Here is a 144,179-nt window from a genome sequence, read left to right as displayed (position 1 = left end):
TTACCTCTAAAGTCAGTAGGAGGGGACTAAAATTCTGAGGGAATTGATGGTGTCCAGTTTCTTTTCCTGCCTGGGTTTCCAGAGTTCAGTGCTGTTTATTATTCTGCCTCTGTTCAAGAAGAGCTACTTCTTTTCCATATTTACAGCTCAGTAAAAGTAAGCGCTTCAAGACAGAAGCTGTTTTTCCTTTCCCTAACTTAGTCCCTTGAATTTAGTAGGCAGCAAAAGTCTACTAAGGTACCAAACAGTAGATGGTATTGGGCTAGCTCCAGGGTTTTTTCCCTTCATTCCTATTAAGCACAAAATATTTTTCAACTATGCATTTAAAGTTGTGTCATTGGCATCTCTCGACTAAGAACTCAGTGAATTCTGCTATTTAAGCAGCAGCAACACTATCCACTCTAATGCTTGAACTGACAAAGAATGATTTCCTCACAGGGCTACTCCAGGCAACATTGATCTCCCTGATTCTGACATCTTATAGCACTCATTGTCTGGATTGTTCATTTGGCACTTACTCAAATGCTGCCTTGCAGTATTTGATAACTATTTCATGTAAGCTGTTTTCCCAGTGAAATTGAAAGTTCTTTGATGGTATGTCTTAAAAGAAAAATATCTCCACCCGACTAGCTATGTATAGCATAATGCTAGGCACATAATCATTGCACAATAAATATTTATTAAGGATGGCACATAGAATTTTTTCAGCCTAATGTTTTTTTTTTTTTTTTTCAAAATTGATGGAAATGAAGTTTTTGTGTTTGTTTGTTTGCTTCTTGTTGTTGTTTTAGTGGCATTAATCCAGGAAAACTGTTAATAATGAGACCTAAGTCTTTATATATTCTCATGGAAATCTTTTCCAAGTGACCTGTGAGTTACAGGACTCCCAAACAAGCACAGGTAAAGGAGGTATTAGGGTACTTTCTACAACAAAGATAAACTCCTCACAGTTTCTATTCCAATCTTTAGATCTTGACAATGAAAAGCCTCTGAAGGACTAGTCTAGAACAAAGCAACAACTAAAGAGTTGTTCAGAACTAAACATGACTCAGTTCAGTTCTCTGATAGTTTAGATCAATATTGAAATGAAAATAGCTACTCACAGGCCATTCAGCAGTTAACAACAAGATACTTACTTAACCAAAACAGGAAAAGGATATTCAATAAGAAAATGCATGAAGGATACCACAAGTGATCCATCTTAGAAAAACTCACCAATCTCTGAGTTGCTCATGGTGGTCTGTCAGCCAGAGCCAGGTTAATCATGGCTAGTTTTACTGAAATCATGCAAAAAAAAAAAAAAAAAAAAAAAAAAACTATGTCAACTGCACAATTGTTTGGTCTCCTGTGCCAATCTAATTAAAAATATGAGTCCCTAAAATTCTACATAGTAGGCCTTAAAGTAAATTCAATAGTGGATTACATTTTCATCTATACTAAGTAAAAGTACTAATATTTCTTCTATACCTGGCTTGAAAAAACTTAAATAACAAGAAGCCATATTTCCATTTGCTAGAATGAATGCTGCTCTTCTTGGTAATACCTATACTCCTTTTCTAAATTATTCTCTTTCTCCTTTCCTCATATACATGTCACCTTCCTCTTCTTGTTTATTCACTGAATCCTCAGACCAACCACTCCATCAGCTAGTTCTAAACAATCACCTCTGAGGACCCTTCTTCTGGGAACTACTTTCCCCCACTACCACACTCTCTCTTGGCTAAGTGCTATCATCATCTGCATTTCACAGATAAGGGAACAGAAGCAGACAAAAGCTAAGAGATTTGCCTGGAGTCACACAGCTGGCAATTAAGACAGAATTTGAATTCAGGTTTTCTGTACTTCACTGCTCTATTTATTTTACCACCTCGCTTTCAGGAAGAGCAGAAGTCAAGTTCCAAAGGAAAGGGGTTATGTTCCTCTATTTTTTAACGAGTGTCCAATGGTGAGTGAGTTGTTAATAGTTCTTGGGAAGGGAAAAATTTTGTATTTACTTTCAAGATGTTGTTGTAGCATCTGTTGCTCTGGCATTTGAGGCCCCCAAAAAAGTTTCTCCTGATTTAGGATATCTGAAGCATCCACTCATATCTGTATCCACTCAAAATCGTAACCAGAGTTATACAGCTAAGAAGTGTCTGAGACCCTATTTAAACTCAGGTCTTGATGACTACAGGCCCAGTAATCTATCCATTTGCAGATGTCCCCAGATTTTTGAAGGAGGAGAGAGAGATGATTCAAACCAGTGGGGAAAAAGATAATCTGATCCCTTTATACAGCAGGCATTTATCAGAACACAGAGGTTATGGAGTTATAATGCAAGATTTCAACAAAAGACCAAATGCTGTCAAGGTTGATTTTAAGTCCTATTTCTCATGACTGAAGAGTATCAAAGGACAACTTAGTTACTATTTCCTCTCTCCTATCTCTATCTACATATATTGTTTTGTTCATGACCAATTATTTGTGATCCCATTTGGGTTTTGTTTTGTTTTTTGGACAGAGTGATTTTCCATTTCCTTATCCATCTCATTTTACAACTGAGGCAAAGAGGGGTCAATGACTTGTCTATAATCACACAGCTATTAAAAGTGTCTGAGGCCATATTGAACTCAGGTCTTCCTGACTCTAGGCCTGGTGTTCTATCCACTGCACCACTTAGTTTCCCATTCTGTATGTTTCCTTTAGATCATTTCTAAAAACTTTCAAAAGTGATGTCTCCTTAGATAGAGAACACTAATTTATCTATCTCTGTGGGAGGAGAAGACAAATACATAGATCCAGGGATATCCTAGGGTCAAATTTTCAGAAGAAGCCTTTAAACCTCAGAAATCAACAAATACAACCAATCAAAGCTTGATTTATTCTTGTCTATGTGCAAGAAAGTTGTGAAGAAAACGTTAATAATGAAGAATAACCTTAAAAATGTGTCCTACCTATACTTTTATTTTTTTAAGAGCCAGTTTTTAAACATTTGCCAGCCAATGGTCATAGAACTGACCATTGCAAGCATTTCTAGACATTTGCCGATCCATTTTCCCTGGCAGTCTGAGCCTACTATTTTTTGTTTTTAATAGTGTCTAATGTTCCACAGATCAACTCATGACTCACTTTGATTCCTGAGATACTTTGATTCACTTTTTTAGGCCCTACCATTTCTGACCCATTCTCCCCTCTTCTTATAATATCTCTATTTCTGGTTCATTTTCTAGAGCCACTTTTTCTAAAGTAACCCTTTTACCTGTGTGTTATAACCTCTACAATAGTAAAATCAATAAGAATATTTTTCTTTCTAGACAGGCTTTATTCCAGCTGCAGGGAGGGAAGCACAAGATCATCTTTCAATGTGGATTTTTTTTTTTTTTAAGAAAAAGAGGTCTAGGGAGAGACCTATTTGCTGAAAGATGTCACCTTTGACAAAGGCTTAAATAAAATAGTAAGTTTTGATAAATCTGTATCCAGTTCAAACACTTTTTCTTCCCAATCAAATGTCTATGAGTCTTTTCAGGAACAAAACCTTCTCCACAAGGACTATGAAGGATTCAGACAGAATCTCCTATAAAAGACCTACCTAAGGGATTTCTTTTTACCTTTAGTTAGTCCATTAGCCAGCTTGCCAAATTCTCTGGCATAACAAAATTATAGATAGGTTTTCTCTTGGGTGAGATGAAATGGTGAAAATTGCCCAGAGAAAATTGAAACCCTGATAATTGATTTTCTTGCTGTTAAAATTTCAAAAGATCTGAGTCTTTCTGAGATTAAATTGAAACAGCTTGGGACAAATGCTACCAGAACCATGGGGAATACCTCTAAATTCTTAGAACAGTTTGCCAGCTAAATCTATGTGTGACACTTCTTCAGAAATAGATGGAGAATTAAATTATTTTCCTAAAATAGATAGTTCTATTCCCCTTGGGCTTGTGCAGAATCAGCTAATTTGGTTGTGTTATTAACTTTGTCATTGGTATCTGGAGTTGAAGAATTAAGGAGGAGGAAAATGGGGGAGTCTTGACTGTGAGAAAAAAATGCTTCAGGTCATGAGATGTTATTGGAAGACAAATCAAAATCTCTTTAGCCCTTTGAAGAAGTGCTTGTGCATAAATTCTATTGATATAATGGTTGAAATGTGGAGCAGTGAGTTGACATCTGAAAATCACGCCAAATGGCTATACTATTAAAATGGATCATAGGATAATAGAGTTATCCTATTGAAGACTGGTAAGGTTATCTAAAAGTCATCTAGTTCAAGCTTCCTCATTTATAATATGATTTGTGTTACCTAATGTAACTTCAAAATGACATATATAAATATGAAATTAAAAAATACCTTTTTTGACAATGTAAGTTTACTTTGCAAATTTAGTAGCATTTTAAAGAAAATTAGGCCCCCTCCAAACATATCTTAAATGTGAAGTGAGATTTTACATCTTTACAGGTGAGGAAACTTAGGTCCAGAATGGTTGCAAGGTCACATAGCTGCTAAATGGTAGAGTTGGGATTCAAACCTAGATGCTTTATTCTTACTTCCTTTTCTTATGGCTATCCATAAGATATTATAGCATTCCTCTAAGGCATTTCCCAAATTAGTACTTATAGCTGTGGAAGTTAGGTCTCCTTAACAATCAATCACACAACTTTGTTCAGTCATTTTTTTTTCAGTCATGTTTGACTCTTCATGACCTCATTTGGAGTTTTTTTGGCAAAGATACTGGAGTGATTTGCCATTTCCTTCTCCAGTTCATTTTACCAATAAGGAAACTAAAGCAAACAGATTTGCCCAGAGTTACACAGATAGTAAGGATCTGAGTCCAGATCTGAACTCAAGAAGAAGAGTTTTTCTGACTGCAGGCCCAGCATTCTATGTCTTGCACCACCTAATTGCCTGAATCAACCAGTAGACATGATTAACTCCCTGTCCTCTACTTACTATGGTTTCTGCTCCTCTGCTATTTACCTCCTTTAGGGCATCCCCTTCTTCCAATCCTGGACACTCTTCACCTGAATCCCCAACTCTTAATAGATGAGCTTTTGTTTCACAATTGGTCAAAGGCAAAAAAAAAAAAAAAAAAAAGGAAAGCAAAACAACACTTTGAAAAGTAGAATTAATCATATGGAAAAAGAGATACAAAAGTTAACTGAAGAAAATCATACATTAAAAACTAGAACTGAGCAAATGAAAGCTAATGACCCAATGAGACATCAGGAACAAGTCAAACAAACTAAAGAGAATGAAAAAATAGAAGAAAATGTAAAATATGTCATTGGAAAAACAGCTGACCTGGAAAATAGATCCAGAAGAGACAATTTAAAATTTATTGATCTACCTTAAGGCCATGACCCAAAAAAGAGCTTGGATAATATTCTTTAAGAGATCATCAAGGAAAACTGCCCTGAAATACTAGAACCAGAGGGCAAAATAGTTATTGAAAGAATCCATCAATCACTTCCAGAAAGAAATCCTACAAGGAAAACCCCAAGAAATATTGTCGCAAAATTCCAGCAAGCTGCCAAGAAAAAAATAATTCAAGTACTGTGGAGCCACAGTCAGGGTTTGGCAGCTTCTACAATAAAATATCAAAGGACTTGGAATATCATATTCCAGAAGGCAAATGACCTGGGATTATAATCAAGAAGGAAAGGGGGAAAAAAATTTATCAGCATAAAAAAAAAAAAAAAAAAAAAAAAGGGTGAATGTACTACCAATGAAGAAGAAATTAAAGCAATAATTAGGAACTATTTTTGCCCAAATGTATGCCAACAAATATGACAACCTAATTAAAATGAATGAATAATTTACAAAGATACAAATTGTTTAAATTAACAGAAGGGAAAATAAATAATTTAAATAACCCAATTTTAGAAAAAGAAATTGAACAAGATTATAAAAAAAAATTTCCAGAGCCAGAAGGATTTACAAGTGAATTTTACTAAATATTTAAAGGACAATTAATTCCAATACTATGTAAACTATTTGGGAAAACAGGCAAAGGAGTCCAACAAATTCCTTCTATGACACAAATATGGTGCTGATACCTAAACCAAGAAGAGCCAAAACAGAACAATCTCCTTCATCTGCATCTAATATTGGTGCAAAATTTTTATTTATTTACTTATTTCTGTTTGACTGCTTATTCTTTTTTTAAAATTATTTTTAACTTAAAAAAATTTAATAAAAGCTTTTTATTTTCACAATACATGCAAAGAGAGTTTTCAACTTTCAAAAATCTTGTATTCCAAATTTTTCTTCCTCCTTTAATTTGCACCCTTTCCTCCCTTAGACAACAAGTAATCCAATATAGGTTTAACATGTGCAATTCTACTCAACATCTTTCCGCATTTTTCATGGTGCAAAATTTTTAAATATAATATTAACAAAAAGTTATAACAACTTATCAACAAGTTAATGTACTACAACTAAGTGGGGTTTGTACCAAGGATAATATAAGGAAAATTATTGGCATAATTTGCCATATCAGTAACAAACTTAACAGAAACCATATGATAATCTTAATAGATGCAGAAAAACTTTTTGACAAAAAACAGCACCCATCCCTATTAAAAATCCTCTAGAGCACTGGAATAGAGTGGAATAGAGCTTATCTTTAAAATGATAAGCATTATCTATCTAAAACCACCAGCAAGCATTATTTGTGATGGGAAGAAGCTAGACACATTTCCAATAAGATCAAAGATGGAAAAAGGATACCCATTATCACTACTATTGTTCAATCTTGAACTAAAAATGTTGACTTTAGCAATAAGAAAAGAAAAAGAAATTAAAGAAATTACAAGAGGCAATGTGGAGACAAAACTATCAATCTTTTCAGATGACATGATGATATACTTAGAGAATCTTAGGGAATCATCTAAAAATCTACTTGAAACAATTAACAGCTTTAGCAAAGTTGCAGGATATAAAATAAATCCACACAAAGAAATTCCATTTAAAATAACTGTAGACAAAATAAAATATATAAGACAAATCCAGAAATTATGATTATAAGACACTTTTCACACAAAGTCAAATCTAAACAATTGGATAAGTATCAATTGCAAATGGGTTGGTTGAATTAATTATGACAATTCTATCTAAATTAGTCTACTTATTAAATGCCAAACCAATTAAACTACCAAAAAGTTACTTTATAGAGCTAGGGAAAAAAAAAACAACAAAATTCATTTGGAAGAAAAAAGATCAAGAATATCAAGGGAATTAATGGAAAAAATGCAAAATATGGTAATCTAGTGGTACCATACCTAAAGTTCAATTATAAAGCAGCTATTATCAAAACCATATGGTACTGGCTAAAAAACAAGAGTGGTGGATCCATGGAATAAGTTAGATACACATGATATAATAATCAATGACTATAGTAATCTAGTGTTTGATAAACCCCAAAACTTCAGCTACTGGAATAAGAACTCATTATTTCAAAAACTTGCTGAAAGAACTGGAAAATAATATGTCAGAAACTCAGCATAGAGCTACATTTCACATCTCAAAACAAAATAAGATCACAATTGGTACATGATTTAGGTGTAAAGGGTGATAATATAAGCAGAGTGGGAGAGCAAGGGATAATCCACCTTTCAGATCTTTGGAGAAGGGAGGAATTTAGTCCAAATAACTAGAGAACATTATGAAATGCAAAATGGACAATTTTGATTACATTAAGTTAAAAAGATTTTGCACAAACAAAGCCAAAGTAGCAAAGATTAGAAAGGAAGCAGAAAACTGGGGGGGGGGGGGGGGGAATTTACATCCAGTCTTTCTGATAAAAGTCTCATTTCTAAAACATATAAAGAGCTGAGGCAAATTTGGTAAAATTAAAAGTCATTTCCCAATGATAAATGGTCAAAAGGAATGAACAGATGATTTTCAGGTGAAGAAATTAAAGCCATCTATAATTATATTAAAAAGTTCTAAATCACTATTGATTAGAGAAATGCAAATTAAAACAACTTGGAGGTATCACCTTAAACCTTTCAGATTGGCTAAAATGACAGGAAAAGATAATAATAAATGTTGGAGGGGATATAGGAAAACTGGGACACTAATGTATTATTAGTGGAATTGTGAAATGATCCAACTGTTCTAGAGAGCAAATTGGAACTATGCCCAAAGAGCTATAAAACTGTGCATACCCTCTAATTAACCAGTGCCTCTACTGAGTCTGTATCCCAAAGAAATAATAAAAGAAGGGGAAAATGTGCAAAAATTTTTGTAGCAATTATTTTTGTGGTAGCAAAGAATTGGAAAATGAGTAGATTCCTATCCATGGGGAAATGGATGAATAAGTTATGGTATATGAAAGTAATGGAATATTATTGTTCTATAAAAAATGATAAACAGATTCATTTTAGAAAGGCCTGGAAAGATTTACATCAACCAATGCTGAGTGAAACAAACAGAAACAGGAAAACATTGTACATAGCAACATCAGAAGTATGCAAAGATCAACCATGACAAACTTTGTTCTTCTCAGAAGTTCAATGAACCAAGACAATTCCAATAAACTTTGGATAGAAAATGCCATACACATTCAGAAAGAAGTATGGAGACTGAATATAAATCAACACATTTTATATTCATTTTTTTCTTCTGTTTTTTTTTTCCTCTCATGTTTTTTCCCTTTTATTCTGATTTTTCTCTCCCTACACGATTTAGAAGTAAATATTTTTTTTTTAAAAAAAGAATGTTCATATATAACCAAAAAATGATATTTTTACATATAATGGAAAAATATTTTTTTTCTTTTTTTATTATAACTTTTTATTGACAGTACATATGCATGGGTAATTTTTCACAACATAATCCCTTGCATTCACTTCTGTTCTGATTTTTCCCTTTCCTCCCTCCAACCCCTCCCCTAGATGGCAGGCAGTTTTATACATGTTAAATAAGTTATAGTATATCCTAGATACAATATATGTGCGTAGAACCAACAAGAAGAATTGGATTCAGAAGGTAAAAATAACCTGGGAAGAAAAACAAAAATGCAAACAGTTTACACTCATTTCCCATTGTTCCTTCTCTGGGTGTAGCTGGGTATAGCTCTGTCTATTGTTGATCAATTGGAACTGAGTTAGATCTTCTCTTTGCTGAAGATATCCACTTCCATCAGAATACATCCTCATACAGTATTGTTGTTGAAGTATAAAATGATCTCCTGGTTCTGCATTTCACTCAGCATCAGCTCATGTAAGTTTTTCCAAGCTTCTCTGTATTCATTCTGCTGGTCATTTCTTACAGAACAATAATATTCCATAACATTCATCTACCACAATTTACCCAACCATTCTCCAGTTGATGGGCATCTATTCATTTTCCAGTTTCTAGCCACTACAAAAAGGGCTGTCACAAACATTCTTGCACATACAGGTCCCTTTCCCTTCTTTAGTATCTCTTTGGGATATAAGCCCAGTAGTGACACTGCTGGATCAAAGGTATGCACAGCTTGATAACTTTGGGGGCATAATTCCAGATTGCTCTCCAGAATGGTTGGATTCATTCACAACTCCACCAACAATGCATCAATGTCTCAATTTTCCCGCATCCCCTCCAACATTCATCATTATTTTTTCCTGTCATCTTAGCCAATCTGACAGGTGCATAGTGGTGTCTCAGAGTTGTCTTAATTTTCATTTCTCTGATCAATCAAAGGGTGATTTGGAACACCCTTTCATATGAGTAGAAATAGTTTCAATTTCATCATCTGAAAATTTTCTGTTCATATCCTTTGACCATTTATCAATTGGAGAATGGCTTGATTTCTTATAAAGTCAATTATAGAGTCAATTCTCTATATATTTTGGAAATGAGGCTTTTATCAGAATTTTTAACTGTAAACCCCTTCTAATCTTGTTTGCATTATTTTTGTTTATACAAAGGCTTTTTAATTTGATGTAATCAAATTTTTTATTTTGTGATCAATAATGATCTCTAGTTCTTCTTTGGTCACAAATTCTTTCCTCCTCCACAAGTCTGAGAGGTAAACCTATACTATGTTCCTCTAATTTATTTATGATCTCGTTCTTTATGCCTAAATCATGAACCCATTTTGATCTTATCTTGGTATATGGTGTTAAGTATGGGTCCATGCCTAATTTCTGCCATACTAATTTCCAGTTTTCCCAGCTGTTTTTGTCAAATAATGAATTCTTATCCCAAAAGTTGGGATCTTTGGGTTTGTCAAACACTAGATTGCTATATTGACTATTTTGTCCTGTGAACCTAACCTATTCCACTCATCAACTAATCTATTGCTTAGCCAATACCAAATGGTTTTGGTGACCACTGTTTTATAATATAGTTTTAGATCAGATATAGCTAGGCCACCTTCATTTGATTTTTTTTATTAATTCCCTTGAAATCCTTGACCTTTTGTTCTTTCATATGAATTTTGTTATTTTTTTCTTGGTCATTAAAATAGTTTCTTGGGAGTTTGATTGGTATAGCATTAAATAAATAGGTTAGTTTAGGGAGTACTGTCATCTTTATTATATTTGCTCGGCCTATCCAAGAGCACTTAATATTTTTCCAATTTTAAATCTGACTTTATTTATGTGGAAAGTGTTTTGTAATTTTGCTCATATAATTCTTGACTTTCCTTTGGTAGATAGATTCCCAAATATTTTATGCTATCGACAGTTATTTTGAACAAATAAAAATATTTTTTAAGTCAATAAGGCTATTTCTACCCTTTGGCAAAACCTAAATTTTCACTCTGATACTCTGTTAGTAATTGAGCTTAGTCTCATTAGGTCATATGACTTTAGGATGGTATGTGCTGTCTTTTTTTTTTAATTCTTAATTATTATTGGTATCTTTGCTTTTATGTACCTTTCACTTCATCTATAAATTTACAGGATTAAACCGGATGACCTCTAAGTTTTCTTTCAACTCTACATCTATTAATATATTCATTCAACCACTATCCAATGAAATATTCTTTATAACAAGAGTGTCGTTATAAGGAATATACAGTGAAGTGAAGAGAAGAAAAGAAGTATGTATTCTCACCTCTTCTCTGGGATCAAGACTGGTCATTTTAATTACATAGTATTCAGTTTTGTTTTCTTTCCATTTCCATTTTTATATATAGTAAATGTAGGATATATGTATACATGTACATACACATATATACACATGTGATTGTGTGTGTAAATTTTCTGGTTATGTTCAGTTCATCCTGCATCACTTCACATAAGTCTCCCTATGTTTCTCTGAAAATTTCTTATCCATTGTTTCTTATGGTATATTACTATTCCATTATATTCAGGTACATGTCATTTCTTTATTAGCTGCCACCAAATAGTTCAAAACAGTCTTGTTCCATTTCAAAATTTATGCCTCTTTTAAAGTCATCCATTAAGCTTCTGTTTTCTGTGTGAGCAGATTCCCAATTCTCAACTCATCTACAAAGCAGAGATCACAGTTATATCCTGAATCTAATGAATTAGCTCCTTCTAAGATCAGATTTTTAGCTTTCTCCTCCTTATCAGATTCTCTGATCACTCATTTCTCATTTCCCTGCCCTCCTACCTGAGTACTGATCTACCAGAATCTTATTTTATTTTGGCTACTACATCCTACAAATGGAACAATCATCTCTCTAGTAGAAGATGGGAAGGGGAAATGAAAAGGAAATATTAGATCACAGATTTAGGGTGAGAAAGAATATCAAAGAACATCTAGTCCAATCCTGTAGTTTTGCAAAGAAGGAAACCGATGCCCAGTGTCATTAAATAAAAACTTCCCTGAGATCACACAGATACTGAGTAGTATTTTCAGAATTTAAACCCACATCCTTGTCCAAATTTAGTGCTCTTTCCTTTAAATGGCCCTAGTTCCTTAGCAATCTCTTTCTGGAGCATAAAAAGCAAGGTTCAAGTTGGGGAGTTAATAAATAAAAATGGATAAGCCAAATGGGTTATTACCAGGGTGTCTGAAGAGCACTGAGATTTAAGAAGTTCAAATGAGCATGAAAATTGAAAATTGTCAAAACATAAATTCAGGGTCAGAAGAATTATACTGGTATTTTTTGTCTAAACCTGTGATTTCATTAGTATAATGAACTCTTAGTAAGTAGATTCCTTCTGCTGAAAGAGATTGGCAACTGTTCTGTGATTTATGGCCTTATTAAGTTGACTTCAACATTGACAGATTAAGTACCTTGTTGATGGTCCTACAACCAGGACTTTCTAATTCTGAGACCAACTCTCCACTACGGTACTGTATCTCTTTGTACTAAATTAGGAAAGTAAAAATACAGTGTAGTAAGAGTGGAAAGCTCCCCTTTGTCTGATAATTCAGTTCTGATACAGCCATTCCTGAGTCATCAGTTCTTCCTCCTCTACAATCAAACAGAAGACCTTTTATCATAACAGTACTCAGTCCTGAGCTATTTGCAGCACACAGTTATGGCTAGAAACAGACTCCTCAATGTCTCTATATTATTGGATTGGAAACAAGCAGAATGTACAAGCACATATTCTAAGGACAAAAACTAATCAGGAAATATCTGTAAATACTTCAAAGATAACTCTCCTACAATTGTCCTGGTTTCCCCACCAATGCCACATCAATTTCTTACAACCAAAAAGTACAAGGAAGTGGTTTTTCTGGCTCAATCTGTTCCTCTAAAGCTTTTGTATTTCACTGAGTTTTCTGCTTTTTTCTGCCCAGTATAGTGATGCCAATAAGATCACAAGTGAAATCCAATAAGCCTTCTCTTGACTTAGCCACTTCCAATGAGTCATTTCTCCCAGAAATTCCCTGAACTTCCAGATTATGACTAAATAGAATGGCATAGTTGAAAGATATCTACAGATTCTACAGGGTACACATAAGATTTTAGCCTCTCCGTTCTGTCTTCTAGCAGTAGACAGGCCTATTACCATTAAGGTACCTTGAACAATGTATTCTACCTTTCTATTCATAACTTGCAATGTTAGTCAAAGAGCTGAATACTACAAGTATCCAAATTTAGATTTTTATTATTTTCCCCTGTCTACAGATGACAATGTCCATAAACCTAGGGAAAAAATGACTACCAGATCTGGCATTCGGGCCACTTAGAACTTCTAGATGGTCTAAAAGTTTTTTGGATTATTACAGCTAATGCAAACAGTAATGAGGTACCCCCTCAAAGATGATACTTCCTTCTATCAAATGAAGCTTTACCTTGGAGCAGGTTTTCCTTCCAGAATGTTTAATTCTTATCAGCAATTAGCAGTTTGCAAAGTAATTAGGGGCCAGGGCTTAACGTTGTCTAGAATGATCTATAACAGGGCAAATCTCACAATAATATTGACTGTATGAGTACTGCCAAAAAAAAAAAAACTGTTTTTATAAATCTAAATTATAAAAAGAGAGGCTGAATTCCAATAGACTTGTGATAGAGAGAGAGCATCTGCATCCAGAAAAAGAAATGTCAAGACTGAATGTGGATCACAACATAGTATTTTCACCTTTGGACGCAAAGTTTTGCAAGGTGAATGTTGAAAACTATCTTTGCATATATTTTGAAAATAAAAGGCCATTATTTTAAGAAAGAAGGGCTTCAGAAGCCCATAATCACTAAAAATGCTTCCCCTTAACCTCTGGTCTCCAATGGAAAGTCTTGGGGTGTTTCCACAAATCATGGATGCTGACATGTTGGAGGGCTTGAAATAAAACAGCCTCAATCTCCTGTCAAACTGGGTAACTACACTGCTGATTGTGAAGGACTTTAAAATACCAGCTTGAAGAAATTGTATCTTATTTTAAAGGGGAGAGGAATCCACTGAAGATTTTTGAGAAGAAAAGTAAAGGGGAGACATATGCTTTAGGAATATCATTTTAGAAGCTGCCTGACTTGGAGAAAGGATACCAATTATGGAACAGGAAGCAGAGATAGCAATTATGTAGTTAAACAACAGTCTAGGGGGAAAGTAATGAGGGTCCAGAAAAGGGTCATGATTAACAAGAGACATTGTTTCCACTAAAGGAAGCAGTTCTGTTGCATCCTGTTAAATTGGCACATTATGAATCACCATCCTAACACTGTGGTTATTACTATCAAACACTTTCAGTAGGCTTCAACTTTTGCAGGAAGGTAGGAAGTCAAATTTGGCCATGTTATTTATGGAGCAATCCCTTAGCAATGTGGAATCCAACAGTGATTGATCCTGTCATCTCTCCTTCCATTCTCCCAACTGCTTATCTTCTCAGTGTTCCTAAATCACTCTGTAATGGTTTTTATCCTATCACCTACCTTACAATCCACTTATACACAGACTGAAAAACCAGAAAGAAAGAACCAAATAATCATTTTCCATTAAAAGAAAAACATTCACTTCTTCCTCCTCCTAAATTCAGATAAAATGTTTTATTTTATGTTCATCTACTTCAATATTGCCTTTTTAAAATAAAACAAGTGCCTTGAGAATGGGTGATAATATCTTTCTGAATTTCATATTATTCCCAGTTATTTATTATAGCCACCAAGAGAAGTGCTATGATTTTGATGATGACTAGAATAAAGAAGGAAAGCAGATCTAAATGTTTTTTTGGCATTGATAGTAATTGGACCCTTCCCTCAATAGGTGGTTGATTTTTTCCAATTCTTTCTCCTTTGTAATATACTGACTTTTTAAAAATATCTATAACACTTTTGCATCAGGAAAATTATTAATGGAGCAAAGGAGAGAAGTTAAAGCTCAGATTTAAAGACCACAGCTACAGAATGCAAAACACCCAGAGATATAAAGGATTACCAAGTTCCCTTCACAAAAAGGAGAAAATTGTGGCAGTAAGAAGAATATACAGGAAGAACCAGACAGAGGCAGTGAGAGTGCTAGAGACATATAGTAACATTTTTATTACCCAAAGCAGTAGTTTGCTAGTAACTCTCTACTGGAAATTTTCTGAAAAGAACACTGATCTCTTAGTTGAAGGATCTGAATTTGAGTCCACATTCTGTCATGTTACCCAACATCTCTGCACCTCATTTTCCTTACCTACAAAAGGGAAATAATATTATTTACACAACTTAGCTCAAAATTATTATGAGTTTCAAATACTTAAACATGCATAAAGAGGATTATGACACAGTTAAAGGCTCTATCACTCCACCTTTCTGGCAATGCAGACCTTGATTTTATCTAAGTTCTTGAGTACCCAAGGACAAGTGATTTAGGGTGTCTCAAAACAAAAGTACTACCGTCGAGGTGGGAAAAGATAAATTGGAATTTAGAGTTGTTTCTTTTCCAAAACAAATTTCTCTTTTATGCCCACAATGTAAAATAGTTGACAATTAAGTGCCCAATTATTTTCCTCTATGGGTCTTTCAATGGAGTATAAACATGGCCACAATGATGCCTTAAAGTTAACACCCCATTACAAATGAGTAAGTAGCCATGCCATTTAGTATATTGAAGCAGTAATACTAGTCGTAGAACCAATAAAATTGAAGTGCATTTGATTAGTAAACTAAATGCCTTTCCTGCAGTTTTGTTAGGACTTTTTTTTTAAGAGATCACATTTGAGTTCATACTTTACAGAAGACAAATTAACATTTCTGAGATTATGAAAAATCAAATGGAATCTTAAAAATTTAAGGAGAAAAACAACTAATTTCATCTTCCACAATTAGTGGTATTAATTCATATAAAAACAAATCCTTGAAAACTACATATTAACCTACTTAATTCACTTAATATTATCTATTTTTATTTATTTTCTTGAATATTTCTCAATTATATTTTAATTTTGGTTTGGACTACATTCAGGAGTTGGCTGTTAGTTTGACATTTCTGTCCTACATGATGCCTGGCATATTTCGGTACCTAATATGTACCAGACACTATGTTAGCTATTAGGTGTGCAAAATGAGCAGCAAAAAGAAATTAAAAGAGAAAAGAAAGAAAACAAAAGATAGGAAAAAGAAAAGAAAGAAGGAAAAAGGAGAAAGGAAGGGAAGAAAGAAGGAAGGGAGGAAGGAAAGAAGAAAGGGAGGGAGAGAGGGAAGAAGGAAGGGAAGGAAGGGAGGAAAGAAGAAAGGAAAGGAAGAGAAAGGGAGGGAGGAGGGTAGCAAAGAGGAGAGACGAAGGAGGGAAAGAGAAAAAGAAAGAGAAAGAAAAAGAAAGGAAGAGCTTATATTTTATAGAAGGATACAACATGCATATGATAATAATAATAATATCTAGTATTTATATGGCACCTACTAGGCACAGCTCTAAGCACTATACAATTATCTCATTTAATTCTAATAACAACCCTAGGAAGTATTATTTTATATTTTACAATTGAAGAAACCAAGGCAAACAAAAGTTAGATGATTTGCCCAAGGTCACAGAGTACATGTTTGAGGCTAAATGTGAACTCAGGTTTTCTGACTTCAGATCCAGTGCTCTAATCACTGCATCACCTAGGCATGGGCATGGGTGTGGGTGTATGTATGTGTGTACAGTTGGGATATATATATATATATATATATACACACACACACACACATATATATTTGGAAGAATAAGGAAAAACTTTCTGTAAAAGATAACGATTGAGTTTAATCCTGATGAAAGAGAACAATTATATAATAGGGAACTGAAGAAGACATGCATTCCAGAGAGGAGGAAAGAGGAAACAAGATGGAATATCACATGTGAGGAACAGAGTAGACTAGTTTGTGTAGACTACAGGAAAGGAAATAATGTGTAATAAGATTGGAAAGAAAAGAAACTCAATGAATCATTAAAAACAAACAGAAGAGAGTCGGAGAAAGCTAAGAAGAAGAAACTGACAAACGAAGCAGTGATGAAATTATGATATTAGATTTTAATTGTGTACAAAATTCAAGCTGTATCTAACAGGGAAAAAATTTAATTGTATAAAAATTCAAGCTATATCTAACAGGGAAATATATAGTTTCATTCAGAGCCCCTCTTTTTATGTTTTTCTTTATATATTGACATTTTGCTTAAGTTCACAATAAAAAAAGATAATTTAAAACAACAAAAATAAATTATTTAATTTGGTAATTGAGAGATCATTGGTAACTTTGGAAAGAGTTGAGTGATGAGGTCAGAAGCCCAATTGTAAAGGACTGAAAGACAGCAAAGTAGAGCAAAATATTAGAAATAGTTTTGTTTTTGTTTTTCCCTTAGGAGTTGGTTGAAAAAAAAGAAGAAATATTTAGGATGACAACTTGAGAGAATGATATGATCTAGTGAAAGTATTTTGTTTTGTTTTTTAAAGGATGAAGACACAGGCACATTTGAAGGCAATAAGGAAGAACATAGTAGAGAGGAAAAGATTGGAAATTGAAGGAAGAAGCGATGATAGATGGAACAATTTTTTGAAAAAGGGAAGGGATCAAGATCATATGTATCCTCAGGGGTTGTCCTTGACAAGAAAAAGAGCTTCAACCTATGTTATACTATGCAGAAGATTATATATAAGAATATATATAGATAGATAGATAGGTAGATATAGATATAGATATATACACACACATATATTTGCATATGTATGTAAAGACAAATATATGGTATCCCCCAAAATCTTGTGGGTTAAAGTTATTAAAGATTAATAATTAACTAATTAACATAAAGCTTTCTTAGCTTAAAACTACAGTTTGGAGACACCTTGTATATGAAATGATAGAGTAGCAAAAGAAGCAAGATAGCTGGATAATGAAAGAGGGGTTACATCTTTTCTGTTTGCCTCCATACAGCTGAATTAGAGTCAAACAATGGAAGATTCAAAGAGGCAGATTTAGGATTAATATAACTAGAGCTGTTCAATAGTAGTGTGATCATCTTTGAAAATTAAGGAAATCCAACTGCCATTAGTGGTGGTGCACAGGAGCAACAAATGGGAGCAGTGCTCAGGGAGCAGCAAGGGCTGGGGAAAGGGAAAGATGAGGAAACTGAGGTCCAGAAAGGCAAAGTCACTGCCAAAGTCCCACAGCAATTCAGGAGCTGAGCTGGGACTGGAATCAGAGTTTCCTGATTCCTGTTGAGGGCCTTCAACAAAGTGGAAAAAAGGAAAACCACTTCAGATGGAAACACTGTTAGCACAAAAAAAAAAAAAAAAAAAAAGAGGAGGTTTGTTATTAGGGAAAAAAATTGATTGAACAGTATGACTCAATCATAGCATAGTTTAACTTAGAAGATGTTGGAGTGCCTTGATTTATGGTATAAAATATTACAAAACACGTAGAAGAAACAAAATAAAAAGGCAAAATTTCATCAACTTGTATTGGTTTGCAAATAGCAACAAGAAAGTGAAGTAGATCATCATAGTCCAAACTGGAAAGAAATTGAGAAGGAACCAGTTTGTTGATGGAAGCATGTAAAATCTGAATACATGACATTGTGGCAGTTGAACAGGTTCACACCAGTTAATGAAGTAAAGAGTATGCTTAATTCTAATTGGCAGAAGATTCTAGAAAGGACAGAACTATTTTTTAAAAGCTTTTTATTTTCAAAATATATGAATAGTTTTCAACATTTACCCTTGCAAAATCTTATGTTCTAAATTATTTTCTCTCTCCCTTTCCTCCACTCTCTTCCCCAGACAGCAAGTAATCCTAAATATATTATACATGTATAATTCTTCTATACATATTTCCATAATTATCATACTGCACAAAAAATATTTGATCAAAAAGGAAAAAAATGAGAAAGAAAAAAGCAAGCAAACAACAATAAATAAGTGAAAATACTATGTTGTGATTCACACTTAATCCCCACAATCCTCTCTCTGAGAAGAGATGGCTCTCTCCATCATAAGACCATTGGAATTGGCCTGAATCACCTCATTGTTCAAAAGAGTCATGTTCATCAGAATTCATCATCATGTAATCATTTTGTTGCTGTATACAATATTCTCTTGGTTCTATTCACTTCATTTTGCATCAGTTCATATAAGTCTCTCCAGGCCTTTCTGAAATCATCTTGTTGATGATTTCTTATAGAACAATAAGATTGCATAACATTCATATATCATAATTTCCGATTCCTTGCCACTACAAAAAGGGCTGCTACAAACATTTTTGCACATGTGAGTCCTTTTTCCTCTTTTAAATAATTTCTTTGGGATACAAGCCCAGTAGAGATACTACTGAATCAAAGGATATGCACAATTTGATAGCCCTTTGGGCATAGTTTCATATTGCTCTCCAGAATGGTTGGATTAGTTCACAACTCCACCAACTGAACCAAAACATGTTTTCCCACATCCCCTCCAACATTCATAATTATCTTTAAGGACAGAAATCTTAAACCAAGAATGAAAATAGCAAAGGATATAGTCTGTATACATCATGTCTTCTTGTTTTGTGATTAGTGATTTGGATTTTCCACAGTAAAACTTAAAGATTCTGAATACTGTTTCTTCAGTACTTATAATGAATTTTTGGTCTCCTCTACAGCAGAATTTTATAGTGGAAGATAAGACAGTTTTACATAACATTTCTCATATGGGGGATAAAGTTCTTAATCAGGATGGAACTTCCATTGAAGAATTAATTTAAAAAAGTATGATGGAAAAGATAGAGATAGAAATACAAGTTTATAAATGAGGAAATATTTGTGGAGTTGATGAATGCTCTTGTTCAGTACAATGATGATAAAGATGATGATGATAAGGATTATTTTGGTAAGAGAGATGAAAAACAAAAACATTTAGAGGATAACAGAGATGATAAAGCCACCCACCTCATAAATTTCCTTCTGACAAGATTTTTGAAGTCATTTCCTCAATGTTTCCTGATAAGGGAAGAGCAGAAGAATTAAAGGAAAAGTATAAAGAACATAGAAGGAACTTCCTGGAGCCCTTCCTCCTGAATATACACCCAACATAGATGAATCAAATGCTAAGTCTTTTCTGAGGGAGCAATTTTGCACTCATTTCATATTCTCTTCTGCAGGCGCTGCTTTAAATATGACTATTTCTCACATCCATTCCATGCAATATCTAATGCTTATAAGTGGAAGAACACAAAAACAACATTAGGTAACAAACCTTGTGGACCACACTGTTATTAGCATTTGGAAGGGGCAAAAGGAGTTTGCAGCTGCTCTTACTGCTGAATGGATCAAGGCACCTTCAAAGCACCCAGGAGGTCACTGAAGGTGAAGACTTCCCAATAATAGCAGTAGATCAAAAAGCACACCAACCATTAATGTGCTGGAATCAAAGAATACAGACAATGATAGGGAAATTGGACCTGAAACAGAATAATGATAAAGGGAAAGAAGAATAGAAAGATGAAACTTCCAGCTCTTTTGAGACAAACTCCTGGTGTCAAACACCAATAAAAATGAAGCCAAATATTGAACCTCCTGAGAACATGGAATGGAGTGGTGCTGAAGCCTCAGTGTTCGGAGTTCTTATTGACACTTATTGTGATAATTTTGTGCCATTGCTATGATTGGAACCAAAACATGTAAACAGATCTATGAGTTTGGAGTTAAGGAATCTTTACTTTTTGTGGCCTACATATTGCAGAAAGATACAACTGAAAAAGGATGGCTCCTCTAACTACATTTACAACTATCAATCCTGTGATCATCCATATCAACCTTGTGACAGTTCTTGCCCATGCGGGATTGTTCAAATCTTTTGTGAAAAGTTTGTCAGTGTATCTCAGAATGCCAAAAACAATTCCCCGGGGGCTGTTATAAAGCACAATGCAACACTAAACAATGACCTTGCTATTTGGTTGTCCACAAATGTGATGTAGTCCTCTGGCTGACTTGTGGAGCTACTGATCACTGGGATAATAAAAATGTGTCTTGCAAGAACTGCAGCATTCAAAGAGGATCCAAAAAGCATTTACTGATGGTACCATGTGATGTGGCAGGTTGGGGAATTTTCATCAAAAATTCTGTGCAAAAGAATAAATTCATCTCTGAATACTGTGGTGAGATTATTTCTCAGGATCAGGAAGACAGAAGACCAAAGGTTTATGATAAGTACATGTGCAGCTTTCTCTTCAACTTGAATAATGATTTTTGGTGGATGCAGCCTGCAAGGATAACAAAATTCATTTTACAAAATCATTCAGTAAATCCCAGCTGCTATGCAAAAGTTATGATGGTTAACAGTGATCCTAGGATAGGTATTTTTGCTAAGAGAACTATCCAGACTGATGAAGAACCATTTTTGGACTACAGATATAACCAGGCTGATGTCTCTGAAATATGCAGGCATTGAATGAGAAAGAGAAATCCCTTGATAGCATCCACTCTCTCCTCTTTAAAACAGATGCCTTATTTTCAGGAATTTCTAGTACTATGGGCGATTTTAGAAAAATAAAATGCAACTTGAAGTTCTGAAAAAAAAATTAATGAAATCCCCAAATTTGAAGATCTTCAAGAAGGGACCAGTCAACCACTTAAGGAGTGGAGAACTGATCTTAGCCAAGTATAAATTGGAGTAAATGAAGTCTGAAATCCTTCTGTGTTATATACTTGTTATATTATATATGTGTTATATACATGTATTTGTCATATTCATATTATATATCATGTTATATTCAATTAGGTATAAGGACTTTTTCCCCATTAATGAAATGATAATAATAACTACTGTTAGTATTCTTACTGTTTTCTTGTATTCATCTTTTTTTTTATGGGGTTTAGATGAAAGCAATCTAAAAACAAATTACTATACTGGGTATGTATTTTTTAAATTTAATGCTCTGCAGACTATTGTGCAGAGAAATAAATTGATTTTTTTTTTCCAATTGAAGAAGTATATTGAAATGTAAACACAACTTCTGTGGACTCACTGAAAATGTCTTCAGAACAATTCCCATAGCAAGCAGTGGGATGATATCTATCTTAATCCTGTTCCCACATTATTTTAATATCTCCTTGTTTCTACATTTTGAAAAGCTTTTCATTCTATGCAGTTTGGAGATTAGGAGTACCTGGTATTATAACATATAGCATAAACATTCTGAAATTTTTATGGATCAGTATTATATACTGGTTGTTCTTTCTGAAGTGATGTTTTGGGTTTAAATACATCCTTCAAAGATATAGTTTGCTGGATTTTTCTAGGATATTTCAGGGCTTATATTTTTAGGAAGAGGAATTGTCATCAGTTGTTAGTTTATAAAGGATAATAAACTTCTAGTGTATAACTATAGTCATCTGATCTTGTCTCTCTAGGTATCTAGTAGATGCTAAATTTGTGTAACATGACTTAATATGTTATATTATTTCTACCACTTCATTGACCAATTGGGGTAGATCATTAAGCACAGACTACTACTCAGAGATAAGCTTTTTGTAATTTCTAATGGGAACAGATTGATCTTGAAGGATTATAATTACTATCTTGTTCTCATCTTTTATCTTTATTGTCATCATTACCATTATCTTGTTTTCCTCTTTCTCCTTTCCATCCTTTTCCTTCTCAATGGCTCTATCAGTCAGTAATGTAGTTACTGCTGCAAGTCAAAAATCCATTCATGGCTTCTCTTCCCTTGTGACTCTCATTCAAGTCCTTCCATAAATTCTTCTTATATGACTCACCCAATGTTAGATGGTAGTCTTCTGGGTTTCTAACATTTCATCAGTGCAAAACATCAGTGCAAAACACTGGTAGGAAGTCTAGTCCTCTAAAGTCACTACGGAGCACTGACCAGTTGAATTTGACAGGTAACAAGGTAACTTTACTATTCTTTGACTGTTGCTAATTATTGCAGAAGCCATCACCAATGTTAACAAAAGTGAAATTAAGTAAGACCAAGATGCATGTACAAAAGGCAGAGGACCAACTGATAGACTTTGTAATAACCCAGCTGAAGATGAGAGGGCCAACATTTTCCTAGCACCACAAGGAGATCTGATCATGACCCTAACCTAATATTGTTGTTTCAGGATATTTGTATTATTAGAGATGAAATTTGGGGAAAGGGTAAGGGTTGGTCCCCCTTGTTTCCAGCCCTGGTCTTTCCTCATAGGCAAAAAGCTGAATAGAATACTCAGTCACCATCTTAAGGCAGTGTTCTCTTAGGGGATGGTGAATTGGAAGAAATTAAGGGATATTCAGGGTAGAAAATAAGGTGCTTACTGCCTAAATATTACTGGAAGGAAATGGAAGCTTTAAGGGATTGGCTAGTGCATTTGTGGGAAAAAGAAACCAGCACTGATTTATATTCTGATGATAGATTTCATAACTTTAGAGAAGTAAATGAAATCCTAGTTGCAAGGTCATTCTGATACCCTGTACAGTGGGGACAGGGATATATATCTCTTTCTTTGGGCTCAGGTGGGAATCAGGCAGGTTTAGCTCTTAAGAATGAATTTCCTTCCTGATCTGTTCAAAAACTCTGGAATAATTACTCATTATCTAAAAGATCTGGGAGTTCTTGATTGGCCATATGATGTGGAATAGTTGACACTAAAGAAACTCCATTCCCCTTATGAACACCCTGTTTCAAAGGTCATTCAAGCTAAAAAGTTCCTAGAAGGTGCTCCTCCTATCTGGAAGCAATTGCTTACTATGGGACTTCCTCTGTTTGTTACAATTCAGGATATGCTTTTGAAGTTTGAATAAATTGGATCTCCTTGATTTTAAGTAGACACCAGTAGTGCTGCCCTCTCTGATGAGCCATTTTAAAAGCATGGGAATCTAAGAAGCTTTATCTGGAAGGAGACCAGGAGTCAAGCTATTAAAAACATGGGATTGATGAGAAAGATTGGTAACCATTTTTTTTTTTAGCATTACTGATTGGATTAGGGTTAAGATTAATAATAATGGAAGAACATCTAGATAAGGGCCTGATGAATTCTGAAAGTAGACTGAAATATACTTATTTCACTTTACCTGAGTTTTTGTTTGTTTGCTTGTTTTTCCTTTTGGTCTATTTCTCCTTTCACAACTATAATTAATATGGAAATATGTTTACATATTTGTACATATAATTTATATCAAATTGTTTACCATTTTAGAGAAAAGGGGAGGATGGAAGGGAGAAAAATTTGAAGCTCAAAATCTTGTAAAAATGAATGATAAAAATTGTATTTACAGATAATTGGGGAAGTACCATTAAAAAGTTTTTTGAAATAATAAAAGAGGAAGGAATAGGTAGGGTCTTACTAGTTTCCACTGATTCCTTTGTACCATAAGCTTACGTGTAATTTAAGGATCTCCAGGAATGGAGCCAAGCCCTTCAAAGTTGTTCAATATTTGTATAAGAATAAAAGTGCTTCAGAAATACTGGGCCAGAGTAACCCCTTATTAGATGGATGGTAAGGTTCAGATCTTTAGGGATCTTCTGGATGCCAGAAATCAAGTGACCATAACCTGGAGAGTTCTCATTTGAATTAAATATGGAATACATCTAGAGGTAGGAGATTTAGGAGAAATCACTATGGAAACAAAAACCACTAATTCACTAAAGGTAGGGCAATATAATAATGGTATTATATATAAAAGACAGCCTGGCACAGTAGCTAGGTCACTGGAATTGGAGACATTAAATATATGATCATGAACAAATCATTAATCTTCATTGTGTGTCAGATTCTCCATCTGTGACACAATGGCATTTAAGATTTCTTTCTTCTTAGAAGCCTATGATTCTATTACAGTTACAAATCAGCCTGAGTATATAGTGGGGATAGATGTCTTGGTTTTGTGAGACTTGCTTCTAGTTCAAGTTATTCTTTCCATTAATAAACACAAATTTTAATATAATGAATAGGACCAGAAATATGTTAAGCCTGGGTCCACTTATGCCAGCAGTCATAAAACTGAAAACAATTTCCTTAAAGGTGTTTTTCCCAAAGAGTTCCTTTCTCTAACACTATAATGCTTAATTTGCAAACAACTCAATCCATTATTGGTATGGTATTCATTGCTGCTCCATCTCTAATAAGAACCCAAATGATCAAAGACCTAGACAGTACTCATAGGTTTCTCTTGCTAAGAGTAGTAAGGAGTAGTAAATAGTAGTAAGGAATCTAAAGGCTCAACATTTGAATCATTAAGGGGGATAAGCTGTGGAGGAAGGACCAAAGAACCATATTAGCACTCCAATGTATATTAGGGTAGACCATATCAACACAACTAACAAAAAGATATTATCTCAGCTAGAAAAAATAATACTGTGGATTGATTCTTTCCTTTTGACCATCCACATATTATTTTCTTGTCTTAAGGGACTCCTCCCATACAATAAAGAATGTTACTCTCATCTCATGCTAATCTAATTGTTACAATTGTTTGAGCAAAATAATTTCCCTTAAAGCCAAGGAGGGTTAGGCAGAGGAGGGAGAGATGGTGGGCCCATCATAAGGAAACAATATAAAGGGTGGTAAGAACACATGGGGAAAGTACTTCAACCAAAAATTTTTTTGCCAAATCCATGTATTAAAAAATCAGATAGACAATAAGACTCTTAAGAAATCTGGAAATTGCTGCTGTGGATCAGAGAGTATGGTTTCACTCACTTTCTATGAGAAAAAGGTGATAGATAAGGTTTTAGGGCATATAGGATGGGTTGCTGAACAGTAGAGGAGAGACGTCATCTCAAGCCAAAAGACACATTGAAAGCAAAGATTATAAACCCTCCGCTTCTTATCCCAGTTATGTTTCTTTGTAGATATTCTGTAACAAAATGTCTTCTGATCCGGCTAGACAATAAACAATAGAACTTTAGAGGTCCAGCAAATTTCCTCTGGGTCCTTATTACAAAGGGCACCTGAAGTTTCCCCAATGGATTCCTGCCACAGCAAAGGTAATCCAAGTGGAACTGCAAACTCACTTGACATGACAGGTAAACTGTTAGAAAAATAGCAAAGAAAGTCAAATACTTGAGCATTGTCAAATATTTGGGTAAGCAAAACTTACACTATGAAGTCTCAGGGCATAAAGGAAAAAAATGAATACAAGCTGTTTTTAATACCTCATTTTCTTTAATAGCATTTTTTCTTCTTCATACAGCATTTTAAGGACTGAAATGTCAGAGTCCAAATGTAGGCATTAAACTGCCATTGATGAAGAAAATAATTTGCTACAGAAATTTTGGGAAAGCTTTCCCATTTTACTTACTTGTCCTTCTTTCTGTTGTTATGGTACATCTTCAGATGATCTGACTTAGGTTTCATGCCTTAAATTTTGTAATTTTTTTTTCTTTCCTTCCTCTGCTTCTCACTTTAAAAAAAATGAAGCATCACTCTTCATAATCTTCCATCATTCTTATCTGTAAAGTCTTGACAATGAATCTATATTCTAAACGAATGTTGCACTTGGAAACCATGTCTATCTGCTTGAGAGATAAAAGTGTTTGATGTCTGAGGGAGCTCCTAGCTTTTCTGGGCTCCTTTTTTGTGATGATTGCTTTACATCTTCCTTGTTGATATTTGCTCCTCCTATATATGTCATATACTACAGCAATACCTTATTTAAACAGATCAGATTATAGTTGTTCTAATTGCATGTTGTATTTTATGTTTATGACTTTTAATATGATATTGACTTTAATATTTTCTTTAATAAGGAACTGATCTGACTGAACTTCTTCAGTGATGACTCCCACACTGATAATACAATTAAATTAAAGTCCCTTTAAATTTCAAAATATGTCTTACAATCAAGCTGTACTATTTGACATAGGGACATCCCAATGAAGAAATTTTTATTACTGATGTATATTAGCAGAGAGAATTCCTGCAATTCTTTGCAAGTTCCTATTACTATTGAAATACATTTGTGTGGGTCTATGCATGTAGAGTATGTGTGTTGCCGATGTGGTTTATGCATATATGCACATTGCTGTCATTTTTTAGTCATATCCAACTTTTCATGACTCCCTTTTGGGGTTTCTTGGCAGAGATAGTCCAGCTCATTTTACAAATGAGAAAACTGGAGCAAACTATGACTTCCTCAGGGTCATACAGCTAGTAAGTGTCTGAAATGATTGGATTTGAACTTAGGAAGAGAAGTCTTTCTGAATCCAAGTCTGGAACATTATTCACTGCTCCACCAATTTATATGCATATAGATGTGTTTAAATACAATTCAAAGGGAGTGTGTCACTGGAATCTTAGTCACCAGTCATCAAGAAAGACTTTGATTATTAGCTGGAGAGGAGTACAAGATTGATGTTATAAGGCTGTCTCACTTTGCTCTCTTCAAATAAGGTATAAGAGACTAAAATTATATATGTCTGTCCCCTAAATATTACTAGTCTAAGGAAAATTGTTTTAGATTCAAGCCACTTTCCTGATTGATATCCCTTACTGGAAAGGAGTAACCAAAGTTATATCCAAAGAATCGATTCCCTTTCTACTATACCATTTAGACAAAGGCGATCACAGTGGTAAATAGAGAATAAACTTATTGATCCAAGCTGATAGCAAATAGAAATTAGATAAATTATAGAGATTGGTCAATACAAAGTGAGTTTTACCACTGGGAGTAAGATAGTTTAGACTAACCAAGAGGAAATCACCCAAGAGGAAGTTCCTTGAAGTCTCTAGTGAGTAAGCTGGAAAACATAGGCACAGAATATACATATATAAAACATATACAAAGGATATGTTCAAGATATCAGCTTCTCTTTCTTCTCAAAATTCTTTTCTTCCTATAGGACCTCTGAGTGGCCTGGGACCACAAGTATCCTCTCTAGAAAAGAGTAAGACAGAGAAGAAAAAAAAAAATCTCTCTCTTTCCATAGTCTGACATCAACTCTAACCCAATGTCAAGTAAGCCTTCTTTCAATCATTCAGAAAACATGCTAGGTCTGAATTCTAGAGTTGTTTTCTCTATATATAGATATATAGTCACACTCACATATATATTAACTATAATATATATATATATATATATACACACATGCATATGTAAATATGTGTATAGAGCTATGATTTCACAGTTACAGAAACTCTCAATAACAAAATCTATTGTTAATATGCACTGGTACCTATGTACCAACCTACTTTATACATGCATGTACAAATATGAATATATATACATATATGCATTATGTATATGTGTATAGATGTTGTTCAGTCATTTTATCCACGTCTGACTCTTCATATGGTTTTCTTGGTAAAGATACTGAAGCAGTTTGTCATTTCTTTCTCTAGGTCATTTTACAACTGAGGTAAATGGGATTCAATGATTTGCCCAGAATTACACAGCTAGTAAATATCTGAGGCTGTATTTGAAGTCAGGTTTTCCTGATTCCTGTGCTCTATCTACTGTGCCACCTAACTATTGTGTATATTTGGATAGACAAAATATAGAATACACACAGATATATACAACATATATATATATATATATATATATATATACTGTTTATATTTCTGTATATATGTATGCATATCCATATATGTATAGACATTTATCCATCTGAAGTATGTGATTCCATTGTAGAAAGACCTTTTGATAGGTACTAAATTAATATTTATTAAATAACAATGTATGATTAACTTACAACAAGGCATCTAGTTGCCACTGAGACATTAATAGAACCAAATTATATATTCTTTATAGTAATTTAATGCCAGTTTAATGAGATTTGACTGTAATTCTAGTAAACATTTAATTTGAGGATTTTTTCCCCTCTGAACATAATACATGTGCCATTCATTATTTCCAGTCATTTCCTATGATCCATTTATTTATTAAAATCTAATTTCTTGTGGCCCGAACTCTCTTAATAAATTTTCTCTTTTTACAGTTTTTCCCCTGTTTCTGGTCTCCTGATATAGTGGCTTGCCTTCAGTGCTACCAGGAGTTATGTGGAATAGAAAGAAAGTCTATATAAATTTTATTCATCTCAATACAAATTCTTTTTCCTCTCTCAGTTATTTTGTTCTCTTGCAGAGTCTCAAATTCCCTCGTCTGGAATATCCATCTTTTGCCCTTCACATTTTTAGTAACACAAGCTATTTAAACAGAATCTCAAGCTCTCACTTTTCTCTGGGGATGTGACAAATATTCTGTTTGTATGAGCTTTGTATCCAAATATTCACTTCACCATTATTTCATTCATTTGAATCTTGCTCTGTGGGAAAAAAAAGATGAATAACAAATAATTATACACAATGCAGGCCTCATCCTGAGAATGCAAAGATAGTGAATTTTATGAGGTAATTTACTCTCTTCTAGCATTCACAGATATAGAGAACAATAACATTTTCTTCAGAAAAACAAATTTGCAATCCCCCAAAAGAAAAACCATGTGTTATTCCAAGTATAAGTTAACCTCCAATTTGGGATCTCATTTTATGAAAAGAACTTAGGAATTTATTCCAAACCAAGCATTCAGTTTAAGTGACAAGCTTGCTATTCTGGTAGTTGAAAAAAATCTGCATTCTTGCCTTCACTCTGTAATTAACTGGTTTGATGTCAGACAAGTGACTTAAAATCATTTTTAATTCAACTCTCCAATCTGAAAGGCAGTCAGACTTTCTCATAGGAATCTTATAGAAATGAAAACATATAAAAGATACTTTGAAATATTTGGGGAAATGGGAATTAAATAAACTAGCATTTTTATTGTTGAATAGAACTTCAATACTTCAATATGGGGACCGTAAATTCTCAGAATGATAGAATTTAGAGTATGAACAGACTTCAAAAAACATCTAATCAAATACCCATTTTATAGAGGAACAAACTGAGGTCCAGAAAGATGAAATGACCTGCTCAAGGTACAAAGATAGTGAGTGGCACATCTGAAATTCGCATCTGTATTCTCAGTATTTATACTGTAGGACATTAATGAAAGCAATTTTGTAGTATTTCAAAATATTGCATCAATGTTTATTAGGGATATTGGTCTACATTATTTTTTTCTGCTTTGTCTCTCTCTAGTTTAGGTATCAAATGCATATTTGTATTATAGAGAGAAGTTGGAAGGATCCCAGTAAATCTTAGTTCTCTGAATGACAGAATTTACTTGTTCTAGAGTTTTACTGCAAGATTTCATTTATAGCTTATTCAATTTCTTTTCCTGATAATGAGTTATTTTTTCTTTTTAGTTATTCTAGCTACTTCTTCCTTTTTTAAGTATTCATTCATTCCCCCAAGGTTATTTTTGTTAGCATATTTTTTCATATGTATATAACTGGACAAAATTGTTTGATAACTTCCTTTTCAGTTATTGTGAATTATTCATTTTCTTATTTGATGTAAAAAAATTTGGTTTTATTCTCTTTTTAAAATCAAATTAGCTCTCTGTTTATGTTTTGTTGTTGTTGTTGTTTTTAATTACAATATCAACTAATATGCCAGGATTGTCTGTTTTTTAAAGGATGAGTTTTCATCACTCATTGTCTTTGTACCCTTCTCCCATAGTATCCTCTCATTATCATGTAGTGAAAGTGGAAGAAGCTAAACTTCAAGCAATAAAGAAGATTCAGTGAGAAAAGAGCAATAAATTGGAGGAAAAAACAAGACTTCAAGAGAAGCAAAGGAAAGAAGCATTTAATTTTCAAATTAATATTCAATACTTCTCTCATTCTTGGCTTCTAGACTGTGCACATCAATGTTTTTAACTTGCATCCCAGGCTGTGCAGATGATTCAACTATCCAAGCAAGTTCCACTAATATACCAGGTGACATTTTCAGCACCTCTTCTGGAGTAGCTTTCAGTACAACAGTGCTGAATGTTCTTTGCTCTTCAGGTTGATGAATATTTCTTTAGGTCACCACTTTTTTTTTTTTTTTTTTGCTACAGTTCATTGATCTTTTCTGCAGTTGTATGAAAGGAAAGATTTCCAACATGCAAGTTATAACATTTCTTAAGCAGTTAGTTTCTTTTGGATCATTGTTTTCATCTAGGAAGCATGGATCACAGTGCTGGCTTAGTTCCACCAAGACTTCTAAGCAGTCACTCAGTATTTGGGGGACAGTTGAGGCTCGTGTAGTCAGTGAGCATGAGTAGAACCAGGTATATTTCTGGACTGTTTTTCTAAATCAAGTCAAATAAAATATATTGAGCAAGAGATGGTCCTTTATAACCTGGGAAATGTAGAAGGAAGATAGCAAATGATATAAAAATCTAACCTAATAGGTCAAGAGTTGAAGCCCACTAGGACCTGCTCTAAAATCCAATGTAAAATTTTCAGTATGAGCATTTATACATTAGAAATCAGCAATTTTTACAAAGCAGGGCTTGATTTATTGTTTTGTTGATTGTCTAGACTTAAGAAAGTGCTAATAATGCAGATTAAATTTAAAAGTATTCATGCATACTTCCCCACACACACCCCAGTTGTTAAACATTTACTGGCACACCCACTTATTGCTCAATAAACACTGCTGGAGCTCAGTTGGCACACAGTAGAAGGCTGGGAGAATGATGTCATCATTGGAATGAAGGCCTGGTTACTGAAGGCTAATAATAATAATAACCAGAATTTATATACTGCTTTAAGTTCTGCAAAGTGCTTTACATTTCTGAGACTCATAAAGTCCCTGTAATAATTCTCTCTCTTTTTCTGTCTCTGTCTCTCTGTCTCTCTCTCTGTCTGTGTCTCTCTCTCTTTCTCTCTCTCTGTCTCTCTCTCTCTCTCTCTCTGTTTCTCTCTGTGTGTCTCTCTCTCTGTGTCTCTGTCTCTGTCTCTCTGTGTGTCTGTGTGTCTGTCCCCTTGTCTCTCGGTCTCTCTGTCTCTCTGCCTCTGTCTCTTTCTCTGTCTCTCTGTGTGTGTTTATGTGTCTGTGTGTCTGTGTGTCTGTCTCTGTCTCTGTGTGTCTGTCTCTCCGTCTCTCTCTCTCTCTCTCTCTCTCTCTCTCTCTCTCTCTCTCTCTTTCTCTCTCTCTCTCTCTCTCTTTCTCTCTCTTTTTCTCTCTGTATTTCTCTCTCTGTGTGTCTCTCTCTCCCTTTCCCTCCCTCCTTCCCCCTCTCTCTTTCACCCTTCTTTCCCTGTGTGTGTGTGCGCGCTCACACACACACACACACACACATACACACAGAGTTTGGAATCAAAAAAGAGTGAATTTGGTAAATGAATAAGAGTTAGAAATTAATATATGGATTTGGGATTCCTGGACCCCAGCTTGAAATTTAGGAATGGCTTTTGACCAAGAGTAGAATACACATAATGAGACATAGTAAAATATATTAGCTGTATTATAGACTTGCAAATATTATCCAGAGGGCTTTAAATTTGAAAATGAAGAGAGAAGTTATAATAGTTCATTTGGAGGTGCCAGAGAGAGCAGCACAGTTCATACTTTGGGAATTTTCCTAACTAAAAATGTATTTATATCACAACAAAGCATTCAGGAAGGACATTCCCACCTTTGCAACAATGCCAGATACCATCCTAGAACGCTTGGTTTCTGGCAGCCATAATCCTGCGTCCCCTGATACTTATAAATCTCTAGGGTAAGGGAATGGCTCACAGGGAGTATTTTAAGAAATACTCTGATCTCAACAATTCTAATCATCACAGCCTTTGCCTAGGAATAAATATCCTAATTTCCAGGCAGCAAGTAGCATTCAAAGCTATAATCAGCATGATTCAATTCAAATCAATAAGCACTAAAGCATTCCCTGGCAAAGACACTCTTTCCACTGGATATGGGAAGACAAAAATGGAACAATTTTTGCCCTCAAGATGCTTATATTCTACATTCCTTTATGTTTCACTGACCAAGTACCTTCATCCCTATAGGGAAGACAGATTGGGGTATAGTTAAATGCTGCCTATAAAGGCCACACATCTAGTGTGGTTTCTGACTTAAGCTGGATTTTCCTTCACACTCTCCTCATCTTCAAACTTACTGGCACATATGGACAACATAGTTAGTCTCTTTAAAATACCCCAGCTACTTTACTTTATTTAATTCAAATTAAATGCTTAAATACTTGACCTAAGTACAATACTATTTAGAAATATTTATGTGGTCATTCTATACTTTATCTTAATTGTAATGGGAAGCTCCAGCATGGGAAGCTCCAGCATGGGAAGTACCATGGTGGAGCCATTACAGGAGATTGCACAGAGATGACAAACCTCCACTGGTCATTGGGCAATAGATACTAATGTGTGGATATGCACTCAAAACTTTTTGAGCTTGCTAGGATATGGCAGAATCTGCATTTCAATGGCATGGCCTTAGAGAATCCAGAAAACTATGTTACAGCTGTAGAGATAGAAGTTAGGAGATGCTATCTATACAGCAATAGTCAATCTAAAATTCTCTTGGACAAGTAGCTAATAACTGAAGCTTTCAGACTAGAAATATCTTTATACTTTAGCCATGGGAAATTCAAATAAATATAAAAATAGTTGTTAGCTTCCATACCTCTATATGATGAATTTTCCCAACATGGGTTGTCACCTGCCTCAGTCCTAGGTAGCCAAGGACAGAGGTAGATGGAAATAATCATTTTCCATCTATAGGCCAGCTGGAGTTAAAAAACAAAACAAAACAAAACCCCACCAACACATCACAATGTCTCAGATACTGTCATAGTTATTCAAAGAAGACCTTTCATAATAATTGGAAAATCAATTGCACCCTCATCAAAACAGATTTTATCCTTGGAGTTTTTCTCACTGCTAAAATGAACTGTCAGGAATTCATGATTAAAAAAAAACTCTGATCAATTCAGACTCCATTAATTTGGAATTTGCAATCTTTAAGAGGGGCAAAAGTTTATCTCAGTAAAAAACAAAGTACTTTCAAAGACTTGCAAAGAATCATATAACTAAAATTCATTATTCATTCTTACATTAATGATAAGGCAAGTACACAAAGAATTTTTACCAGATAACCTAATATGTTTCTGTAATTTTTATCCTTTTTTGAATATTCAAAAATTCACATTATAATTCAAGGAAAAGATTTCATTTATCATTATATCTCACTTGTGCATATAGTAGGTATTAAAATATGTTTTTGTTGAATTAAATGTGGAATAACTTTCACTAATCCAGATTGACTATCCCCAAGCTTAAATTAATTAGATTTTGCCATATTTTTCCAGATATCTAGATTAATAAAAAATAAAGTCAACTTGATTACAACCCCTATCCTATCTATAGGAATAAAATGAAGCTACAATCCTTGCTGAATATGAAGACAAGGTTGACTCAAGTTTATCCTGTTCTAATCATGCCCCTCCTCTTCCCTCTACTCTGGAGTATTCCAATAAATTTGTAATAGTACAAAAACTTGGCTTTGATTCTAGAAATCACATTCCAAGACAACACAGTTTCAAAAATCTGTTTACTATAAATCCCATTCATTCCCCTATTCTGTCTAGTTTTTCATACTTAACACCATTAACTGTTTGGTGTTAATTAAGGTAAGCTATAAATCCTTTACTTAAATTTAACCATAGAATCCTAAAGTTGGAGAAACCTCACAGGTCAAGTCCAATATTCCTTTCAAAATAAATAGAAAACATTTTCTATGTATATCTAACATAAAATCATCCAAATTCTGCTTTAAAAAATTTCGATGATGGGGATTTAAAATACTTTGTGAAAAGTTTTCTTTTATCTGTAGAATTCTTGCCATATGGTATGTCTATGCTTATTTGCAGCTGTCTCATCTGACCCACCTCTATCAAACAGACATACTGAAAGTATCCCAAGTTATGGAGCTACAATTAAAACAACTCTGCTATTGTTCCTAATAAGGATATTTCAATTTATCCTCCTATAATATAATGGTCCTATAAACCATTTTCATAACAACCCTGACCAAAGTTTCCTTCCTGAGCCCTAAATGTTTTGTGTTGACTCCTATTAAAATATAAGTCCCTTGAAGTCAGGCATTGTCTTATATTTGTATCTTTAGAGCTAGTTATAAAGTGAGCACTTAATAAATATTCTCATTTTTCTATTATTATCTTGTTCCATCATTGGATTATTCCAATTGTTAGACAGTCCTTTGAAATATTATCTCAAAGACTTATGTAGCCCTAAACTCTGGAAGTCCTTACTTAAACTCCCATTTTTACTGATGAATCAGGTCTCTAGAACAAACCACATTTCTATATTTCCTTCTCTGGGTTTCAGAGATATTTTTGAGGGATTAGGAAATTTCATCTCTAACACTATCAGCTTGAGATCCCACTTTGATGTATGCTGCCAGTATCAATCACCATTGAATAGGACCTTATAGTCATTTAGTCAACTAATATGAATTAGTTTTTTCAAAGAGATATTTGCTAAGAAAAAATATGAACAGAGATATAAAGCATTTCCCCCAGGGCCATGAACTGCTAGGGCATATTAACTGTGACCCAGTGGGAAAATAAAGGTCTTTGACTTCTCTATCTCCGATGATGACTTTGAATTGTTCTTCACTCTTTACTGGTTCACATCAAGGCAAGGAGGATGAAACCTCACTGTGGTCATCCAAAAGGACCTGTTGAATATATACCATTTCCAATTCAGCTAATCAAAATGACTCCTCTTCATCACAGGGAAAACAGACCAGAACAGTTACCAAATGTCTGGGCAAGCTCTAAATCATCTAACCAGACCCTTCCATTACAAATTATCATACCTTTCTTATAAGCAGACTTGCAGCCTCTTCCAAGAAAGGATCATATCAGCTGAATATACTGTACCCTCTCACAAGTCACTCTTTTCACTCAGAAAATTAGCTTCCCAAGCTTATCTCAGAAGGAAACCTGGTCCTTACAGAGCTTCTCAGATTATCCTAAAGGGATTGAGGTCAATTGATAGTTACCCCCCTCAGCTTCAGGTGAGAAACCAAAGTGATTTGCTTTGTTATCTGCAAACTATGTAGAGGAGGGTTTGTAATATTTTGTTCTTTCCATATTAAACTAAGCTCCCCCCTCCTCTGTAGGTCTACAATCATAGAGTGTATTTAACACCTTCAATTTCTTCTGGGACCCTGCAACATCATAAGGCATTCAAAATTTTCTCCAGGGATCCCTGAAGAATATTCATCTGAAAGTCCAGAAAAAGAGAGTCCCCAGGTGCTCCTTCCCACATAGAGCACAGCAAGATCTTTTGAATTATATTACTCACTAAGATAAGTTAACTTCAAAAGAAAACAAACTCAGAAAAGCCTTCCAAGAAGTGTGGGCCTTTCCCCTCCAAAAATGGTTAAATATTTAGGATTGATTACTAAGAGTTTCTAGGCCATGGAACAAATTAAATTTTTTTCCCCTCAATTGTATTTTATTTTCCCAAATACATGTAGAGACAGTTTTCAACATTCATTTCTGTAAGATTTTGTGTTCCATTTTTTTTCTTCCTCTCTGCCCCCACTGCCCTCTCCAACACAGTAAGCAATCCTATTTAGGCTAAACATGTATAATCCTTTCAGATATATTTCCAAATTTTTCATGTCACATAAGAAAAATCAGACTAAAAGGGAACAAAAAATCCACAAGAAAGAAAAACCTAACAAACAACTGTAACAAAAAGGTAAAAATAATATGCTTGGATCTACATTCAGTCTCCATAGTTTTCTCTTGGGATGTGGATGGCAGTCTCCATCCCAAATCTCTTGGAATTGTCCTGGATCACTACATTGCTGAGATCTAAGTCTATCCTAGTAAGCAAACTTTATTTTGAAGTAAACCTTATCTGTTTAAAAGCATTAGAAAAACAAAAATATTTATCTGGGGGGGTTGATACACTTGCAAGATTATGGCATCATAAAGGTGATCATATTTTAGCAATTCCCTAACCTGATGTGGACTGCTGACTCATTTAACAACAGCAATAACAATAACAAAGATTAGAAAAATAATTTCAGACTTTCAAAAACATTGTCTACAGAAATGCATGAATTGCATTTTTATGAGTACAATTCCACTTCTCCTTAAGCTCACTAAAGATATCCAGTTGTTACTAAAAGAGAAAACAGAGAAATGCTAAGAAAGAATAGTCAGTGTGAAATAGCAGAAAGATGACCGAATTTGGAGTCAGAGTATACGAGCTCAAATTCCCTTTCTTATTTACTATCTGTGTGAGTTTGAGCTACCTCCCATCATCTGGAAAGTAGTAGATTGGACAAGATTTTATCAAAAGTCATTTTTTTTTTTTTTACCTCTTAAATCCTACGACACTACTTTAGAATCTTTCCACAATAAAAGTGTATCCACATAGTTGCCATAGGAGACTTTTATGTATGATAGCCAATGTTAAATGTGATGAAAACTAAGGCAAAGTATCCATTCATTCAGCAATCATTTATTAAGCACCCTCTATGTGCTAAATACCATAGGTGCTAGGGATAAACAGACAAAAAAAATTAGTCTCCTTAAAGAGCCTCATTCTATTAGGAGAAAGTGATATGAAAGCAAGTAAGTATATACAAAAGATATTCGAATTAAATACAAAGTAATGTTGAGGAGAGAACACTGGGGAGAAAAGGAAAAGCCCTTCTGTAGTAGATAGCACTTGAGTTCTGTTTTGAAGAAAGCTAGGAATTCAGGAAGGAATTAATTAGGTGCCAGATTTGTGATAGTAGAGCTCTTTTCTCATAACAAACCCAGTTAGGTTTAAGCATTGTTGACTTCACTTTATACTGGAGAAAACGGAGACTCCTAGAAGTTGTCTAAAATCAGAACTAGTTATAGATTAGAGCTGGAGCCCAAATCCAGATCTTCCAAATCCAAAAAAGAACAGCACTTCCCTCCATATGCTGCTCCTGTCCACATGCTACAATGACTAATTGTTAATTATGTAAGCAATCCCTAAAAGTCTCACAATAGAAAGACTATTCCAAATCTAATAAAAATGTTTCCATGCTTAGAACACCACAGTATTTCCTATGTCATTCAGCACAGTGTTGCAACAAGGATCCACTAGAAATTGGCATCCTTTTATTTGCTATTGCAGAATCATGAAGGAAAGTTGTAAAATTGGAACTCAGTGACACCTTACCTTACTGTCAAAATATTAGCAATATCTTCAATTACTACCACTACAGATATTTTCTCTGAGGGCATGTTAAAATACCAATAATAAGAGAAAGAGTTTAGCCCATCTTGGAGAAAATAAAAAATAGATAAAATTATGCATCAGGACAAGAAACTTTGCTGCTTCATTTTGTTTGTTTCAAGGCTCAGTAAATATCAATTACATCACAAAGTTTTTCAGTTATTACAGTTTTCAAGCTAATAGCTCTCTTTCTCCCATCCCTGCCCATTTTATCATTAAGCAACTTGATACCACATACCCAAGAACAAAATAAAACTAATTAATTAAACTAGCATAGGAAGGAAAAGGAAGAAAAATCATAAATCATAGCAGAAATATATCAAGAACTGAGAAACCCTGAACACCTACAAGAAAAGCCTTCTAGGTTGAAAATATTAACTGACCCCAAACAGCCATCAATATTTCTAGCCTTCACTGCAGTGATTGTCTTCAATTTTCTTAGGAAAAAAATCTAGAGTGGAAGAAACTGTTAAACCCCAGAAGCTGCCAATTATCTCTGAGCCACCACCCCCTCCCCTTCCAGGGGGCATCACGCTTAAATTTTGCATAGGTCTTATCCCTTGTTATTTTTGTCATCCAGGCTTCAGTCCCTTGGTTTGCCCCACCCTCATCTCTCATTGCCTGTACGTGTGTGTATGTGTGTATGTGTGTGTGTGTGTGTGTGTGTGTGTGTGTGTGTGTGTCTTGTGTGTGTGTTTCCATGTGTCTCTCTCTTTCCCTCTTTCTCTCCAACAGGAACAGGGGTGAGTGTCCTGCTTTGATTCCTGCTCTGATCTGTTGATGGTACTTTGGGGGTTTTGTTTTGTTTTTTAACCACCTTCTTCCTCTGGTCCTCTCTTCCTCTCTTTGCTTTGTTCCTCGCCTACTGGTAAGTTCAACAAACACTTTTTCAGGCAACTTGAAAAGATGTGAGGTTGGGGTTGGGGGAGGTGTTCGTCGCCCAAACAGTTCAACTTGGAGATTGACTGTGAACTACTGAAGCCCTTTCCATTGTTTTTTATTTATATTTAATAATAAGTGCCTCACTGAGGGATAGGGGGTCCTATAATCTTCTGCCAAAAGTGGCAGTAAATAGTTTTTAGTTAGAAGAAAGAAAAAAAAGTCAAAATAATAGAGTTTATACAAAAGAAAGTTTTGTAATACTTTTTTTTTGCCACCAGTAATTAATTAGAAGATCAATATTTGCTAAGAAAGGGACAATAAAAAAAGGAACACAGAAATTTTCCTAAATTAGGCTTCTTCCTGCCATTGCCAAACTACTTTAGGAAATGGGGGTTCCTGGGTGTTCAGTGTCTCATTATTCCTATTTAAAAGCAACAATAATGTGAAAATCCAAAGGGCTTATAATAGATTTACTATATGGAATTAGAGCAATTTAACACCTGAAAAGTACAGGGCAAATTCATATACAATTTCATTGGCTCAAACCCAGGCAATTATTTATAATTATTATTTGTATAATCTGAGTAAATTTGAATCTGATTTCAACCAAAGAGGACCTTTTTAAAGTGCACAGATATTTACAGGAATGTGTTATCTAACCATTTTAATGTACATATTTTAACTCATTAATTCTTCCCATCTTGAATTTAATTTTTAAAAATAATGTTCTCCTTCCAAGGTTTTGAAGGATGAAGTGTTAACTAAATACCAAACCTCCTTTTAGAAGAGCTTAAAATAACTTCTGGCTGGACAAAGGGTGCCATGTGTCTTTCTGCTTGGTGGTGTGAGGAGAGGCAAAAGCTATATATAGATGGACATGTGTACCCTATGGAGGTCAAATTTAAAATGCCTCTCATTAAGAAGGTAAAGAGGTGCTTTATAAAACTGATTGAGAAAAGATTGGCTAGACAGAAACAGTATAAAGATTGGAGAATTTACTTTTTGTCAGTATTTAGCTGATGCTGTCAGGTTGCAGTGTTAAATTCTTTGACTTAAAGCAGGGAGGAGAGAAGGATCTGTCTATACTGAAGAATATTTTCTGTTTCTTAAGATCCTGGCATTAAATACACTGATGAGAGGAAGGGTAACAGATCCTGCATCTATCTCATATAGTATCTAAACTTATATTATTCTACTCCATATAGCAAAACACTAGGAGCCCAAAATGGGGCCTCTTTTGTAAGAGTAAACAACTTTATTGTTAAATATTCAACTGATAAATGAATCACTCAGTATTAACAGAACTGAGGTCAACAGGGGCCTAAATGCTAGATTAGGTTAAAGTTACTACAATTTAACAAAGTGTGTATAATAGGTGCCAGCATTATTTATTCTGTGGCATTTGATAGAACACAAGCTGAGAAAATCATATATTCCAAGGCTTACTAGAACTGAGCTTTGCCCAATAATTCAAATAATTTCAGCCAATATTTAGTTTTCAATTTCAGCCTATATAAAGTTTTATGAGTTATAAATTTATTTTATATCATTTGAACCTTATAAGATCAATACTTACTATTATTATTCATAATTATTATAAATTATTAATTTCTTTTTTTGCAGGTTCAAAAACTGAAATTCAGAGAAGTTAACTGTCTTTACCATAGTCACACATTAAGTAAATATCAGAGGCAGAAAGGCAGGATTTGGATCTTCTGTCAGGAATCCTACTTGAGTCACTTGACTACAAATACAGAATTTTTCACCTTTAAATCACAGTGGTCTCAGGTTTCCAGTTGTTGGATAGAATGTAAAACAACAATATCTTTGTTTCTAAAATTTACTTAAGTTGAGGACTGAAAAAATTTGTTTCCAAAAGAACACAATGTGTAATTCTCCTAGTTCTCTGTAGTAAATCAAGTTCTTTAAAGCATTATTTAATGCACCTATTAGTATCACAAAATTAATCATCTTACTTGATATTCACTCAAATGCATCCATGGTAGCATCACTATGGATATTCTTCCAATGATGCAAATGACAAATCATCTATGGCTGCTCATCCAATATTCCCCCCAAAATTTGCCATTGGTGGACTGCTCCCATTGTGCTAAAGATCTTCATTTTCTCATCATCTCATAAGAATACCAGTGAAGCATACTGAGTACCATTTGATCTCTTGATCTTACCACATAACTAGCACATCTATCTTATATATGTTCTATCATGTATTTTTCATCATCCTTTACTCCAGTTTATCTTTGTAGCTCTTTATGTCCACTACAAATGTACATACACACATTTACAATACATACATGCACATATACATACTTATATATCCATGTGTTTCTCTATTGTTCTTTGAGTAATACTAATTTTTTTAATTCTTCAGAAACTGTAGTGTTGTATTTTATGGCTTGCCACACCATGTAAGTTGGGTAAAATATTGGTATTGAAAAAAATAGTGCTAAGTTTCTGGGAAAAATTTTAGGGTACTTAAGAGACTATCATCAATTTCCTAAAGAAGCCCTTTCTCCTCCTGTTTAATTCTAATCTCAACTTCTTGTACATTTGTACTGATTAACCAAGGCGAGTGTGTGTGTGTGTGTGTGTGTGTGTGTGTGTGTGACATATATATTTAAAGACAGACATAGACAGAGAGACTAATAGATAATTTCTATGATTTTTTCATCTAACTATGTTATGCTCAAAAACTCAAATGGATAAGTGGTCTCATCATTTGAAAGTTCCCACCAGTAATGAAAATCTTGATCTATTAATACCTTCTCAACTCATGTGTGTCTTTATTTGTATTCTTCCAACAATTTACCATAAGGGATCCATCCAGTGTGCTGGATGCCATTCCCACTTCCTCCCAACATTACAAGATAATCATGGAATGGATTGGTTGTCCACTTGTCATATCTTAATCTTATCAAATGATGAACCCGTCTTCTCTTCCTATTACACAATTCCTTTATGACTTCCTTCATTACTGTTCTTTTTCAGTTTTCTATTGTAGGAAAATTATGTAGCCTGCTCATAGTCATTATGTGATATTCCATGGCTCTCTCTGCAGGTCATATCTTTAAAATTTTGTAGTTGTAGGTAATGATATTCCATGTCTTATAGCTATAGCTAGTAAAATATTAATCTTGCAAAAATGAAGCTTTATTTTCATATAAGCTTGAAGTCCGTAAAAGACTCAGTCTCTCTCTCTCTCTCTCTCTCTCTCTCTCTCTCTCTCTCTCTGTGTGTGTGTGTGTCTGTGTATCTCTCTCTGTGTCTCTGTGTCTCTGTGTGTGTCACTGTGTCTCTGTGTGTCTCTCTCTTTATCTTTGATTTTTTCTCTAAATATATGCATAAACACATACACAAACACACTTGGATAAATTCTATAAGATATCCATCCAAATGCATGTTGAAATCTGTGCAATAAGTTTTCTTCTTTCACTTGTCTTTTCCTGCACTGATAATAGGCCACACTCTTTTGCATGATTACAGATTCCTTCCCGCAATCTCTGCAATGTTATGAGATTTCATGAAATCATCACAATATCATCTGCAAAAAAGGAGTATCTGAAAGACCATATTATTCACAAAAAATCCCTTTACCTAGAGCTCTGTGTTCAGTCTCTACCATCACAGGGGTGACTACCATTGGAGAATGTACATTTCATTGTTTTATACATCAGTTGATGTTTGTTATTATTGTAGATTTGTTCTACTGTAGAATATTTCTTATAATAGTTTTCTTGTTCTCTGTTTCATCAAGAATGCCTTTGCAAATGATTCTCTTAAAAATTTTTAGAGGGATGGGCAAGTAACTACACAGGCTCATAATTGTGGATGTTCTCTTATTCACTTTGGTCAGTAGTAGTTAGTTAGTTAGGGCCATTGATAAGTTTGGAGAATTTTTCCCCCTTACCTTTGGTACTTTCTCCTCTCTAAGATATTTTATGACTCAAACATGTTCCCATAATTTTGCCCCCTTCAATAGAGATCTATTGGTCAATCCAAAGCTAGCCACATATACTTGCTCTAATCTACTCGGTTTTTCTGTCTTTGTTCTCTTTAATACCATTTCTATCTCCTTTATAAACATATCCAAGATTGTGATATTAGAGTCCAGATGTGGTGACTCTATTATCCTAAGTGATGAAAAAAGTTCTATTCACAATGTGCAAATCTTTGCAGATCTTTTCTATTTTACAAAATAGTTTGCTCTATTGGAAGGGTTTTGTTTAATTGTGTCTCTCTATGAGGTTTCTTTAAAGTAGCTTTATACCTCTACTGCCTCTTTCTGTGTTAAGAGATAACACTGTTCATTATTTTACATTATCCTGTTATATAAGATCTTGTTACTAAATGTGTATTCTAAAGAGGTGTTACTTACGGCTGCCATTGATCTCTACTTGTAGTTAAGTCAAGTGTTTCTGACTAAGATGCTTTTTAGGCACTTTTGACCTTCATATTATAACAGTTGATCTGTATTAGTTAAATTTCAGTGCTAAATTATTGCAATCAGTCTATATCCTTTCAATCAATTAAAAATTTATGAAGTACATACTATATGTCAGACACTATGCTAAGTTCTGAAGATATAAAAAAAGGAAAAAGCTGGTCTCTACCCTTAAGGAACTTACAATTTAATTTCTTCTAATCCTATTCCATTTTCATGATCAATATCTTGATTAAATAGGTTGAGTTTTTTTTTTTTTTTGGTTTTAATTATATATAACATCTTTTTCTCATTTTTATTTTTCTATTCTTTCTATATCTGTATTAATTTTCATCTTTGCTCTAACAAATAAGTGTTCTGACTATAAACAGCCAGTGTTTTAAAGGAAGAATTCTATAGCTAAGCACAATGTGTATTCAGTGATCTCTGCTGTTTTGGAAGCTGAGGTTGGCAAATTGCTTGGATTCAAGAGTTCTAAAAGGTAAATCTAGTCAAGTGTCCTCACTAGGTCTAACAAAAATATGGTGATTCCCCAAGGAACAGAAGGTCACCAGAATTTCTAAAGAAGAGCAAATGGGCCCAGATCACAAAAAATATAAGTTAAAGCTTTTGTGCCAAACAAGCCTATGAAAACCTACTGCATTTTCAGCCTGAGTAAAAGAGGGATATCCAGTCTTTTTAAAAAATTAATTCTATATCAATAATGAGTAATGTCTTTCTGTTATCATATAGTAAATTTCATTTTTTATGATGTTATTACATATTCACCATGTCTAAGATAGTCCAAAAATTTTCTAAAAGAAAGTATTCACAATAGGCATAAAATTTTTGTATAGCAAAAAAATTTCTGGCTTTTCTTATATATGCTCCATATCCTATAATATGTTTTTCATTCTCCTTACTTAGTCTCACCTTTGCTCTGAGGTCACTAAGCATAAAATGTGTTTGTTTGACTGTATTTATGTTTACATTGGTATAGGGAATTCCCAAAGAGGAAACTCTTATCAATGCAGATCGGTATCCCTTTTGCAACTTATAGTCTTAGAGGGTTATCTGTATTTAGTAAGAATTTAAGTGACTTGCCCAGGATCACAGAACTAGTGGGTTTTAAAAGCAAATTTTCTGATCTACGAGACTAGTTCTCTATATATTATGTCACATTTCCTCATCAAAGTATATACATTTGTCAGAAGGTCTTCATCAGATTTTTCATAGAATTTCCCTATTTCTTCATCCTCTGCATAAGCATATAAACCAAAATTATTTTCTTGATTTTAGTAAACATTTCTGTAATACAAGATGAAAAAGTGTTTCCTAAAATTATGTTTCTTGTTGTCCTTAGTTCTCAATAAAAGCAATTTCACTAACTCTTTTATTTGATTCTCCAAAGAGAACCTGTGAACTAATCTTCTGCTGGCTGAAATTCCCTTCTTTGATTGTATTTATAGTAAGAATATCAGAATTGATATTAATGAATGGTCACTTAGTCACTGGAAAAAGTCACTGGATGGAAATTAGATGTAAAAAGTTGTAATTATGTGTAAAATGATGCATCATTTGTGCAAAAGCAGAAGTGGCCCCCATAAGCCCAAACTTATTTTGTTTTTGTCTTTGTTTCATAGGTTGCCATGGCCAAAGAATGAATAATTAAGTGACCAATCTATTTACTAGTTTTATACCTCTCCAAACCTATCTTGGATAGCCCTCTTTAAAGAAGGCTCCATCCATTACCTGATTTACACATCAAACTTTTCTGACCTGCTTGAACTTGCCACAGTGTGAGTTCTATTGGCATGGACTTCAGAAACCAGGATCATTTACACATCATAATGAGTCATTACAATAGGATTTTGTGAAGGCTGTTCAGTGCAGAAATGTATTTTTATTATCTAAGGACCAGTGCTACAACTATGATCCACACTGTAATTTGGCAATGGACCTTCCTTGCATATGAGTGGTCCTGGATCAATTCAAATTCCATGTCTTCTGCTGTATTCTGAGACTATCTTGTAACTTTAATTAAGTCATCTGAAGGGCAGGAATCATGGCATAGTTGAAAGAGACACAGATATGAAGTCAGATAACTTGTGATAAAATTGCAGCTCTCTTGTTCATTTACCTTTGAGATCCTAGGTTAAGGTAACTTTATCCCTATGGAGATAATTTCCTTCATCTATAAAATAAAGGAGGGTCATGTCTTTCTCTAGATTCCAAAACAAACTGTGACCTGATCAGACAGATAGGCTACAGGAGTTCAGGATCAATTGGGGTACCTTGGGAGGGAATTAAATCATTGTCACTTGTAATCTTCAAGAAAGGTCTTGATGACCATGGGATATTTAATAGAGGTCTTCCTTGTTCAAGTATAAGTTGGTCTAGCTGGTCTTTGAAGTCAACATATGTTTATTAAGGGTCTATTATACGTCAAGCACTGTGATATTTGTTGGGAACTCAAAAGAAAAACATAAATAGAAACAAAAAAACAGTCCCCCCTCTCAAAAAGGACACAGTCCATGAAGATAAACTTCAAACAGCTAATACAATAAACTACATACAGGATAAATTGGATATCAACAGAAGAAATGCAGTAGCATTGAGAAGGCTCTAGAAAGGCCTCTTGTAGATCAGACTTTAATTGAGACTTGAAGGAAGCAAAAATGAGACTAAGACTTAGAGGGAGAGAATTCTGCCTATGAAAATGCAGTCAGGAGGTGAAGTTAGGAACAAGGAGGACACTGTTACTGAACAGCAGAATGCATGATAGGATAGAAGGTATAAAAGATTGTAAAGGGATGAGGAGACAGATTAGAAAGAATTTTGAATATCAAACAGAGGATCCCCTGGAAGTGATAAGGAAACATTGTAGTTTATTGAAGAGCAAATGAAATGGTCAGTCCTGAACTTGAAGCATTTATTTGGCTGGCTGAATAGAGAATGGACTGGATCAAGTAGAGGTTTTTTTTTTTTTTTTTTTTTTTTTAATAATCTTGGAGTGAAGTGATAATATCCTTTAATAGGAAAATGGAAGTATTAAAGAGGGAATGTTACAAAGGTAGAATTGAAAGGACTTCAACATAAATTGGATATGGGATGGGAGAAGGGAGACAGAGACAGAAAGAGAATGTTAAGAAAGTTAAGGATGACACCTTGGTTTTGAGCCTAGGAGATTGAAAGATAGTAGTGGCTTCCATGGTAATAGGAAAGGGAGAAGGTTGAAGGGGAAGGATGATGAGTCTGATTTTATACACATTGCATATCGATACACAAAATATCTATGGAATATCCAGTTCAAGCTTGTAGTATGCTAAAATATTTTATTGGAGCAGCTAGGTGTATAATGGATAGGGCACCGGCCTGGAAGTCAGGATGACCTGAATTCAAATCTGACCTCAGACACTTAACACTTCCTAGCTGTGTGACCCTGGGCAAGTCACTTAACCCCCATTGCCTCAGGGGGAAAATTTTTTAATTCAAATATTTTTAGACTGATAATTTTCCATGCAAGGATGTGTGAGAGCCTACTTGAACCAGTCAAATGAGTAAATTGTTAAGTTCTCACTATGAGCATTATATCACAAAAATCAGCAAATGCTACAAATCAGGATTTGATATATAGGTGTTGTTGAATATCTAGAATTAAAGAAGTAATGGAGAAAATGTTATTGATGCTGATTAAATTTTAAAAGGCATTATATGTACTTTTAACAACTAGAGAGGTAGTTGTTAAATATTAAACTGTTGCTAAACATTGGCTTGTGACCATGTCGCTCCCATTTTATGCTTGTGAAATTGCTTTTCTGAGCCCAAATGTAAGATTTCACATTTAGCCCCATTACATTTTATCTTAATGGACTCAGACCAGTGTTCTAGCCTGTCATTATCTTTGACTCTGTCAACCAATGTTAGCCATCCTTTCCAGATTTTATCATGTGCAAATTAATAAATATTCCATCTATGCTTTTATCCAAATCATTAATAAAAATGTCAAACAATACAGGACAAAAACATATTCTAAGGTATATAGCTAAAGACCTATCATTTTGATATTAAACCATTAATGACCACATTTGGAGTCCAGCATTCAACCAATTCTGAATCCATATATTTGTATTATTGCGTAGTCTACATTTCTCCATCTTCTCCGCAAAAGTAATGTTATTAATATTAATAGTGTACCAAATATTATTAATAATATATTATCAAATGTTTTGCTAAAAAGTAAATAAACTTGAGGCAGCTAGGTGGTGCAGTGGATAGAGCACCAACCCTGAAGTCCTGAGGATCTGAGTTCGAATCTGACCTCAGACACTTAACACTTCCTAGTTATATGACCCTGGGCAAGTCACTTAATCCCAATTGCCTTAGGGGGAAAAAAAAGGTAGATAAACTATATTAAAAACATTGCTCTCATATCAACTTAGTAACCCACATTTTAAAAAAGAAAATAAAGAACATCTGGTATGACCTGTTCCTTTGTTTAAATATATATATATACACACATACATATTATATATGTATATAGAAATGTATATACAATATGTAAATTTATTTCTTTATATTGCCAAGATTTCCCCCTATTGCTCTCTTCTTTCTTCTCTCCCTCACTTCTGCATCAGAAAGTCATTCTTTTTTTCCCCCTGAGACAATTGGGGTTAAGATAACTTGCCCAGGGTCACACAGCTAGGAAGTATCAAATATATTAGGCCAAACTTGAACTCAGGTCCTCCTCACTTCAAGGCTGGTGCTCTATCCACTGTGCCATCTAGCTGCTCCTCAGAAAGTCATTCTTTATGACAGAATTGGAAAAAAAAGAAATAAAAAAGGAAGAAGAGAGAAAATAAGCAAAACCAATCAATTTGTTGAAAATCACCTGACATTATATGCAGTATTTCATACCTGTAGACCTAACCATAACTTCTGCAAAGGAATTAGGAAGAGACCTCTAGGAATTCTTCTTATAACATTCATTTTTAACTATTTTGTAGCTCTTTCCGTTTATGTTGTCATAATAAATGTGTATAGGTTTCCTTGATTCTGCTTATTTCACTTTCTATCAGTTCATGTAATTCTTTCCTTGTTTCTCTATATTCATCATATTATTCTTTTCTTATAACATATATTTTATTATTATGTAGGACAACTTGTTAAGTCATTCCCTCCAGTTTCTTCAACTAATTCTTTCATGGAATAGATTTTAACCCCGTCATTATCCTGGTGCCTAGAATTAAACAGTATTTCAGATGGCCAGGCAGAGTACAGTGAGACTCTCAGTTCCTTATTCTTGGAAGTTATGTTTTTCTTAAGATAGTTCAAGAATGCCATATCATGTATTGATTCTTATTGAGTTTTTAGTACATTGAAACTTCCAAATACTTTTTAATATTCTCTAAGCATGTCTCTCCCACAAAAAGTTACATTATAAATATTTTAGTAGATATAGCTTTTCTTTTTGTCAGTGAATTCCTTGGGGTATATATTTAGCAATGGAATTTCTGGGTCAATAGTTATGGACATATCAGCCACTTCATTTGTATAATTCCAAATACCATCTCTATTCTGATTAAACTCAAATTTACCAATCTTGTCCCAACCCTCAGCTGAACTTAATATCTGAAAGATATCCAAAGCCATTATCTTTCCTACTAAAACCTATCTCTATTCTACCTTCCCTATTATTCTGAGGGAAACATTACCTTCCCAGTCTCGCAGGCTGACCACTAGAAGTCATTCTCCGTTCCTCAGTATCTCTTTTAGCCCAAATCCACTCTGTTGCCAAGGTCTCTGTCAAGTTCAACTTTAAAATCTTTTCTTTATAATACTACCACAGGCAGTGTGGGTCTGCCTGCCAGAAGTTTCTCTTTATTCCAAGCCATCCTCCCTTCAGCCACTGAAGTGATTTTTCCTAAAGTGTAAGTCAGACCATGTCAAATGTCCCTAATCTCCATAAACCTCAGTGACTTCTTGTCACCTCCAGGATCAAATACAAAATCTTCTGTTTGGCATTCAAAGTTTTTCATAATCTAGTCACTTACTACTTTTCCATTCTTCTTAGACCTTACTCCCTGACACATACTCTTTGACTTAGTAATACTGACCTTCTGACTGCACCAGGAACAAGACAATTCACCTCTTAGTTCTGGACATTTTCTCTTTGTCCATATCTAGAATACTTTCCCTCTTCGATTCTTCCTACTGACTCCATACGTTACTTTTAAATCCCAACTAAAATCTCATCTTCCAAAGGAATCTTTTTCAACCCCTCTTAATTCTAATGCCTTTTCTCTGTTAATTATTTCCTATTTACCTTGCATATAACTTGTTCATATATGTTTGTTTGCATGTTGCCTCCCCCATTAGATTGTGAGCTTTTGAGAGCAGGAGTCTTTTGTCCCTCTTTGTATTGCTAATTCTTAGTACAGTATCTGGTGCATATTAGACATTTAAGTAAATTTATTGATTGATTCTAAATCCACTGTCTCTTGAGAACAGGTATATTCAAAACACATCCCCATACTTCTACTAATGTATATCATTCGTAATGTTCTTTCTTGCCCTCATTTCATATTCACTTGTGTACTTTAAGACTCCTACCCAAATTGTGTGTACATGGAGAGCAAGAAAGGGAGAAAAAGAAACTGCTTCCCCCCCTAAAAAATCCTCCAAACGTCAGGAGTAATATTTATTTGATGCATTTAAAACAAAAAAGTTGTCCTTTTAAAATTTTTTTTGTTTTTATATTTTAGAACACCGCTATAGTTTGAAAATTATCAAACTATAATGTTTACATTCGCAGGAATGTCCTGGTAAACATTTAACAATTGGTTCTGCTGGGGAAAGTATGAACACTCTTCTGCCTTTGATCTGTATTATTAACGTTTTCTCCATCAGTTTCTTATGTATAGACACCAACAAAACAATAAATCAATCATTAATTTGTAGTGTTTATACATTCCCAATACGTAATGTTCACACTTAAAATTTAACAATTGGCTCTGGCAAGCTATACAGGCTGACTCTAACATACCCTTGAGTAGCTAAAGCTGCAATATTTTCATATAAAAATTTTTGCTCCATCTCTTCTTTCAACTTTAATGCTGGAACAAAATATGGTAAAGCCTATCAATATTGTTGTTATTATTATTTTGTTGTTTTTCATGCTAGTTAGATCAATTAGATCATAGAATTTTAGAGTCATAAAGAATCTTAGGAAGGCAAAAGAAATACTCTTTGTGAAAGGACTTCCTACAGATAAAATACACTTTATATAAGCAATTATTATTGTCTAGTTCAACCCCTTCAATTTATATATTGAAATTGAAGCTCAGAGAGCATTGATTAGTAACTAGTCCAAGATGATACAGCTAGTATTAAAGCTGGGACTAAATTTGGTGACCTGCCTAGAGCTCTTTCTACTACACCATAGATGGCTATTTTGATTGGTATTCATACTCAACTCTTAGGTTTTATGATTCTATTTCTAAATATTATATTTATTATGTAATGTTATTATATAATAGTGGTCATTTTAAAATTATAGGCAAGCAGAAGGCTGACTCATATAAATTAGGATTTTAGTTCCAAATTTGTTTTTTATGTTTAACTTTATAATTAAGAAATCTTCCCCAATTATAACTGTGATATTAATAAAATATATACAATATGAAAAATTATTTATAATTTTAGGGGTCATTTACAGAGCTATTCTCCTCCCAAGTTATGACCCTACAATGTACTAGATAAAGTAAAACTGCTCAGACTGATCCACCCTGAGTCAAATGTCAATGGGAACATAGGAAAAATAGATTGTAATTATGCTTCCATAATATTTACCTCTCTACTCCCTGCCTTCAAAGTGGGGAGAGGAAGAAGTTAAGGGAGGATGGGAAAAGAAAAGGAAGACCTATGTTGATAAGAGTGCCTTTAAAAGGAGAAATGGCTTTGAAAAACATCCTTTCCATTCCAATTAAAATAGAAATTTATGAATGTGAGTTTTATTTAGATAATAGGCCTACAATAGCCATCTGTTTTGGATATGTGTGATAAATCCATTCAAAATCAACATTGCTCTATCTCATTCATGCACAATTGAGAGTTACATTAAACGTTATTATGTTTGACACCAGGTACTGGACCAAGCATGGAGAGTAACCAGCACACAGAGCTATCTGCTGAACAGCAGCCACCCCCTTCAGCAGAGAACACTTCCTTGCTACCTCATCTGAATGGCCTGGACAAACAATCTGAGCAGGATCCACAGCCCAAGTCTCAGGTACCTGACAAAGAGGAAACATCTGCCCTTGAAAATATGGGAAGTGATATTTCCGAAGAGCTCAATCGGCAGCTGGAAGACATTATAAAGACCTATGGATCTGCCTCCAGCCTAATGGGGAAAGAGAGCAGTGTGAGAGATGAGAAGTCTGAGAAAACAGAACTATTCAACCATGAGGAAGGGGAATATGAAGAAGTAAACGATGACAGTGAAAAAGAACCAATAGCTGCTGGAGAAACCCCCACATCCACAGTCAGGGAGCCTTTCAATAATAAGGAACAAAAACGGGAAAAGAAAATCCTGAAAGGACTAGGCAAGTAACTAATAGAGAGCCCTTCTTTATTAATTTCTGACAATGAGTAATAATAACTAACATTAATATAGGACCTTAATGTTTGCAAACTACTTTATATATATTCTCTCATTGTAACTACATAACAACTTTGAGAAGAGGGTAATAATACTATTATTCTCATTTTATAGATGAAGAACATAAGTCTGAGAGAGATTAAGTGATTTTCACAGTCATACAAGAATTTAATTCCGTTTTTATTAACGCCAAATCTAGTACTTTTTCCACTATACCATTTCTTCTTTGAGTCTTCATCAAGTCCCATAATCAGTTATAGAAATGACTCTCTCTTAGTAATTATACTTTGTGGAAATTTGTATCTACACTAAAAATTCAATCCATTTTAACAAATATTAACATCTACCATGAATAGGCAATGCCTTATGCTGGGTCCTAGGGATATAAAGACAAAAGCAAGATAGTCCTTGCCCTCAAGGAGTTTACATACTCTTTTCAGGGAAAGAGAGTGGAAGGAGCGCAGGAGAAGGAAAATTAAATATGAATAGAAATAAGTAATTATAAAATATAGGAAAATTATACAAAGTAATTTTAGGAGATAGAAAGTGTTAATGAGTAGAGATATAAGAAAAAATTGCACAAAGAAGACATGGGCTTTGATGGAACATAGTTATCCTATGAGAAAGAAGAGGGATTTCATTCAAGACACTCAAGACATGGCCATGGAAGTGAGGAGTCAGAGGGCAGAGATAGTGTGTCCTAGGAACAAATAAAAGGGCACTCTGACTAGCACAGAGATTGAGGAGAGAGAAGTTATATAAAACAGGAATGAAAAGGTAAAGGATTGTGAATGTCAAGCATCTTTTTCTAGAGGCAATCAAAAGCTACTAAGGGTTTTGAGTATGGCATGGTCAGGCCTGTGTTTTAGAAATAACAATTTGACAGATATTAGGGGATATATTGGACAAAGAAGAGTTTAGAGATAGTAAGAACATTCAGGAGGCCACTGCATTAGTCCAGGGGAAAGGTGATAAAAGACTGGACTAGAGGAGAGGAGAGACTATGTGAGCACAAAGTAGGGGGTGAAAGCAAGATCTGAGGTCTGAAACTTGGGTGATTTGAAAATAGGATGATGTTCTCATGAGAAACAGAAATATCATTCTGAGAAGTCAGTGTGTTCTAGTGGAAATAATACTAAATTTGGTGTCAGAACTTGAGTTCGCATCCTGATTTTACCTTACTATAACTTATATAGTTAAATATTTCGTTTGTCCTCCCTAGGTCTCATTTTTCTTATCAAGTAAATCAAATAAATAAGTTTTATCTCTAAGCCACATGATCCAGTTTGGAGAAGATTTTTAGAAGGAATTGAGACAAACTGAGCTTTTAAAAAAAGAATAAGATTGAATTAAGTGGCTAGGATAGGGTAGGGAAGAAGTGGCATTCCAGCAAGATTCAGTAAATCTCAGAAGCAGGAAATCACTTAGTATATTTGGGAAACAGAGAGAAAATATATAGCTACATGAAAGGGTTCATAATGAACATGGAGGTGATAAAATTTTACCTACATGAAGGATCTTGCAAAGGAGTTTGAATTTTATAGACAATAGTTCACATTCAAAGGAGTTTGAATTTCATAGACAATAGTTCACACTGGAAGTTTCTGAGTGGGAAAATGACCTGATCATAATAATGCTTTAAGAAGATTAATTTGGCAGTAATGTAGGATGGATAAACAGGTTATAAACTCTTTCAGGTCAGACATTGACTGTAGTGTCTTGCTTAATAAAAGATTGTTGAATGAATGACTACTTGACAAAATGATTACACAATAGATGCTAAGGGTTAAATGCCATCTATAAAAGTCCCCAATTCTCTTCAATACATAAAATGAACCTTCACTTGACTATAGGTTCCTTCTATTATAAAAATCAGTTTGTAGACTATTGCAATAATCTAGGAATGTAGTAAATAGAGGGAACAAAAGCAAAATTGATCATTTGTAGGAAAAAATTATTTTCCCATCAATCATTTATAATACCAATTGAGAAAGAGACCTTAATCATATAATTATTAATTTTTAAGTATGCATTTCAAACATAATTATCTTATAATTGATTTTGGCATTTTAAAAATGAAACATAGGGACAGCAGAACATAATTGGATGATAGAACATAATTTTATGAGATGTCTCATCCTGTCATTTAACAACAAACCCAAAGCACACTAAATGTTAGCTTTCTATCAAATAGGATGCAAAAAGCAAAAAAAAAAATTTTTTTGCTATTTAGGTAAAACTAGCAGAAAAGCTTTAGAATAAGAAAAGATGGAAGGAAGAAGAGTTGGGGGTTGGGATCCCCAGAATCCATTAACTTTTCAAACAAATAGTAGTGTCACCCTCAGGCAAACTCCTTTAATCTGTTAACTTCACTTTGTTTATTGATCCTTTGGGATCCAAGAGCAGAATGCATTTGATTAGTTGAAAAGTAATTCTACACTATTATGGAACATCACCATGAGGCACAAAACAACACTCTCAGTTAACATTTTAAGAAAGGCTAAAAACGTATCAAGGTAACTGCCTCGGCACAGGTGATCCACCCCACGTTAGAGATTAGGATTAAAATAATAGATAAAACGGGGAGGGGGAGGAGGAACCCAACAAGTGCAAAAGTTCAAGGTTAAATTCAAGATCCCTTTGTTGTGACTGGCAAAGATTCAAATATCACTTTAGCATTTGCTCATCCTAAGAAAAACTTCACAGCTGCTTTCTCTTCCAGTCTCTGCGCAAACTTTCCTATCTAGGGCTTTCCTATCTATGCCTGTTATTTTTAAAGGACTTAGTAATACTATAGACTATTAACAACAATTTAGCTTTAGGAATGACTTCAGCAATCCCAAGTTTAGGAAACTAGAACTTTTGTGTTAAATCCCCAAAATTTAGGTCTCAAAATTTGATCATGTTTACTTTTGCATAAGGAAATTAGAATTAGAAAGATGTATGGTGAGAGTGGGGAAAAGTGGGGAAAAGAGAAAGGGAAAACAAAAACTGATTCTTTGTTTCTTTCTTTTCTCCATCCATTTTAGTTGTTCATCTTTACCAAAGCCTTCCAATTTCCAAATTTTCAGAAAAATTGATAAGGGGAAAACTTATCTAACTTCCCACAAGTCACAAGGCACATAGGTTTGGTTATGTGTGCTTTTAAGACAGATGTTGTAAACCTGGGTTTAAATCCAGCCCCTGACACTGTATCAGTAAGCAAGTTACTTAAAGTTCCAAGTCAAGTTTCATCTTCAGTATCACTTAGTTACTATGATTCAAAACCGTAAATATATGTAAAGTTCTTTGTAAATTTTAAAGCAGATAGTGTAAGTATACTTCTACCCCCAATCCCTTTAAATTTTCAAGTAAGTATTAATTTATCTACTACTTTCTCTATCTGCTATTTGTTTCTAGCTTGGGGGAGGGAGAGGATGGGGCTCCATGGGGAACTGAGAAACATAATAATAAAAATACAAGTTCACATTTGCAAAGAGCTATTAAAGTTTACCTACTTTCCTCCCAATAATCCCTGGAGGTTGGTAGGTGTTATTTATCTCCATTTGAAAGATACGGAAACCGGCTAGGAATAGCTAAAGAACTAGCCTTGGGGTTACACAAGGGAATGTCTGAGCCAGTTTCATTACTTTGATTTCTCTAAAGATAATTCTTAAAAGTATAAGATTAAAGTCCCTGCCTTCAAGAAGCTTTCAGTTTTACTGCAAAAACCAGACCACCACATACAAAACAGGGACCAATATAAGTAATAGATAAATTTAATGAAACAAACTATAAGCTCAAAGATCAATGAAGCTTGGCCTAGAATAGTCAAGAAAAGTTTTATGGAGGGGTCAGGTTTTGAACCATCTGGAACAATCTTGATGTTTTCCCTCATTCCATAAATAAATATTTATTTCCCTGGTATTTATTATCTCCTCTCTTCTGGGAACAGAGTGGGCAATACAGTAATATCCTAATTTCAAATAAGATGATGCTTCTCTTATTCCTATTTCTTTTTTTTTTAAATAAAAGGGGCATTTTGTTTGTTTCTTCTTTCCCTTCCCCCCTTCTCAAAACTAGACCTGTCAAGATTTTTAATAGATTTTTTCTTTGCAGTTCCAACCACTTAATTATCACAAACATCTACATTATCATTCTTTTTCCTACCCAGTTAATCTAGAAAGAAATCTTGAAATTTCTTCTTTATTTAAATGTAATGCAAAGCATATAGTTTGGTGAAATGAGAAGAATCCTAGACTGAAAGTGAGAAGACCTAGATTTTAGTCCTGGCTCTCCTGCTCAATAATTAGCAGTGTGACCTTGAATAAATGACTTCTTTCTAGATCTTAATTTTCTTTTTCATAAAAAGAGGCAGTTAGAGAAAATTGTCTCCAAAATTCTATTTCTTAAAAATTGATTGGATAGTAGGATAAAGAATATCATACAGGCATTGTGATATAGTGGATAGAGAACTTCAGATTCAAGAAAACCCGGGTTTTCTTCTGACACTTACTGGGGTGAGACCCCTGATAAAGTCATTTAGCTTCTTAGTGCCCCATTTACTGGTTTTCTTAACCTGAGGCACTTGAACTTTTTCAAAAATATTTTGGTAACTATTTCAATATAAATGATTACCTTTGTAATGTAATATGTTTTATTTTAATGCATTTAAAAACATTATTCTGAGAAGGTGTCCACAGGTTTCACAATATTGGCAAAGGGGTCCAAGACACAAAAATCCATCTTCAGTGATAGTTTTCTCATTGAGACTTCTCTACATCTATAGGGAAATCACAAGCATAGTTATAAACATGATTAAGTCAATAAAAACTTGAAAAAGAAATAAGAACATTAAACTACAGAAGACACAAAGTTGTTCAAATGTAGATTATAATTAGCAAAGGATAAGAGCATAAATTTGTAAGCTTAAGTTTAATAGAAAAAAATTAAGTTAACTCTAATCATAAAATCCTACAAAATAAGTCAAATAATTTAATATAACGAAATAAGCATGAATAAAATTTTTAAATCTAATAATATTTTATCAAATAAACAACTTTTAAGTCAAGTAAAAATAAACAGTAAAAAAGTTTAAGAGTATAAATATTCTCTAAAAATTTTTTCTCAACTGTTTTTAGCAGTGTTAAAAATATTCATTGTAAGAACCATAAAAAGTTACAAGAATCTTGGACCATCTAGTTCAACCCTCTCGTTTTATAGGTGAGAACCCCCCAAAAGGTAGGGATTGGGGTGGGGCAAGGAGACTAGAAAGGAAGAAAAGAAGGGAAAAACAAATTTATAAGATTTGATAAAGCTAAATAAAAAATCCCTGAACTTGTTATAAATAATCATTCTCAGGCTATAAGTTTAAACAGCTCCCAGACCACTTGTGTACAGCTGGTTTGCTCATCTTAATTTAAGATTTTTTTTTCTTTGATGTAAAAATAATCTCTTAATATTCCACAGCTCCCTCAGACTACATCTGCGCAGTCCCCACAGCCATATGTGGGCCGTTGTTATTCTTGCTGCGCAGGTGGCTGTGCTCCCTTTTATACTCACTACATAAACTGAACATTTCACAGTATGGGGACCATATGCCCACCACATGCCTTACCAAGACTGAACACAAAAGAGACGCAGATTTCTTTTGAATGACACTTTGGGGAGAATTCAGTTAGTACTCTCCTTTTAAGTGATTCCCTGCATAAAAGTAGGTTTTCCCTTTTGTGTCTGTCCCTCTGTTTCCTAAACTACCCTCACTTCCCCTTTGCTGTAATTATAGCCTTTCTGGAAAGACAGACAAGTCCCTTTGTCTGATCACCCTAGGCCACTATAATCCCACATAACATCCCAGTGCCGGGGAAACCTGAAGCAGCAGAAACAACACAAACTCTTTACTTTAGCAAAGTCACATCCTCTACACCCACCCTCTGTCTGGCGGTGCCTTCATAGTTTTTTGTTGTAGTTCAGAAATCACAGCTCCAAATAAGGTATATCTAAATATTAGACTTCAAGACTAAAGAAAAAATTGGTTGATATATAGGAAGGGGAAAAAATATTGTAACCACTTCAGCGTTTCCAGTGCATCAAGAGGGAAATTACTGATTTTTGATAACTATTGCTTCCTGGGAGGTTATACTGTCATCCAATTCAATCAATCCAATGTATTCCAAAAAGCAATGATTTATCTATTAAGTGCCAAGCAAATCACAGGAGAGAAAAAGAGGAAAACAGCTTAATCTCTGTTCTCCAGGATCTTATGTTCTACCAAGGGGATGTGAATGTAAATGGATCAATACATAAATCAACATTTGTGAGAAGGAAGGAAGCAACACTAGCAATTAGTTAACAATTCTCCTGTAGGAGAAGACACAAAAGCTGAGCCTTGAAGAAAGCTAGAGGTTCTAAGAGATAGAGATAAGGAGGAACACTTTTCAGATACAAGGGACAGCCTATACATTGTCAAGAAGGCTGGGATTGACACATAACTTTTGGGCATCAAAAGTAGGAGAATTCAGCAGAAGAGTAAAGTAATATGCAATAATCCTAAAAGGTAGAAATTAAGAAAAAAAGTACTTATTAAACATCTGCTACCTACTAGGCATTGTACCAGACATTTTATAAGTATCATCTTATTTGTTCCTCACAATTATGCTGCAAAACAGGTACGTTATTATTTTATAATTGAGAAAACTGAAACAGGAAGAAGTTAAATGAATTACTCAGGGTTATGTAGCTATTAAGTGTTTGAAACCATATTTGAACTCAGTTCTTCCTGATCCCACAGCCAGAACACTATCTATTGAACCACCCATCCAGTCTGTCACTATGACCACTTATTTCATTTGATTACAACAGTATGTGGACTGTAAAATATAGAAGTATGGCAGTAAAACATAGAAATACAGTAATAAAATAATAGGAATATAGCAGGAAGAATGATCAGTTTATAGGCTTCATGGAAAGAAGACTATGTTGTATCTGTTTTTCAACCTCAAACATTTTCCATAGAGCTGTTGGGCAAGCACTTAGTGCAGTGTTAATGAAATTATATGTTTGAGCAGGAAGGGAGTTGGGAATTATCTAGTCCAATCCTCTCATTTTACACATGAGGGAATTGAGCCTAACTTGACCTGAGTTGATAAGGTAGAATTTGAATTCAGGACCTCTGAGTTGAAATTCTGTGTTTTCCATTATGCTATGCTACTTGTTTTTCTTGGTCATAAAGGCAGCTGGGTGGATAAAGTGCTTCACCTGGAATCAAGAAGATCTGAAATGCAGCCCTAAAATACTATCCATGTGCTGGGAAAGTCACTTATCCCTATTTCCCTCAGTTTTCTCATCTGTCAAATGAACTAGAAAAGGAAATAGCAAACTACTCCAATATCTTGAAAAATCAGATACAACCGAACGACCCAACAACAACACAAGAAACGTTTTTGTTCATTTGTTTTTCATTCTAGACTTTTGTTGTCATAGTAAAGAGAATTCCCTCTAAGGAATTCTACAATTTGTAGTTTTAGTGATTTGTCTAGAACACTAGAAATTAAGGGATTTGCCTTGAGTCACCTGACAAGTAGAAAGAAAAGAAATAAGTATTTATTAAGCATGTGCTAAATTACTATGCTAGGTACTGTGCTGAGCATTTTACAAATATTATCCCATTTGATCCTATAACAGTCCTGGAAGGTAAGTGCTTATATTATTCCATCTTCAGTTGGAGAAAATGAGGCAAACAAAAGTTAAGTAAAGTGCCTAATGTTTACATAGCTAAATGTTTACATAGTATCTAAGTTTAAGGCCAGATATTCATCTACTACAATTCTGTTATGGTTATGAGATTATTATCATCATTAGTAGTAGCGATAATAGTAGCAGCAAATCCTAACAATTTGCATTTATATAACATTTTCGTGGTTTACAAAATGCTGCAGATATCTTGCAAGTATATATTTTGCTTAGAATTGGGAGAACTGGAACAATAAGACAAAGTATATAGCTCAACATAAATCCATCCTTATTATCAAAAAATATCATTTCCAGTACATTTTACAAATGTAAGTCTACAAGTGATGAACCAATAATGTATTGGAAGGAGTCAAAAGATCTGTTTTTTACATCTATGTAACCTTGAGCAAATGACTTCACTACTCTGAAGTTCCTCATTTGCAAAAGAAGGAATTATATTATATTATTTCCAATGCTCCTTCTAGAGTTGCATTCCATAATTCTATAAATTATCTCACCTCAAAGAAAAATGCAAGCACCCTTTTTTTGTAAAGGAATTCAAGTTTTGTTTTGTTTTGTTTTTTACTTCTATAATTTGGTACTAAAATGATCTAGGAAAATTCAAATAAACCTAATGATTCTATTACTAATTCGTTAAATGACTTTGAGTAGTCATTAGGTTTTTCTTTTAAAAATTTTTTGTTTATTTTTTAAATTAGTATTTTATTTAATTTTTTCTTCCTTTTAGAAAAACTAAACCCTTATAACAAAATATGTATAATCAATCAAAGCAAATTCTTTCATTGGCCATATAAAAAAAAAACATGTCTCTTCAATCTTTCACATCTCTCAGATAATGGGTAACATGTTTGTTTCATCATTAATCCTCTGAAATCATGCTTGGTCCCTGTATTGATCAGACTGGAAGCTTATGTCTTCCAAAGTTCTTTGTCTTCATAATGTTTTTGTTATTGTATAATTATTTTTCTGATTCTGGTCACTTTACTTTTGTGGGCAGTTCATATGAGTTTTACCAAGATTCTCTGAAACTATCCCTTTTTTTCATCAGCACACTTATTATTTATTTTTGTTTAGTCATTTTTCATTAATGTTAGACTCTTCATGACTTCATTTGGATTTTTCTTGGCAAAGACAGCAGAATGGTGTGTCATTTCCTTCTCCAGCTCATTTTACAGTTGAGAAAACTGAGGCAAAAAGTTAAATGAGTTGCCTAGAGTCACATAGCTAGTAAGTAAGTATCTGAAGCCAGATTTAGCATACCAATATTCCACAATTTATACATTGTAGTTTTGTTCATTAGCTCTTCAATTGATGGGAACTCCTTTAGTTTCCATCCAGAAAGGGCTATTATGAATATTTTTGTACACATGGATACTTTTCCTCTTTCTCTTATCTCTTTGAGATATAGGCTTAGTAAATTATACCTAGGAGAAAGAATATGAACAGTTCACTACATTTTTTAACTTCTTAATCTGTAAAAGAAGAGAGCTGAGGAAGATAATCTCTAAAGTCACACCATCTGTAACTTTCTATAATTCTGTTACTTATCTATTTTCACAGGAAAGTAAATACAAAGGCTAAGTATTGATAAGGACAAACCAGATAAGACTCTAATCTTTAAAAGCAAATTTTGCTGAGGAAAGAATGTCCTACGAGAGTGTGGTGCAGGGGGAGGCAGAGAGATGTAGTGGAAAGAATGTTGGAAGAGACATTGAGTTCAAGTCCTACTTTTAACACTTACTAGGTTTGTGACCATGGACACAGATCACCTCTTTGTGTTTTAGTTTCCTTATCTGTAAAATGAAAAGTTTTAATTTAAATAAATTCCCTTTTAGCTTAGGCTTTATAGTTAGCATGACTGTGATTTGATACCCAATAGTTATCTGGATCTCTCTATTCAACTAATGAGTGCTCCTTTGTAGAGGGAGGGGCAGCTCTTAATGAACCAATATCATCACCAACTACCATCTGATTATTTTATTTATTTATTTATTTATTTTGCTGAGGCAATTTTGGGGTTGTGACTTGCTCAGGGTCACATAGACAGGAAGGGTTAAGTGTCTGAGGCTAGATTTGAACTCAGGTCCCCCTGACTTCAGGGCTGGTATTCTATCCATTGCACTACGTAGGTGCCCCAACCATTTGATTTTTTAAAAGATAAATCAAGTAAATAATATAGCTTCCCTATTTTGCTTCATTGAACCCCACCTAGACATATTCTGAAAGATAAGACAATAACTATCACAGATAATCAAAAGTAATGTTGTGTGTTAAGGATAACAGATCTGAAACAAAAACTGTAAAATCTAAAGAATAAAAGAGGAGGAAAAAGGAATATTCTTTTATTCCCTATAATAAAAAATTGGAATCATAGAATGAAAGAATTAGGATAGACTGATGTAGAGGGCTGAAACTTTGGAAAAGTATACTTGAAACAAGGATACTTACAACAAGGTGTTAATTCAGTGGAATTGATGAGATGATGGTTCTTTAATAATAATAATAATTATATATATATATATATATATATATAAAAGAACCTAAAGTACTTAGCATAGTGATGTAATAGTTTTCTAATTTATACATAATCAGTATGATGTAATAATGTAATTACAATAAGGTATATAAGGGCTAAGAAGGGCTGGAAATCAGTCATTCCATTTTTTGACCATTCTCCTGGTGGCTCTCCTGCCTTCTGCACTCCTCCACTAAGATCAAGACTGGGACAGAATAAAGACTCTAGACTATTCCTGACCATTCTTTTGGTGTCCATACTGCTGAGACCAAGGCCCATCCAAAGGACCTTCAGAAAGCTAGCCCAGACATTACAATCCTCATATGACCAAAAATCCTGTTATAACATTATTAATTGACTACCCTAGTTTTCTTCAATATATCATTCACATTTTACCTTCTGTAGGAATTTTTTCTGGTCTCCTTATAAACCAAACACACAGCAAAAACTTTCTCTTTGAGATTGCCTTCATTTACCTTGTATATATCTTATATGTATAATTTTTTTGCATGTTGTCTTACTATTAGAAAGGGAGTTCCTTGAAGGTATTCTCTTTTCTTTATACCTCTAGGACTTAGCACAGTCGCAAACACACAAATGATTAGTCAGCTCATCTATTGGCAAGCCAATATCTAGTCTCAAAATTTCATCCTTTCCTTACATGGCATATTTGTGCACATTTTAATTGTTAGAAAGGTTTTCTACCCAGAAAAAAAAATCAAATCTTCTTTGTACTATCTACTCTTTGTCCTTAGTTCTGCCCTCTAAGAAGCAACAAAAAAAGTCAGATATTCCACAATGGAGCTAGAAACAGGTCAGAGATCACTGAATGGAAAAGAGGACTTTAATAAGAAGACAAAAGGATTGTCAAATTTGGCTCTAGAAAAATTATAAACTGAGTCTAAAAAGAGAACAGAGAGAGAGAGAAGACTCTGGCCTTAATGAATTTCTAAAATGATATGCTGTTAAATTTAACTGACTCTCCAAAATGCAGGACACACTTTTGAGTCTGATCTGCCTCTTCACCTCTTTCTTAAGGCAACAAAAAAATAAATTGAGCCCTTATTTAACAGTTGCTATTGTCAGTAATGAGAGCTGGCTATAGCTCATCTCTGGGTTTATAATATACAGAACCAGAAGGACCAGGTTAGGATCCAAAAAAGAGAAATCTGGGAGTTTGCTCAAGATATCTAGCCCCTATGGAATGACTGTCTAGTCCAATTATATTATAGTACAGATCATCGGGACCTAAGGTAGACAATCTGTGTTATTACCTATTTTTTTTTTTTGCTTTGTGTTTCAGAAATAAGACATATTTGTTAGGGTTCAGAATAAAGAATTCTGATAATTAAATTTCATTAATTTCAAAGACTCAGAACCTTGCCCTGACTAAATTTGCTACCTTTCTGACAAAATCAATCAATTAATAAATATTTACTGAACCTGACTTATAGAGTCAGATTCTAATGTACCATATCTAATGTACCTTCAAGACACTAAAAATAACTATTTTTAGATATTACAATCTAGAATTTTTAATATTCCAAAATTATTTTAATTGTACATAGTGTAGTAAATAATATCTATGGCACATAAAATGAAACATATCTCAAAAGAGTAATATGGATACACAAGGAATTCACAGACCAACTTTGATTAAGAGATAATATGCTAAAATTGGCAACAAGAGAGCTGGTAGCTAAAGATGAATACAGAAGCATGTAAGAATCTTGTAAGAATTCTTATAGGCTGTCACCAAGAATACTAAAACTCAGGATAAGTTGAGAATGAGAAATATTAAGGACAACAGAAAGAGATCAAGTAGTAAAAAATGAAGTTCAAAGAAGGATAGAATCATTTGAGACAGATAAATGATAATAGAAAAAGAGAAGGTACAACTCCCAAATTTTTCTATGCTTTTAAATCTCTTTCAAGGAGAATAATCTTTGGATTTTAAAGAACATTTTAAATATGCCTGTTAGCAAGGCAAAATCCAAGTGGAAAAATCTAAATATGTTGTCTCCAGAGGGCAGAAGTCAGAACACAAGCACAAAGCTGCCATTTTCAAGTTCCCATTACTGGACCCAAATGAACCTTAGTCCAGGATTCTGAAAGGGCATACAACAGACAGTAGTGATTACTGAGTTAGAATTAACTCCTTTTCCAACAAGGTCAAGTGGTATGTGTGTGTGTGTGTGTGTGTGTGTGTGTGTGTGTGTGTGTGTGTGTATGTCTGATTTAGGATTAAAAAATCCTTGTCACTGATTTCATTTTTTTGATTGCCCAACTAAACTCATTCAGAATCATTTTCTAGTATTGATGCTTTCAACAAATGTTCAAGGGCTGTTTGAACTCTCCCTTCTCCTTTCTCAACTCTGAGGCCCTTTGTAGTTTCCCACAAAAACAATAGGAATAGGGAAAAGCAAAAGACAAAAGTTCTAGGTATCTCTGCCCTCAGTTCTTTGTTCCAGATATTTTCTTTTATTGTTTATATGGCTTAGAAAAAGCTTTGAGCTTTTTTTTTTTTTTTTGAGATTTTTTAAAACCCAAATTAGTATGTTTTAATAAATTTATTTTTAAATTTCATCTAGTTATAAGCTATATCCTGTTGAGATCTTAGATTCAGAATTTTTTCCAATCCCATGAAGATCACACAAAAAGTCATTACTAAACTACATGGGTTTAAATTTTGCCTCTTTCTATGTGACTTGGCCAAGTCATTTAAGCTTTGCTGGCCTCAATTTACTCAACTGTAAAATAATAGGATTTGACTAGATGACTTCTGAAGTACCTTAAGGCTCTAGATCAATTTTAATTCCAGAAGTGATTGGAGATAGGGATTAAACTTTAAATTGGAACCAAACAATTAACTAGGAGACTGATTTCATGAATTAAATAAGTCAATTATCACATATGTATTGAAAACATGATATTTTCAAGGCACTTTAGTTAAAGAAATTGAATACAAAAAGCAGTTACATATGATTGCCATGGTCTCTTGTTCACTAGTCCTTTTTCATTCCTTCATTCATTAAGGAAAGAAAAATCCATAAAGACTCTCCTGGTTATAAAAAACCTGGTGCTCAGTGCTGATTTATTTTCACTTTGCTTTCTAAAACATATCATTTTGTCCTCTTTAAGGTAAAGAAGCTACACTGCTAATGCAAAATCTGAACAAACTGCCAACAGCTGAGGAAAAACTTGACGTTTTATTCAAGAAGTATGCTGAATTGGTCAGTATGTTCTTTGTTAGCCCCTCTGTGTAATAAATATTATTTAATGTAATAATTATTATTAACAATGTAATAATTATGTGATTTAATATTTTATAATTTAATCATTATCATTCTAATAATTACTTGATTTAATAACCTATTTAATTTTGCTTTTGTTTGTTTTTATATGTACCTATGATTTCAAATATATGAAGAACTCTTGTTATGGAAATTCCCTCCATGAAAATTGTTGATTAATCTATAATTTAAGATCTTAGTTGCTTAAGACACTAAGGAGTTAAGGGACTGGCCCATGGACATACTACATAAGTGTCAGAGTTAAGATTAAGAGTGAGACTGCTCAGTCACTTAGTTGGGAGATTAAAACACAGAGACAGGATATCAAGTTATTTGGAATGGAGAGAATGTTTTATCCTTGGGATTATATTCTTAACTTTGATTGGATTGATTCCTGATTTTGTTGTCTCTGGTGTTGCCAAGTATCTGGCTTTTCCTTTGGGGATGATCCTCTATAATTAATCTCATCAGACCATCTTGATGAGGCAGAGGGCATAGGAAGTCAATCTCTAGTCAATTTATCAGAATATCCAGATGGGGCAAAAGATCTCTTAAGATAGTGGAAGCCTCCTTCAAGACAGAAACTGTAGACTTGTTGAATTAAAAAAATAAACTGAGATTCTGTCTATTTATATAATCTTGAAGCTCCTTTTCTTTGACCTTTAAGCTTACTTTTCTGAAAACAAGCTATTTCCCCCAAACTCACAGCATAGAGGTTTAGGCTTTTTTTTTTTTTTTAAATAATCTGTGCCCCTTCGGTTGGCCAACTGACATCAGTCATCCATAGCCAAAAGCCCGTGTATTTTCTCATATTTAAGACTCAGATCACAGCTATGACTATAGTAAGACAACTCATTTTCAGTTTCATTTTTGTCTGTGGTTTTTTTGTTTGTTTAATTCTTCCTACCCTATTGGTATTGGAGAGGCAAAGATATGAGAATAAAGCCTATGTGTTTACACAATACCAAAACTGCCTTCAATGATCAGGCAAGCCAACAGCTTGCTCCCATTTATTGGCTAAGTCAGTGCCACTGTTATGGCTGCCTTCCTGGATTTTTTTGTTTTGCTGTAATTATACACTTAAAAATATTATTCTGGGGAAGAGATCCCATAGCTTCACCAAACTTCCAAAAGAATCCATTACACAAAAAGGGTTAAAAACCCCTTATCTAATAGCACAGCTGCCTTTTTGATGGATGAATAAATTAATGGGAAAATAAAAGAGAGGAGTAAGGAATTTCTAGTAAAGAAACTTCCTCTATCTATGCAGAGCTGCATCTGCTCTGCAAGTTATGGTCTTAGAGAGCTACCTGGTGATTGAGAAGTTAAGTGACTTGCTCAGGTTCACATAGCTACTTTTCATTAGAAGCAGGATTTAAACAGATCTTCTTGACTTCAAGACTGGGTTTCTCTCTATTATACTATAATGCCTCTCATAAATGAATAAATACCTTCTACAAAATCCCTGAGAAGTATCCAAACTATGTCTGTATATCTATGAGAGATAACTCAATTCATCATAAGGCAGCTTATTTATTTATTTTAAGCAGCTCTGTTAGAAAGTTTTTTCCATCTAAGCAAAAATTTACCTCCCTTTAATATCCATCCATCCACTGACATTTTATCATTGGATACAGGAATCCATGGTTCAGTTTCTGGACTAATTGTCCTACACAGGTAGAACTATATAACCTCTTGAATCTAATACAAGAAGCTATTTAAGGGAGCTATGACTTAAGTGCTAAAAGGAAACTCAGATCTCATTATCATTTACAGATAAAGGAACTGAGGTTCATAGAGGAAAAGTGATCTTTCCAGGGTCATACAAGCAATAAGTAGCAGAACCAAGATTCAACACTAGTTCTGATTCTAAAAGCAATGTCTTTTCTATTGTATTATACTGTCCACAAAAGCACTTGTCAAACTTACTTAAAACCTTGTCCATGGGGCCAAAGTCTTCCATAACCTTTTGTATTTGTGCTATAAACTGGAAGCAGATCTTAATGGGATTTTCCAAATTAATTCAATATTCCCTTTGATACTCAATGATTTCAAAACAAAAGGGGGTTCAGAAAAAATACTATTCTACAGTTGCCATTTTTAACAAACTCTTACCCAACAGAAAGTTTGATAACAGACTATTAGTATTTCAGTCAGTCCCTATAAAAAAAGCATATTAGAAAACTGGCTAAATGAATGATCTAGGACTGAAAAACTGTAATATTTCCTTGTTTTAGTTACTCATTGCCAATCCTCTGCTCTCTACTTTGGATGACAACATAACAAATGTCCAGTCATTTCAGTCACATCTGAGTCTTCATGATCTCTGGCATATTGAATACAGAAACAAACCTGGAATCAAGAAGACTTACTTCATGAGTTCAAATCTGGCTTAAGATATTAGCTATTTGACCCTGGACAAATCACTTAACTCTGTCTAAGTTCCTTCATCTGTAAAATGAGCTAGAGAAGGAAATGGCACACCACTCCAGTATCTTTGCTAAGAAAACTGCCAAATGAGGTCATGAAGAGACATAACTAAAATATGACCAAATAACAACACAACAAATATCAGAATTTTCCAGGTTAACATAAAACATTTTCATCAAAGTTCTACTCAAGATGCTAAGGTAATTTTGAGTTCTTGAAGACTTAACATGGACATGCTTGGCTAAGTTATTATCTAATCACTAGAAAGCTAGTAATTAGCTGACTTTTTTTTCCTTTTCTTTTTCTTTTTTTGCCAAAGCAACTAATAAAACAGCAAGACAAATAAGAGAATCTTTAGTCCTTCACAGCCCCTTCTATATTTTGGGTGATGATGGCTGACTGGGGAGAAATCAAGCAGGGAGTGCTAAAAATTTCAATTTTTAAATTCACTACAAACACTAATTCAGCAGTTAGTACTTTTTATCTTAGTCTCTGCCTAATGTAACAGCTGATCTACTAATAGAGAAAATAAATCATAGTCATATTGATTTTCTTACTATGGATAAAAACAAAAGATATAAAAATTATTCCTATAAAGAAATTTGGTCTGCATGTTCTCTTTGGAGATGCAAATAAAGAATAGGCAGAGAATCAATTTTCTCATAGCCTCAAAGACAACAAAAAACATTGTTTAGTTGAATTAGTTTTGCCTTCCTTGACTTATGATGTATATGAGAAAGCCATAATTTGGAATCCCAGTGTCTAAGGAAAATCCATTTGTTGGGATAGGGAGAAGAATCCTATCTAATTAAGTATACTTATACTAAAATAAGGGGCAGCTTACCCCACAGAAAACCTGACAAACCTTCTTGACCCTCTTAATCCACAGGAAGAGGTAGCAGGCAGAGAATATGGAAGCAGGACCAAGTCTTGTAGCAATAGGATCATTGGGCTTAGTGACTGTAGACCAGGCAAGGGAGTAGAGGTGGTAATGTCAAGTAGTATGGGACTACCAAGGACAGTGGACAAAAGGACCACTGCAGAGAATCAAGAATGCTTTCTATATATCAGTTACACTTAGTGCCCTGGAGACAAAGCTCTAGTCACCTAAAGCAAAAGTAATGTCTCCACATAAAAATAAAGCAATCACAATAAAGATAATTATATCTTATATATAAAATGGATGTTTATTCATTTCAGAGGATGAAGTAGAGAAATTCTGTGAAGAGCTTGACAAGAACTTCCAAACTAGCTTAATATATACTTCAATACTTAGTAACTTCAAATAAAAAATGGGAACAGGAAAAATATTGTTCAATATAAATTAACTAAACTAAGACCATTCAAAAACTTCACACTCATTAATTGTGAATTTTTTTTTAATAAAAAGGATAAAATTGGAAGGTACTGAATATATATATATATATATGTATATGACAGCATCACTAGAAATGAAATTGACATACTAATAGACAAGAAGCATTAGTTTGCAAAGATAGTAATCATCTCAAAATTAGCTGAGTGCAGTCAGACCATTAATTGGTTAGACTTAACTTTAAAGTTGATTCTATATTGACAAATGATAAAGATAAAAAGATTCTGAAAATAATTAAAGTAGTTCCAATCTAACAAAAGTACTGCTTCTGAAAGGAGAAAAAGAGAGAGAAGGATAAGAATATATACAAAAATAAAAATGTTGATTTTATTGTCATTTCCAAAAGAAATTTAACAAAAGTGAAACAGTCACATGATGGTCTAAGAAGACCAGAAACCAACAAACACTTAATTTTTTTTTTTATCAGAGAAATATGGCAGCCAAGAGAATCATAAATTTAGAGTACATGCTGATATGTAAAAAACTGCAAAGAAAAAATGATGGTATACTATGAATTGTATCATTTCAAAAGGGAGTGGGGGGTGGGGAAGGGATGTGGCCAAAGAGAAAATGACCCTATAAAGAGACTGGCATTTGTTCTATTACTGCCAAATTACCCAAAGTGTATCCGTAGTTAAATTAGTGGTAATTAACAAAGATACAAAATAGAACAGATTTGCTGGTACTTAATAAAATGATATATTTTCATCAGGAGCAAAAGCAGGATCATCACAGTTGCACTCTTTTCATTCTATAAAATAAAGTAGATTTAGGACTTAGGAAGCTAAAATCTAGAAGAGTGGCTGGATTTGACCTTGCACTATGAACTTATTGAAGAATTCTTGTAGAAGAAATCTTTACCAGAAGTAACATAATTTTAAAGGCGCTTGGGGTCCATTTTTAAGATTTCTTAAGAAGGGGGAAAATAGCAAAAGAAAAAACAAAGACAAAAAAGTAATGACGAGTTCTTACCAAAAAAATCAGCTGAGCAGACATCAGCAGCTATTGACTTTTATGTCCATTTTCAGATATCTACAAGATTCTTTATGAGAATGGTTTATGTATAGTATAAGTTGAAGAAATTCTGAAAACCTAGAAAAGAAAAAAAAATTTTTTCTATAGAAGATCCCATATTTATAATCATATAACTGAAAATGTAAAGAATATAATATCTTGATATGGTTAGTGTTTATTGATTTCAGGAAAGCATTTCATTCAAGAAAACAAAATGTAGCCTTTAAAGCTTCCCTCATACAAGTTGTTTGATCAAAATCATATTTGAAATTATGATAGAAATGATATCACAGATAACTTAATTCAACAATATGTTGAATTTTGACAAATGGATTATTAAAAGGTGTTCACCAGTATCATAACAGATGCTTTGCATAAGAGCCAAATAAATCAATGATTTCCTATTTATAATGAGGTATTCTAAATATTCCTATTCCTAGATGATGTTACTTTAATTTAATAAAGTTCTGGAATACCACAAAGCTTTATCAGAGAACTATATTATCATATCAAAGAGACTGGTCTAACCAAATGCATAGGAAACATAGTTTTAAACTTTTTTATGTGTTTTTAAATATTTTCATTTTTATATGTAGTTTTAAAATATTTTTCCCTCCGTTATGACAAGAAGATATTTGGTCATTCACATAAATCAGTCAGCTAATGTGTGTATCTGAGACAAATACTGTAGATGGACGATGAACTTGGCTAGAATAATAGGAAGGAAAAAAATAAAGATAGACTGCATTTGATAAATTATGTGGTGCTTTCAATCCCAAATTGCCCATTGCAGCAAAAGTTTATCTCTTTTACACTAATATTCTCCAAAAGATGCTACATCATGGAATACTATGAACTCAGAAAATTTTAAATTATATATGTATCAAAGTGTAATTAAAAATATGTGGTATGTGTAAGCAAGTTGTAATATGTTACTATCAATGGCACATGGGGAAGCTATGTAAAAGACATTTTTGAAGACATTTATGATCAGGAAAGGACTTGAACTAGTCATATAGCAATAATCAGAGACAGCATAAGTAGTACACTGATATCCTTGAGATACTAATGAAACACATGCATTGTTTTGATCTTCTCTGGATGTTTAATGAAGAATCATAGACAAGTAATAGAATGAGAAGGTATAAAGGAATCTATGTTGTTTGAAGGAGCATCCATACTAATGAAATCATAAATCTAGCAAAACAGACAAATTTCTACAATTTGGAGTTATGAATCTTACATCCTTGGAATGTGTTCCCCTTTGCACAATTTGAATTCTCTAACATTTCTGGTTTTGTTCATTCATAATTAGAGCTAAATAACATACAGCACACAGATGAATTAAGAAATTATTCAAGAGACAATTTCAAATTTCTTGAATTTGAATGAGATTAAAACACCATCTGTTTACTCTGAAATTCTGCTTCAAAACCATCAGATGGGCAAAGTTGAAAAAAAGAGAAAAAACAATTGTTAAAGAAACTGAGAGAAGATAGGCACATTAATGCACTTTTGGGGGAGCAGTGAATTGATCCAATAATCCTAGAAAACAATTTAGAACTATGCTCAAAGAGCCATTAAATTTTAAGTTCTTTAACTTAACAATACCATCATCAAGGAGGCATATACCCAATAAAAGGTCAAAGACAGGAGGAAAAAACCCATAGATATTCAGAGCAGCATTCTTTATGGTAACAAAGAATAAGAAACAAAGTGGATGTCCATCAACTGAGGAGTGGTTGAATAAATTATATTATGGGGATATGATTATACTGCAAATTATTATTATGCTGTAAAAAATGATGAAAGGAATAAATTCAGAAAAATCTTGGAGGATTTAACAGAACCAAGGAAACATTTTTACAGTGACTACAGTAATATAAAGAAAGAGATCTTTGAAGGACTTAAGAACATTAATCAATGTGACTTCAAAAGACTACTGAAGAGTGTTTTTTTACCTCTTGTCGAAGAAGTGATAAAGCAGAATTAGATTCGCAGAGAGAAATAAATTGTGAGGTAAAAGAATTGATGAATCGCTAATGATGCATTTTTTTTTAAAAAAAGCATCAAAGAGACATTTTAAAATACACAGAAAAGAACAGAGGGGAATTTGAAAGGAAACACAAAATATTAAAATAGTATTACTATTGCATTAAACTTATATGTGCTTATAAAACAAACTACATATTATGTAAGTTTATGTTTTTATCTTTTTTTCTGTTCTTTGTATATTTAATTGTTCATGCTTATTGATGTTTGATAAATTTATTTTTAAAAAAGAGAACAAAAAAATCTCATTTCATTGGTCTGTAAGATCAAAAGATTCATTGGCATACTATAGTTCATTTGCCTAGGCTGAAGTTGGCAGGGAGATCATGCACACACAGATATACAAGGAAGGATATTTGTCTCCTAATAGGAGACATTGGTCCTAGAAAGGGTCCTGGTGGCCAGAAGCCTAATTTCTGAAGGCTTAATGGTCATGAAGGACTAAGACACTTGATTTTTTTATGTGATTTGGTGAAGAAGGGGAAAATAGACCATGATTCCACATAGTGCAATAAATTCTTAGATGTAGGGATCCCAAATCCAAGAGAATCTGGAATTTAGAGGCCCTCTTCTCACTGGTTCAGTGATGGAGAAGGAACAGGGAGGTGCTGTAGCAGAGAGATGGAGGTCAGTGATGGCCTCCTTTTATGGGGGTGCTCAGTAGCCACTCAGTGCTAACCTACTATTGTTTTCTCAGACTACATCCATGCTCCCCATGTGGCAGCTGGTTCCACCCAGCTGGCCCTACTTCCCAGAGTACCCAATTGTAATGGAACACTGAGATATCACTTTTAGATGGTTGCTTCAAAGGGTTTAATGATACAGTGCCAAGCAAATATTCCCTTCATAGTTGACAGTAATTTCCAAGAGAGAAAGTTTCCAAATACCTGAGAGAGATGCAGCAAAATTGTAGTTAATAAATTACATAGGGTCCTACTGCCCCACTGGGCAGTGGATTCAAGGCAAACAGGATTTCAGACCTAGTACTTGAGTGGGGTTGGGATTGGGGCATCTGCAATCATTCATCAGATCATGATAGCTCCACTGCTACTCCATCTCATTATATCTAGTTAGCTTAAGCTTTAGGGTTACTGCTTCCTCAACAATATATGATTGGAGCTCTGAATGTCCTTTCCAGTATTAATATTCTATCATTAAATGATTCTATTTTTAAATATTTAGTTTCTTTCCTAAAAAGAAAAAAGGTTTTTATAGATGAAAAGTCAATATATCTATTTTGGTCATGTATATACAGTTTATCCCAAAAATCAGTGTAGTTTGCTACATTTTAACAATAATATTGTGTTCACCTTTAAATAGATTTTGGTTTTTGGTCAATTGTATATATTGAAAGCATAACGAGGGGAAAAAAGTGAATCAGTATAGGCAGTAAACTGCACTAAGATTTTTAGGACCCTCTATATGCTAGAGTGCTACACCCAAAGATATTAAGAACATTTCTAAAAGAGCATGCCTATTCTAAAAGATTTATTTAATTTAATTAAAATTATTTCCCATCATTAAGGACTTTAAGCACAGGTTTATAGTATTAAAAATAAAGTCATTTTTACCTCCTTCCTTTCTTTACAGAGGAGGGAGCCTACATATGTAAAATACTTCATATACTGTTAGACACAGTTAGTATATTGTTGGCTTTTTTTCCTCTTTTAAACTCTTTATTCCAAAGGACAACTTTTTAGGCATAGATATAGGAATTCAAAAATAAAGATGATACAAAAACAAAAGTTAGCAAAAAAAAATTATTTTTAAAAAAGTAACTTTGAATTAAAAGAAAAAGGTAACCAGTACTAGAGAAAAGAGTTTTCATTTTAGATAACCGTCATAGTGAATTTCAATTAGAGTTGGAATCCTGTGATACAAGAAAATATTATATGGTCAAAGGATAAGCTTTGAATTCTTTCCTTTTATTCATGTTACATAAAGATATTATATATTGTCACTGAAGTAAATCCAGAGTTCCTAAGTTTTTAGTCCTTCAAAGGAAATCATTTCACAAATTATTTCTCTGAAAATTAAAAAAAAAATTTTTTAGGAATTAAAAAAAAAAATTCACCAAAAGCTAAGAATAAACACGAGAAGTTTTAGTTCAAGTGTAATCAAATTACATTTGTCTAATAACTGGGTTACACAATGAAAAGGCCTCATTTACCCCCATAAATGAGATTTTTGCACAAGAAACCATGTAACAAAATGTCACTCATTTTCTAATTGTGCTTCTATTAAGATACCATTTCCAGTAGAAATTCATCATGTATATCTGTCTAATTTTTCCCTAGGCTAACTCCCCCGATTTGATTTAAGTAGAAATTGTTCAAAAGTACAAGTGCAGAATATGACAGTGTGTGTCTCCCTTCTGTGAGGATGAGAGTGACTTTGGTTTTTGTTTTGTTTTGTTTTGCTTTGTCATTTTAATTCTTGAAAACTCAAAAGAGTTACTATGAAAGATTCAGTTCCTTAAACAAAAGCCCTTATTTCTCATATGATGAACACTATCTCATTTGCCAGAGAATAATGTATCTATAAGCCAAAGTGATCAGTCCAGGCTTTGACTATCCATACTCCTACTCATGGAATAGGAGTTACTAGCTATCAGAACCAAAACTAGGGAAGGCCAACTAGGCCTTGGTTTGGGGTGCAAAGATGGGGGAAGTATGCCTTTTCTCTCCATCATTACCATCTAAGTACCTCACAGCTTTCTCCTTGAGGGGAAACAGTTTCCAGAAAGAGTGAAGGGCCATAGGCTATTGGATATAGGGGTGGAGGGTAATGGTATAGATTACTCATCCAGTTATAACTGATCCACCACAGAAGATAAGGGAAGGGTGGAGGAAGACAGACTATGAAAGTGAGGGGCTTGCAGAGATAAGCAAAGAAGGGAAATGAGATTAGGGTGCTCCTTGCCCATTTACTACATACACTGCACTGGCCCCTGGAGAGAAAGGAAGTTCAAGATATGGGGAGAAAATGTGGTCCTGGGACCCAGAGTGAGGAAAATAAAAGAAGTTACCCCCTAATCAGATTGCTAGAATTGCTCCTCTTAATTGTTTTTGCCCCAGGTGGAAAAAAAGTCCCAGATGTGCCTCTGTTAGCTAGCCTTCCACTATGGTGTCCTGGGATGTTATCTCCTGGAAGATCGCCTACAGGGCATTGCAGTTTATTCTGAAGGGATTCTAGTTCAAGTCTAGAGATAGAAGTAGCTGCACAAAACCAAAACAAACCAAAAAAAAAAAAAAATTAGTTTGACTGTTCCTTTCTAGCAGCTGTGCTAATCTAAACAGCTGAATACATTTACTCCTTTAGTTTCTAGAAGAGATTTGTTGCCCATTCTCTCTGCCTCTAGAGAGGTAGATCTGAGTCAAAGCATAGCAAAATAAAAACCACACTGCCACCCAATGGCTGTCTCAATAGCTTTGGGTAAAACCTGACAATGTTCAGGTGTTTCAGCATACATTAGTTCCATGTATATTGCACCATCTCTTCCTTCAGCCAGCCTCCAAGAAAAAAAAAAAAGCCACACAAGAAAGAAGATTTTATGCTTCAGTTGTTATGAGATTCTCTTTCCCCCCTTTCCTCTTTTTCCCACACTTGCACAAAAGAGTTATTTTGAGGAGCAAGGCAAATAATGATAATAATAACTCAAAAGCAAAGCAAAAGAAGGAACCAAAAGAAAGGAGTACATGTAAACTACAAATATATGAGAACAAAAGTGAATTCAAATGAATAGACAAATAATCTTATGAGGACTTAATCCTGATGGGAAAATTGTTGACATATTATATTGATATATATTGAAATGTTCTGACAGTTACTAATCAAGTTTTATTGATTGTATTGAAGTTCATTATCAATCTTTTAATAAAACATTAAATGTAATAGCTTATATTTATACATCACTATAAGATTCACCAAGAACTTTACATGATATCACCTCATTTGATCAATACAAATTAAATTCAACCAGTGACAAGGTGGATGCTACTACTATGCTCATTTTACATAAAAACAGGCTCAGAGAGACTTCAATTAGCCCAGGATCATACAGTAAATATATGTATGAGATAGAATTTGAACTCATGACTTCTTGACTGGTCATTATATTATGCAGCCTTTCAAAAAAAAAAAAATTAAATGTGCTCCTGAGAGGTAATTTCCTAATAATTATGACATCATCTGATCTCTGAAATCTGGCATCATCAATAAATTCTAAGAAAGTCTTCTTGTTTTAAGATTGGGATCATGACACATAAGTCCAATAATGACAAAACAATCAAATAGTAACAAAGCAGAAATGGATGAAAAATTAAGAAAGAAGATTTATAAGCTTCTGGATTCTCATAATTATTTCTGAGGCTACTAAAAAGGTGAGGAGATTGGGAATAGACACAGATGGGAATGAGTCCATAAACATTTCCAGGAAGCCAATTTCAAGGGATTTTTTTTTTTCATCTTTTGTACTGTTTATCTCCCCCACAAGAGAATTCATGTCTTTCTCCATCCTTCATGCACATGCAGCTGGAAGAACACCGGGCTGAGCAGAAGCAGCTGAAGCACCTGCAGAAGAGACAGGCCCAAATCATCAAGGAGAAGGACCAGTTGCAAAGTGAGCACAGCAAAGCTGTCCTAGCCCGGAGTAAGCTGGAAAGTCTGTGTCGTGAGCTTCAGAGACACAACAAAACTCTCAAGGTGAGTGGCTAGTTTGGGGGGGGAAATTTGAGCTCCACAAACTCATTTCACCACTTCTACCACCCTCTATTTCAGTTCCCTGAATGGAGCAGCCAAGTGTATTCTGGATACATTCTGGAGGCTTTCTGCTACACTTACTATTTTCTGCTACACTTTTGAGGCTAATTTTTTTCTATCAATCCCAAGGACTGGGGTGACCCCTACTGGTATCTAGCTGCTACCAGCTCTTCACAACTGGCTTTCTGAGCTTCTGCCTGCAGGAGAGAAAACACAGATGGCCTTTTCTCCTTCCCTCTGCTCCTTAAAAACTAAGCTCGAGCCAAAAAAAAAAAGTTCATTAGTTAGCACTCAAGTATTAAAACACTACTTAAATCTTAATGAAAACTACTTGGGGGTTAAAATGATATACTCAGGGAACATTAGAAGATTAAAGAGGTCCTATGCTAGTGTTATATGCATGTTTCAGGAGTTAAATACTCAGGAGGATTTTTTATCCCTTTGTTCTTGAAGTTTTGCTCTCCTATTACTTCTCTTGAAAAAGAAAACAGAAGCCAAATTTCCCCCTCCCTCCCAATATAATTTAAGCTCCAGAGAGAAGGAATTGTTTCATTTTTTTTCCTCTTTGTATCTCTGGGGCCTAAATGCCTGGCACACTTAATAAATGGTTGCTTTTTAACTGATTAATTTACAAATTCAACAAATATTATTAAGTGCCTATTATATCCCAGGTGTTGTCCTCCTTTAGCTTCCTGACCCTCACTCCCTCACATAGTCCTACAGATAACACTTTTGATCCAGTGGAGGTAGAAGAGAGAGAAGATATGAACTGGACCTATTTGACCTAGGCAAAGTTTCTTTTCATCTTGGAGGTCTTCTAGATCTATTGATATACCATTAATGTGGCAGCCTCCATATTAATCATTTTCTAGTCTGGGTCAAGATTATTTGGGTTTCAGTTTAGAGGATGAAAGGATTGAATACAATGATTTTTTTAGGTTTCTTTCAACTCTAAATGGTCCCATGAACTGTTTCCTACATAACCCTATCTTATTTCATCTACCATATTAAACTAATGAGATAGATGAAATAGGGATTATTATCCCTATTATACAGTAGGAAAAAAAAAAAAAGGCTTAGAAAAGTGAAATGATTTTCCCACTATCTCAGAGCCAGGAAGTAGCCAAGCTATGATTCAAACCTAGGTGATGATAATAATAACATGCATTATTATTATTGCCATAATAACTAGCATTTATATAATGCTTTAAAGTTACTTTCAATATATTGTGTCATATAGGTGCTATTATTATCTCCATTTTATAAGTGAAGAAACTGACACCTATAGGTAGGTAAAGTGGTTTGCCCAAGGTCACACAGCTAGTATCCAAGGCAAAATTTAAACTCAAGCCTTTCTATCTCCCAATCCACTCCTTACTGTGCATCATTTGATTCCTAATTACAGAGCTATTACCAATATATTCATCATGTTGTTTCTTCATTAGTTTAAAGTGGCAACTTTCAGTCCTATCCATGTACAAATTTTCTAAGAACCAAAAACTTTTAGCATTTACAATGGGAATCCCCAAAAAGGTTTGAATTAGATGAAAAAATTACAGACAAGGTAATTTACAAGGTAATGTTATAGTAAGCATTCGAATAGTCATTCTTTAAATAGGCACATAAAAAGGATTGGGAAAACATGGAAGCAATCATTCCAATTATTCAGACAATAATTCCTACCAAAAATAATGGAGTGATCACTTCACTTGTCTGTATGTGTTTTCACTAATTATGGCATAAGCCTTCAGCAGTGTGGTTAATTTGATTACACACAGACACTGGCTCTGTTCAGTGCTGGCAAGATACTGCTCTCTAATAGATAATACTTCCCGCTTCTACAATACTCCTTTTCAGCTAAGGATCCTGAAGCATTTGACAAACATTAATTAATTAAACACCAATGTTCCTATGAGGTACACAGTATTACTCATGCTCACAAGGGGATAAACTGAGACAGAGGAAGATTAAAAGACTTTCCTAAATGTGCAAACCTTAGACATAAAACCAGGAGCAAACTGTAAGGGTCCTAATACCTTGACCTCTTCTTTAATCAAGAGATCACATTTGTTCTCTGGGAAATGGGGAATCCAGTACGATGAACATCTCTAATTCTCAGGTTACCTCGTTGCCAGGAGTGATGGTTTCAGTAACATTCAAACCTGGCATCATCACAAAGGCTGTGCTGAGGAAAATAATAAACAAGGAATGGGGGAAGGGAGTAGGTGTGGGAAGTCTTTGTAACTTGAGAATTGTATTCACTAGCAGTAGTCTCATGTGTTTATCTATATTCTCCTCTTTAATTTTTAATTTAACATTTAAGGATCTAGGTTCTTAGCGCTAAGAGGAACCTAAGAGATCATCTGTCCTAACCCCTCTTTTTATAGATAATGAAACTGAGTCTCAGGGAGGAGAAATGCTTTGCCTAAATTTCCAAAAGTAATTAGTAACAAAGGCCAACTCAGGTCTTTTGACATCAAACCTAGGCCCCTTTGCAGAATTCCTGACTTTTTTCATTGTTTCAACAAAGCTGCAGTTGTAATTTTTTAAAAGTTAAATTTGAATTGGAAATAAAGAATAAAGGGATTTGAAGATATGGCAGATAAATTATATGGATTGATATATAGAGAAAGAGAACACTATTTGCTATGATCACACTCAAGTTATTACAACAAGCTTGTAATTCTAAGAGGCAGGACAAGGGAGATGGAGAGAATGCCAGCGTGCTATTACCCTCCAAAGTAGTTTCCACCACTCCTGAAACAAATATAACCTTCTTTCTTCAATGGATCAAAGAGGTCTTTTTTTTATATATGTGTGTATGTGTGTGATATATATGTGTGTGTGTGTATTATATATATGTTTGTGTGTATATATTTATATTACATATATATGGGATTGTTTTTAAAGAAATAATATATGGGCATGTATTTATATTACATATATGTGGTATGGGATCATTTTAAAAGAAATATATATGTGTGTGTATATTACATATATATGAGATATGGGATTATTTTTAAAGAAATATCACAATATACTTGCAAGTAATAAAACTGCAATTAAAATTGGTAAAAAGTTGACTAGTAGAGGAACTGCTAGGATATCTGCTTGATTAAAAAAAACAATTTTATAATTATAGATCATAGTTATAAAGCTTCAAGGGAATTTAGGAATCATCTAGTATACCACTCATCATCACTTCATTAATTTAAATTGGCAAATCTGAAAAAAAAGATTCTTAACTTGGGGTCCAAGGGCCCCCTCCATAATAGAGGATCTTTATTTTTATTATTTTTATATTATTATGTTTATTATATTTGTATTTTATATTATATTTATATTGTATTACATTATTTTTATTAACTGAACCTAAACATTTTTTCCCAATTATTTAAGAACATGATTCCATGGCTTTCACCAGTCTACTCAGGAGTCCATGACACAAAATAGGTTAAGAACACCTGATCTAAAGTATTTGAAGGTGCTAAAGAAAGTTTGTTCCTGTAAGCATTTTAGGCATTTTCTCTTGCAGTTTTGTTTACATTTTTAATCTGTATGTTTTATGAAGACTTTGCTTAATGATAACAAAATACTTCAGCTCAACTAGTAGTGAAATAATAGTTTTCAAGATAGTGGAATCAAGAGTTAAGCATTATTTTATTTACTTTTCTTTACCTGTTAGCAAAGTATCTTTTGCAAAATCCCAGTATTGTCATATCATGGTACAAAACTAAACATTATATCATAAAATGGACAAAGGAGGAGTCCTGAGCAATGGATTCTAGTACCAGCCCCCCTCAGTTTGTATATCCCCAAGCTAGTCAGTTAAGCTTTCTGAGCTTCTGCCTTTTCATTTTTAAAAAATATTATTACGGTATCTTCCATCTAACATTCTGTGGATCTGGTTTTGCTTCATGCTGTGAAGATTTCCCTTTCCCTTCCTACTGTTGACTAGCAAAGCAATAAAATACTCTTACTTTGTGGTTTTTACATCCCTCCCGGAGAGAGAATATTGAATAATGAAAACCACATTGGATAAAAAATAAGGAGATTCATACAGTCTTAGCTCCTGTAAGTAGTTGCATGACCTTGAAGAAATAATTTTAGATTCCATTTCATCATCAATAAAATAAAATGTTTTGATTAAATTATCTCTAAAACTCTTTCATTTTTTTTTTATCTCTACTGCTTAGTATATATAGTACCTGGCATAATTAGGCAATTCCTAACTAGCTGTTAACTAAGCAACATCCTATGATAACAGTATCTTATGATTATAGAATCATCAAATTAGAATTAGAAGGCATTTAATTAAAACTTCTCATTTTACATTTGAGGATACTGAGGTCCAAGGATGTCAGAATTTAGGGATTTGAACACAAATCCTGTGCCTTGCCAACAGAGTCCTGATTCTAAGTTGATCAGAATTTCCCCTATACTTATTCCTTTTCAGTTCCACATTAATCTATCAAGAGTTAAGATTATCAATTGTTTTAAAAATAATGGTTCTTAAAAATCACATATACATCGCAAGAGTTGGTATAATCATATGTATTTTGTAGAGATGATTCCTCAAAGCCAGCCAATATAATCTCTCCTAAACCTCCATAATACCTCAAAAATAGGACTAGACACAGAAATGTCACTCAACAAATATATGCATGCATATATATATACATACATACACATTTATTTTTATATGCACACCTATTTTAATTCTTAAATTGTAATTCATATTTTTGCACACTCAAGAGATCTAGCTTTGTCAGTGTCAAATTCCACCTTCTACTAGCATAGATGGCAATCCCTCTATACCTGAGTAGACAGTCTTGAGAATTAGTATGACTGGAAAATTCATCATTCTGTGATGAACTCAATGATAGGTCTTATCAAACCAGCCACTCTGATCTTGGCCATAGCTCCACTAGAATAGCCTTAGTGATATTCATGAATAAGTCATATTAGAATGATGGAAAACATTAGAAGAAAATTTCAAGAGGAATTACTATACCTGTTGATAAAGTATGCTTTGCAAAATGATATATATGTTTTTAAAACTTCACTGTATTTATCTAGAAACATGACTCAAACCACACTTCTCTTGGCTTCAATTTCCTTATTTGTAAAATAGAGGTACAATTCAATTCAATAAACATTTATTAACTACTATATGCAGAGGGCTGAGCTAGGCATTTGTGGAGATTCCAGGTATAGATGAGACTTGTTCCCTTTTCCTTACATCTAGCAGTACCCTAGATGTAACATACAGATTCCCGAAACACATATTAATATATTATAAGCACATTACAGACACAAAACAGGATCTGAGATGGAATGTTGCTTCCTACAAAGTATACAAAGGAATGCTTTACATAGAAGATAGTTTATGAGTTGAACTTTAAAGCATGAGTAGGAATTCAAAAGGTTCAGGAAACAGGAAGAAAGCATAAGCATAAGAAATAATCTGAGCAACTCAAAATATATTTTGGGGATTAAAAAGTCCAGTTTAGCTGAAACATAGAATGTATGATGTAATGGGCTGAGGCTTGAGTTGATGCACTGAGGTCCCAAGCACATGAGGCTAAATAGTAATTGGACCATACTCTATTAATAGATAAGCTTGGAGAAAGAATGGCCCCCACCCACTCTTTGTGCAAGTCCTGATGTGTTGTATAGGAAATGACGATTTTGGTGGGTGGAGGCAGGGGAGTGGAAAAGGAAGGGGAGGAGAGGTTTTTGGGATTGCCATTGCCACGGTTGGCTCGGCTCGCGTCGCTCTCTCTTAGCTGGCTTCCTGTCGCAACTGCCTATATTTGCTATCGCAATCTTTCTTGCCTATATTTGCTATTGCAATCTTTATTCACCTCTTCACTTCAATAAATATTGAAGATTTTTCCCTTAACCTGAATTCCTGACTCTGGCTGATTTTAAATACGCAGTCATTACATTATACTAAGGAGAAATTCAAGTTAGTTAGAAAGGTAAATGTTTGTGAATTGAAATATGAATTCATGCCAGGTTGTAGAAGGCCTTCAATGTCAAATAAAAAAAGTTACAACTTTTTTTGTAGGGAAATACAGAACTGCAGAATTTTTAAGCAGAAATGTGATATGACCAGATCTGTGTATAAAGATTAGTCTGGGAGAAGTAGGAAGTATAGATAGAAGGGAGAATATGGAGGTGAGAAGACCCATAAGGAGATTATTGTTATAATCCATGTAAGTTATATTGAGATCCTGTTCTAGGATGGTAGCAATGGGAATTGGGATGGATGAGACTATTATGCAGGTAAAATTAACAGGAACTAGTAACCAGTTGAATATGAGTCAAAAGAAAATGAAATTTCAAAGACAACACTAAAACTCTGAATACAGGAGACTAGGAGAATTGTAGTACTCTTTAAAAAATAGTAAAATTAGAAGGAGAAGCAAGTTTTGGAAGAAAAATAAAGTATGGGTTTGGAGATGTATCTTTTGGTACTAGAATTTCATTTTTTATGATGATATTCTTTGTTAGTATTCTTCCTACCTGTCTGACCACTTTTCTACTCTCTTTGCTGGCTCATCAGTTTTCTGTCCCCACTTACCCTATGGGGTTCTCCAGAGGAGTTCCCCAGAGTTCCATCTAAGGTCCTTTCTCTCTCTCTCTCTCTCTCTCTCTCTCTCTCTCTCTCTCTTTCTCTCTCTCTCTCTCTCTCTCTCTCCATATATATATAATATATATATATATATACACACACACACACAAACACACACACATATATGTATAAATATATATGTGTGTACATATTATACATATATATTTGTTTTTTTCAGTTATCTCATCAACTTCCAGGGGTCCAATATTATCTATATACAGATGATTCTTACATTTACATTTATCCACCCTTAATCTCCAAAACTGCCAGTTGCTTGCTGGATACCACCTTAATGTCCCATTTGACACCTGAAATTTAACATGTTCAAAATTGAATTAATTATCTTTATCTATACACCTTCACCATACCACCCTATTCTATTAAAGGCAATATTTCCAATGATCTAAGTTCAGTCTCAAGATCATCCTTGACTCTTCTCTCTCCCTCAGCTTACTCCTTTCCAATCAGCTACCATGATTTGTTTATTCTATTCCCAAGATATATCTCTAATCTATTATTTACCTTTCTCAACTCACATAGCCATCACTTAGTTCAAATTTCATTACTCTCACATGAACGAGTGTAAGAGCCTTTTTATTAGTCTCCCTATATTGCCAGTATCTTTCCCTTTCTCATCCCTCTCCAAATAGTTACCAAAATAATTTTCTAAGACATACAACTAACCATGTTATTCCTTTGCTCAAAAGCTTTTTGTGGTTGCCTGTTGCCTCTAGGATAAAATACTAATGCCTCCCCTAGCATTTAAACCCCTTCACACTCTGAATTCCACCTGCATTTTCAGACTCACTGCCTACCATTTCCCTTCTTGGCCAAATGAGATTCCTAGGCATTTCCTGGACTTGAAATTTCATCTCTTGCCTCCTCACAAGTCATTCCTCCATTTTCAAAATGCATTCTCCAAATATCCATTGGTCAGAATACTCATCTTACTGCCAGCAATTCAGGTCCACTACCTCCTCAATGAAGTATCCCTATTCCTCTTCAGATTGCTCCCTCTTCAATTTACTTCTACTCATAGACATGCTATGTCTAAGAGTAGAATATAAGCTTCTTGAGGATAAGAGTGATTTGAGATTTTTTCCTTCTATTTCCCTTACCTCCACAGTGGTTTACATATAGTAATAACTTAATTAATATTTATAAAGCAAAACAAAATTATCTGCAGTAAGTACTTTTTAATCTGTAAATATAATATGAACTATAAAATAATCAAATTTTCAAACTCTGACTTCGTCAATTTGAGAATTCCCTCCAATAATGGCTCTTATCCATAGTAAAGACAAGGCATAACTATTGTTTACAGAATTATTCTGCCTTCCTATCACATATTCACATACATATATATACACACACATACATACCAAACCACACCAAAAATGTTCTTCAGGACTTAATTTGACTTGTTAGGCATTTCTGCTAGAAACTTCTATACTACAGTTTTTACTTTCCATTGGTGAATGTATAAAATGTCCTTGTATATTATGAATTAATCAAACAGACTATAAAGGAACCCATCAATGTCTATATGTCTACATGTGATTTGCCAGCTGTATGTCTCTATCTTTATTTTTACATGGAAATATTTTACTCTAACAGAATGAGAATAAAACTCACAAAGCAAACAGCACTCAGGATAGATGTGTGGGAAATTTTGGTATATTGTTAGTGGGTCTGAGTGAATGGAGAGTTTTGATTTAAAAGAAAAAGTGGAAAGAAATGACATTTGAAAGTTAATTTCCAATTCTACCATGCTAAGAAAGCAAAAGAAGGGAAAATTACATGTTTTCTTTTAGAGTTTTAGAAGGGTTTGAAACTTATCATTGCACTCAGAATCAGAATTTTCTAGTCAACATGTTAATTACCCTGCGTGATACATGATTGTTGTTTCCAACAAAAGCCCACTATTCAGCAGGTTTGTTGAGATTAGTACAAATGCTCAGTAACTATTTTAAATCACCTTTTTGTTGATTTAGAGAACTTTTTTTTCTTAATAAAAAGAATGTACTATTTATTACGGTATACTTATGGCATTTCAATGTTATAGGCAGTTGATGTGTCTTGGTGGCAAGGCCAATTTTTTTCCTTCTTATAGCAAGCCACAAGAATGGATAATTTGAACCATCACTTTTAACTCCTGGCAAGGAGGTGACCTTTGTTTTCAGCCAAACACAGTCAGATCAGAATTGGGTATTGTGGGATAGGCAGAAATTTCTGCAGTTCATTCAAACACTCAGTTGGAGCCTGCTCTATTCATAACTAACTACTAGATAAAAGGTGTTCATAGCAACTGTTTTCAGGAACTATTCACCTATCACTGACATTTGTGTGTTAGTCTGTAATATCCTTATAAATTTACTTCTTAGTGAAGTAGTACGATTTAGAAAAGAACTCAAAACCTCTTGTACACATGTTTAATTATTCTTTCTCTTCACTTTGTTACAGATCTTCAGCCTGAATTTTTTTTTTTTTTTTTTGGTAAATCTGGGTACAGGGAAGTTACTGAAATTCTTAAACTCAAATATTGTTCTTCTTTTCAACAGGAGGAAACTCTCCAGAGAGCACGTGAGGAAGATGAGAAAAGGAAAGAGATCACAAACCATTTTCAGGGCACGCTGAGTGACATCCAGGCTCAGATTGAGCAACAGAGTGAAAGAAACATGACATTATGCCAAGAAAACACAGAGCTAGCAGAGAAACTGAAAAGCATCATTGATCAGTATGAACTGAGAGAAGAGGTGAGAAGTTTATCAAGCCATGCAAAAAGAGGGACGCTAAAGCACTGGGGTAGATAGAATACTGCACTTGGAGTCAAGAAAACCTGAGTTCAAATCCTGTCTCAGACACATCTTAACTGTGTGGGCTCTGGGCAAGTCAGTTACCCTCTTTGGCTGCAGTTTCCTCATCTGTAAAAAGGGAGATAATAACAGCACCCACCTCCACAAAGCTGTTCCATGAATAACAAATTTTGAAAAACTTTTTTTTCAGCAAATATTTGATTTATTGTTTTAATAATATTTTATTTTTTCAAATACATACAAAGATAGTTTTAAACTTTCACCTTTGCAAAACCTTGTGTTTCAAATTTTTCTCCTTCCCTTCTCCCCACTTTTCCCTTCCCAAGACAGCAAGCAATCCAATATAGGTGAAACATGTGTAATTCTTCTAAAAATATTGCATATTCATCATGCTGGAGCTTTGTAAACTTTAAAGTGTTCTGTAAATGCAAACTATTATTAGCTTAGGAAATTGGAGGAATTAAATTTTGAGATACTCTTTAATGGACTAATATTTTGAAGCAACTTTGTAAACCAAGAGAATCACAGAAAATATTATTAATTTTGAAAGGGCTTAAGAAATTCATCTGAATTTACACCCTATCCTTACAGTAACTAAAAAGAAATAAAAAGTGAAATGATGTTATACGATCCAAACCACAGCTTTCCCTTTGGAATACCTTCCCAATACCCAATAATGCTGGAAAAAGAGGGATTTTATTATTTTTTTTGTAACCTCCTCTTTCTTTTTGAATAGGTACACAATTCTATGAGTGTGGATGCTCCCTTCACTGATATAGATTGCCACCTATGTAATCCTGTACAACAAATATCCTATGTTTTTCCATAAATCCTGGCACACAGAACACTTTCCTAATGGAAGAAAATCTACTTTTGATTTTTTTTTAGAATTATCAAGATACCAATCCATACCACTCAGGCTATCCTTCTATAATGTTCAAAATCTCAAGACTCACTTCCTTTTCTGGTCATATGATTCTTCAATAATGTCTTTTGCATCGCTTTTTGAATGCAGATTGTTGATGGTAATATATTACAGGCTTATGCCTGCCATGTATCTTCACTGCCTTTACTTTTTCATAATTTTAAGTCTTTTAAAATAATGATATTCTGTGACTCAGCATAATGCTGAGGCAATTAGGGGTAAGTAACTTGGCCAGGGTCACACAGGTAGACAGTGTTAAGTGTCGAGGTCAAATTTGAACTCAGGTCCTTCTGACTTCAGGGATGGTACTCTATCCACTATACCACCTAGCTGCCCCTATAGAATATATTCTTAGGAAATCAGTGGAAGAAGGGGAGATTTTATTTCCGTTTTGGTCTAAATCTAAACTTCATCAGTGAAGGAAATACCTCAAGTGAAAATTATATCTACTAAAAGGCAACTTGTCTTTGAGAATTGCATTTAGTTATAGTTAGTATGCTAAATAAAATAAGTATTATAATTTTGAAAAAACATCATTGTAAATCTTTGCCAATTAACTTGTAGAATTCTGACTTCTTTGGGTCAAACAGATTAAGAGCCAGGAGATATAGGAAAGTCACTTCATATCAGCCTCATTTTTCTCAGTTATGAAAAGAAAGAACTGTAGTAGATGATCTCTAAGATCTTTTCCAGTTGTAACGATTCTCTGCTTCTCAGACACTTTAATACAGTAGGTGAATTAACAACAAGAAAGATAATAGAATGGGAAAAGTGGATTTTCTCTACAGGCTTCTCTAAAACTATTGGATATTTCAACTTAATAGACTTGCTAAATGCAGGGATTATATAAATTATTATTTAAAATGCAAGGAATATTACAAAGGGACAATAATGCAATTTTAAGCAAGCCCAGGAAGCAAACTGAGGAGAATTTACCTATAATAGAACTTAAAAGTTTCAAGCCAATAGGCTGCAATAGGAGACAGCTAGATATAGTAGAAAGAACATTGACTTTAAAGTTAGAGGATCTGGATTCAAATCTGGTTCTAAAACTTGAAATCTTTCTGACATAGATGAAATAACTTCACTTTTAATTTACTCATCTGTAAAATGAGGCATTGGACTAGATGGTCTCTGTGTTTTCTTCCAACTCCATATCTATGATTCTAGCTACGTGAAGACATAATGCCCAATACAGGGAATTTTTGTAACCAATAATGACATTTCCCTTTCTTCTCCAGAAGAGGGAGCAATATATACTTTTCTTGATTTCTTAAATTCTGTTATTTTGACTTTGGGTCCTTTTTTGTCATAGAACCTCAAAGAAAAGGCAAATAGGTTTTATGTTGATAGAAATATTGTCTAAAAATTCTCAGGTTCTAATATACAAATCCTTTTTTTTTCTTCCTTTTTTCACATGTGTGCTTTGTTCTCCTCCAGCATCTGGATAAAATATTTAAGCACCGGGAACTCCAACAGAAGCTGGTGGATGCAAAACTTGAAGAGGCCCAAGAAATGATGAAGGAAGCAGAGGAGCGACACCAGAGAGAAAAAGAATATGTATTTATTAATTTAAACATTTTCCTGTTGTACTTAAATCCCATGTCATAGAGAAACTCCTAAACCCATTGTGTTCACAAAAATTCACAGAGGGACAGGGATCCATTATTAAATACAAATGGAAACAATGGTTTCCTCACCCTACCCACCCCCAACAGCATGAAAGTCCAAATTTTATCTTAAGAAACACTTTGGTAGATAATCAAGAGTCTGGGAAGTATCTGTAATCTATATTACTTTTCCCCCTAAATTTTAATTGATGTCCTTTGTTTTTTTAATATCATTTATTTCCTGGTGGTATTACCTGGTAAAGACTACTGAGGTCTCCTTTGCAAAAATTAACTTGTCCAGCAGTTGCATTCAACTGAGACACTTTTGATATGCAATATTCACTATCTATAGTCTTTACTAAAAAGAAAGAGGCACTTTTCCTGATTTGTCCTCGGGAATCAATATTGGTCTTTATTTTTTTTATTTCAGCTGATCTTTAGAAAGAAACATTTCTACTATGTGTTCTAGGGAAAGAATTAGCATATTATATCCATATATGTAGTATATTAGGACATAGATATAGAGAGACAGAGAGAGAGAGAGAAGAACATTAATTTTTTTTATCTCTATCAGATTATAGGCTCCCAAAGAACAAGGACTGTGTTGTATTTAATCTTTGTATCCCCAGCTCCTAACATAGCATCTTGCACATAGTAGGCAGCTCTTAACAACTTGTTGAACTAAAAAATGAAGTCAACAATCATTTATTAAGAACCAACTATGTCCATCATTGTGTGGGTTACTGTGGAGAAGCCAAAAGAAAGAAGGCACATAGTTTCTGAATTTTTAAAATTGAAATCTGGCTCCAGAAGCCCAATCTTCTTGGAATATAACTTGGGAACAACATAAGGTATTCATATCCTCAAATGTTAGATGCTGTAGGAATTTAGAGAAGGAAAGAATCAGTGTTGGTTAGTTTACCCAGGGAAGTGCTAATAAAGGTTAGGCTTTGGCTAAACTTTGAAAGAGGTATTTAAAATTAGAGACAAGGGATAAAGACTATCTCAAGATGGGGGAAAGCCATAAGTAAAGAAATAAAAGAGAGAATTTGTAAGGCATTAGGCCTGAAGCTTTTAAAAAGAGCTAATAGGCAGGAAAAGTACTAAAATGTATATATTAGGTGTAACAACAAAGTTGCTTAAAATATCTTTTGAATGTAATATGTTTTTGCCTTTGGATATGTTGTTTACATAGTTACTGAATCAAGCAGCTGAGTGGAAGCTTCAGACTAAAATGCTGAAAGAACAAGAAACAGTCCTACAAGCCCAGGTAAAGTACGAAAAGTTAAATGCATGATATGTGCCTTTCTTTATTTGTTTCCAAGTTATGGTCCTAAGACCCAATATATAAGATCCAATGCTAAAGCTTCATATTGAGCATAAATAAGGGGAAAACAAGAGTAAATTCACAATTGTTAAAATGTAGCAAAGGAACTACTTCACTTAGTGAAGTAGGACAATTCTACTCATTTACATGACCCATTCTACATGCCCTTCTTATAAATTATGGAACCACAAGTGTCAGTCAGGACAAACCAGTGTCCAAATAGACATTCCTGCACTCACATCTTTTCCCCTTTCTCTCCCCTTCTTTAAGCATCTTTGAAGGTAAGAATAAAGAGTAGTTTAAGTTTAGATTTGTTATTGACAAACATAAATATTCAAAATCTCTTCTGTATGTTTCATTTCCTTTATTTTACACATGTCAGTATACCAAGTAAGGATCTATGAATGTATTAGTGAAGGAGTTTTCTCTAACTAAAAGATCCTGCATATAACATAATATATGACTTTGAGAATTCTGAAGTTCAGAAAATTTAAATAACTTGTCCAACATAATACAGCTAATAAGTGCCAGTGACAGAATTTGGGTGTTTTTAACCCTGATCCCAACACTCTTATCTGTTAAAACATACTACATTAAAAAAAATAAAGCAAAAAAAAAAAAAAAAAAGATTTTAGTCAACTCTCAAATAAGAAAGCTAAGTCAATGATGAGTTCAAAACATAGGATAATCTGGAATTAGCTTCTGCTTGGCTAAGGTATATCTTAATACTTACATTGGAATAAAAATATGTCTTACACATCAAGCAATGGTGCCCCAATGTAAAGAGATGACAAAAATCTAAGAAGTTGGACAACTCCCTCATTCTTACTCCAAGCTGGAGATGTGAGATAAGATATGGTAGAGACCTTCCCAGATGTAATTTATTATCCCATCTCACTGTCACTCTGGTTTGCACCTTCATTTTGATTCAATTAGACAAAAATGCATTAGATTAATTGAATTTGGCATCTTTGTACATGAGTCTGAATCCTAATTTTTCAACTCACTTATCTTATGTCCTTGGATACTTGTTCTGTGATTCAGTTTTCTCATATGAGAAAAATGAGGGCATGGGGCTCAATGGCTTCTAAGGTCCTTTCCAGATATATATATATATATATATATATATGTATACACACATTTATGTGTATATATATGGATAGTCTTATGATCCTATAAATATTTTAACCCATTTAAGCCTAATTTCCTCATTTATAAAAAGAGAGCAGGAGGAGTTATATTCAATGGATTCAAAGGTTCCCTTCCAGCTCCAAATCTATGATTCTGTGATTTTAATTTGTGCAAGGCCCTATGGTAGGCACTTAACATATAAAGACGAAAGACAAGAGAAAAAACAATAGTCCCTAATCTTAAGGAATTTATAATCTAATGGGGAGGGGATATAATGGATTTCAACAAAAAGGGGAAAAGAATAAACCTTTATATGCACCAGTACTGTACTAGGCACCAGGCTAAGAGCATTTTACAAATACTGTCTCAAATTCTCATCATTCTTTCAAGTAGGTGTTATTGTTAATATTCACAGAACTAATAAGTGTCTAAGGTCATATATAAATTTAGATCTTCCTGATTCCAGGCCTAGCAGGCTCTATCCATTTTGACAACAGCTATATACAATTCAATGTAATAAAATACATACATTATTTACAAGGTAGAATGAATAGAGACTAAATAGAGATTAATACAAAATATTCTAGGAAAAATTGAGGAAGCAAAAATCACTTTCATCTAAAGTGGGGGGAGAAGGCAGAGTGAAGTAGGACCAGGAAAGGTTTAGTGGAGTGGGTGGTCATTTTGTTGGATATTGAAGGAAGAGATTCCAAAAGGCAGAGATTGGGAGCTAGCAAGTTCTTAGAATGGTGGATTATGTCCCAGAATGAACAGAGGCAGGAGAGAGTGAATGATGAAACCAGAGAAGCATTAGTAGTCCTCCCATGAGAGAAGAGGCAATGACATGTTTAAATAAAAGACTCTTCCCTGGAATCCTTTAAACAGTCTCCTAGTGCTTCAAAGAGAAATGCACCACTTATTATAGAATACTTGGGGAATAAATCAGCAGGAGGTGAAAAAGTCAGAAGGCTTCCAAATTTAGCAGAGATAATGCAAGAGTACATACATCCATTTGCATATAGTCAAGAACTAATTCTTATGAGAGGCTGAATAAATCTTTTTGTGTTCTTTTATGGGTGGGAAGCACTCATGAACCAAATTTGCCCTTCTATTGTGATTTATCCCACACTCTATTATAAACATACACACACACACACACACACACACACACACACACACACACGTAGGTTTGTTTTAAAATCTTGTTGTAGTCCATCTTGTTTCACTTCATGTTCTCCCTATCACTCCCTATAACCCACTTCCCTATAAGGCAAGGATGTTTTCAGAAGCCTCTTATGCAGCCACTTTTATTTAATTTAACCTTGCTCTTCTTCTGCCTTTCCATATCCCCAAATTTGAACATAAAAAAAAAAAAAATCCACCAAAAAGACAGAAAAGAACTTCTCAAAATCCCTAAATTTAAAAGGATTTCCCTTTTAAAATAGCAAACATTGTGTTACTAGGATGGTTTTTTTGTTCATTTATTTGTTTTAATCATAATAAAGTTAAGTAGGAGAAAATTTTTTAAAACTTGTCTGTAAAGTACTAGAATATTCCTGAATCAATTTTAAAGGGCTTCCAACAAACAAGTATTGTCAGAATCAAAAAATATTAGCATTAGAATGGAACTTTGAGATCCCCTGAGTTGGTATTCATTTTTCAGGTCTATATTACACCTCAATGTAAGATTGTGTTATTTTTCCTAGACAATTATTTTTCAGTCATTCAGGATGTGAAACACAATTGCTATTTAAAGATACAGTTTTCGTAAAGTCACAAACAGCAATTCAACAGGGAGGAACATTCACAGATTTGGAATGCTAACATTGTCAACAAAATAACACACTCACATATCAAAGAGGAAAGAAGATTCAGAAAGTCAATGATTGAAACAGTATAGCTTACATAGCCTCTTAAATTAGAACTTCTTGGGACCATGATTCCCTCTTCAATAAGAGAACTTGGCTATAGAGTTCATTATAAAAGGAGAATACCATACACCACTCTAAACGTCTTGTTTCTAAGGTTAATCTCATGGGTCTTTGGACATAGATCCTAAATACAGAATTGTGTTTTACATTCTTTGAATGCTTTTAAACTTTTATTTATTAAAAAAAAAGAATATCAAAAAATTCCTTTTAAATGAAATAGACATAGACATTATTATTTCTACATGAAAGAGTGCCTTGGTACAAATCTAATCTCAGAGATTATCTATTGTAATGGGGAATCTTATACAAGTAAGGGTTGAACTTGATGTTTTCCAAAGTTTCTTCTAATTCTGAACTGCTATGGGTATATTGGAATTTAAGCTGACATAGGAAAGATTAGAGTTTATATTTCTCTTTATGTATCTATCTTGTATTCATTTCTTGGTAGGATATTTGTCCTCTCCCTCATATTGAATGTAAGCTGCTTAAAAACAGAAACTCTATTACCTTTTTATCTGTATTCTCAGTAACTGTCACATACTAGACATTCAATAAAAGTTTGTTGATTGATTAATTGATATCAGTTGAGAATCCTGCAGAACCTTACTTCAGTGCCATGCATACAGTAAGCACTCAATAAATGAGTTGAACTAGATTTCATTGAACCTAGGCTCACTCCATAAGAGCTATTAGAGCTACAAGTATTTCTAGAATCACATCCATAAAACATTTATCTTCCCAAATAATAATCCATAGCATAGCGTTTTGATTTTAAATCAATCTGAATGTAACTCCTATAATAGATCCCCTTTCCTGTGCTTGCAGCTTACTCTCTATTCTGAGAGGTTTGAAGAGTTCCAGAATACGTTGACAAAAAGCAATGAGGTATTTGCCACTTTCAAGCAGGAAATGGATAAAGTGAGTACCACTTATCATCCAGACTATACGGGTATTTTCCATTTTGACAACCAATTCTCCTTTGGGCTCATTCATCTCCGGCTATGACACTGCAATGCTTCTCATAGAATCATGAAATGTTTATAGATTTGGAAGAGATTGTGGTTGTATTTTTTATTGGTAAGTTTGTGGTAAAATAGTCTTAGCAACTGTCCAAAGAAAAAGAAAATGATTCATTCTCACTTGTTGTTTTCTTGGTATGGGGAGGGAGTAGAAGGGAAAGATATACTTTTTTTTAAATGTTTGCTGAAAGTTAAAGAAAGGATAATCCTTCAATCTGCAATAATCTGATAGGCACTAAAGTTAAAAAAAAAAAAAAACTATTCTCCTAAATTGCAAGCTATCCCTTAGAAATTAACTACTATATTTTTCCCCAAAAAATGCAAATAGTTGCTTTAATTCTCCATTTTATAACTGTGGGATATTAGAGTGGGAATAAACCTTGGAATTATTTAGCCTAATCTCACTACTTCATAGATGGGGAAACAGGGTGGAGTGATATACACAAGTGTAGATAACTAGTAATGAATTTGAACTACACTCCAGATCTCCTGTCTATCATTCTATTCACCAGATCCTTCTACCATAGATCATCATGTTATTTTTCTTACTTCTTCAACATAAAACTAGTCTCTATTTGTAGGTGCATATCTCTCAGAAATGTTTATGCGTATGTGTTTCATTTTTCTTTTTAAAAGCTAAGTTTTATCAACTTTTAAAAACTATTTTAATAGTTATTTCCTGATCTATACCCCTGACATCAAATCTTCTCTTGTAACAAAGAAAAATAGTCATATTGTTTTACTCTTAAAAGAAGTCAAGTCCCCTTTCCATTCATTCCTTTTATAACAGTCAATATAGAATCATGCTTGGGAAATAGCATATATCAACTTATTAATATAAGAAGCATTTAAGAATAGATTTCATAAGTAAGAGTGAGAAATATGTCCACATATAATATGCACAAATATGTATACAATTTGTGAGCAGTCTAGATCTTTGATTTTTATCCGTACAGAAAATGCCTAATATGGAAATTACCTCTATCATTAACAATCACCTGAGGCTTTGAGAAATTGACTTGCCAATAGAAAGAGCTTAAAGTCAAATCTTCCTCATCCCAAGGATGGCCTTCTATCCACCACATATCTACTTCTCATATATCTTATAGGATCATAGATCTAGAACTAGAAGGGACCTTAATGACCATCTAGACCAATTCTTTTATTTTATAGATGAGAGAAATGAGGCCCAAAGAAGTTACTGATTGCCCAAGGTCACATAGGTAGTATATAGCAAAATTGAAATTTAAATGGTAATTTGATATTCTTTTCCTCTTCAGTACAGATATGATTTGTGTGTGTGTATACATGCATGTAATTATATATGTGTGTGGATCTACATATACATACACATATATATGCATTTAGGTACATATGCATATATATAGCATGAGATATATAGCATAAATATAACATGAAATATATAAAGTAAAAATATACAATATAACATAGTTATACATACACACAAGTAATTTTTCAATAACACAGCACATGTGCTCCCAAAAAAGTATGGTGCTAAGTAAAATTGCACAATAAAACCTACAGAACTGATAATTAAAATGGAGTTGTAGCACAATACTCAAAAATGTTTATGGATCATCATAAGGGTTGCCGCTTATAAGTTATAGAGAAGGGGTACAGTTTTCTAAATTCTCCCCCTGTTTCTCACCCAAGGAATCACACAAAAGCAAACTCAAATTTGAATTATGAGCAGAATGTTCTCTAATACAGTACTCAAGTTGGAAATAAATAGCATTTTTGAAATACTTACAGGTGAACTGTCTGTGTATATATTTATTAGGCAGCAAATATTAAGCTTTACCAAAGCCAATTTCAAATTAGAAGTTAGTTCTCCCTTTCCAAAGTGATCAATCTATTAAAAAATTTTAAAAGATAGAATTAGTAAAAAGAAAAAACAGGGACTTAAGATGACTTCATTTGTTATGATTAAAAAACAAAGTTAGAAAATATAGAAAAATAAAACTTTAAATCAAAAATGAGATTGTAGCTAAAGTGATTTAAAATCATGATCCATCCTCATTGCCAATTTGATTCGAGAAATTATTTTCTCTTTTAAGTATGAGCATGAAGCCATGATCTTTGAGGGTTGGATTTTCATTTAGCTATTTGTCAATAATGATTTTTTCTAGTTGTAAACTTGTATATATAAGAAACAAAGAAAAATTTTAATCAAAGGACAGAGTAACTACCCAGACTTCACACGTAAAGCCAGAGAAAAATTACCTAGATGTGAAATATATTTCAATTATATGTGGATTCTAAATGAATTTTTACTCAATTCCCCTCACTCAATTTCAGTTTCCTTACTTCTTAAATTAGGGGGTTGGACTGGATGGTCTAAGGATATTAGAGCTCACAATCCTTTGTCTGTCTAAAATACCACTTAACATAATGGTAGATATTTTGATAAATGCAAGAGTAATACAAGTCTCTGAATGAATCCGCTGAACTTATGAAGGCAAGAACAAGAAGAATAGCACCTAATAAGATGAAATTTAGAAGAGATAAATTTACACTTAGATTCAAAAAGTCAACCTCACACAGAGATTCTCTCACACAAAAGAAGGTATCTATTGTTAGATGGTAGCAGTTAATCTGTAAGGGATTCAGTGGATTACAAATTCATAAGAAGTCAATGATATGATATGGCAACAACAACAAAAAAAGTTAAAGCAAGTCTAAAACTGCACTATTACATAATAGATGAAAGAACAAGTAGGTCTAGAGCTATATACTGGGAACTAAAGTGCAAAGAAGGAATAGGATACAAGGGAAAAAAGGACTAGATCTGAGGACTTGTGTTCGAATGTGAAGGTCAGCTATATGGGACAATGGATGGACTGCTTGGTCTAATGAGGAGACTCATTTTCCTGAATTCAAATTTGGCTTCAGACACTTACTAGTTTTGCCTCAATTTCCTCATCTGTAAAATGAGCTGGAAAAAGAAATAGCAAAACCACTCCATTATCTTTGCCAAGAAAATACTAAATAGGTCACAAAGAGTTGGACATGACAGAAACAACTGAACAACAACAAAAAGTTGGAATCTGGGTATAAACTTGAACTTGATGATGTATAAGGTCTCTTATAACTCTAACATTCTGATAATCTTAAATCTTTATTCTTCTATAGAAAATCCATTTGTTTCAGTTGGTAGTAAATATCTCTTTTTTGGGAGGAGAAGAAAAAGATGGTTTTTCTTATACTCCTTTTATGATTTTAATAGAGGCAGCTAGGTGGAAGAAACTAAATAGAATATGGGACCTGAAGTCAGGAAAATTTAAATTCAAACTTGACTTCAGATGTTTTTAGCTATGTGGCCCTGGGCAAATTATTTAACTTCTGCCTCAGTTTCCTCACTTCTACAATGAAGATGATAATAGCACCTAACTTCCAGGGTTGCTGTAAGGATAAATTAAGATAATATTTGAATAAAGTTTTACAAACTGTAAAGACTATCATCATCATTATCATCCCATTATTACTATTATAGACAACGAAGAAAATGAAAAAGCTGGAAAAGGATACAGCTACATGGAAATCAAGATTTGAAAACTGTAACAAAGCACTCCTGGACATGATTGAAGAGGTGAGAAAATTCTGTCACAGCTTTTCTAGGTTCTAGCCAAAACAGCTATGCTAAGAAGGCCTGCAACATAATGGCAAAAATTATTGTCTTTGAAAAATAGCCAGGCTCTTCAGGGACTTGCCATATTAAAACATAGCCAAAGAGAATAAGCACAAAAATGATCTAGAATTAGACTAGGGATTGTAAGTAAGTTTGTGACCCTAACTCACACACTTTTTCTTAATTCAAAAGCTCATCCCAGGGGAATACCATCATTTTAATTTACTACTGTTTCCTCAACAGGAGGCACTGGCCTGAATACAAGATGTATATGGTTGGCCATTTCAGGAGAGTGTCTTAAGTACCTTTCCCCATCCCTTGTCCTTTTCTTCCCTTTCCTTCTCCAAGTACACACAATGGAGGAAGAGAAACAGAGATTATCAGTCAGTATAGATGTGTAATAGTTTTTTTCTAAGAACAAAACCACATATGTCCATGCAATATAGTGGATCAAGCTTTGGACTTGGAGACCTGATTTCAAATCCTGCCTCAAACGTTTAGTAGGCATGGAATCTTTGACAAATTACTTACATCCTTTTAGTCTCAGTTTCCTCATCTGTAAAATGGGTATAATAACAACAGCTAAATCATAGGATTGTTATGAGGATCAAATAAGATAATGTAATAAAAAATACTTTGCAAACTATACAAAAGCCATAAAACTACATAAACCACACAAAATCTATATAAAATAACAATTGTTAGTTAATTACTAGCTGCTATTATAAAACCAATTATTATCATTATTCATCAAAAGCTACACTAATTATAAGGTCTCACATCACCTTATTCACTACCAAACAGAGTTATTAAGGGAAGGAAATTCCTCCCATAAGTCTTGATCAGAGTTTTTGCTTTTCTCTTCTAATTCAATTCTCAGAACCAGCAATTCCCCTGATGTTTCAGATTTCAGAAGCTCTAAATAAGAAACATGAAACAGCTTCATCCCTTTCTTTCCTAAAGAAAGCATCAGAGTAGGTGGGATTCCAAGAGAGATGGATAAATATTGTAAAAAAAAAAAAAAAAAAAAAAAGTAGTCATGTTTAGATTTCTACTCCAGCTATCTCCACGTAGATTCTTTGAACAATCTTTGAAGGAAAAATTTTGTTTCAAGAGATAATCTTCTTAATTTTTCTTTATATCCTATTTTTGTTGTTTTTCTCCTTCTTTCTAAAATCTCAGAAAGCAGTGAGGACTAAAGAATACGAGTGCTTTGTGATGAAAATTGGAAGACTAGAAAACCTCTGTAGAGCTCTGCACGAGGAGAGAAATGAGCTATATAAAAAAATTAAAGAGGCTAAAATCCCTGAAAAAGAAGAAAATGAGAACACCTCAGAAGAAGAGCCTGACACAGCTGATGGAACAGCTGATGCACAGGTAGCCAGTACTGATGAAAATACGCCAAGGAATCTGGCAACAGCTTTCATGGTAACCCATCATGTGGAAGTTCCACATGACCAATCCTGTGAAAACACAGAGCTGAAATTATATAGTTCTCAAGCCTGCAGCCCAGGGAGCTCCCTAGAGCAACCAAATCCTCCATCTAAGTCTAAGGAATATGAGGAGGTCACATCTCCACCAATGACTGACAATCAGTCTCTCTTACCAAGGGCAGTTTCCCAAAGTCAGTCCATAAAGCCTACAGCAAGGACTGATAGTCATCCCTTCCAAGCACCAGCAGAAGCAGATGGTCAATCCCTCCCACCAATTGGAAAGGTTCCAAGTCAGCCCCCACAAATTTCAGCAAATATTAATAATCCATCCCCACAACCAACCCAAGAGGCTAACAGTCAGCCCTTACAGTCTACAGCAAGTGACCAATGTCAACTTGTGCAAACTGTATGTGAGTCGAACAGTCAGCCCTCAACATCTGCAGCAGAGAGCCAAAGGCAAACTTCACAGCACAGTCTCCCAATGTGACACTGATGCCTAAGCCAGATACTGATATGGAACAAGTCAATTAAAGGCTATTTTTCTGGCTGACCTCTGTGAAGTTTGCATTTTGACTTCTGACTGTTTTAACAGGCATAAAAGAATGGGAAATGGGAGGAAGGCTGTCAAGTAAAAGTTAATTAATTTCAAATGTCTTCAATTCTTTGTGGTATACACTTTCAGTTTAAGGCCATCTATAATTAATCATTGATTTGGAGCTTTTCTAGACAATAAGAGTTAATGGTCTGGTATTCCCTAAAGGCAGTAAAACATGGCAAAATGATACTACTTTACCCTTAAAAGGCATTTGATTTGATTTTTAAATCAAAAATAGAATTTTATTTAAGAAAGTTCATTTAACTATAATCATATAAGCATGGATTCATGCTGTTTGTTTCTCTGAATCATGATAATGAACACTGTCAATGGTATTAGTGGTTTCAGTATGCTTTTTAAAAGTTGGTCATTATGGCAACAGCGCACACATTTCAAAAATAGTTGGTCCCTCATCTCTCAAACATATGCCTTCCCTGCACTCTCCTTCCTGCCTAATCCATACAACACATATTCTGGTAAAAAAAAAATATTAAATTTTGCATTAAGCACTACAAATAAATGATGTCTTTTGTCAGTTTCTACCCGGGATAGATTCTAAAGATGGATTTTCATGTTTTTATAGTGCTAGACAAAATATAACTAAACCACTGATGCATCAGTATAATGCAATCCATTGAACCAAAAATCAAAGTGAAATCAAGGCATTTGCTGACAGTGAAGATCAGAGATCCAAACAACTTTCAGTCTTCTGGTGAACAAAATACCAAGTGAATCTTTCTTTGTCAAATTCCACATGATACAACAGAAACTCAGAATTGGAAGAGACTTCAAAGGTCCTCTAATAATACTCATATCTAAATGAATCTCTACAATGGTATCTTGACAAAATAGACATCCAGCTTCCAATTGAAGATCTTCAAAAATGAACAGTTCATCAGATTAGCCCACTCTACTTTTAAAGAACTATGAAAATGTTGAAGTTTTTCTTTTGTGGAGATTAAATTTGTCTCCTATTAACTTCTAGTTACTGACCCTACTTTTGCCCTTTGAAGCCAAAAAATCTAATCCCTTTTCCATATGACAATTCTTTAAATGCTTGAGGGCTTGATGTCCCTTCATTCACCTCTTCTTTGGGTAAATAGCTACATTTCATTTAATTAGTCCTTGTTTGGCATAATTTTTTATTCTTTTCATAGTTATAGGAATGCTCTTCTGAAGTAGTTTGTCAATGTACTTTATAAAATTTACCATAAAGAACAGAACACAAGAGTTGTTCTTGGGTTGACATGACAGAATATGGTAGAACTAATCTCTTCTTTCTTTAATGTGCAGTTCTTTTACAGTCAAGTCAAGTATGCCTTGACTGAGGTCATATCTTCCTATAGACCTATATTGAATTTTTGTTGGGCAAAAATCCCCTCATCCCTTCCATGTGACCATGATTTGAATAATCTGATCTTGTAAATATTCAAACAATGGCCAAATTCTAGTCAATATTTTCATAGCGTGTGGTCTCAGAGAAAGAAAAAGGAGCTGACTTCATAAAGAGTTAGCAGTTTAGCAGAGAATTTACATATTAGGAAGAATCCCTATTTTGCTTTCTTCATGGAAGTGCTAATTGCTCTTATTTTTCTCACATTAATGGCTACCATCTGTATGATTAAGTCAAGAGCATGCAACAAAGACTTAGGTCACATCGGTATAGTGTTGGAGGAGTTAGTGAAGAAACAAGATGCCTTGTTGTGCAATATACTTTCAACACGTAATAAATTGCTACTTTCATCTTTCAAAGTTATAGAGTGTATATAAACTAAGGTAGTCATCAGGCCCAGTAAAGTAGTGGTAAGCTTTACTGGGCCTGATGACTACCTTAGTTTATATACACTTGTGTAGCAATCTTTTCACTGCCATTAGCTTTCAATCTTATAACTTTGGCCTCTCTCATGAGGTGTCAAGATACACTGACTTGCTGGACAAGAACGGTTGAAGTGAGAAAAGGAACTTCAGAGATGGGACCATGGGTAAACCTTGCTCTTCTCTGCTGTATTGCTTTAAATATTCTGTTATAAACTAAATGCATAATTTCATTCTTCCAATCCCTTAGTCTAGCCTCATTTACACCTATTACATTCTCTTTCATAGGCATATAAATCTCCTTTTTAACATTACCAGTCTTCACCCAACAAAAAAGGAAGAAAAAGATAAAAGAAGGGATAAAGTTGCTGCTTGAGATAAGTTTTATGATGATAATAGATGATGGAGAGAAAACATGAGATAAGTGTTATGATGATAATAGATGATGGAGAGAAAAAATTTACTTAACTCTTCTTCTGATTCCATTTTGTGTACCAAGAAGAATTATTTTCAAACTGTACAATTTTGAATAAAAATAGCCAAAAGGAAAAACCCAATATAAGTTCAAAGAGAAATCTCATAATAAGTGAGGAGGCAATTAAAGAGCTTTCAAGAGAGCACTGAATGATAGTGTTGTTGACGTGGAACCCATTGAATGATTGATCCCAAAGAATGGTAATGAACAGATTATTGTCATTTTGGAAAGAAGCTTCCAGTAGAGTGTCTGAGAGATTCCTCTTTGATCCTATTTTGTTTAACATTTTTTGTCAATAACTCTTATGAAGAAATAGATGATATGCTTTCCAAATTTATGAATGACATGAATTTGGAAGGATAACTAACATATTAAATGACTGATTTATGATTCAAAAAGTTATTTATAGGTTAGAATGATGGGTTAAGCTTAATAACATGTGATTTAATAAAAACAATGATAAAGTATATTTTAGAGGAAAAAAAGCAATGGCTAAGAATGAGGCAGATGTGACTAGACAACAAATTTATGCAAATAACATTTGGAATATAAACTCAATATGCAGTCAATGGTATGATATGGCAGTACAAAAATATAAGGCAACTTTAAACTACTCAGAATAAGGAAGACTACATTCCCTTTATATTCTGTTGTGATCATACTAGATCTTGGGCAATATTCAGTCCTGTCAGATATATTTCAGGAAAAAGATTAATAATCTGAACCTTAGTTACTTTATTTGTAAAATGGAAGAATTGAATCAGATAACTTCTCAGGTTTTTTCCAGTCCCAATTATGCCATTATATGATTATATTATGATGGAATATATCCAGATGAAAACAGCCATAAGAAAAGATACCTGAAACTAAGCCTACAATTATCAATTGATATAATTAGGAATATTTAGACTACTTTCAATATGTGGAACTAAAGGGATAGAGGAGAGTAATAGTCATCCTCAAGTAGTATAAGGGTTATTATTTGAAAGAATGAGAGATGTTTTATTTGAACACAGAAGGCAAAATTAAGAGCAATGAGTAGAAGTTGTAGAGATTTTGTCTCAAAATAAATAAAAACTTTCTAACAATGAGGACTGTCCAGAGTGAAACAGCCTGCCTCAATAATTAGTATGTTCCCTGTGAAGTCAACACCCAGAGACTGGGTGACCAAAAGATGTGTATTGGATCATAAAACTTCTAGGATTTTTCCAATTCTGACATTGTATTCTGAAACATCTGCTTCTTGCTAAATTCCTTCCTTTGCAGCAGGAAATTAGATTGAGCCCTCATCCTAATAAATATTAAGTGAAAATTATTTTTATTCTAAACTGGATAGTTATGCAGAGTTTTAGGAAAAGGGGAGAATCTATACCAAGCCAATAAACCCTTTCCCCAAAAAATTCTGTACTTGCCAAAAGAACAACTCTAAAAAAATAGAGTTATGTTTAAAATTCTTAGGGAAAAGAGTAAGAATCTGGAAAAAAGTCAGGAAGCTAGTTTCATGTAAGCCAAGTAAAATTTTGGAACCTCTTCTATTGTCATCAGTTGCCCTAATTAGGACCAGAATAGTTCATAATTTTAAAAAAATTATTCACTACCCTCCCCCCTCCCAGTGTACAAACAGGTAGGGGAAAAATAGACTAGTCTTTTTTCTGGTCTTAAATTGCTTATGTGTACATGGCAACAATCTTCAACAGGATTGGTAAACTCTGCATAAAAGGTATCCTAAATAGACAATGATGATACTGATTGGTATAAATGCTAAAGTTAAAAAAAAATCAGGCAAAATCATGTTACTATTTGGGAATCATTGTGTTTTGAGGGCTTAAATTGTTATGACAACAATAGATTTACCAGCCAGATTCAAAATGTTACTGCCAATGTAGGGATTTGATTGTTCCAATAACTCAGTACAATGTATTCAATTTAACCATCCAAAGGAACTCAGTTCCAACAGTTTATAGACTCAGAATTCCCAAATATTGGAGGATATTACAGAAACATGGTAAAGTTATAATCTGAGTGAAAAGGATGAAGAAGAGGCAAGACGGAAGCCAAAATCTAGAAAATGGAATATTACTACTCCAAAATTCATTTGACTTCATCCAAGAGAAATTTGTTGATTTAAAGTTTTATCACTACATTATTTCATTAATTTATAGGAACTAGACAAAAGTTTCAAATAATGTAAATTCCTTGCTATTTACTGAGCATGAAATAGTCTTTGGAAGGATTATTTTATGTTCAAAGCATGTTTTATTACAGTTGTTTATGTTGGAGTTTGGCTTTGATAATTATAACAATAACTCTCAAGAGCTGAAAGAAGAAGGAATTTATATTCTTTTAAAAAGTTCATTTAATTATATCTATAGACACCAAGTCTGTGTCAAACAGAAATGCAGCTGTTGGAGTTTTCTAAATTAAATTATTATAATTTATGTATCTATTAAAAGTTATTTCCCTTGCTGACTTTTTTTTCCTTTGGTGGTGGTAGTTCCTTTCTATATCTTTTTCTGTATTTCAATCTTTGACACCAAAAATATATCTAATATACATTTTATTTGACCTCAGTTGTGGGCTAATTGCTTTCCTTAGAAGAAAATTTTATTTATACAATATTTTCAGAACATGAGACTTGTGTATGTATGTATGTATGTGTGCATATGTGTATGTATTTATATATACAGACAAAACTACTGGCTCAAGAATTTATCTCCAGGGAAATCTAGTTTTAGCATCCAGGCTTCAGAGATAGGTCCAATCTCTTCTGACTCAAAGAAATAAGAGGAAGGGATTGAGTAGAATAAAACTCTCACAGGGTTATAGACATCTCCTGTTCCTGAGGTCTGATTAAATGGTAAGAAAGATGCAGAACATTGCTAAAGAATCAATTTCTCACTTCTCATTTACTTCTTATGTTCCTTTCTGATAATAACTTGATGAATGTTACCATTCAGAGCCCTTTTTAACAATTTTGGATGCTCAGGTCAAGTACCATAAAACAAGATAAAGCAAGTTCTCAGATTAGATTAGATACATCATTCAAACATTTACTATTTTATGTGCTAGATACTATATTAAATGTTGTAATACAAATAGAAAGAAAAACAATCCATCCCCTCAAAGAGCTTACATTTTTGTGAGGAAAGACTATATATAAAATGGAATTGAAAAGTACGAATAATCCTGAGACTAGGGTTAAATTATTTTAGAAATAAGTACAGCTGGCATAGGTATTTCCTCAAATGGAGAATCCAAGCAGGACACAGGAGTGCAACATTACTAACCATCAATGAGAGGGCTACTGGAGTAAAAGTAGAAAAGTCAAAATTCAAAACTCCAACAAAAAATCGTTGGAGAGTGAGCTAGATTAGTAGTTAAGAATAAACTTCCAAAGACAAATTTAATTGAGGAAGGATGAATTAGGAGGATCTCTGACCATAGAAACTTTGGGATCTCCCTCAGGTTGCTATTGGTGAAATCACTGAAGATTACATCAGGGTTAAGGAGGAGCTCCCCGGGGGGAGTTATTACACAAGTTATAGGAGGAAGCATACCATCCAGCAGCTTCCTTTTTAAAATAATTTTCTTACTAATTAAGTACTAAGCTCAGTTGTTTCTGCCTCTAGATATCAGTATCCTGGGACAAACCTCTTGTTTTTCTGCCCTAGATATAGCTCTGTTTGTATTACTAAATGCAAATCACCAATTTTTTCTGGTTTTAGAAGGTCCTTACAGCAAGACTTTTCAAGAAAGAGATAGATATGGGGCAGTGACATGATGCAGTGGATAGAGCACCAGCCCTGAAGTCAGGAGGACCTGAGCTCAAATTTGATCTCAGACACTTAACACTTCCTAGTTGTGTGACCCTGGGCAAGTCACTTAACCCCAATTGCCTCAGCAAAAGAAAAAAAGAAAGAGATAGATATGCCCCAAGAAGCATATAAAGGTAGAGCTGGAAAGGACCTTATAAATTGTCTTGCCCAACTCACAGGAAACTCAGGCTTATAGAGGTGGAATGAGTTGCCTAAGATCAGGGATCCAATTATTTTTACTTCAAATCCAGGACTCTGCCTATCTCTTAAAAAGATTCTCTCTCTCTCTCTCTCTCTCTCTCTCTCTCTCTCTCTCTCTCTCTCTCTCTCTCTCTCTCTCTCTCTCTCTCTCTCTCTCTCTCTCTCCTTCTTCCCTCTCCTTCTTCTCCTTCCCTGCCTCCCTTTCTTTCTTTCCCTCTTTCCTTTCACTCTTTCTCTCTTAATATGTCTCTTTGTCTCTGTCAGTCAGTCTCTCTCCATAAATTGACAAGCCTTGGCCCCATATTACTGCCAAAGTAATATTCTTAGCACACTTCCTATTCCATGGCAAAAACTGAAAAGTGGAATATTTCTTCAATGATACTATTCACAAAACAACCATATTTGTCTATCACGTGTGACTCTTGTTAATGTGCTCCCATAAGTTCATCATAGTGGATTCATCCAATATGATAGGAACTTGTATTGCCTTTTCCCCATTTTTCAAGGGTGCCAATGGACCATGCAAGCTAATGAACCACACAGACTATCAGTTATTCCTCCTTCTCATCACATGACCAAGTCATCTTGTTTTTTGATTGTGCATTTCTTTGATGACATTTTACATCCTGAATCTCCTTCACAGTTCTTTATTGTGTACGCGGCATTCTGCAAACATCCATCACATGCCTCTCCATTGTCCTTTAAATGGTGTTCATTTTAAGTTCTCCTTGGATGCTAGTGTTACATGATTTGCAACCAAATAAAGGGACTAACACTATGGATCTTTGTTTTAGGGAAAATTTGGGGGTCTGCAGGAGAGCTTTGCAATTTCCCAAAGTCAATTAATCCCTTTCTCCCTGTCTCCTATTTAATTAATTTATATGGTGGTCCATTTTTATCTGAATACATATCTTATATATACACATGCACACGTGCACACACACATAGACACAGATGGAAAAATTATATTTTTATGTCTTCCCTAGCACTCTTTAAAAAATACCTTGAAAAGAAACTGTTTCATCCTAAGAAAATGGAAAGCAAGTAAATTTAATTCTAGATTGTTTTTTATCCAAATATTAGGGAAACAAAGATGTATAGACAGCAAAAAGAAAAAGCAACCTTTTAAAAAATGAAATCTTTAAAAAAATATTTCCAGAACAGACTTACCCCAGGGAAAGAGCAACAATGACAAGCAAGTAAGGGGAAAAAACTAAATCAAGAGAAGCTTTACCACACACCTTCTCTTAACAAAAAATTAAATGTCATGTTTAGAGTGAAAAAAAAGTCAGTATTAGTGTCCAATTGAAAGTACAAAAAAAAACCAACTTATTTCTAGAACTTCCCAAATTTATCATTTTGATATTTGGGGTAGATTTGTGATACTACCTGCATATGATATTCAACCCTTGTATCTCAAGCTCTCACCTTATATTTTTCCTGTTCACAAATAGGCTCTAAGAAAAGTGGTCTTCAGTCATTGGTTCTGCTTTCTCCCCTCCCACTTGCTATTTAATCTTGTTCAATGTGCCATTTAATCCCACCACTTGACTAAAAATACTCTTTTCCAGGTTCTCAGGAAACTTTTAATTGCTAAATTGGCCTTGTCTCAGGCCTCATCTTTTCTGATCCTTCTCTAACTTTTGAGTTGACCATTTCAATTTAATTCAACCAATATTTATTAAGTGCCTAACATTTAAAAAACTCCACAGAAACAAAGACAAAATACAAGTAGTCCCTGACCTCAAAGTGTTGCTGTAAATTAACAACTATTCCCATGGACCACTGAAACTCACTTTCAGCTTTAATTTCTTCTTCTGAAAATTGCCTAGTCATATCCTTTGACCATTTATGAACTGGGAAATGACTTGTATTCTTATAAATTTGATTCAATTCTCTATATATTTGAGAAATGAGGCCTTTACCAGAAAAAACTTGCTGTAAAAAAAAAAATTTCCCTCATTTTGTTACTTTGCTGCTAATCTTGGCTACAATGATTTTCTTTGTGCAAAAATTTCTAAATTTAATATAATTAAAATTATCTTATGTCCCACAATATTTTCTATGATGTGTTTTGGTCATAAACTCCACCTTTATCCATATATCTGACAGATAAACTAGTCTGTGATCCCTAATTTGCTTATGGTATCACCCTTTTTGTACAAATCATGTAATCCAGTCTCTTTTATATTTCTCTTTTATGGGTGAATTCATTTGTATTCACTTTTCATAGTTATAATTATATTTCTGGGTAGTCAAATAATTCTTAAATTATCTCTCCTTGATCTATTTTCCAAGTTAATTGTTTTTCTAATGAGATATATGAATGTAAAATGTGAAATTTCATGTGAAATGTGAAAACATTTTCTTCTTTTTTTCATTCTTTTGAAAATATTATTGTTTCTTGATATCTCATGAAGCTATTAGCTTCCACTTGCTTGATACTAATTTTTAGGAAAATATTTCTTTCAGTAAGCTTTTATACTTCTTTTTCTATTTGGCCAATTATACTCCTTTTTTTTTTATAGCTTTTTATTTACAAGATATATGCATGGGTAATTTTTCAGCATTGACAGTTGCAAAACCTTTTGTTCCAACTTTTCCCCTCCCCCAGATGGCAGGTTGACCAATACATGTTAAATATGTTAAAGTATAAGTTAAATACAATATATATATATATATGTCCAAACAGTTATTTTGCCACAAAAAAAGAATCAGACTTTGAAATAGTGTACAATTAGCCTGTGAAGGAAATCAAAAATGCAGGTGGACAAAAGTAGAGGGATTGGGAAGTCTATGTAGTGGTTCATAGTCATCTCCCAGAGTTCTTTCCCTGGATGTAGCTGGTTCAATTCATTACTGCTCTATTGGAACTGATTTGGTTCATCTCATTGATGAAGAGAGCCACCTCCATCAGAATTGATCATCATATAGTATTGTTGTTACTGTATATAATGATCTCCTGGTCCTGCTCATTTCACTCTGTATCAGTTTATGTAAGTCTCTCCAGGCCTTTCTGAAATCATCCTGTTGGTCATTTCTTACAGAACAATAATATTCCATAATATTCATATACCACAATTTATTCTCCAATTGATGGGCATCCACTCAGTTTCCAGTTTCTGGCCACTATAAAGAGGGCTGCCACAAACATTCTTGCACATACAGGTCCCTTTGCCCTCTTTAAAATCTCTTTGGTATATAAGCCCAGTAGTAACACTGCTGGGTCAAAGGGTATGCACAGTTTGGTAACTTTTTGAGCATAGTTCCAAATCGCTCTCCTGAATGGCTGGGTGTCCAATTATACTCTTTTAAAACTTCTTTTCTTCAATAAATTTTTGTGCCTCTTTTTTCATTTGGTCAATTCTGCTAAAAAGTTTTTCTATTCAGTGAACTTTTGTGCCTCTTTTACCATTTGGCCTATTCTGTTTTTTGATATTTTCCTTTCTTTGATTGTGTGTGTGTGTGTGTGTGTGTGTGTGTGTGTGTATGTGTGTGTGTGTGTGTGTGTGTGTGTGTGTGTGCTTCCTTTACTAAGCTGTTGACTCTTTTTTTCATGCTTGTTTTGAATCACTTCCATTTCTTTTCTCTCTTTTTTACCTCTTTAGAGGAAGGAGAGAGCTAAACTAAATTACACTTACCTAAAAATAGCAGATTATTTCAGCAGTCATGTGTAGCATAAATTAAAGAGGGGAGATAATGGAAATTTGATTTACTACAATAATTCAAGTGGTATGTGGAAAGGGATTTTGCCTCTTTTTTTTTTTTTTCCTTTACCTCTCTAATCTGGTTTTTTAAATCTATTTTGAGATCTTCTGGGAACTTTTTTTTGTGGAGTGTGGGGTTGGGACGAGAAGCTGAAGCCAATTTATGTTTTTCTTTGAGGGTTTGCATATAGCTGTTTTGACACTGTCTTCTTCTGGGTTTGTGTTTTGGGCTTCACTGTCTCCATAATAATCTTCTATGGTCAGGTTCTAGTTCTGTTGTTTGTTCATTTTTCCAGCCTATTTCTTGATTTTTAACTTAATATTAAAGTTGGACTTTTTTCCTGGGGTGAAGCATTGTTCCATGCTTTAGGGTTTTTTATGCTGCTGTTCTTAGAGCTAATTTTGGAGATTTGTAAAATTTTCATTTCTAAGTAAAGATGTGGTCATTGTTATCCTGGACTGTGCTCTGGTCTGTGAGCAATCACAAGCTTTCCTTTCTACCCTAGGACTGTGTCCTAGAATGATATATGGACAGTGTAACAATGTCCTGAACCCAGTGCCAGCAAAGGGTTCCCTGAAATCTCCTACTGACCAGTTGTTGGATCTTCTTACCATCTGTGTGCTAAGAGTTCCAAGAGTCCCTGCTGCTAATTCAGTCACTCTTGAGACCTGTTGCTGGCTTTCCTGGGCATACCTGTGTCTATTCAGTGAGACAGACCTTTCCTGCCAACCTTCAAAGCAGTCTTGGTTTGACAAGACAAGAGTCTTACTCTTTTGTCTTGATTTTTTTTATTGGTTCTGCCACTTTTGAATTCATTCCAAGGCATTATTTTAAGATTGCTTGGAGAAGAATTTGGGAGAGCTTAGATGAGTCCTTGTCTTTAATCTACCAGCTTGGTCATGTCCCTATTTCTCCATTACTATTGAGTACTCTATCCTTCGTTTGCAAATTCCAGCCTCAGAATTATCCTCAACTTTTCACTTTTTCTCTTCCAATATCAAATCAGTTGCTAAGTCTTACTTATTTTATTTCCCCAGCATCTCTTGTGTCTATCCCCTTCTTCATGCTTATATAATCACCACTCTAGTCCAATCCCTTTCCACATATCACTTGAATTATTGTAATAAATCTAATTTCCATTACCTCCTCTCTATAATTTATGCTACACATGGCTACTGAAATAATCTTCCTAAAGCAAGCCTATTTTTAGGTAAGTGTAGTTAAGTTTTGCTCTCTCTCTAATTGCCTTGATTTATTTATCTCTATACAAAGAATGTAGTTTTCCTGAGTGCAGGTGCTTTTTATTTCATCTTTGTATTCTCAGAATTTAGCATAATTCCATGCACAGAGTAGTTGCTTAATAAGTACCTCTTGAGCTGATCATATAATAACTAATCCATAACTTCTTATGCTAGGGTACTTTTCTTCATGTACTTTGATAAAAGGATTATAGAGGGTCTATTAAATATACTGGAAACATTTCTTTGATAGTTGTATTAGTTTATGAATGCCAGTTTAACAGGTTGTATGTTATCTTTCCTTTCAAAATATAACTAGCCCATATCCTTTTTCCAGTCATCACATTCTTGATAACGTTTTATACCTCTTTTCACAGTTAAGCTGTTGCAGATTAGACAGTGAAATCTGCTTATACCTACTATGAATCTTTTCTTCGAACTTTGGGTGAAATGAAATTTTGATTTGTTTAAAATCATCATATTTCTGGATTCACAGTTTTATAGCCTTCCTGGGAGAATACTCATGCTTAAAAAGAAAGATGAGCTATTGAAATAACACGTAGTTTGAGATTCTTGAAAAGGATTTCCCAAATGCAAAGTAAGGCACATCCTTTTTCTTACTGAATTCTAAGGTCAGCTCATTGTCCCAAGATTCATCTATAGATGGATTAACTAAATATCTTATTTATTTTTATTTATTTATTATTCATTCATCATCTATTTATTTATTTATATTATTTAATAATAATATTAATATTATAAAATTAATTAATTTATTATTATTTAATAATATTAAATATTAAATAAATAAATTAACTAAATAAAATGCCCATGCCTCTGTGATATACTTAGGTTTTACTTCTGGTTATACATTTGGTTACACAGTTCATCACTTTTGAAAGATCAAATGGAATTGAATGAGGAAATGCTACAGTGTTCTAGCACTTGACACAAATGCAAATGGGTGCATTTACAGGTTTCAGAAATTTATTTGGATAACTTCCATTGACATTTGACATAATTTAGAGGAATCACAGATTTAGAGCTGGAAATCATTTTTGCCTTTCATTTTAAAGATTAAGAAAATTTTTGTGTGGAAAATGATTTGGAACTATGCTCAAAAAGTTATCAAACTGTGCATACCCTTTGACCCAGCAGTGTTACTACTAGGCTTATATCCCAAAAATATTTTAAAGAAGGGAAACGGACCTATATATGCAAGAATGTTTGTGGCAGCCCTGTTTGTAGTGGCCAGAAACTGGAAACTGAGTGGATGCCCATCAATTGGAGAATGGTTGGGTAAATTGTGGTATATGAATGTTATGGGATATTATTGTTCTGTAAGAAATGACAAGCAGGATGATTTCAGAAAGGCCTAGAGAGACTTACATGAACTGATGCTGAGTGAAATGAGCAGGACCAGGAGATCATTATATACTTCAACAACAATACTATATGATGATCAGTTTTGATGGACATGGCTCTCTTCAACAATGAGATGAACCAAATCAGTTGAACCACTACACAGAATTCCCAATCCCTCTATTTTTGTCCGCCTGCATTTTTGATTTCCTTCACAGCCTAATTGTATACTATTTCAAAGTCTGATTCTTTTGTTCAGCAAAATAACTGTTTGGACATGTATACTTATATTATATTTAATTTATATTTTAACATATTTAATATGAAATGGTCAACCTGCCATCTGGGGGATGAGGTGAGGAGAAGGAGGGGAAAAGTTGGAACAAAAGGTTTTGCAATTGTCAGTGCTGAAAAATTACCCATCCATATATCTTGTAAATAAAAAGCTATAATTAAAAAAAAGAAAAAGAAAATCTTTGTGGTTTGTGAACATCACGGATTTAGAGCTAAGGGGGACTTTAGAAGTTACCTATTCCAATCTTCTCATTTTACAGACAAGGAAACTGAGGCCTTTGATTCAAAGGCCAGTATACTTTCTGCTGTACTTTGTTCCCTTATCATTAAGCAAGAAAACTGAGATTTGAACCAGGTTCTCCAACTATAAAATGAGCAATCTCTCCACGTCATGACATTACCTCCATGATGCTGGCTTTTTTGTTTCTTTCTTGATATTAATAATATGAGAATGTTTGAATAAAAATTGTCTCTGTATACAAAGAGAAATTACTTTTAAAATAACTGTAAACAATATAATATATTTGGGAGTTTACCTGTCAAGACAAAATCAGGAACTATATGAACACAATTACATAACATTTGCCACACAAATAAAGTCAAAGCTAATCAACTGGAAGAATATGAAGTGCTCATGGGTAGGCTGAGTGAATATAATAAAAATGACAATTCTACCTAAATTAATCTACTTATTCAGGGCCATACCCATCAAACTCCCAAGAAATTATTTTACAGAGCTAGAAAAAAATAATAACAAAGTTCATCTGGAAGAACAAAAGGTCAAGAATTTCAAGGGAATTAATGAAAAAAATGCAAATAAAAGTGGCCTAGCTTTACCAGACCTAAAACTATATTATAGAGGTCATCAAAACCATTTGATACTCGTAAAGAAACAAAGTAGTCAATCATTGGAATAGGAATAAGACATAATGGTCAATAACTATAGTAATCTAGTGTTTAATAAACCCAAAGATCCCAGATTCTAGGATAAGAGCTCACTATTTGACAAAAATTACTGGGAAAATTGGAAATTAGTATGGCAGAAACTAGGCATTGGCCCACATCTAAGACCCTATACCAAGAGAAGATCAAAATGGGTTCATGATTTGGACATAAATAGTAATACTGTAAGCAAATTAGAAAAACAAAAGATAGTCTACCTCTCAGATCTGTAGAAAAGAAAGGAATTTGTGGCCAAAGAAGAACTAGAGTACATTATAAAATGAATGCAAAATGGATAATTTTAATTTTATTAAGTTAAAAAGTTTTTGTACAAACAAATACAGACAAAATTAGAAAGGAAGCAGAAAACTGGAAAAAAATTTACATTCAAGGATGCTGATAAAGGCCTCATTTTTGAAACATATAAAGAATTGATTCAAATGTATGAGAATACAAGCCATTCTCCAATTGATAAATGGTCAAAGGATATGAACAAATAATTTTCAGATGAAGAAATTAAAACCATTTCTAGTCATATGAAAAAATGCTCTGAATCACTATTGATCAGAGACATGCAAATTAAGACAGCTTTGAGATACCTCTACACATCTGTCAGATTGGCTAAAATGACAGAAAAAGATAAAGATGGGGATTGGAGGGGATGTGGGAAAACTGGGACACTGATACATTGTTGGTGGAATTGTGAACTGATCTATTCATTCTGAAGAACAATATGGAACTATGCCCAAAGAACATATCCTTTGGTCCAGCAGTGTCTCTACTGAGTCTGTATTCCATTTTAAAAAAACGAAAAAGGCCTACATGTGCAAAAAGGTTTGTAGCAGCCTATTTTTGGCTCTTTTAAACAATGAGATGATTCAGTCCAATTATAATAGATTTATGATGGAGAGAATCATTTGCACCCAGAGAGTGAACTATGGGGATTAAGTGTGGATCACAAATGGTATTTTCACTTTTTTGTTCTTCTTTGATTGCATTTTGTTTTATTTCTCTTTTTTTTCCTTTTTGATCTAATTTTTTCTTATGCAGCATAACTGGAAATATGTATAGAAGAACTGCACATGTTTAATATATATTACTTGCTATCTAGGGGAGAGGGCAGGAGTAAGGTAGGGAAAAAAAATTTTTGGAACACCAGGTTTCATAAGAATGAATATTGAAAACTATCTATGCATGTTTTTTGAAAATAAAAAAACCTTAAAAAAATATCTCTGTGATTGCATCAGGGAATCTTGAAAGTCTTTTAAAAATTTATTTCCTCTTATTCTGAACTTGACAAGAAGCATAAACATTTGAAAATACAAAGAATATAAAGAAATTACATATGAAACTTCAAATCTAAATTATGTACAGCTTGTTTTTAAGCATTTAATAAATTCAACACTTTAGTTCCAAAGCTGTTCTACTTGTCTCTGTCTCTCTCCAAACTTCCTTATGCTTTCTTCTGCATTTTTAAAATGTTTCATTGATGCTCTTTTCTACCTTTTCTTTTTGCCAACACTACTGATAGTCCTTCTCTCTTTTCACTCCCCAACAATAAAAAAAAAACTTACTCTTATGAAAAATAGGCATAGCCAAGCAAAAATAATTCATATGTTGGCCATGTCTGAAATATGTCTCATTTTGCATCACGAATCCATCATTTCTCTATCTGGAAGTGGAAAACATGCTTCATCATCTATCTTCTGGAGTCAGGATTGGTCGTTGAATTGATCAGGGTTCTTAGGTCTTTAAAAGTTGTTTTTATTTACCTAGTTATTATACAAAATCATGCGAGATCTTAGCATATTGATGAAGAAGATCTTGTTGGAGAGAAAGTACATTTTGCTTCACCAATCCAAATAATTTTTCTGCAAAAAAAAATGGAAATATTTATGGAAATAAGTCAGTTAGGTGATTGGGAAGATATTATCTATTATAGAATAAGGATCATAGATTTTGACCTATAAAGAAGATCATCTAATCCAAGCTAAATCATTTGTAAAAATTTGCCTATTCCACACCTCAGAGAGATCAAAGAGAGAAAAGGCCCATAAATAAAAAATATTTGTAGCAGCTTCCTTCAAAAAGGAGGGGAAAAAATGAAATCTACAGGGGACACAAACCTATTGGAGAATGGCTAAACAAATCATGGTCTATGAATATAATGAAAAATTGTTATACTCTAAGAAATAATTAAATGGAGATTTTAGGAAAATCTGGGGAAATCTGAATGGATTGATGTAGAGTGAATCAAGAAGAACCAGGAGAATAATATATATAACAATATAAACGTTGTGAATACAAGTAACTTTGAAAGAATTAATACTCTTATCCATACATATAACTTCCCATGATGTACTTGCATATTAACTACATTCTGACAGATGATATACCCAAGATGCACAATGAGACATATATTTTTGGATGGCCAATGTGGTGATTTGTTTTGCTTGATTATCCTTATTTATAATAAATGTTTTAGCATTCGGGGATTTTTTTTTGTTTGTTTGTTTCTTTCTTTTACAGTAGCGGGAAATGAAAAGAGAAAGACAAAAAATTCATGGTACCAAAAAAAATTAATGAAAGCTTATCTCTTCTTATCACATTTCCATTAAGGCTAACTTTGATGTATGCTTTGATTATTCTCACATTTTACAGATGGGAAGTAGGCATATTGGTCATTAGTTACTAATGTCTTCTCAATTGTCTTTATTTAGATAATAATACAATCTGTAATCTCTTCCATTTTTAATCTTCTCTTTGAAAGCAAGAAAATCAAGTCCTGAATGTCCTTAAAATTATGTAGCCAGGAGCATGGATTTCTTCTTTGTGCATTTGATCAGTTCAGTCACTCTTTCCAGTTTTATCATGTAATATAATTTCTACTTCTCCATACTGAGTTTTGATGCAACAAGGTCTAAATATGATGGTTCCATTATCATCAGTATAAGACAGAATAATGTAGTTCCCTTTCACAGTGGTCATGTCATGCTTTCACGTTCACTTATAAATTGTCTCAGGATGACCTGGCTTTATGGGATCTTGGGCCAAGCTTTCTTCAAGATTGTATATGTCCTTCCACAATTTTCCATTGTTTTGTGAGACAATACAGCTTGAAATCAAACATCATTTTCCTCCATAATGTTTCACAAATCATCTTTTTTAGGCTGAGTGCTACCCTTGACTTACAATGAAGATTCAGTCAATAAAAATGCTTGTGACCACCTTAAAGAGGAAATGCACCTCCTCAGATATTGGTATTCTGGCGGCAAATTTCCATTAATCCCTACTAGATATAGTTTTGAATACAGAGTATTCATTAATTACATAGCAAGAATTACAAGCCCCTTTTCTTGGATTATTAATGATATCAGAAGATAAGTATTCATAACTCCTTTTCCTTTTCTCTTCTAGATGTTTTTGGAGGAAGACTTGGGTAATTTGAATAATTTTGCCCCTCATATTTAAGGAGAGAGAAGGAAGAATGAAAGTATGATTAGGAATAAAGTAGGTACTTTCCTGAGTCCCTAGGTCTGATGGAAACAAAATACATGCTATCTAGATGGTCAAATGAGAAAATATAAACTCCAATTTGAAAAACAGAAGAGGGAAAACCTATGAAGGCAAAAGGAAATTGTAACAATTATCTTTTGGAGGCAGCATGATACAGTAGAAATAGTACTGGATTTTGAAGTCAGATAATATGTTTTCAAATCCTGATTCTGTTACTTACTAGATCACTCTGAGCTAGTCAAATAATTTCTCAGACTCAGTTTCCTCATTTGTAAAAGAAAGAGGTTAGACTAGTTAACCTCTAAGTTCTCTCCCAGATCTAAATCTGTTGTCCTGTGATCTATGAATTCTTTTGTTTGTTAGTTTTTCATTTTTAATAGCTTTTTATTTTTCAAAACATATGCAAAAATAGTTTTCAACATTCACCCCTGCAAAACTTTGTGTTCTGAATTTTTCTTCCTCCTTCCTTCCCTCTTCCCTCCCCCAGACAACAAGCAATTCAATATAGGTTAAAAATGTGCAATTCTTCTAAACATATTTCCACAATTATCATGCTGCACAAGAAAAATCAGATCAAAAAGAAAAAAAATGAGAAAGAAAAAACAGGTAAGCAAACAACAAACAATAAAGTTTAAAATACTATATTGTGATCCACATTCAGTACCCACCATCATCTCTCTGGGTGCAGATGGCTCTCTCCATCACAAATCTATTGGAATTGGCCTGAGTCACCTCGTTGTTGAAAAGAGCCATGTCCATCAGAATTGATCATCATATAATCTTGTTGTTGCTGTGAACAATGTTCTCTTGGTTCTATTCAGTTCACTAAGCATCAGTTCATGAAAGATTCTCTAGGCCTTTCTAAATGATCCTGCTGGTCATTTTTTATGAAACAATAATATTCCATTACATTCATATACCCTAACTTATTCAACCATTCCCCAATTGAAGGGCATCCACTCAGCGTCCAGTCCTTTACCACTACAAAAAGGACTGCTACAAACATTTTTGCACATGTGGGTCCTTTTCCTTCAAGATCTCTTTGGAATATAAGCCCAGTAGAAACACAGCTGGATCAAAGGATGCGTATAGTTTGATAGCCCTTTTAGCACAATTCCAAATTGTTCTTCACAATTCCAACAACAATGTATTAGTGTCTCAGTTTTCCCACATCTCCTTCAATATTCATCATTGTTTTTTCCTGTCATTTTAACCAATCTTAGAGGTATGAAGTGGTACCTCAAAGATGTCTTAATTTGCATTTCTTTGAGTTCTTGATAGATCTGTTGTGTTTGAGGTCTAGAACTGTAAGAACTAAGTTACAAAACTAGACTTCAAGTAAATAACCAACAAATATTTCTATATTTGTGCTAAGGCATTATGCTAAGTTCAAGAAATATAAATACAATCAAAAATTGGGACAATCTCTGATTGTCTTAGATTTTAATAGGAGAAAACATAAAGAGAAGCTGAAAAGGAGTTAGGTATGAGAGAAGGTGCCCTTAAGAAGACATAGTGGGAAAAGAGTCATGAATGGAGCTTGGAACTTGGAGAAATATGAAAGAGCAAATCTAACTTGTCTAGGCCCTTAAAATCAAGGTTCCGAGAGGAGCTGACCAATTTAAGTAAAGGGCTACAGGGATGCAATGATCTTCTGGAGTAAGAATGCCCCAGTATACAAGTGAAGTTCTAGCATGACAAAGTTGCTTCAGCATAATGGAGAAAAAAGCCTAGAGTCTCAGGAATGGAACCTGAAGAAAACTGGTCCAAGTTTTCTTTTTTACTATAAATATTCTTGCTACAGATAAAGACTGGAGTGTTTTTTACCCTACAAGTCAGTTGCCAGAGAGCTTGTTTCCTAGGAAACATCCATATTAATACACACATTATTGGAAGTATATCTTGTATATATATATATATATATATATATATATATACATACATACATACATATATATATGTATGTATGTATGTATATATATATATATATATATATATATATATATATATATATATATATACCTTTCCAAATCCTGGATGATTTACAAAGATTTCCTTGTAAACATACTATAAATAAATTAGAGTAAGATGGTCAAATGTTAAGAACATATTGGGAGCAGAGGAGCAGTATGTGACACAATAGAGGGAATGCCAGTGTTGGAGTCAGGAACACTCATCTTCCTGAGTTCAAATCCAGCCTCAGACACTTATAAACTATATGATCCTAAGCAAATCACTTAATCATATTTGCCTCCATTTTCTCAACTGTAAAAATGACCTGGAGAAGGAAATGGCAAAACACTCCAGTATCTTTGCCAAGAAAACCACAAATGGGAGGTCATAAAGAATTGAACATGACTAAAACTACTGAAAAGTAACAACAATTGAGAGCAAGAAAAAAAATTGTTAAAACCTTTAGGCAAATCCAAGTAATCTTATATAGAAAAAATTTACTAAAATTGAGATAAGGAAGAAATATGAACTTAAAAATTAATAATATGCAAAGATACCAGGCCTGAAAGAATATTACCAGGTAAATGATATTTTTAACAAAAATTTCAGAAACTAATTGGATTAGTCTTGTGTTTTGTTAGGCAAGCAAATGCAGAATGGCAATAGTGGATAGAGCACTGGAGTGGGGATGAGAAAGACCTGGGTTAGAATCCTATCTCTCCATGTCCTATGATCATGGGCAAGTCAGCCAATTTCTCTGACCTTCAGTTTCCTTATCTATTAATTAGATATAATATTTTAAAATATTTTATTTATAATATTTATTTAAAATATTAAATATTTTAATGTATTCCTCAAAAAGTAGTTGCATAAAATCAAATGAAATAATTTATAGGAAGCACTTTGCAAACTTCAAATCATATAAATTTTATTTATTATTGATATTTACTAGCAGACATTATATATATATATGTGTGTGTGTGTGTGTATAAATATACATATATCATATAGAAAGAATTCGTAAAAACATTGTGAACCTGACTTCCCCCCAAAAAAGCTCCAGTTTATCTGCAGCTATAAAAAGCAATATAGATCATAGAAAGCCCTTATTATAAGAAAAACATGATAGAAAGAATTTCATATGTACAACCTTGGTATGATAGGGAACTCATTTAGTTTATATTATCTGAAGTCTTGAATTAAGAAATTAACAGGCTGGAGTATATCACGCATGTTGGCTGTCTGCAATTATTGGCACTGATGAGGTGTGATATGACAGCCCAAGCCTGTTAACACGTTGTAAATAAGACACCCAGATCTTAGGAAAAGCTAGCAGCTTACAGCATGAACTAAGGAGATCCTAGCCAGAGAAAACTTCCCCACAACACAGGATGGAAAGATGAAAGAGGTAGGAGATGTCATTAGACATATCCTAGAATCAGGAAAGAGTTACAAAAAGGAAAGTAAATACATAGAAAAGAGTAAACTCCCAGCAGGCATAATATTGCTGCTATATCCTACTCCCTCCAATAAAATGGAAAGCACTACTCTCTTCAACCTCTGTCACCAGTTTTCTTCCTAGTCTTTTGGAAATTTTTCCTTCATGAAAGTTCACTTCTTTTAAATAGAATTCATTTTACAGCAATAACAGGAATAAAACTACTTCATAAGCAAAGGATACCCTAATACCTTATATGTCATTCAAACCCAAGGATATTATTTCTATAGAAATTTGTCAGATTGGTAATTGTATCATATTTTAAGAGCAAGATCTATTTCTTATTTTCATTTGAATACTCTGGACTTTGTGTACACACATAATAATCACAATAAATGTTTATTGATTAATTGATTTTCATCTTTCCCCATCCTTCCCCAGCCAGACAATTTTTACTCTCTTAGTAGAGAACTGCTCAATTTTATATCCATCTATTCATCCTCCTAGTTGTTGGTGCCTCCCTCCCCCATGCATTAACTCTGTGTATGTATGTGTACATAAAACTGACAGGTAGGTATTATCACAGTGAGAATGTAAGGAGCTTCCAGGAAGGGTGTGATTCATTTTGTCTCTGTAACCTCAAAACCTAGCACAATGCATAACATATGATAATGCCTGCTGATTGATCTTGTATTCAATGTCAGTTTTGGTATGGAAGGGAATCCCCCTGGGTTGTTTAAGCTTATATGATAAAGAACAACCTAGTTTAGAAATGAGAACAAAGATATCCCAGCTCTGCCCAAAGCATTCTCCAAATAATAAATGGTCAAAGAATATGAACAGATAATTTTCAGATGAAGAAATTAAAACCATTTCTACTCATATGAAAAAATGTTCCAAATCACTATTGATCAGAGAAATGCAAATTAAGATAACTCTGAGATATCACTACACACCTCTCAGATTTTCTAAAATGACAGGAAAAGATAACCATGAATGTTGAAGGGGAGATGTGAGAACCAGGACACTAATACGTTATTGATAGAGCTGTGAACTCATCCAACCATTCTGAAGAGCAATATGAAACTATGTCCAAAAAGTTATCAAACTGTGCATATCCTTTGATCCAGCAGTGTTTTTACTGGGTTTATATCCCAAAGAGATCTTAAAGGAGGGAAAGGGAACCAAACGTGCAAAAATGTTTGTGGCAGCCCTCTTTGTAGTGGCTAGAAACTGGAAATTGAGTGGATGTCCATCAGTTGGAGAATGGCTGAATAAACTGTGATATATGAATGTTATGGAATGTTATTCTTCTATTAGAAATGATCAGCAGAATAATTTCAGAAAGGCCTGAAGAGACCTACATGAATTGATGCAAAATGAAGTGAGTAAAATCAAGAGAACACTGTACACAACAACAACAAGATTATATGATGCCCAATTCTGATGGTCATGGCTCTTTTCAATAGTGAGGTGATTCAGACAAATTCTAACAGACTTGATATGGAAAGAGCCATCTGCACACAGAGAGAACACTGTGGGGATGGAATGTGGATCCCAATATAGTATTTTCACCTTTTTGTTATTGTTTGCTTGTTTTTGTTTTCTTTTTCATTTTTTTTTCTTTTCTGATCTGATTTTTCTTGTGCAGCATGGTAATTGTGGAAATATGTATAGAAGAATTGCACATGTTTAACATATATTGGATTATTTATTATCTAGAGAAAGGGGGAAGGGAGGGAGAAAAAACTTGGAACACAAAGTTTTGCAAGGGTGAATGTTGAAAACTATCTTTGCATATATTTTGAAAACAAAAAACTATTGCTTTAAAGAGCTACTATTTTAGGATATCACCAGGAATCTAAGATCATAATCCTTTAATTTGCCATCTCCACTCCATCATGATCCTTTGTGATTAATGCTTACTTATTTTATTATAGCACCTACCCCACAGAATTATGGTGAGAATCAAAAGAGAGAATATTTATTTAGAAACAATAATGGGGCTCAGCACAGTGCAGAGTACATATGAGGTGTTATATAAATGCTTATTCCCTTCCTTTTATCTATATGTTCTCCAGCTATCCCTTTAATAACATATTTTAGAATTTTATCAGGGATTTAAGCTCAGTTCTATCATTTGCGGTCTCTTTTCTCTTCCCTTTTTAAAAAAATAAATTTCATTTGACTTATATTGACAAGTACAGGAAATCAAAATACATGATCAAAAAGATAAGAAAAAAATTAAAGAATAAAGTATGTAAATGGAGGCCAACAAGGAAATCTCAAAATTTTTCATTCCTCATTCCAAAATATCTGATTTTCATTATTAATCAGAGAAATGCAAATTAAGACAACTCTGAGATACCACTACATACCTGTCAGATTGGCTAGAGTGACAGGGAAAGATAATGTGGGATGTTGGAGGGGATGTGGGAAAACAGGGACACTGATACATTGTTGGTGGAATTGCGAACACATCCAGCCATTCTGGAGAGCAATTTGGAACTATGCTCAAAAAGTTATCAAACTGTGCATATCCTTTGATCCAGCAGTGTTTCTACTGGGCTTATATCCCAAAGAGATACTAAAGAAGGGAAAGGGACCTGTATGTGCCAAAATGTTTGTGGCAGCCCTGTTTGTAGTGCCTAGAAACTGGAAAATGAATGGATGCCCATCAATTGGAGAATGGCTGGGTAAATTGTGGTATATGAATGTTATGGAATATTATTGTTCTGTAAGGAACGACCAGCAGGATGAATACAGAGAGGACTGGCGAGACTTACATGAACTGATGCTAAGTGAAATGAGCAGAACCAGGAGATCATTATATACCTCAACAACGATACTGTTTGAGGATGTATTCTGATGGAAGTGGATCTCTTCAATAAAGAGAGCTAATTCAGTTTCAATTGATCAAAGATGGACAGAAGCAGCTACACCCAGAGAAAGAACACTGGGAGATGAATATAAACTGCTTGCATTTTTGTTTTTCTTCCCGGATTATTTATACCTTCTGAATTCAATTCTCCCTGTGCAACAAGAGAACTGTTCGGTTCTGCACACGTAGATTGTATCCAGGATATACTGTAACCTATTCAACATGTAAAGGATTGCTTGCCATCTGGGGGAGGGGGTGGAGGGAGGGAGGGGGAAAATCGGAACAGAAGTGAATGCAAGGGATAATGTTGTAAAAAAAATTACCCTGGCATGAGTTCTATCAATAAAAAGTTATTTTTTAAAAATCTGATTTTAAGAGAGTAGGGCATCGATTGTCCTTATCCTTAACATTTTTTATAATGTGAATAATATTGCTTTATTTCCCTTATTGGACCAGACTTAATGATATTTAATAGATACAATGTAAAGTCCTGTATTTGAATTTTATAAAAAAAAATCTGGAGGTTTTAGCAAATTAAAAAGCATATTCAAGATAGACAGTGTAATATATAAAGAATGATAAGATAATATTGAGCAATATTAAAAGAATTTAGATCCTAGTCCAAGTCTAGGAAGCTTCTACCCTGATCCATCCACATTTGAAGCATTGTGTTCAATTTAATTTCATTTGTCCTTTCAAAATGTAACTCTTTGTTTTATTTATTAACTTCAATTTGGGGAATGAGGGAAGAAGACAGGGAAGAATCAATTCTACTAATCCTATAACCTTTACAAAGAACTCCTTTCTCTTGATTTAATGACTCAGAATTTTACTTGATGATCACTTTTCACTTGTGTACCAATTTTCCCTAATTTTATTTTTTTTAATTTAGACTTTATTTTTTCTTCTTCCCACTCTTCCACATTGGGAAAAACAAAAACAAAACTCTTCTAACAGATATGTATACTCAAGCAAAACAAATTTCCATATTGTCCATATACAAAAATATGTATCTCATTTTGTACCCTTAATTTTATCATCTTTCTTTCAGAAAATGAGTAGCATGTTTCATCCTTAGATCTCTGGAATCACAGTTGACTGATGTATTAATAACATTATGAAAAAACTTGAAAATATTGTGGGGAATTAAAAATATATATTTTATCTTTGTATATTATTTCAACTACATCTCATCAAAAGATATGAGAGTGAAGCCAAATCTCCTTTCTCTTTCCATAAATCATATTTAAGTTTCTTCTGTTTTCTTATAATAGGTAAATTATCCTTTGAAATCCATGTTTAAGATGTACCTTTTATTGATCAAACTGTGGAGTTTAGTATCAATTATTGTGGGAGGATTAAACCTTATATATTCTCTGGGTATCTAACAAATTCTATCAATCCATAACCTGTTCTTTGTTCTTATTAGCTCAGAAAAATTGTCTTCACCAATTTATTTGCATTTCTTTGGGTAATTTGATGATTGTCTGATTACCTATAAACCTTACTTTTTAGACATATCATTTTTTTTCTTTTATTTATTCTTTTCCCCCCAGTTGAGTAGTAAGTCTTATTTTGCTGTACTTTCTGCCACTTGTTAACTGGCAATTCAGACTGAAAATTTTAATTCACATTGATTGTATTTTTCCATTTTACTAATATCTTTTTTTAACTAATTTACTGAGTTCTCTTTTCACTTATGCTAGATTTCTCATTAGGTATACCATATCTTTCTTAATGAGTGTTAGATCTTTCTCTTGAGATACCATATCTCCCTTCATTTTCTTTAAAATGTTTATTATCCAATTTGAAGTGTCTCATTTTAGTTCTGCCTTCATTTCTTGTGCTGTTGAATTCAAGTTATTGTTTTTATCCTCTATTATCTTTCCTTCGGAATCTTTTGATCAATTGTGATTTTAAAATAATTGATAATTATGTTGTCCTTTTATTCTCATCTCAGAGACATCCTTCTTTGAGATTCTTTGTTTTTTTATCTCTCCTTTCCCTTTTTACTTATTTATTTGGTGTGGTTTTATCTATTCATGCAGGAGAGCTTGAGAAACTGGGTATTTTGTAATCTCTAGCTGCACACACTTGCCAGAATCTTCTCTATTTTTTAAAACTTAGACATCTGACCTTTTCTAGTCTTCCCCTTTTTTACACAGATGGGTATATTAATTAATTTAAAAGTCTTATTAAATGCTTACTTTGTACCAGACACTGTATTAAATACTATAGATAAAACTATGAAAAGCAAGCAAGTTTTTGCCCTCAAGGAGCTTATACAATATGTATAGGAGAATTAAAGCCAAAGAAGAGTTTTTCGGTCTTGGGAATCAGAAAAATGGTAGAAAATAGGGCAACTGACTCATCCTTTCCAAGAATGAGTGTTAATTTGATTTTAAGTTTTATTTTTGTCTTGATGATTGCTTTGGTCTTTTTATCGTATTCCTTTCCAAATATAACCCCACCTTAATTCCATTTAGTGGGGCTTTGCTTGCAACAAAGGTCACAAAAACAATTTGGTGAAACCAAGCAATATTGACTGAGTCTAACAATAAATGCATTATTCTATATTCATACTCCTCCATGTCTCTAATGAAAGGAGGGAGACTTACATGATCTTTCAAAGAGCATTAATAGTGACTCAGCTGTACACTTACCAATTCCTTCAATACTCTGAAATGTATTTTTGATGGGCCTGATAACAAACTCAAAAAGGGAAGCTAGGTGCTCTCTTACTGTCTTAGCTTGAGTTTCAAGTATTTACTAGTAATTTCTGCTATAGCTTTTCCTCTCTAAAGATCATTCTTCTTGATCCCTTTCTTATCTGTCAGTTATTATCATTCCATTTAGCCTACACTGTAATTCTTGACCTTCTATGATTCTCTTATTCTCTACAATATAGTTTTTAAAAAAACCCAAATCAAGAGACTTCTGTGAGCCAAGATATCAGAGTAAGCAGTGAATTCCTGTAATTCTTCCACATTCACCTCCAAATAACCATTGAATAGTGCCCCAAAACAAGTCCTGGAAGGGAAGAGAAGTATGAAAAAATCTTCTAGCCCAGGAAACTTGAAAGATCAGCAGGAGGAGTCAGGAAAGGAAAGAGCATTGTCCAGAACAGGAGGCATCTAACTGCAGCAAACCTGCAAAAGATCCTGAGCCTTAGTACTGTGGAGCAGGAAAGTATGAACACCAAAATCCCTCCCTCCCTTCATGTAGACTTCATTGTCTCATTGTAGCTAGGGAATGGGCAGACTTTTAACTCCAAGAGCTGTCATGTACTTCAGCATAGCCCTATGCTGTGGGTAAACAGGTAGCCACCAATCTTGAGGAGCCTAAGCAAACAGGCAGCCTCTAGCAGCCAGTCCATCATATGCTTCAGTGTAGCTCTGGCAAATTGTAGAAACATCCCACCAGCCTAAACACACTCCAGACACCAGCACTATGACCTTGACTCAACACCAGGTAAGCTGCCAGACTCCTACAGCCTCCAGAAGCACCAGCTACCTTCCATCCCACCCCCTTAGCATAGCACCAGACTCAAGAGTTCCCTGTGGGCCTCAGGGCAACATCAACCAGGTAAACAGCCAGGTTCTAAAGTCCCTGACCTGAGACAGTGCCTCTTCCACCCTGAGAGAAGAATTCAAATTTGAAAGAAAGGAAAAAGGCCAAAAAAGATAAGCAAAAAACAGCAGAAAAATAATCTGAGCATAGAAAATTATTATGGTGACAGGGAAGATCAAGACACAAACTGAGAAGGGGACAATAATATCAAAACACCTATGGACAAAGCCCCAAATAAAAATGAGAAGTGGTCTCAAATCCAGGGGAAAAAATCCCATGGAGGGGCTCAAAAAGGAGCTTAGAGTCATAAAAGAGAGGTAGAAGAAAAATTGGGAAAAGAAGTGAGAGTGATATAAGAGAAATATGAAAAAAGAGTCAACCTCAGCAACTTGGAAAAAGAAAACAACTGCTTAAAAATAGAAGTGCCCAAATAGGAAGGAAAGCTAACTGAGGAAATTGGGCAAGTGGAAAATGATGACATGTAAGTCATGAAGAAATAAACAAAAAAATAAAAATTAAAAAAATAGAAGAAAATGTAAAATATCTCACTGGAAAAACAACTGACCTAGAAAGTAGATCCAAGAGAAATAATGTCCAAATCACTGGACTATGTGAAATCCATAATCAGAGGGAGGATGCAGATATCATCTTTCAAGAAATTATCAAGGAAAACTGTCCTGATATTCTGAAACCAGAGAGTAAAATATATATTGAAAGAATTCACCCATCACCTTAGGAAACCAAGATAAAAACTCCAAGAAACATAATAGCCAAATTTCAGAATTATCAAGTGAATGAAAAATCACTGCAAGTAGCCAGAAAGAGACAATTCAAATCAGGGAGCCACAATCAGGATTACACAGGATTTAGCAACTATAATATTAAAGAAATGCAGCTTAAAAACCTAGAAAAACAACATATTAAAAATCCCCAATTAAACACCAAGTTGGAAATCCTGAAAAATGAAAAATGAGATTAATAAAATTAAAAATTTTAAAAATTGCACTAATCAACAAAACTGGGAACTAGTTTTATGGGATGGGGAGAACAATAGAATAGATAAAGTCATTAGTTAATCTTACTTTTTAAAAAGAAAAAAAAACAAATATCCAGTATCGAAAATAAAATAACTCCAACAAGGAAGAAATTAAAGCAATAATTAGGAAATATTTTGCCCAATTATATGCCAATAAATTTGACAATCTGAGCAAAAACAATGAATATTTATGAAAATATAAATTACCTAAATTAACAGATCAGGAAATAGAATGCCTAAATAATCTCATCTTGGAAAAAGAAATTGAACAAGCCTTTAATGAATCATCTATTTTTTTTTAATCCCTTGGGCCAGATGGATTCACAAATGAATCTTACCAAACATTTAAAGAACAATTAATTCCAATACTATATAAACTATTTAGAAAAACAGACAAAGAAGGAATCCTACCAAATTCCTTTTAAGACATAAATATGCTTCTAATACATAAACAGAAAGAAAATTATAGACCAATTTGCCTAATAAATATTTATGCAAAAATTTTGAGCAAAAAAACTAACAGACTGATAACATAGCACAAGGATTATTCACTATGACCAGATGAGATTTATGCTAAGAATCAGGAATTGATTCAATATTAAGAAAACTATCAGAGGGGCAGCTAGATGGCACAGTGGATAGTATATCAGGCCTGAAGTTAGTAGGACCAGAGTTCAAATCTGACTTCAAACACTTAACATTTCCTAGCTGTGTGACCCTGGGCAAGTCACTTAACCCCAATTGCCTCAGGAAAGATGAGAGAAAGAAATCAGAATAGTTGAATATAATAAAATCAATAAAATTCATATTATCTCAATAGATGCTAAAAAGATTTTGAAAAAAAAATAGCACCCATTCCTATTAAAAAATATTATGGAAAATAGCAGGAAAAAGGGCATTCCTTAAAATAATAAGCAATATCTACCTAAAATAATCAGCAAGCACTGTTTGCAATGAGGATGCTAGAAGCTTTCCCAGTAAGATCAAGGTTGAATCATTAGAAACCCTTTTTGTCATTAATCAAGGAAAAATGTCATTGAAGCATAGGATGTTGAAGGGATAAGGTATTTATGAGACATACTAGTCCAATCTCCTCATTTTACCAGTATATTAAAAATGAAAAAGGGAACATAATCCATTCAAGTTCACATGGGTACTTAGTAGCAGAGGTGGAATGAAAACTCAGGTACTAGCAATATTTTGTGAAATTGTAAATGCTCTCCCTAATAGAGACTATATACAGATTAAGGGGGAATGAAAGTTATGTAAGAAGTGTGACTAAAGTATAGTTCCTTACAGAGTTTATAATAATAATATCTCTCATGTATGTTGTAACAGCTGGAAAGGCTGTTAAAGATCATTTAGTAAACCCTGCATATTATTTTTTACATATGGTGAAACTAAAGTCCACAGAGTAGACTTACCTAAGTATATATGCTGGGACTGATACTTGGGTGACTCTCAATTAGATTGACTCCCAATCCATATCAACTTTTGGTTCTCTTAAAGAACCAAATTTACAATATATATCTTTCTAACTACAATAACTTTTCCAGGAGCAGGGAGTATCAAAAGTTCATAGCACTCACTGTCTTTGTTAGTCAATCAGTCAGATGGAACCTAACCCCCAAATAGAAGACATTTTTCTCTATGCCAAAAGCCGGGGGAATAGCAAATGTCCAGTTTGTGCTGTAGGTGGTGAGTCAGCAGGCAAAAAAGCCGAAGTTGATTATTAAGCCTATAGCCAATTCAGTCATTTGCAGTGATTCATTTTTAGCAGAGAGATTTTTGCTGCAATAAAAACCATGTCCCAAAATATACACTATTGAGTATCTCCTGCTGTCATATCTGAAACAGCTGGCTATACCCTAGTTCATTATTAAGGAACTGATTATGAGGTCCTCTGATTTGGGCTGGAAGAGGTTTAAAACAATTTCCACAGGAGGGCAAGTAGGCTTGATTTAAAGATGGCTTTCTAAAAACAAATTAATTGCCTGCCATAAAAGCTAAAATGTGGGGAAAGTGACCTCAAATGGCCTCTATGGAGCTGTAGACAAAAGATGAAGAGGGAAGGAGCTTAAAATATTAACTATTAGTTTGGTTATGTTAATATGCTGTATATAGTCTCAACTCTCAATTTAAATCTTCTTACTCAATTTTTATGGGCATCCTTTGTAATGAAAATCCTCCACCAAAGACTATACAAAATAGTGCATTGATTACCCCTACTTCTACTCAAAGAAACTGCATAGAAAAAAAAAAAAAACTTTTATTATTTCTCGGTCTAAATCTGTGATTTTAATGAGGAAACTCCCTCTATCCAGTGGAGGTTGACATTTTTTCTGCAATTTATTTTATTTTATTTTATTTTAACATCTTTATTTAAAATTCTGAGTTCCAAATTCTATAGCACCCTCTCCTTCCCCTTTCCTAAGATGATAAGCAATCAGACATAAGTTATATATTTGCAATTATGGCAAACATTTCCATATTAATCATTTCATACAAGAGGACTTGAATTTTAAAAATGAAAGGAAGAAAGTGAAAATAGCATGCTTCTGTCTATATTCAAATAATATCAGTTCTTTCGCTGGAGGCAAATAGTATCTTTAGTTCCTTAGGGTGATCTTAAATCCTTGTAAAACTGTGAATAGCAAAGTCATTCACAATTCTTCATGGAACAATATTGCTGGTATCGTATACAACATTCTCTGGTTCTGCTCATTTCACTATGCATCAGTTTTTCTGGTTTTTCAGCAATCATCCTGCTTGTCATTTCTTACAGCACAAGAATATTCCATTACAATCATATGTCACACCTTGTTTAGTCATTCCCCAATTAAAGAACATATCTTCAATTTCCAATTCTTAACCATCACAAAAAGAGCAGCTACAAATATTTTTGTACAAATAGGTCTCTCTCTCTTTGAGGGGGAGGGATGTCTTTAGGATATATTCCTAGGAGTGGTATTGCTGGATCAAAAACTATATACAGCCTTTTGGGCATAATTCCAAATTGTCCTGCAGAATGGTGGGTTCAGTTCACAACTCCATAAAGTGTGAATTAGTGTCCCAGTTTTCCCATCTCCCCTCCAACATCCAACTTTTTTCTTTTCTATCATATTAGTCAATCAGATAGGTATTAGGTGGTATCTACTGTTGTTTTAATTTTCATTTCTCTAATCAATAGTGATTTAGAGCTATGACTAGATAGCTTTTTTTTTGTCTAAAAATTGCCTATTCATATCTTTTGACCATTTGTGAACTGAGAAATGACTTCTACTTTTTACAAATTTGACTCAGTTTTCTAGGTATTTGAGAAATGAAGCCTTTATTAGAAATACTTGTTGCAAGAAAAAAATATCTCAGGTTTTTGCTTTCCTTATAATTTTGGTTGCACTAGTTTTCTTTATGCAAAAACTTAAAAGTTTTTATAATTAAATTATCTATTTTACATTTTGTAAAGCTCTCTATATCTTCTTCCTTTATTTCCCTAATATATTCTTCCCTAATCCATAAATCCATATTCTCTTCATTTGCTTATGGTATCACCCTTTATGTATAAATCACATATCCATTTTGACTTTGATATACAATGTGGGATGTTAATCTGTACCTACTTTCTTTCATACTGTTTTCCAATTTTCTCAATAATTTTTGTCAAATAAGGAGTTTTTGTTTTAAAAGTTTGGCTCTTTAGCTTTATAATATACTAAATTATTACAGTCATTTACTATAATGTAACTCGTACCTAATTTATTCCACGATTCACCATTCTATTTCTTAAACTAGTACCAGATTGTTTTGACAATTACTACTTTATAATAGTTTGAGCTCTGGTACAGCTAACTCACCTTCTTTTGTTTGTTTGTTTTTTGTTGTTGTTGTTTTAAACGAGTCCTTTGATATCCCTAAGCTTTTGTTATTCCAGATGAATTTTGTTGCTATTTTTTCTAGCTCTAGAAAATAATTTTTGGCAGTTTGATTGGCTTGATCTACCCATGAGCAATTAATTTTTTTTCTAGTTACTTAAATCTAACTTTATTTGTGGAAAAAGTGTTTTATACTTGTGTTCATATAATTCTTGAATTGGTATTGACAAGTAGATTCCCAAGGATTTCATGTTGTTTACATTCATGTTAAATAGAATTTCTCTTTTTACCTCTTGCTGCTAGACTTTGTTGGATTTATATAGGTTGATTTTGTACCCTGCAACTTTGCTAAGTTTGTTAATAGTTTCAAGAAGTTTTTGATGATTCTCAAGGATTTTTTAAGTTTAACACTTAATCATCTGCAAAGAGTCAAAGTTTTGTTTCCTAATTAGCTATTCTAATTCTTCTATTTTTTTCTCCTCTTACTGCTATAGCTAATATTTCTAGTACAATATTAAATAATAGAAGTGATAATGGACATCCTTGCTTCATCCCTGAGGTTTCTATTTTATTCCCATGACAGTTAATGCTTGCTGATGGTTTTTGACAAATTTTACTTAACATTTTATTCCTATGCTTTCTAGTGTTTTTAATAGGAATGGATGCTGTATTTTTTTCAAAACCTTTTCATTATCAATTGAGATAATCATGATTTTTGATGATTTTATTGTTGATATGGTCAATTATGCCAATAGTTTTCCTAATGTTGAACCAGCCCTGCATCCCTGGTATAAATCCCACTAGGTCATAATATATGATCCTTATGATTTATTGCTATACTCTAACTGCTAGTATTTTATTTAAAATTTTTGCATCAATATTCATTAGAGAAATTGGTCTAAAATTTTCTTTCTCTATTTTAACTCTTTCTGGTTTAGGTATCAGCCCTATATTTGTGTTACAAAAGGTATTTAGTAGGACTCCACCTATTTTTTCAAAGTTTATATTGTATTAGGATTAATTGTTCTTTAAATGGTTGGTAGAATTAAATCTGGTTTGAGAATTTTTTTCTAAGGAAGTTCACTGATGGCTTCTTCAATTTCTTTTTTCTAAGATTGGGCTAAGTATTTTATTTCTTCTGTTAATCTGGGCAATTTACACTTTTGTAAATGTAAATCCATTTCATTTGTCAAATTTATTGGCATATAATTAAACAAAATAACTCCTAACAATTTTTAATTTCCTCTTCATTGGTGATGAATTATCTATCCCTTTTGTTTTTGATACTAGCAATGTGGTTTTCTTTACTTTTTTAATCAAATTAACCAGTCATTTATCTATTTTTTTTTTCAAATAAAACCATTCATTATTTAATAATGCAATGTTTTTCTTACTTTCAATTTCAGATTTTCAGAATTTCCAATTCCGTGTTTACTTAAGAGATTTCTAATTTGTTCTTTTTCTAGGTTTGTTTTTGTTTACTGCAACATTGATTTGGTTTTTCTCTATTTTACTGCTGCAAGCAATTAGAGATATAAATTTCCTAAGTACCACTTTGGCTGCACCTCATAAATGTTAGCATGTTGTCTCATTATTGTCATTTTCTCTAATGAAATTCTCTAATAAAAGCATGTTTCCATGATTTGTTCTTTTTTAATGTGCAAGAGTGTCAATTTTATTTTTGATGATTGCTTTTTATTTTTCAATATTTTTCTCTCTCTTTCCCTCTTTTACCTCCCCTTGACAGCAAGTTATCCAATATAGGTTAAACATGTATAATTCTTCTAAATCTATTTTCTCATTTGTCATGCTGTATAAGAAAAATCAGATCAAAAAGGGAAAAAAAAAACGAGCAACCAAAAAAAAGTGAAAATACTATGTTGTGATACACATTCAGTCCCCATAGTCTTCTCTCTGTATGTATGAATAGTTCTCTCCATCACAAGCCTATTGAAATTGACCTAAATTACCTCACTGTTGAAGAGTCATATGCATCACAACTGATCATCACATAATCTTGTTGCTGTATACAATGTTCTCTAGGTCCTAATCACTTCACTTAGCATCAGTTCATGTAAATCTCTTCAGCCTTTTCTGAAATCTTCCTGCTGATCATTTTTTATAGAACAATAATATTCCATAACATTCATATACCATAATTTCTTCAGCCATTCCCCAACTGATGGGCATCCACTCAGTTTCCATTTCCTTGCCACTACAAAAAGGGCTGCCACAAACATTTTTGCACGTTTGGTTCCCTTTCCCTCCTTTAAGATCTCTTTGGGATATAAGCCCAGCAGAAGCACTGCAGGATCAAAGAACATGCACAGTTTGATAGCCCTTTGGACATAGTTCCAAATTGTTCTCCAGGATGGTTAGATCAGTTTACGACTCCACCAACAATGTAGTAATGCCCCAGCATTGATCATTATCTTGTCCTGTTATCATAACCATCCATGATTTGTTCTTTGATCCACTTATTTTCTATGATTAGATTACTTAATTTCTAATTAATCCATTAATTTATCTTTCCATTGTCCATTATCGAATGTAATTTTTATTTCATTGTGATCCAAAAAGGATGCATTTGCTTCTGTTCTTCTGAATTTGGTTGTGAGTTTTTTAGGTCCCATGTAATCAATTTTTGTATACATAGTCAATTTTTGCATAGATTCCACATATTGTTGAGAAAAAGGTAAATCCCTTTCTATTACCATTCAATTTTCTCCAGAGATCTATCATACCTAACTTTTCCAGAATTTTATTCACCTTGCTATCTTCTTTCTTATTTGTTTTTGGTTATGTTTATATAGATCTATGAAGAAAAAGTTGAGGTTCCCCACAAATTAGTTTTATTTATTTTCTCCCATAACTCAGTCAACTTCTCCAAAATTCTAGATGCAATACCATTTGGTGCACATGTGTTTAGTATTAATATGACTTCATTATCTAATTATCCTTAAGCAAGTACAGTTGTAATGCCGGAGAAACTGAGCAAGATAGAGATTAGAGAGTATTTAATAGTTTATTAAATGGAGGGATATACTGGGACCAAATGGATCCATGGTTTGGTCCCAGAGCTGAATGAGATATTATCTCCAAGAATTCAGCAAACCATCAGAGTTCTCAAACACATATACATGTGACTCAGACATAGGGGGTAGACTGACTCTGACAGGGTGGTGTGAGCCACTGGAGATGAAATGACATAATCGGGGGAGGTATCTGGGACATGGGGAGAGGCATCTTGATAAGACAGTATCTGACATTCCAATAGCTTGGGATGGGGAGAGGCATTCTGGTATTCTAAAACATAAGATCTTTTATCCTTATCAAGTATTCTGATAAAGAGGGAGAGGAGGCTTTGCAGAACTGAGAAGCAGGGAAACCGAGGCAGGACTGAGTCAGGATAATTAGGGAAACTGAGTCAGAGTGATAAAAGAGAACTGTGGCATAACACAGTTTCCTTTTAATTAGATCTGTTTCTACTTTTACTTCATTTGAGATTGTGATTGCTAGATCTGCTTTCTACTCCATTGTGTGTGTGTGTGTGTGTGTGTGTGTGTGTGTGTGTGTGTAGAATTCTGTTTTTTAATCCATTTTGCTATCTGCTTCAATTTTAAAGATGAGTTCATATCATTCATATTTATAGTTATGGTAACTTGTGTTTTTCCCTCCAAGCTATTTTTCCCTTGTTTATTTCTTTATCTCGTTTACCCTCCTCCCCCCAATTTTTTCTCTTGTTATGCCACAGTTCTCTTTAACTGTCCTGACTCAGTTTCCCTCTCTCAGTTTCCTTAACTGTTCTGTCTCTGACCCAGTAAAACTAAGGATTATTCGCTCTCGGGTTATGAATTAGCAAGATAAAAGAGTAGCTCTCCTGACTTTTTTAGGGATTTACAATATCCCTTAAAATATTCCAAGATAACCCACGATATCTTTACTTCTTTGTCTCTGGAATTTTTAGGTTTTATGGCTTCCCCTCCCTGATAAAAAAACTTTCCCTCCCTTTCTCTTCTTTGTCTCCAAAAAGGTATTTAAGAAGTTGGGGTTCCTTCATTCATTGCTGGAGAATGGCGTCTGGCAGCTGGATGCTGGATGCTGGATTCTTTGGGTCCTCCAGCCCTGGGACCAATATGGATTCCTTGGTCCCAGTATACTTATCTCTGTCTGACTGGATAATCTGAGACGAGAGTCCTGTCCAGTCAATCTTACTCTCCCATTAATAAAAATATTAAAACTCTCTAATCTCTCTCCTGCCTCAGTTTCTCTGCCATTACACTCTCCTCACAAATGCTTTTGATCACTGCCTTCCCCATTTGATCTCTCTTTTATCAATCCCTCTTCTATGATTCTCAATCCTTTTTATTTCCTTTATTTTATTTTTATTTCCACATCTTTCCCCCATTCATGGAACTTGTTCATGCCTCTTACATGAGATAATTTACTCCATTCAATCTCTCCCCTTCTCTTCTTGCAGTGCAATTTTCTTTCTTACCTCTTTATTTTGTTTTTAGGGATATTATCCCATCCAATTCACTGTATTTCCATATCCTCTGTTTATATATATATTCTTTTTAATTTCTTTTATAGTAATAAAGTTCTAGAAAGTTACAAACATCATCTTGTCATATGGAAAGTTTAACTTTATTGAATATTTTTTATTTTCTTTCTTGTATCTTTTTTTCTTTTCTTTATTTTTTTCGATATCATTTTATGTTTTTCTTGAATCTAGTATTTGGAGGTTAAACTTTTTATTCAGCTCTGGTCTTTTAATCAGTAATGCTTAAAAGTGTTCTATTTTGTTAAATATCCATTTTTCCCTGAAATATTATATTCAGTTTTACTGGGTAGTTGATTAGTTATAATTCAAGCTCCTTTGCCATTTGAAATATTATATTCCAAGCCCTCCAATTCTTTATTATAAAAATGACTGTGTCCTATGTAATCCCAACTGTGGCTTCATGGTATTTGAATTGTTTCTTTCTGGCTGCTAGCAGTATTTTCTTTTTGACCTTATAGTTCTGGAATTTGGCTACAATATTCTTTGGAGTTTTCATTTTGGTATCCCTTTCAGGTAGTGATTCATAGAATCTTTCAATTTTTATCTTGCCCTCTGATTCTAATATATCAGGGTAGTTTTCTTTGATAATTTCCTTTTTTTCCTTTGAGGCTTCACATGTAGTCATTTTGACTAAAAGTTCATTTTAAAATGCCTAGAAGTATAAGACAAGTATCTACAGTTTTTTTAGCCTAGGAGCAGCAAGTCATTGAACCATGGTATTGAAGAATGCACCTTGCCCTTCATTATTAATATATGATTGGGGAAAGGGAGATTACTCTTTAAACTTAGTGCTTTCCCTTTGTGTGAGAGGCACTAACCCAAGGTACTCTTAAAAGTCACAAGTTGGAGTTTGCTGGAAGAAGTAGCTTATTTCACTTCTAGACACTCTGTGGGGAAAGTTGCTACTGTAATTCTGTAATCCTAGGAAGACTATATGTATATATAGATCTCTAAGGGAAGAGGAGGCTCATAAGAGAGAGTTTTGACTATTCACAATCTCAGATTCAAGTCCTTCCTACTTTATGTTGGATTAAATGAAATTTTCCCTATTTGTGTGTGTGTGTGTGTGTGCTAATCTGAGAGCTTGCATGGGAGTTGAAGGCATTTTCCCCCTTTTGTGTGGAGACTTAGGTACAAGTTAAATTCTGGGGTTCACAGGAGAAATACTGACTGGGGTCATAAGCCAAAGAGAGGAAAAATACATTCTCAAGATGAAACTCAACCCACATAAACTATCTTTTTTTTCCTCCTGAGACAATTGGGGTTAAGTGACTTGCTCAGGTGACAATAGCTAAAAAGTATTAAGTATCTGAGGCTAAATTTGAAATAAGTCCTCCTGACTTCAGGGCTGTTGCTCTATCCACTGCCCCACCCAGCTGCCCCAAACTATCTTTGTCAAGACCATGGGTTACATGATTGCAAAGTGCTTTCCTCACAAAAGTCTGAGAATAGGCAGTTCAAGTACCAGTCTTTCAGTCCCTTAGCTTGATGAGGGCACAAATCCACAAAATATCAGACTGTATAGCCTCATGCTTCCTATTGCCATTTCTTTTCTAAGGAATCAGAACACTGGTGCTCACTACTGCAAATTTCCAGCTCCTGTTGGCAATTTGTGGTCCTGTGAGATCCAGATGGTTCTGCTAATATTCTTGTTATATTGTAATCTCTTAATATCCTTGTTATATGATTCATCCCCAGCATCTCTATATATGACTCACCTGACTTGTAGAACTCTCCCCCTTTCATGAAATCACAATAAAGACATCATTCTTTTGTGTGATGTACAACCGCAGCTTACATTCTTTACTATGGATCACGTTTTTGATGCACTGATTACCAGTAGCTTGGCCAAATGGGATATTTTTGCCCCAACTCTACTCAATACCTTTTCTTTAGTCAGCCTGATTTAGATGTGCTTATGCTTTCTTGCCTATTCCTCTTCCATGCCATCATCCAGCTAAAGTTGGTAACAGAGGTATAAGCTTTGTTCCCCTTTTACATATGAGGTAAGTGGAATTCATAAGACACACTGAGGTAACTTTAGACTTTAGATTTTATTGATAAGAACACTGAGGCCCAGAAAGGTTTAGTTCCTTGCTCAGGCCAGCATATAGCAGATTTATATTCAGGTCCTCTGACTATATGTTGCAATACCTGAATTGTAATTCAGGGTTTCTGATTTCAAGTATAAGACACATTTTTGCTAAATGACAGGATTTCCTACCAGTGCTTCTTTGTCTCTCAACGCCCATAGGGACTTAAGCTTTTGCAAAAACCCAAACCAAACCAAACCGAAAAAGCAAAAAATCCTGAATGGTTTTCTATTATATTGTCTTTCGCTATGTCCGACAAACTAGATAAAAGATGTGGCAAGTGTCAGCTTTGTCGAGACTGGGGCAGGAGAGGGGTGGGGAGCCCGGCTGACTTTGGAATCCTGCCTGGGATTCCAAGGGAACAACCACAAATATAATCTTGCCACGGGCTTGAGATTCTCTGGACACAGCCCTGCATGAGGGCTCCTGTCGATGCATTTCTATTTCTATCCTTGGACCAGCTAGATACTTTTACAAGGTTAACATCTCACAGTAGTCCTGCAGATAAAAACAGCTTGTTTTGTCTTTGCCTCCAGGCTGCTCCAGATCAAATCTGTTGGGAGCCTGATAAGTGGCCCCAACCTATTTTTTACAAGTGGATTAAGCTGCATAGAGTCTCCGGCCTCATGGTCCAGGGCCCCTTAGAAACTCCGTGACTGCCTTTGACCAGGGACTGACAAGCAGCAGCTGCAGCCACACTGATAACCCGTTTTGTGCCTTTCCCCACCCTAAAGGGCTGCTTTGTATTGATAATTTGCATTCCCGGCTGCCCCAGCCCATTGCCATAGCACTGCAGCCAGCTTCAGACACCTAGAGAATGGGAGCGCCACCTACTGTAACACCAAAAGATTTCAGTGTTCAAGCCAGTGCAATTTAGCTCAGTTTGTGCTGTCTGTATCAGGAACCCAGGCAAGTCGTCTCACCTTGTGCTGGCGGCAAGCATTGTTAGCCGTAGTTATTCCTGGGAATCAGCAAGGAAATCTATTCTGGACCGAAAAGCTAAAGCCGGTAGCAGATTGGAGATGGGCTGTATTCCACAGGAGCAACAAATGTGTGAACCCTCAGATGTCTGCATTGAAAAAGCAATAGAATTTAAGCCTTATAAGGGTATATCTATCAATTAACAGAAGCATGCTCAAGGATTCAGGCACAAACTCACTCTACAGACAGCACGCCCCAAATTTTATAGCACTCTGGAGCAGTGGGGAGGGGGCCAGAACCAGATCTCCCATCTGGCACTTGTCATTATCCCAGCTGCTACCAAATGAAGTGCCCAACACTCTACCCTCCCCCTCCAGTTTTTTTCTACGTACCCATTCTGTTACCTGTGCAAATAGCTCAGATAAACAGCATTCTGGAGGCTTTCAAGCTCCCAAACCAACTGATTTCCTGACTAACCCTGGCACAGTCCATTGATGATCAGCTACATATAACTGTAGTTGGTATGGAGATGTGGTGCTCCCATTGAGCAATGAACTAGACCTATCCACCAATATTTGCAAAAACTTCTGAGCCAAGGATGTCATAAAAGATTACTAGATGAAGATGGTTGGAAAAACACCAGGAAGTTAGGATGGGAAATATTTTTGAGATGAATTGCATCAGGTGTAAAGTTAGGAGAATTAAAGTACAAATGAAAACCTTAAATCACATTTCCTAAAGATTGGGAGATTTTTGCTTTTTTAATGATAATAATATTTAAGTTAGGATGAGGCAGCTTGTCACATGGTCAGAATTTATGATATACATTTTCATAGAATAATAGACCTTCATACTTGAAAGGGACACATTATGGGAAGGAAAAGAAATAGGGAAGTGAAAGGAAGGGAAAGAAAGAGAAGGGAAGGAAATAGGGAAGGAAAAGGAGGGAGGAAGGGAAGAAAGAAGGAAAAAAAGGAAAAAAGGGAGGAAGGAAGGAGAAAAAATCTACTTTTATTTTCATGTCCTTTTAGAATATAGTACAGAATTGTTAACATCTGAATGATTTAGGCCATATTTGACCATTATTGTTAATATAATATAGTAAAAAGAAACAATGAACTTTGACTCTAAAGGCCTATGTTGAAGCCCTTATTCTATTCCTTACTTCTGTAATGCCGGAGAAACTGAGGCAGGAGAGAGATTAGAGAGTTTTAATATTTTTATTAATGGGAGAGTAAGATTGACTGGACAGGACTCTTGTCTCAGATTATCCAGTCAGACAGAGATAAGTATACTGGGACCAAGGAATCCATATTGGTCCCAGGGCTGGAGGACCCAAAGAATCCAGCGTCCAGCATACAGCTGCCAGACGCCATTCTCCAGCAATGAATGGAAGAACCCCAACTTCTTAAATACCTTTTTGGAGACACAGAAGAGAAAGGGAGGGAGTTTTTTTTTTTTTTTTTTTTTTTTTTTTTTTTTTTGGGTTTTTTTTTTGTTTGTTTTGTTTTTTTTTATCAGGGAGAGGAAGCCATAAAACCTAAAAATTCCAGAGACAAAGAAGTAAAGATATCGTGGGTTATCTTGGAATATTCTAAAGGAATATTGTAAATCCCTAAAAGAGTCAGGAGATCTACTCTTTTATCTTGCTAATTTATAACCCGAGAGCGAATAATCCTTAGTTTTACTGGGTCAGAGACAGAACAGTTAAGGAAACTGAGACAGGGAAACTGAGTCAGGACAGTTAAAGAAAACTGTGGCATAACATTTCCTACATGATCCTTGGGCAAGATACTTCCTATCTCTGAACCTCAGTTTTTAACCTATAAAATGAGGTGGTTAACATAGTTAGATAGTCAATGATATCTTCTAGTTCTAAATCTATAATTGTAATGCCGGAAAAAGTGAGGCAGGAGAGAGATTAGAGAGTTTTTAATATTTTATTAATGGGAGAGTAAGATTGACTGAACAGGACTCTCGTCTCAAATTATCCAGTCAGACAGAGATAAAGATATACTGGGACCAAGGAATCCATGTGGGTCCCAGAGCTGGAGGAGACTGTCATACCAAAGAATCCTGCATCCAGCATACAGCCGCCAGGCGCCAGCCTCCAGCAATGAATGAGAAACCCCAACTTCTTAAATACCCTTTCTCTAAACAAAGGAAGGGGTAAGAAGTGAGGAAAAACCTCTATCAAGATGGGGGAGGCCACAAATTCTAAGAACCCAGAGACAAGATGACTGAATACAAAGAAATAAAGATATCAGTGAGGTATCTTGGAATATTTTAGAGGGATATTGTAAATTCTTGAGGACACAAAAGGGTCAGGAGGTCTACTCTCTTGTTTATCTTGCTAATTTAAAACCTTTGAACAAATAGTCCTCAATCTTACTGGGTCAGAGGGGATTTACAACTAAAGAGATTGAGACAGAACAGTTAAGGAAACTGAGACAAGGGAAACTCGTACAGGGAAACTGAGTCAGGACAGTTAAAGAGAACTGTGGCATAACATAATCTTATGACTTCATGATCTTTAAGCTTCCTTAAGTTACAAATTCTATGATCCAAGATTTTGTTGAGTTGGGTTTTTTTGTGTTTTTTTTTTTTTTTTGGGGGGGGGTGTTCTACTCTGGAATTTCAACATTTTTTTTTCTTTTGCTTAAAACCTACATTTACAAGTAACCCAACTTTTTTACAAATCGACTTTTAAAATAGAGCAAACTCCTTCACACGAGTCTTTCAGCACACAGACAACTAGATTTCTAGATTTCTGAATATGCAAGAGTTAATGAATAGGTACAGTTAAGCTTCTAAATTTATGGAAGCCAGATTGTTGCTGACTTTTACACATTCCTTATTTGAGTGATGGATAGGCTGCTAGGCGAACAGGTGGACACTACTAGGGAAATAAGAACACCTCTCATTCCTCTTTGTAAACTTGCTAAATCTCAAGCCCAGCCCTAGTTCTGGATTCCTCTTAGTGTTTCCAACTGTTGCCTGAACAGCTGTCCAATAGACTGCTTACATACCAGTTACTCCCTTTGGAAGCAGAAAACAGCTGACAATTATTGGCAAGAATTAAGAGCTTGAGGTATATAAATCTCTCCTCTTCCTCCTATCTACCTCCTTCCTTAGGGCTGGAAAAAAAATTGCCTAGGAAATTATACAAGCAATTTTCTAAAGCCTAACAATAGTCTTTATTATAATAATTATATCACATACACACAGAGTAGTAATTCTCCACTCAATTTTCCTTTAATGATCATGATGACCTGGAGATAACACTGTAGTCTAGAAGCAAAATGCAAGGTTGGGCAGGCCATACCAATCTGAAAATGCATTAAGTATAAACCCCGTAGCATATTGTGTATCAGTCATCTGATAAGCAATCTAACCAAGTTTGGAAAAGTTCAGCACCAAAAGTTGGACCACCAGGTAACAAATATTCTTGATCATATCAAATTACTAGGTAAATCTATCTATATAGTGTGTAGGAGTTAAAATCAGAACATTTGGTCATCTCTAGATCTCTAACATCCCCCTAACTTGCCAAGATTTTTAAAAGATTACTTAAAACAGTCCATCAAACGTGACAGGCAATTCTTTCAGTACCCTGGGATATTGTTCATGTGAACAGCTAGATGTTCTCTCACATCTCCTCTTTTATCTTAGGTTTTAAATTCCAATTAATTATTTGTGCTCTACTCTTTCTAGTTTAAACATCATTCTTTTTGACAGAGAAAACAACAGAAAAAGGAGTTGAATAGTTCTATCTCCTTTCCATCATTACTATTGTCCTATTTGTGCTGAGCAGCAATTCTTTATCACAGATTCTACAATAGAGGTCACTTCCTACCAATGTTCCCATCATTTCTATTTCAACAAGCCCTACATTACCTTATCTGTCAGGAAATATATATATATATATATTAGTAGTATTTCCCCAGATTTTTTCAGAATGAAATGTTCAGGGATTCTAGTCAAGAATATGGGAGCTGCATTTTTTTTTATAGTAGCAAAGAACTGGAAAAAATACACCATCAATTAGAGGACAGATAAACAAATTGTAGTATTTGATATAATGGAATATTATTGTACTGTTGAAATGATAAATATGGTGAGTAGAGAGAACTTCGGAAGTTTAATTATGAACTGATGAAAATGGAAATTAACAAACTCCAAAAATTACATATACAATGTATGCAATAATGCAAATAAAAAAATCAACAAAATTATGATGGTATACTTAGAGAACCCCAGAGATTCTACCAAAAACTTATTAGAAACAATTTACACCTTCAGCAAAGTTGCAGGATATAAAATAAACCCACATAAGTCGTCAGCATTC

The 144,179-nt window shown here is 34.0% G+C and overlaps 1 protein-coding gene and 2 pseudogenes across 2 annotated transcripts; all 3 read left to right on the top strand.

The window, feature by feature from the left end:
* The first annotated feature begins 18,349 nt into the window (after positions 1-18,349).
* LOC127561549 (histone-lysine N-methyltransferase EZH2-like) lies at positions 18,350-20,031 on the top strand (annotated as a pseudogene).
* On the top strand, positions 20,021-21,206 carry LOC127559622 (histone-lysine N-methyltransferase EZH2-like; annotated as a pseudogene).
* Positions 21,207-38,576: 17,370 nt separating this feature from the next.
* TXLNB (taxilin beta) lies at positions 38,577-104,992 on the top strand. 2 transcript variants are annotated; one of them, XM_051997858.1, is made up of 10 exons: positions 38,577-38,651; positions 51,376-51,834; positions 65,278-65,369; positions 76,834-77,004; positions 86,263-86,457; positions 88,883-89,002; positions 90,248-90,322; positions 94,267-94,359; positions 97,975-98,070; positions 99,292-104,992. In XM_051997858.1, exons 1-10 carry the CDS (start codon positions 38,609-38,611, stop codon positions 100,027-100,029), a joined length of 2,082 nt encoding a protein of 693 aa, XP_051853818.1. In that variant the 5' UTR covers positions 38,577-38,608; the 3' UTR covers positions 100,030-104,992. The 2 variants fall into 2 exon arrangements, with proteins under 2 accessions (XP_051853818.1, XP_051853819.1); XM_051997859.1 differs by having other exon boundaries at positions 38,593-38,776.
* The last annotated feature ends 39,187 nt before the right edge of the window (positions 104,993-144,179 follow it).

Source organism: Antechinus flavipes, chromosome 4, assembly GCF_016432865.1.
Source record: "Antechinus flavipes isolate AdamAnt ecotype Samford, QLD, Australia chromosome 4, AdamAnt_v2, whole genome shotgun sequence".
In the NCBI taxonomy this organism is placed as follows: Eukaryota; Metazoa; Chordata; class Mammalia; order Dasyuromorphia; family Dasyuridae; genus Antechinus; species Antechinus flavipes.
The sequence above is the reverse complement of the archived record's forward strand: the minus strand, read 5'-3'. Positions and strand labels throughout refer to the sequence as shown.

What these genes read in the sequence shown, in the direction of transcription:
- TXLNB (XM_051997858.1), top strand. Translation starts at nt 38,609, where the DNA reads ATGTGTCTCTCTCTTTCCCTCTTTCTCTCCAACAGGAACAGGG. An exon ending in GACACAACAAAACTCTCAAG is followed by an intron (nt 77,005 to 86,262) that starts GTGAGTGGCTAG and finishes TCTTTTCAACAG; the next exon opens with GAGGAAACTCTCCAGAGAGC. An exon ending in TCCTGGACATGATTGAAGAG is followed by an intron (nt 98,071 to 99,291) that starts GTGAGAAAATTC and finishes CTAAAATCTCAG; the next exon opens with AAAGCAGTGAGGACTAAAGA.